We start from the raw sequence: 116699 nt of genomic DNA on the forward strand, positions 1-116699 counted from the left end.
ATAATGCAACGAAACTCCCTCCACAAACACTTAACCCATATTCCTATGCTTTAACAAAGATTATGCAAAGAACAATAAAATAGCCTCCACGCGAGCTCACGATTTATCTAAGAATTGAATTATAAGCCTTCACGCGGGCCGACGATTTAACTAAGGGATTGAGTAAAGAAAGTCTCACAAAAGTCCTTAAGCACTTCAATTCCAAATTTAAAGCTTAGCTTAGCAAAATTTTTTTAAAAAGTTTTTAGCATTTTTCCTTTCTTTACTTAGCTCCTTTGCTTAGATGCTCCTTTGCTTACCTCTTGCTCAATACACCTTGTCAAATATGAACAAACACAATAAATAACTAAAAGAAAAATAAAAACGAAGTAAAGACATGATCAAAAGAGTACTAATCCTAATCAATTCCACAAATCCGACGTTACCTAATCTAATCAATCAATCCCCGGCAATGGCGCCAAAATTTTAACGAGTTAAAGCCGTTCCTACACGCCAAATTGATGTAGTGAATGTGCAGTTCAAGAAAAACCTTTTAGGTCAAGTTTAAATTTATAAAAACCACTACCAACACTACTACTAAAGTAGCAAGAGTGAGTAGGGATCGTCCCAAGGGATTGTGGGGATTGAGCAATGTCGTGGAATCGCAATTAGGACTAGTAAGTCGAGTGGTCAAACATTTGGTTGGTTGGTTGATTAGATTAGAGAATAACTAAATTAAACTAAGTAATTGAATGCAATGGAGAGTAAGTAAGAGAGAGAAGAGTCTTGGGGTTTAGAGATCACTACCAAGCAATGCATTTTTATATTATTGACAAGTGATTAATAAGGGCAATTAAGGTGTTGCAATATTGGTGTATGTGTGTTTGGTTGATTCAACAAGCAAGGATAACTAGTTAAGCATGTATTGTCTAAATATCATGTGAAAGGCACAACATATCTAAGCAATGAAGCATATATTGTCTAAACACCATGTGAAAGGCACAATAAATCAAAACAAGTCATTAATCCTTTCATTAGACTCACAATCCAAATACAACACAAGATTTGAGACATATGTTACTTGTATTCAAAAGCTTGGAACATCAAACAATAAGCATGAATTGTCCTCTCATTTAACACTACACTATAATTACACTACATCTAAACTACTAGCATGAAAGTAAACTAGGGAAGAGGCACAATCCATCAAGGAATAAGTATGAACCATCAAGAGAATCACAATAGCATTCCTTTAAGCACTACGTTTTGACAATCTCTAAATCCATGGCATCAATACACATAGATATGCATCAACAACACAAAATCTAGAAACAAGAACATGAACATCAATTCTAGTATACATAGACATATGAATAGAATGAAATGATCAATTGGAAGCATTAAACCACACAAATCATTGATTAAACAAGATCTATATATATCAAAGTGTCAAAACATTAATTACAATACTAATCCCTCAATAATACACGAGATTAAGATATAGAAAGCATGTTTGGGGCTAACTCTGGCCCCAAGAGGATGTCTAGCCACTCATGGTGAGGATGCTCCAACCCTTAAGGGCTAACTCCATGGAAGAGGTTTGCTCCTTATTGATGAAGATCTCCAATGGTGTCTCTAACCTTTTATGTGTGTCTCCTCACTAAAAAGCAATCCTTATCCTTATATAGGTAGGTTAAAATCACTCCCCAAATGAGCTAGGGTCGTGCACACAATATTCTCCAATGATTGGATAAAGGACAACTTTCAATGAGCTGGAATTTTAACTTTTTGCACTTAGGGGAAGTTCGATCGACGAACCTTGGACTTGGATCGATCGAATTGGCTGAGATAAATCAAACTGAGGTTGGATCGATCCAACTGGCTGAGCTTTTTGGGAAAATACAAATCCGAGATATTTTAGGAGGTATTTTTGGGAAAAGGACAAAGGTGTTTAGTAGGTGGACAGTTATGGATAAGATCAATCATTTGGATAAAGACAAAGGTGTTCGATCGATCGAAGAATGATATTGGATCGATCGAACTTTTGGACTTAAGTGTTTTTGGGTCAAGGCTTGGATCTATCTTGAAGTGCTGAGATCGATCAATGTTCGATCGATCGAACCTTGGACTTGGATCGATCGAACTTGCTGCTTTGCTTCATTTTGCTTCTTTCTTCCTCCATTTTGCTCCTTTCTTTGTTTAATCTCAGAATTACTTCAATTAAGCTCTTATTTGGCTGAGTTAGCTTATTTTCGGGATAAGTGCCTGAAAATGAAAATAATACGAAATCAATCTAAAATGGCAAAGTAAAATAGATAAAGATACTAGAATGCCTAAGCTTAAAGGGTTTAAATACGCATTTTTCAATGCTCATCAATGAAGAGCCTCTGTCTCAAAACTTTCTTACATGAAAAATGAGCGACATAATTAGAGGTTGACTAAAAGAGTTTCTAACAAAAAGATATAGCGATTGTTTGATTCAATTTTTTTAAAAATTATTTTCAGATAACTAGAAAAAAATACATTCTTTTAACTGAGTTTTCAGAAAACAGTAATATCAATCGAACAGAGTTTTACATAGTTTTCTAATTTTCAGAAAAAACTAAATCAAGCAGGACTAAGCCATTAGTACACCATTAGACCATCTGGCATATAATAATGAGAGTTGTACACTATATACCAAAATCCATTTTGATGTAGTCACTTGTGGTGTATTTGCCCTAAAAACATGTGGTTGGGAGTATTAAAGGGGATGATGTATTTGCTTTAACAAATGCTGCCATAGGCAACTTGTGAATTGTGATATATTAGCCCTAAAAACCTGTGGTTGGGGTATAGAGTGAAAGGCACCGAACCCTATATTACCACTTGGAAGTAGTCTATCCCATGTGTTGGGCGCGAATTACCTGCAGTGAGGCTCCCATGCAGTTTCCTGCTGTAACTTTTAAGTGGTCCATATTTGGCTACATCATTCTTCAGCTAATGGACACTAAGGTCGTGTTTGGCCAATTACACTACTATTTATAAGTAACATTTCACCACCATTTATAAGTAACATCACATAACCTAAAAAGTAATGTCACATATAAACATAACTCAATTCAACATATCATTTATATTATTATTTGAAATTAAAAGTGGTGATGTTTCCTTTTACAAATGGTAATGTTACTTTTTAGACTCTGTGATGTTACTTATAAATGGTGGTGAAATGTAAAAATAGTTTAAAAAGTAACATCACCACCATTTATAAGTAATATCACAAAAGTCTAAAAGTAATATCACATAGTCAAAAAGTAACATCACTACGTTTTGAGAGTGAAAGATACTTATAAATGGTAGTGATATTATTTTTTAGATTATGTGATATTAGTTTTAGACTTCTGTGACGTTAGTTAAAAATGGTGGTGAAATATTACTTCTAAATAGTGGTATAATTGTCAAACACAATGTTAGTATCTATTAAGTAGAGTAAAACGTGACCAAACCAAGGTCACTTACTGTTCATTGTAAAAAACAGCATGAAAATTGTACAGCAGGTGATTTGCGCCCCGTGTATCATGCCCATTCTGTTGTTGCCGAAAGTGCAAGAAGATAGGGACGAAGAACCTGCTAGATGGTCCAAAGATGAGTAATGATCTTTTACCTGCCATTAGGGCAGCCACAAAACAGAAAAGGGTGCTTCGTGACCTTAGAAGATGCTTATCATAATTGGTGTGGCGTGGATTCCCTTCCAACAAATATGTCTTTTAGTCAAAGATTTTGGACTCCCACCATCTTATGTAAGCACTCTTCTCATCCCCCACTATCCCAATAGGGCAACTCCAATGACTCCAAATCATATTAAATAAAATGCCCACTTCCCACAAAGGGAAAATTTATGTAAACTTTCTTTCATACCCACCATTTGTTATCATTAAAGCAAGAGGCCAATTAGCTTCATCATCAGTGGTTCTTTCCCTATTCATGCAATCCTCACTGTTAAATCATTTGACCAACCCTTCTTCTTCATCATCAGTTGATTTTGAGAGATCACTTTATTTAACATCAACGCAATTTCAGTACACCGTATAACACATACCTCTTCTCTTGTAGGGAAGGTGACAGAAGGCGACAGATTGTCAATCCTGTGCCATTCGAGTCGCGAGTCTCCTCACATTCCTAGCATCCTCTTCCAAAAAGCTACTTTTTTTACTAGTGAAGAACATGGATTCGACTTTTGATTAAGGACTTCATCTGGGATTAATGATTTGCTAAATTCACGGAATCATTAGATTAAGGGGATGTATGCATATGATGAAAGTAATGCTTTAATCAACTAACCAATCCATTTATACAAGTATTGGCTAATTTTTATGTGATTACTTTACACTAGGCATCAGATCTGCTCACATTTATACTACTAACATGGAATGTGGGCAAAGGTGTGACGTCCCGCAAACCACGCATATTTTTTGATTGGTTCCAACATTACGAATGATTCTTCCTGCATTATAAATTATTTTAATTAATACTACTATAAAGCATATATACTTTAAGCTGCTTTTTGGGCCGTAGATCTTCGCGTGGGTTCAGTGTTACTGAACGTCTGTGGAGCTTTCATTGGTTGATTAATTTATTCATTTACAATTCCTTTTTCTTTTTTTTGGTTCGTGTTACTGTGGCCCTATTGACCTTTCATTAGCTAATAATCCATTCATTAACAACAAACAATTCCTTCTTCATCCTTTTCTTTTTCTCTTTTTTCAACAAGGGCGGGGCCTGCCATTATAACTCATTGTTCCAAGTCCAACCCTAAAATACAATATTATATTAACTCAATTGCACCTTTGGAATTATTCCATTTTGTTTGTTTATTGTGTAAGAGCATCTCCAATGGAGTTGTCACGTGAGTTGTCAATTCAAAATATAACAGGTGGATTAAAATTGAGCTCTCTAATGACGTATTATATGGCTGTCAAAATTTGCCTTTATCATTTTTTGTGCCAAATCTAACAAAACAAATAGCAATAGTTATTTCTATATTTTGTGTCAAATCTAATATAAATATATAGGTTTTGAACTTTTGATTACAAAACAAGAATTACAGACCTTGATATATATATATATATGCATACACAAAATCAAGAATTACAGACCTCGATTAGTTGATTTAGAAAAAAAAATTAAAACAAAACACATACATACAAGTTAGCAGTTGCAGAGAGAGAGAGGGGGGGAAGCTTGAGAGTTGAGAGACAGCGGCTAAAGCTTGCGAACGACGAACCTGATCTGGAACAGCGGGCGATGGAAATTGAAAGATATGGGTTTTGATTTTTTGAACAATCTGAAATGATATGCCAATATGGGTTTTGAACTTTTGATTCTTGCAGACAGATAGATAAACTGAAATATATGGGTTTTGAACTTCTGATTCTTGTAGATTTTGTAGTTTGCAGTTGGAGAGAGAGAGAGAGAGAGAGAGGGCAAGTTCTCAGAGTTGAGAATGAGAATAGAGATGGAGGCGATTGGGGAGGCTGAAATGATTTGCCCTAAAAATATATATATTTTTAATAATAATATAATCAAATATATATAATATACATATATATATAATATATATATAAATTTCTGAAAAAGATAAAAAAAAAAAAATTATATAAAAAATTAATTCACAAATAGTGGTAAAAAAATAAAATTTTTTTTTTTTTTTGGGTCCTTTTTTGACCAGATATTTTAAATTTTTGCATTTTTTATAATTAGATTTAATTTTAGTTTCCTTCTAATGTCTACAACTTGACTTGAAATGTGCCTAATATTAATATTAATGATGCAAATATGAATGGTGGGAATGGTAATTGAAAAAGAATGATAGTTGTGTCAAAAAATAGCATTTTGCATGAAATGCACTATTAGAGCAGAATTGCTAAAATGTAACATTTTGACACTGTAGCATCTGTCAAAATATAAATTTGGCATGTGAAAATGACTTTTAGCATTGGAGATGGTCTAAGAGTATGAGTCAATTTTCTAAAATGGTGCCACTGCTATTTTTTTTTGTAATACGTGGCCATTTTCTTTATAAAAAAAAAAAAGGATGACCATCACTTTACCCGACACAATATTATTAATTTTTGGCTACTTTGACTAAAAACCCAGAGATTAAACACGATTAATTCCGGAATTTTGATAGGTTCACGGCCAGCAAGACTTTAAAATGCACTGTCATAGAACAGTGATAAACCTACATATAGCATTTTACTCTTCCACACCTAAGCGATGTGAAAATTGCTCACACACATAGCTCACACCAGGGCCTTGCCTCTCACAGAACTGCTCTCGCCCACCGAGTCTCACAAATTAAAATCAATTTAAAAAAAAAAAAAATCGGTTATTTGAAATCAAATTATTACTATTAACATAAACCTTTTCTTACTTCTTTTTTTTTCCCCTCACCTATGGTGGTTTTAATTACAATATTGTTCAATGTAGAAGAGACTTCATACACTGTAGTTTAAACTCTTTCTAGAAGGTTTAATTGACATTTGAAGAAAAAAATCTCATTCTAAAAGTAAAACAACAAGCACATTTCCTCGTTGAGTAGAAAACAATTCAACAAAAATTCAGTGTGATTACTCATTTGTGTATATATATATATTTCATAATTATATGTATATATATTAATCTACATACAAGTGGTAACCCATTGTTTAATTAGAATTCGTAACCCTTTTAATTTATATTAATTAAAAAGGTTAATGATAATAATCTTTTTAATAACCAATAACATTTTTTCTTTTTAGTAATTCTAGTTGAATTCAAAGAGGTAACCTTGTTCGTAGTTTTAAATAATAAATAAATATATATATAAAAATGTATAAAATTCTACATATACTCAATAGTAGTGTGAATAATGAATATAGGTGTGTCTGTGTGTCACACCAATGACGGTTGTTGATTTCTCAATATGTTGCATGCATATATCCTTATATATACGAGCATTGTGCATTGTCCTGTGTCTCCTATATATCCAACAAGGCTAAAATATTTATATATCCCAGTTCCCCTACCTAAGCTTGTTTAGTAACAAATTAAAGTAAAGAAAGAAAAGGCTCTACACGTTAGCAATAGTTTCAACCATGGGATGTTTCCCCACCATCTAACTTGTGTTTAAAGTTTAAATTGCATATAATTAATCAAAAGGAGAGGTTTATTTGCAATTTGCAAACCTTTATCAAAGTTATTTGCTTGTATGCTTACCTTAGCCAAATATATATATATATATTATTTGCCTGAAAATCGGGACAAGTGGCTATAAATCAATGATTGGGGCGTATATATTATGATAATTTTTATTCCAAATCGAGCGTATCTTCATCTGATCAAATCATCATACATTCAGGAAAAAAAAAAAAAAAAAAATCATCATATATTGAAAATAGAAATAAAGGAAAAAAAAAAAAAAAAACTAAAAACTTTCCATGATTAATTCTAATGTCCCATGAGAATTATATGCGTCCATTTTGTTGTTTTGCATTTGGTTTACAAAATTACAGTAAATAATTCACAACAAGCCATTATGGTAGCCAAGCCAAATCTTTTTTTATTTCATTATTTCATGAACCAAACCATTTCTATCTGTTAATAATAATATATGTCATTAATAATACACGACTGTGATTAATTTTCCATACATGCTTGTTTGTCAAAAAGAGCAACAAAATGTAGATTATGTTCACAGAGAGAGAAAGCATTCAACACTAGCAGATCTAGAAAAACGTATAGAGGAAGCCATTTAATGTGGAAGAGCAGGAAAAAGAGAAAATGAAATTGGCGGGGAGTGAAGGTGATAAGGATGAAGAAAGACTATTGGACGGTTAGATATTTAGCATTACAAGATGCATTGGTAACAGTAACTGAATAAATGAGTCTGAGGAGAGAGAGAGAGATTTAAAGATAAACAATTAATCCCATCACTTTCTCTGTACAAGATTGGTATGTGAATTGGACAATAAAATATTAGAAGAAAACAGAAAAAGTGATAAACCCACATTTATTCCATACGTTTATTTATAGAATAATTTCTAACCTATCTCTTTTTCAGCCTATAAAAAGCCCAACACACCACCACTTATATTCACACCTCAAATCAAAGCAGTAGTGTTTCATTCTAATGGAACAGCATTACTACTGGGTGGATACCAAATTTAGATAGTACTCAAGGCATGGGGTTCCTTTTTGAAGGGTTAAGGGAGGTGACAGAAGAGAGTGAGCACACATGGTCTTTTCTTGCATGATTGTTCCATGCTCGAAGCTCTGCGTGCTCACTCTCTGTCTGTCACCCCGCCACTCTCTCTCTATATATATATTTCTCTGTATAATCTGTTTGTAGATTGATCTGTGTTTCTTTCCTTGTATGTAGGTTGTTTTCTGATTTCTTTCCGTGTGTGTTTTTTTTTTTTTTTTTTTTTTGTTATGTGCTTGTGTATAACTTTGTTTGATTTGCAGTATATATGCAGTATGGACGGCATCAAAATTCATTATGTTGGAATAAATTTGGGGTTGCACCATTTCAGATCGGAGGGTGCATGGTCAGGGTTCTTAGTTATTGAGTGCCATATGTGATTTGGACACCATAACAGCACTTAATAAATCACTTTTCTTTTTTTCTTTTTTTTCCGTTTATGTAAAAAGTGCGAGTGTTACATTCATCTGGAAGTCTAAGCTGTTTGCATCTCATGTTTATACGAAAAAATTGTTCTCTTTGCAGTGGTAGATCTTTAATTTATTACCAACAACGGCTAGACAAGAGGAAAGCAAGTTACACATTTTGTTAAGGAAATTATATGTTGTTCTAATGTATGGTATGAAATTCGTATTAATTAATGATGGCATGGGCTTGTATGTTTTTAAGAAGTAAAAAAATATATATATATTGATTTGTAAGGCTCACAAAGGGCATGAAATAAAACACAATGAGAAAACTATTGGATGACAGGTAAATCTTGAAGCAATAATGTGAAGTTCAATATGGAATAACAGAATGAGAAAACTATTGGATGACAGGTAAATCTTGAAGCAATCATGTGAAGTTCAGTATGGAATTCAAATTTTTTTGTGTGATTCACTACTACTGATGGTCAATTTCTTACCCTAAATATATATATATATGAATTGACAATGATATGGGTGTTCGACTTTTTTTATTTTATAAAAATAAATAAAACAATATTAGTCGCAAATAAGTGCGTTGAACATAAATTTGAATAAAGATTATAAGGGTTAATCTCAATTGAAAGGGAAATTTTTAGGGTTGGGTATGCACATGGTTTTAATCCGATTATAAACTATCAAAATATTTGATTATTTTTTTTTAACACATATTGAGATACAATCGATCACAAGCTAAGTTAGTTTTGGGATGGGGAACAAAGTGGTAGCTGTGAAATGGAAAATTTTAACTTCTTATATTCGGTGTGCTGATTTACTTTTATCTTTCCTTCCTAAGTTGCGTATAGCCTTCTCAGTTGCGACCTCTCACTGTGTTGCATTGTTGGTGGCTGATTCTCATTCTTGTAATTTCAAAAGACACCTTACCTATTTATAACCATTGTATCTAATCTTTATAAGTGTCCAAAGATATCTTCACAAAACACTCTAATTTCCTCTAGACTCTGCAAAACTTGTAAGTTCTCTGATATTTTAAAATCTTCTAACTCTCCCCACAATATTCCACAAAACAACTAAACTATATTCAAATCTAAAAGTTTTGTGGATCCAATAGGTAAATTAATACATACATATATATATATATATATATATATATATATATTATCAACTGCCATGGAGAAGCAAATACTTCTTTTAAGATATTGACTCCATTTTGTCATATCCACAAAATTTTAGGCTCTCTCTCCTATACTTCATCAATAGTGTATTCTCTCATATGACATCAAATGCCTCAAAATACACCAGTTTCGTTGATTTTTTTTTAAAGTAACTTAACATTGATTATATATATATATGATTGTTTACCTATCTTTTGATCTAATTTTTTCAAAGTAACATAATGTTGCTGATTATATATAATATATATATATATAACTGTTCACTTACTCTGTCCAGTGTACAAGAAATTTATGCACCATAAAAATATAAACTACTTTTATCTGGTCTAATAAATCTGACAGTTAATACTTTAAAATGTGTATAGATTTTTTTTTGTACATGAGGAGCAAGTGAATATATATATATATATATATATATATATATATATATGTATGTATATATATATATGTATGTATATATATATCTCTTGTTGTTTAAAGTCATAGATAAGAGACGTGAAGTAAAGGATAGAAATGAATTGGCAAATCCCCTAAAGCAAATAAAAGGATAATATGATGGATAAGTATGTTTTAAATTCATAAATTTTCGTTCTTCCAAATTCATAAATTTTCATATTATAAATAGTGATGGTATAATAGTAAAAATAATTTAAAACTCTCCCTTACCTAAACAATTCTCTTCCATTATCTCCTGTCTAAATAAAGTAAATTATCAATTTCTTCTATTTAGTTCAACCTAACAAAAAAAGATAATGACACAATCTATTCTATAGAGATTTCTCATTCATCTTGTCTTCTTTCTCTTCTATTCAATTTTTTTTCATCCTAGAAACATAAATCTTATTATTATTATTTGGACAAGTAATTCGGCTTCTTTTAATTTATGTTTGGTTTTAAAGAAGGAATACAAGGGATTAGGAATGATTGTTTAACTCTTCAAATTGCATTTTGATCATCCTTCAAAAAGTGAAAGGATCTTTTATTAAACTTTGAAAATATCGATACTAACCTTAAAATTTATTGAGGAGAAAAAAAGTACAATTTTGCAATACGAAAGATTATTTGGTGAAGAAAACAAATGGTTTGAAATTCTGCATGAAACAACATACTCAATCTAAGAAGAAACGAAATATGTTTAATTGGATGATGTTATAGTTGAAGAAAAATTGAAGAACGTTTGTATAGAATATTTCTCTAGTGATATGACATGGGTGAACATTAAAGCGTTCTTTGATTTAAATGAGCAAGTTAAACGTAAATTCAAAAAGTGTGAAAATTTTCAAGTGAATCTCAAGAACAACATTGGAAATCGGTTTCCAAGGTCAAGTCAAGAAAAGTACTAGAAGCATGAAGAAGACAAGATACAAAGCCTGCACATCAAAGGAGATTGCAAAGAAGATTTTTGCATTTGAAAGCATTGGAAATTTGATGCATGTAACGGCTATAAAGCTCAATATAATGTTTGTAGGGGAGATCTAATCTCTTATGAATTGCAAAGAAGAAAAGTAGAAGAAAGCAATGAATGAAGAAATCAAAGCTATTGAAAATAATGGCATATGGGAGTTGATTAATCTGTCATCAAACAAAAAGACTCTTGTGGAATTTTATTCAAGAAGAATCTTGCAAAGTTGAGAATGAAAAGCAAATTTGGTTTACGAGCGGCATTGTTAGAAAATTAAAATAAATTCATGAACCAACTTAAGTGTGGAATACATGAACCAACTCAAATGTTAAATACATAAACCAACTCATTGGGAAATGAAACACTTGTATTAAACTTATTATTTTATTTATTGTCTTGTAATTTGTGTCTTTCTAGAGTCATGCATTGATACCTACAAATATATGTTCTTAAGTTCTTTTGTAAGCAAGAAGTGAGAAAAAAATATATATATATATATCAAAATTTGTGAGATTTATATAAAAATTATGTATGTTCTCCGTCTTCGTATTGGGTCTTCTACACCTTCTTTGTTCTTATTCATCTACATCAGGAATCCTATTTTCGTCTATTTTAAAATATAAAGAAATATATAAAGTGGCCCAAGCCACCTTCTCAAAACCTTGACCGTATGGAACTTTTAGGCAGTCCATTGGATAAGGGAAGACCAGTGCTCCGGAGAATGTGAAAATCACAAATAAACTGAATGCCAGAGCAAATAAAGGAAGAGTAACTGCTGCTAAAGAACAAGTGAGAATGGCCATTAGACCACAAAATATGTATTTTTATCATCGTGTATAAACATTGAAATGCAAATCTAATCTGTTAGAAATATGATTGTATGAGAATTATATAATCAAAAATTTGTATTAAAATTTAGGCACGACCTACATCTATATGGTGTAATTTTTTCTTTTTAGTAATACACCCTTGTTAATTTATTTTTTTCAATTATATACTCGTAAAATATTACTATTGACTCCCTAAAATTACAAAAATATATATATATATATATTATTATTGCCCTCCTCACATGATTTTCTAGTCTGTCCCTCAAAAAATTCATTTAAATTAAAACAAATTAACAATGATTATTTTTAGTAATTTCAGGGGGTCAATAGTAAAATACAATACTAACTTAAAATTCATTTAATTAAAACGAATTAACAATGATTTTTTTTAGTAATTTTAGAGGGTCAATAGTAAAATTCACTACTAACTTAAAATTCATTTAAATTAAAACAAATTAACAATAATTTTTTTTTACTAATTTTAGGAGGTCAATAGTAAAATACACTACTAACTTAATTTGACCGTCTCCTATAATTTCATTTTATGGTATTTTGAAACTTTTAATAATGACAATGTGATGATATAATTTGTGCATTATTTTATTAATTTGTCTAAAATATGGTAATTTAAAGAATAGAGGGATTAAACCACACAAGATGCTGCAAAGGAGAGGGAGAAGCAACTGAGGAAGTGTTGGAAGGGGCTACTCTCCAAGAAATGGAATCAGATTCCATTAGAAAAAGCAAGTGAACCAAAATATGAACCACTTTTATTGTGAGGTCAACCTTATTAGTTTAAGGGAACCCAAAAATTCTACTATTAGCAAGCGATGGACAGTTCGAAATCAAAGGGGGAATATTCCAGAGATTCCATTAGAGAAAAAGGAACTAGCTTTAGCAAATTTGGAAGGAAGAGACCCCACGCATTGTAAAGTGAGAAGTGAGAATTCAAGTCCCTAGTTTCTTGCCAACGAGAGAGGGAAAAAAAAAATCCTTCGAAGGAAGAGAGGCAAGGATTTTACCAGAGAGTGATCCTACATTCAACCAGTAAATGATGTTGGATATTGGTTGGCCTTGTAATTTAAGAATTTCCATAGCATGGGATAAATAACAGTGTTACAATCAACCAGTGTCCTTTTGAAAATTAACATTTGAAATTACAAAATGGAATCAAGTTTTTTATCATTTGAAAATTTTACAATGTTTAATTATACCTATCCTATTATGCTGCAAGCATAGTATTGACTAGATTTCAAGTAATACCATTTACAGATTACTTTTCCAGGATGAAAGCACAACCTTCATTCTTTAAGGAGGAGCAGCTTCCATCTTGGTTTCTAATTGTAGTGAAATGGAATTCCCAAACTTTCGTGATCCACAACATTCTTCAGTTAATTCCATCTTGGTTTCTGATTGCATTGTTCTTTCATTCTTCAAGAAGAAGCAGCTTTCTGTTCACGGGTTCTCCATATGTAGTCTTCAACTTCAATGCCTGCAACCTTCTATTGGATTCATCACTTATCACTTCCTAATTTATCCAAAACAAAAAAAATATAATGCATAAGAAAAATAAATCTTCTGATGCAGCAATGGATGTGACAAGGTGCGGTTGGGTTGATTTACTGGTTGTTGCTATGTTTTAATTCATTTCAGAACACCCAATTCCACCTAAGGCTTGCATACTTTTTCTGAGAGTAAGTTACAAGTTCATTTTTCTTCATATGCTCCTTGCAATGAACAGTGCTTGCTAAAGTGTGATCTTAAATTTTATAAGCATTTCACTTCTAACTGAAGGAAAATGTTAAAGAAAGAGACCATACGCGGGAGCATTCAGTCTCTATTCAGAGAGAGTATCATTACTTCTAACTAAATTCTATTGAAACATGTTTATTACTTAAATGCATAAAATGACTAACCTAATCCAACAGTCTTTAATTGAAGCTGTTCAAAGTTGAATTTAGAAGACGTCAATTTTCTATTCTCCTTTTTTTAGTATATCTGTGATGAAGAGATCACCAACCTGGCTCGCATTTGACAACCCTTCTCTATGTTGGTCATGGCTCTACATGAGCAGTATTGTTACTCGAATTGCTGTTTGTTCCAAGATCTTTTAGCCTGTTGAGCTCTGGCAATACAACTGAACCAAGATCTGGTCTGTCCTTCCTCCTTAGCTCAGCACATTTTAGTGCCAATTTTGCAAAAGTAAGAGCCTCTTCGACCGGCCAGTCTGGTACTGTTGGATCAAGCAAATCTGGAAATGTTTCCTTCTCAATGGCTCTCTCAACATGGTGGGAGAGACCCATTGGTGGCCTTGCTGTGATAATTTGGAGTAACATTATGCCAAGTGAGTATATATCTGATTTAATTCCTAACATTCCTGTTTGTTGGTACTCAGGATCTATGTAACAAAATGTTCCAGCAGCTGAAGTCATGCGATATTGTGTAACAGTATCAGCCACAGAAGGTGGGACTAACCGTGCTAGGCCAACATCACTAATTTTGCACACAAAATTGCGGTCCAAGAGGATGTTGGCTGGCTTAAGGTCCCGGTGCACAAGGGGTTCCGGCTTTGTCTGGTGTAGGAACAGAAGTCCGGTTGCAATTTCAGCTGCTATTTTGAACCGAAGCCTCCATGGAATTGGAGGGGTGTTACCTTTCCGAAATAGGCGATCTTCCAAGCTGCCAAAATCCATGAATTCATATACCAGACATCCATTCTCGGGACAGGCACCTAAGAGGAGGACCATGTTTGGATGTCTAATGCAGCAGAGGACTTCAACCTGTACATGAATGGAAACACGTGTCATAAGAAGCGAACTTAAGAGAAATAATCTCTTCAAACAAAATCCAATACATATATACAGTTAAAAACCAAGGCCATCCATGTTGGGACATCCCATAAAAAACTGAGTAGTTCTACAATATTTGATGCAGCATTTGAAGTTACATAAATCTAGAATGGGATCAACAATATAAAGATTTTGTTACATCAAATTTCTAAAGTAAGAAATGGAAAATAATTAACATCCTGGCCTACCTCCTGTTGGAATTGCTTCCTCCCTTGTGCAGCATCTGGTCTAAGAGCTTTAATGGCAACTCGGGTGTGATCAAGTTTGGCTCTATATACAGGTCCATAGCCACCTTCACCAATTTTTAAAGAGTTTGAGAAATGGTCAGTGGCCAATTCAATCTCTTCTATGGTGTATTTTCTGTAACGCACATCGTTGTTGGATAAAACATTTAGTGCTCGATTCTTCTCTTCTGCTTCTCTCCTGGCCTTAGACTCCGCATACTTTCTTCTCTGTACTTCCATCTCGGCCAACTTTTGTGCCTTCTCAGCTGCTTCAATGGCAGCCCTTGATTTAGCTTTCTCCATCTCAACAATGGCAAGAGCTGCTTCTTCTGCGAGCAGGGCTTGCTCAAATCTACGAGCTTCTTCCTTCTTCCATTCATGGAGCTCTTTAGCCTGGAATAATTCAGACAAGTAATACTTTCAAAAAAGTGCGGGTCTCCTCTTTTTTCTTTATTTTATATTCAGACTGATTTGGCAACACGGTGAATAATTAACCATCTTATTCTCTTTTTCCCCTGATGAACCTTTCATCAACCAAGCTGTGCTACTAAACTTCTGTACAAAAGAACATAGTGAATTTCATAAAAATAGGTGTGCAATAGTGACACTTGTTGTTTATTACACTAATTTATCTTCCAGAAACATAAGATTATCAAGATAATGAAATAGTCAAATCGTAGTTGGCCTTTTCTTTTTCTTTTTTTCTGCAGAAATCATGAGAAGACTAAATGCAAATGTACTTCCACAGACAGTATGTCAAAAACAACTTTCAGACAGCACATGAAGATTATAATTCCGTAATATAATTTGTAAAGGGATGATAGAACCTTCTTCTTTGCTGTGATTGCTTCTTTGCAAGCTGTGTTATATAGGTTCATGGTTTGCTTAAGCTCAAGCTTCAGCCTTTTCATCTCCTCTTCCACGCCTTTCTGCCAATCGACCAATTCACAGAACCAGATAATTTGTAATTGTTATCACTTCTGATTAGGCATTTGTTCTAACTAAATGATCACAACAGTCCATTTTATGGAATTTCCTAGTGGAATTCGCTACTCGGTTTTGTTTTCAACTTACTTTGATTGATGGTGAGTGGTTATCCTCGGGAGATTCCGCTACCTGTGTAAAATCTAAATTTTTGGCGCTGATATCAATTGATTCAGTATCTAATGGCGAATGGAAATTGTCATCAGTGAGTGAATGGTTAATTGATTGTCTTGGCCCACTAACAGGAGTGTGAGTAATGTCCAATGACAAACTGGTTGCAGAGTTCTTGCACCTTATTCTCTCATGTCCTACACTTTTTTGCCCACCCCTCATAGTCTGTGCCCTGTTTTCACCAAAATACCAAAACACAATAGTTGTTAAAGAGCAAATTGGTACTATGCTACAACCTGGAGAGAGCATAAGCAACAGAGTTTTTTCATTCTGCTTCTCTTTCCCAACGGTACATTATATCTATGCATACATGAAGTAAACCTTAGCATTCTTTAAAATTACTAGCAAATAGTATCTTTTTCTCTGGGTAACTATCCTTCCCCATTCTGGATTAACTTTCAGATTTTTCTAATTTGATTTGAGAGAATCAGATGCAGTTAGCGCACGTGCAAGCAACTTTTCAACCTCTTGTATCACATACCTGGCTCCATCCTCCGGATCGGAGTGGTGAGATGGAAGCGGAGATGGTTGCCTTGGTGGAGTAGCAGTGTTAGATGCAGGGCGTGGTGCTGGTCGGGCAAAGACTTCCTTCCCCTTAGCAGCTACATGCACAGAACAAAAATCTGGGGCAGACTTGACTAAGGCAGTTGGCACATCATTCTGCCTAAATTTCCTGTGTGGGTACATGTTCAATTTAGATTGTGGGCATGTGTGTGTAACATGTTCATTTAGCATGTGGGCATGTGTGTGTGTGTGAGAGAGAGAGAGAGACGGACACACTTTGAAAGAGTCTTCTTTGATGCACCTAGAACAATATTGTTGATACAGTTGTTGTTGATATACTCCACAAGTGCTCTAGTAACATCAACATCATCAATGACAACCTCTTTGACTGAAATCTGAAATGCCCTCCACACCCATTCAAATCAGATTTTAAATTAGTCTGTGCTACCACGAACTCAAGAACGGTGTCATAGTCATAGTTATAATGATGAACCACTTGCATAATGCGCATACCCTTGTATATGATGTAAGGCCCATACTGGAATTGTCTCAAAAAACATCATGCCCAAAAAATCCTATTATCCTTATTAGTTTTTGTAAACAATCTTTGATATGCCATACTCAAATTCATTGCCTATCACCAAATTACATACCTTTTTTCGTGCACAATATACGCGGTAAGGATTGAATAGCTGTTGTGCATCAGCATCAGATGCTCCCGAGGAAGCTTCATTCACTGGGGAATTCTCTGCAAAAGTCTCAAAAGAAAAATTAAAAACGATGTTATGAATTATGTGACAATGGCAATGAAGTACGTACTAGAAATATTTAATTTGATATTTTTCACTCACGTCACAAGACATTCAATGATGACAACAAGGATGATGACATGATGAAACAGAGAGGGTACCTACGATTTTGCAAGTTTCTGGTCCTGACATGAATCAGGATGACTGCTGAATTATTTACAAGAAGATGATCGACTGCCCATTTAAGAGCGCACGGGCTGTGCTTGTCTTTGTCAATAGCAACAGCGACAGAGCTCATGGGCTGAGCAAGGCCATCACGGGATGGGAGGTGATGAGACATGTGAACATCTACATCTGCCACCGCGATTGCCACGGAAACTACCTACCTCCACCACAGCTGCCACCACGGGCTGCCACTTTTGCTCAAGTTATTTTGTTGAAAAGGGAAGAACAAGGGACAAAAGGGCCTCTCTCTCTCTTCTCTTGGTGTGTTCATGGAAAATGGAACTCCTCACAAACAAACAGACATAACTAACTAAATGCGAAATAACTTTCTCCTCCGTCCAATCATTTTAGCCATTTGACCCAGTCACTATTGACTGTCATGTTGTTGCTTGTTAGTTGTTTTGTCTAAACGTGAATTGAAAAAAATTTCCTCAACACCATGCACCTTTCCTTAAGATGTCTACACCAAATATATCAATTATATACGTATGACCATAGATAGAATTCAAGGAAATAGATCATGTTAAAAAAAATGTGAATTTTGATTTTAATCGAATCCTAAGCTTTTTATGCATTTGACTGAAATTTTTTCCAAAATTCAAAAACCTTAGCCAAAAGATGAAAAAAGCTAGAATTAACAACTTACCAACTTGCGATTTCTTTTTACATTCCGAATCTAAAAAAAATTTCCACATAATAGACTAAATATTTTTATAAAAAAGAATGCCTTTGGAGTTACTTTGGATATAGAGAATGGGAAGGAAAGGGGGGGAAAAATTAAAAAAAATTAAAATTTAATAGTAAGGTTAATCCCTTAAATATTATTTCTAGTTTCTTTTGCCTAAAAATAATGGAAGAAAGTATAAACAATTAAAGTAATTGCTTGCTTTCTCCCAATTTCTTATAATAAATGAATTGCAATTTTTTTGGGTATATAACCTCTTTTATTTTTATTTAGGGTAGATTAGAAATTTGTCCTAATTACACACTAGGGACGAAATAGTTTGCACCTAGCAAAAATCCTATTGTCATATGCCCTTTCCAACTTCTCGCCGCCGTTTTCCATGAACACCACTAGAGTTTAAAGCTTGACTACAAACTAACCTATTACAAATCATTTCTACAAGATTAGAGAAGACAATGAGAATTAACTACTCACAAATTCACAGAAGCTTGCTGCTCATATCCCATAGTCCCGCATGCAGCAGTGAAACTCCTTAATTGCTACAATGATTGCCTTGGGGCTGATGTAGATTGTTCTGTAACAGGAGGCCGGATGGACCCATTGCTCTCCTTACTTCCTCCTTCTACCCTATGAATCTGTCCACCATTGCCCCCATATTTGAATTCCACAAAATATATAAATATATATATTATGTCTATTCCATGGTTATCGATGGTGATGTAATTGATTCGGACAAAATCAATATAACGGATTGGTCGATACAGATCTACTTAAAAAAGAGTAACGGTGTAACTGATTCGGACAAAATAAGTATAAACTAGCCAAAGTACAACGGCCGATACAAATCCCATATCATACTTGAAAAAAAGTAGGGCATACTTCAACTAAGTCACTTCTCCGAAAAAATAAAATTCACCACACGGTTTGAATTCCGCTAACACATATAGAATCAAAATCAGAATACCCCCCAGTTGAATTCCGCAGCACCTATGGGTCTATTGAGTAGAGAAATGTTTTAAGATTGTGCAAAGAATAGATTTGGGAAATTAGTGTGAGGTTTGAACCGGTGGTGGAAAGAGAGGAGTGTGGCATGGAGGAGAGCATTTTTACCCTTTTCTGGAAAAATTGGATTTGGTCTCTGTTCATTCTCTTCAAACACACCACCAACAAGACTTAGCTTATGTTGATCCAAAACCCTCAAAGCCCCAAACCTTGACCATCCCATGCACCCACTGTTACATAAGTATTAAGTACATCCTTCTCATATACTTCTCTCTCTAAACCCATCCATCTCTAATTTATTGCCATCCCAGTACTGTTACATTGCTTCCTCTCTCTAACCCATCATTTCTCAATCTTCAGTACTGTTATATTACTCTTCCTCACCCTAACCCATCATTTCTCAATCTTCACACGAAGAGAAGAGAGATAACGGGTGAGAAGCGGCGGTGAACTGGTCGAGAGAGGGGCGTAGAGATTTTGTGGTATTATTATTGACCAGTAATTGTCACACCAAAACGGGATCGCATAGCGAATGATATACATACTTATTACTTAATTAAAAAAAATGACTCCATGTCTTTATTTATTCTATAGTTAGTCAATTAAAAAAAATGAGTTCTAAGCAATTCAGAAGCCTCAGGCCAAAACAACAGATGGTATTACTTAGGCCATTTTTGAAATTTTTAGTTTTAAAAATGTAAGGGTAAAAATGATATTTCACACATTTTTGTGGGGCACCTTAGGCCAAAACAAACCCGAAGAGATAACCCTGCCCAAATACAGGCAAAACTAAGGATAAGCCCAGCCTAAAAACAAGGAACAAAACAGGGACAAGTCAAGTCCATGAAACCTATACCTTGATTGAAGCTTTAAAACAGAGTAAGGTCGTAAGTTCGCTAAGCTGGTCCAAGCCAGGGGGAAGCCAGGAGGGCCTTCGACCAAATCAAACCCAAAGAGACAACCCTGACCAAATACAAACAAAACTAAAGAGAAGCCCAACCCAACAAACAAGGAACAAAACGGGGAAAATGGCCCCGCTGGCTTCCCTCTAGCTTTGTTCCCTGTCTCAGTCCAGCTTAGCGAACTTACAAGCTATAAATTTTTTATTTGGACGTATAAAACCTATTTTTGAAAGCTCCAATTTTGTAAATTAGAGGATAAACTATAATGACACCTTTTTGAGGTTTGACATAACGACTGACATATACAAGTGGGTCGTCCTTTTGACAATGAAACTTTAAATGATTCAAAAAGATAAAATTGTCCCTTAATAATAAAATCAATTTTATGGTAAAATATCATACATTTTGAAATGTCAAAATTACCCTTGAGTAAATATTAGCAACAAAATGGCGTAAATTTATTGTGCTAAAATTCATTATTTTCTCTAAGGTATTGTAATATTCCGATTGATATGAAATTTTTACCAAAGATTCCTCTACATGTCCAATTACTCTCTGAAAATTTTCATAATTTTTTGCCAAATATATATCTTTATAAAAATTCGACAACAACTGCTGTCTAGAATTTTCCAATGTTTGAAATCAGGCTTTTAATTTATTTATTTGACATCCTTCTAGACATCGGATCATCACCAAAATATTCAGTTTTATACTTCCATGATCCTATTTTCCAAAACATTTTTGTTTGCTCTGTTTCGATTTCAAATGAATTTTCTATAATTTTTTTATTCATTGTTGTGCAAATTTTTCCTCCCACTTTTTTGCATCAAATGTTAATGACGGATAGATTAGTCCAATTCATTAAGTTGTAAAGTTAAAAAGGTTCAATAAACGGTCAAAGGACAAGTTGGTCAATTCTCCATGTGTCATATGTGACAGGTGGCTACAGTGGGTATCTTTGTCAATTTTTTCAAACTTCAAGGTGCCATTGTCCGAAAAATAACCAACTTGTATATATCTGTCCTAAGAGCAAGTGGTGTGGGCATCCATGCTTTTCTATCTACTTTTTAAAAAGTAGAGTGTCATGTAAGCTAAAAAGTGATAATGTGGTACTTTATTTTTTTTTAGTTCCATGGTATGGAACCTAATTATCTCATTCTCTATTTATTATTTTATTATTATTATTTATCCATACGTAAGCTAAAAGTGATGATGATCTGCCTTTTGTTTTTTTGCCTTCTATCAGATTCTCTAAACAAAGAAAAAAAAAGATGGATATTCTCCGAACGCAACTCTGTATGTGGACAATGGCATAGATAGTGAGTGTAGGTCCCACAAAAAAACCACTCTATTTCTTTCGTCATACCGCCCCTTTCTCTCTCTAAACTGACACATTATCACTCTACATTTAATGCGCCCCGAATGCTCTAATGACAAACCTTAGAACGTGTCATTGTACTTTACTCTAACCTAAAAAAAATAAGTTCATTATTGGTAGATTTTACTATAATATATCATTGTTTTATTTACATCTACACATATATAATAAGTATAATATCTATGATATACATTTAAGAAAAAAAAATACATCAATTTTTTTTTATTGGCCAAGGAGAAGTTGTAAAAATTAAATATTGTCATATTAACACGATAAGAAAATATCAACAACAATAAAGTTAACTATGCTAATATTTTTAGTTGTTAAGTGCTAGATGAGAGATTCTATAGGTACTCTTTATACCTGCTAATTATGTTTTGTTAAATTTTCTTTAGTTAAAATATCAAAAAAATAAATAAAAATCTCTTAATACTTCATCAAAGTAATAATAACATGTATTTCTCAAAGTGGAATCAATGTAATCAAAATTTTCTTTTTAAAAAATTGAAATAATTGTAGAATTAATTTTAATACTTGAAGAATATTTTTTCTTTACAACTCATTCTTCTTTAAATATTATACTTTTATAATTTTTAAGTTAACTTTAAACTTTTAATTTTCAATTTATACGTTTTGAAATCCCAGCCTCTCTCTTAAGGTATTTTTATCCGTGAATTGGTGCACACCCGAGTGCATTCTCATCGTTTTTCTTGTCACATTGCCGACCACCTCTAAAGAAGTTTGAGAGTAAAAAGTGATTTCACAATAAAGAGATATTCGGTTTCTCAAGTATATAATTAGCATTCCATCTTCAATAATTAATGAGCACGACAACAATAGAAGCATGAACATAACTATATTTATTTATTATTATTATTTTTTATATGCTATTTTCACTTCTATCACTTTTATTATCTCTTTTTCTATTTTTATAATTTTCTTTATTCTTGCTGTATGTCAAAAAATATTTTTTCCCTACTGTATCCTCTTTGTCAATTAAACTACAGATAGATTTGTAGTCTTCCTGGAAATTATTTAGGTTAATTATTAAGGATAAAATTGTTAAGTTAAAACTATATTAATCATTGAAAGGAATTAAAAAAAATACATCCCCAAACAACTTTTTTCTTCTACATTCATTCAATTGAAATGCATTCTTCATAGGTCCTTAAATAGAATGAATTTTGGAATCAAGAAGCCCCTCCAAACCGGGCCATTCTTTTTATCTCAAATTGATAATATGAGCTAAAAAGTATGGTTAATTCAAATTACGGCCGATCTCCACATTGAAGATTTAAATGTTATCTCGAGTTTCATATTAAATAATAACTCCTAAGCACAAAAAAAATTTAAACCGTATTACAAATTTTTAATAAATTACAAATAAATTATTAGAAAAATAATTCACAGAGTGTTAAATATATTAAGATTTAAACAAATGAGGTTGATAAATAATAAGTAATTATAATTTGAATATTATTTAATATATATATACATATGAAAATAATAATAAAATTTGAATTATTAGCACCTCAACCTAATCTCACTTCTAATTAAGTTTGAATTTAAAATTTTTTAACCCGAGTTATCTAAACTAATAAAAATTTAACAAAAGGTTCAGTTCGGGTTGGTCCACCCTAGTTGCTGTCTTAGTAATTAAGATATCCGATAAGAGGTGAGTTGCCCAAATATACTCTTCCAACTTCAGTTAGAAATATGCTCGGATTGATCGATTCTCTTTAAAATTATATAGACAATACTTATCAAATTAAAAAGAGTAATTTAATTATCATCTATTATTTGATAATTAAAATAAAACGTGTCAATTTATTATTTATCACATGAGCCATAAATATGTTGTCCATCCAAGTATTGTCCAAATTGGCTTAGAAGAATTTACTAACCAGTTTGCATTGCCTCAATTATTTCTCCTTTCCTTTCCTTTCCTTTCCTTCCCAAATCCCCTCCCTTCCCTTTACAAATACAACGTCGTCGCTCCGAAATCATCAGATTTATTTTACAACACCAAGAAACAATAAGTGCTGCTGCGATCTTCGTTGGTTGAGGCCAAAATACAAACAGGTAAAAGGCGTTGTCGCACTCTCACAGCAATTGATAAGTAAGTGAAAATTTTCTCGGCCGATCTGTGCGTGTAAAGTAAATAAACGACCGGAATGTCAACTATATACGTAACAGAGCCTCCGACGAAAGGCAAGGTGATAGTGACGACGACGTACGGACCGCTCGACATAGAGCTTTGGCCTAAGGAGGCACCCAAAGCCGTCAGGAACTTCGTCCAGCTATGTCTTGAAGGTTACTACGATTCCACCATCTTCCATCGCATCATCAAATCCTTTCTTGTTCAAACCGGTGATCCCACCGGTACCGGCACAGGTACCCTAGTTTACTCTCTCTCTCCTCCATCTCTCAATATATACAAACATATTATACATAGTTATTACATAGTTATGTTGCCTTCCTTAATTATTATCATATTCACTGCAACCATGAGTACAAAGTTAAATTGGAGGTAGCCAAACCTTTCAGGGAAAAAAAAAAAAAAAAAAAAAAAAAACCACTCTATCTATATATACCTTTATAATTGTATAGCCCTCTTTTTGTGGAATTGTGATGTTACTATACCTAAAATCCCTAACTTTATAATTGTATGGCCTTTTTTTGTTAATTTGTTAAATTGTGATGTTGCCCTACCTAATCATATATGTGTATGTATATTAGCAATTGGTTTCCAATTTCTTTGTTGTTTCACTATAATTAGTGGTAAAAAGTAATATTTTTGTTGAGCAATGTGATATCACATTACCTGAATAATGGCATTCATCTGTGACAGACTGACAGTGTTACTAGATTTCTTTTTTAATGGTTTTCAAGGGAATTAGCAGTATAAAACTAGAAAGTGGTTGTATCTATGTTCCATTTGTAGAACAATGACATTACCTTCTGTAAATCAATGCAATGTTAATCTAATCTTTTTAATCTTGTTTTTCATGTTACTACTGTAAGTTGTGTGGTGCCAGAAGTGGTTATTTAATTCAGTGAATGACAATTTCTTATGACCTAGAGGATAGGGCTTCTTGCCTGATTTTTGTTTGATTAATTACCCACAACAATTAGCAATTAAACACCCACCAATCACAAAGTAAAACCATAAAGTAAAGCAAGGAAAGAATAAACTGGACACCAGATTTTTTTACGTGAAAACCCACAGAAACCACGGAGACTATTTGTCTCAGGCGAAACCAATCCACTATGTCGAAGGAAAGTTACAAACTCTGATTTAGGCTCACACCGACTCCACTCTGCCAAGAACTAGTTGCCGAACACCTCAGACTCACTCCTATAACTCCTCGTCCGGTTGTTGCAAGCTCCAGGCTAACTCCTCAATCTATCTTCGTCATAGTGACTGATTCCACTTCCTTTCAAAAGTGCAGAGAATTAAAGAAGAAATGTGCTGCTCTGATCTAACTGAGTAAAACTGATGTTGTCTCTGAAAATCCTTTGATCAGACGAAGAGCATCACCCTAAAACACTCAAGTGTATGTGTGTGCTCTCAAAAATATAAAAATATAATTTTTCTCTCAAAAATCATTCTAAAAGCTCCAACAATGGTGTAAAAAATAAATTATGTGTATTCCTTCAAAGTCTTATTTGGCCTGGAGATTAGAAAGGTTTAAATACCTTAGAGAGTCCTCAAAATAGTTAGAAAGAGTTTAAAAAACATTGTAGGACCTCTCAAGAGTTTTTTTTTTTTTTTTTTCCTAATTGGTACTCACACACACATGCCTCCACTGAGGTTCGAACCCCTGACCTCTCTTTGAGAAGTTGGAGCTTGGTACCGCTAGACCGCTGGCTTGTTGGTCCTCTCAAGAGGTTTGGTGTTAAAAGGAAACAAAATCTTATTAAAAACATAAAATTTCGCAAGTATCAGGACAAGTGCGACCGGTCGCTAAAAGTGTGACTGGTCTCACAGGAAGTCACAACCGAGACTAGTTGAACCAGTCGCCAAAAGTGCAACCAGTCGGACTTCTCTTGATTTGGATTTTTCGATTAAAACCATACTTTTCCAAAATCCTAATCACCAAACTTGAAAAACCAAGAGTCGTCACTTACATACCTGTTCTAAGTGATGTTTCATCCATTTCCACGGTATTGAGGCACTCGCCATTCAGCTCCAATGATCAAAACCCAAGATAAAACAAAATTACAAATCGATCATCAAGTCTTGACTACAAAAATCGCCAACATAAAATTTAAATATCTCACAACTACTACTATACGAGGTGGTTGTTGGTAGTCAGTATATTATCTTATATCTGCTGGTTTATCATATGCACTATCGACCTCCCTTCATGGTCGTTACTGGATACATTTTTATCGTTTATTTCTTATTGCCATTCATTTTTTTCCATCAATGATTCTAAATACATGCAGGGGGTGAAAGTATTTATGGAGGTGTCTTTGCTGATGAGTTTCATTCGCGTCTAAGATTCAACCACAGGGGTTTAGTTGCATGTGCAAATGCTGGTTCATCACATTCTAATGGAAGCCAGTTCTTTATAACGTTGGATCGCTGTGATTGGCTTGACAAGAAGCATACCATTTTTGGAAAGGTAATATTTTTCTTTCTTTGTTTCCTTCTTTTTTTAATTTTGTTTCACAAATCTATTGTTGTCAGCTTTGGGGGTTACCAGGACTCATTCCTTCTTTTCAGGTAACCGGGGATTCACTCTATAATCTTTTAAGATTAGGTGAAGTTGAAACTGATAAAAATGATCGGCCTATTGAACCTCCACCGAAGATAATCTCAGTTGAGGTAGGTTTCTCTTTAAATGTTGTAAATTGCACATTGTTTCCTGATTGCAGTGAAAAGTCATTGACAGTTATGGCACTCACATTATATTCTGGAGATTATTGATAGACAATACTCTTTGACACTTTTGACACATCTACGGTGTATTTGATTGTTGGTAGTTCATCAGGCAGACAATATTTCTTGGTCTTATCCATTACTGTGTCCTTTGTTGACATTGTTGATATTTTTCATATGGTTTTTTTATCTGAGTTAACCTTCACAACTGTCCTGCCTGACATTGAGGAAGAGGGTTTCATTGTACAGTTTTCTTATTGAAATCCATGCTGTAGGTACTATTCAACCCATTTGATGATATTGTTCCAAGAGTAGCACGTGCAAAGTCTTTGTCCTCTTCCACAGTTGATACTGACAACAAAATTTCTAAGAAGAAAGCTGTGAAGTAAGTTTTTTTTCCACCTACCTTTGGGAATTAAATACATACCCACAAAGTAAAAGTATATTATACCATTACTCTTGCTGTTTTTATGTATCCTATATTTTCCATGTGCAGAAAATTGAACTTGCTTTCATTTGGGGAAGAAGCGGAAAACGAAGAAAAGGACCTGTCAGCTGTAAAGGAAAAAATAAAGAGCAGTCATGATGTATTAAATGATCCTCGTCTTCTAAAGGCAGACAATCCGAGTAATGATTTGGTAATAATCCTGTATCATTATTATGCCTTGTCATGATCTAAGATAATTACTTATCAAAAAAATATATATATGATCTAAGATAATTGCACCATGACAATCTGCTAGTGAATAGGCCCCAGGTTCTTTTACAGCATACTTACCAGGATGGAAAATACTGGTGACATGGAAAGTTGGTTTAAAATAATTAGATTTTGTATGCTTTTCTTAATGACTCAAGTTTTATATAATACTTTCATGTATTTTGTGGCTAGTATATCTGTTTTGGTAAATATGAACTAGTCTCACCCTTCTATGGTAGTGTATTAGGAGGTCTATTGTTCACCATTTGAAAACAAGAAAACTCTATACTCTCTCTCTCTCTCTCTCTCTCTCTCTCTCTCTCTCTCTATGTGCGTTTCTGTGCATGTGTGCAACTTCTTAAGCTAGCTATTCTTTGCTTTTGTTCTTGAAGTTCTTGCTTATGTGTTATTCAGCATGCTTTCATCCCTGCGCTTTTTTTACACTACTTCCTTTAAATTTGCACATGTCTTCTCTCTTTTTTTAAATTACTACATAAATGATTGATATCTGTGAATCAAATGTACGTGCTTATGTTGTCTCGGTTAATTAATAAGCAATTATATTATGTAGGAGACATATCTAAACTAAATTTTTAGGTGCAGAACTCATCTGAAGCCAAAAGAGTTAAAGAAGCTCTAATCTCAAAGAAAGAGGAGTTGCCGAAAGAATCAAGAGCGGAACCTTCTGATGTCATTGATGATAGTGATGATGATGAGGCCAACTTTGATGCACGAATGCGTCAACAGATACTTAGAAAACGAAAAGAGATTGGAGATCTCCCAACTAAGCAAAAGTTGCGAAATGGTAACTTAATTATCTGTCATAGATTTCAACAATTCAGTCATCTAATTATGCTATTCGACATGGAATCTGCTTTTGCTTTTTGTATTTAGTATTTACTTATTTTGTTTTCTTTTGGAACTTAAGTTCGAAGTTCAAATGACAATCCCTTTTTTTTTTTTTTTTTTTAGAGGTTTCCTTTATCTGAGGCATCAAAGCACCTCACCTTTTTAAAGACATGTTTGGTTTTAACTCGCAAAACTTTTCTTTTTGGTGGTAGAAGGTGGGGCATATAAGCTATGTTTCAAGGACTCAGGTGTGTGTGATGTTTTGGGTGGGCATTTTAGAAGATGAACTAATAGAGTTTGGAGAGGGCCTGGAAGTAGACGTTATAGGTGGGTCGGTCTCACACAAAGTATGGGGTGCAATCAAGTCTTCATCTTATTTGTGTGCACCCGTAATTTTTGTGGGTCGATCTCACACTAAGTATCACTGCCTAGAAGTGGACATAAAGTGGACCTTCATGATCTTGCACCTGATACAAATGTTTGTTACTATAATGCCCACCCCGATCATCAGTCATCACGCGATTTCAATTCTTCATCTTCTACAACACATTCTTCTCTGCAACTCACCTTCTGTCCTGCCCAGTTTTGACCTCCACCTTGAATCTAGGTGCTGATTATGCCTGAATTAGTACGCCATCCTCCAGGATTAGAGATAGACAGAATGATTGTTTATTATTTTGCACAATGTGGTGGCTGGATCTATATATTAATTGTGCATAAAACAACTTATTGATTCCAATTCTAGTATGTGTGTACACTATATATACAAACTCAAAAGGACTAAATTGGCAAACATCTTGAGAAATAAAAGAAAAAAAAAAAAATAGAGAAGAGACTGAATTTTTCCTAGCAAGTGGGCTTGATGACGCCTTTTTGTGGCAGTTGTCGTTACGTTGTGTGAAATTCCAGCAATCAAATTTAGTTAATTAAACTGATTTTTATTTGGCATAGTACTTCTTTTTCCTAAATAGGTTATGACCAGTCCTAGAAAGTCCTTGCTTTACCCATGCATATGTTTAGATCAATTCACATAATTCAGTGCATCTTTGCATAAAAAGTAATGGGAGTTGCAAGTAGTGCTACAGTTGACCTCTATATGTAATGATGTGTCTGCCAATTTGTCAATATAAAAACCTTGAAAATGCCATAATATTTTCTATCAACTCCAATTTTGCTCAATTTCATGCATCCTTCGATTTTTATTCCATTGTAAGTGATATCCTCCTTTGCATTTTAGTTCTCTGATTTCCCCCCCTTTTTTTGGCAGAGAATTCCAGCGCAAAGGATCTCGAAACATCTCCACCAAGGTAGGGTTCTTAATTTTATTCTGTATTGTGTTTCAACTGGTTCAAGATTTTGGTATTGTTAAGGGATGTGATTGTCTCCAAAGAGTTTAATGACACTGTTATCCCAATTTGGTACATGGAATCGATGTATGTTTAGCATCCACCCATGCAGCTTGCATGAACACCACATACAGGTGTTCTATCATGAAAGCATGTGCAATATTGTACTGGTCATATCACGTAGAATATAATCGTGTTTTTAGGTGGTTTTTATACACACGATCACACAGAGCAAGTTGCTGACTTCCAATAAAGCGGCAGCCTTGACCTGCCACTATAGCACAGAGCTTTATATTACATCCCTGAATATCTTTAACTTATAATTTTTGCTGTGCATTTTAGTTTATTTGTGTTGTACCAAGTTTACTTGGATTGCTGATTTAGTTGGTTTATAATTAACGACTTTTCTTATGCCAATCCTGTTACGATAACATTATCACCTGTTTTACCACCGTAAATGAGTGGTTTTCTCCTACATGAATCTAGGATCTCCTTTCCTGATTGGCAGATTTCATATAATTTGAGTTATGTAAAACAGATTGATATAGAATTAATCTTGGAATTTCATGTATAGTAGGTCCAATGCTGAAATTGATGATGACCGACCAAAAGTGGAGAAATTGTCCATAAAGAGAAGAGGAATAGGCTCAGAAGCCAGGGCTGATCTTATGGCTAAAGCAGATTCAGACTTACAGTTATTAGGTGAAGCTGAACGAGAAAGACAGTTGCACAAACAAAAGAGGCGCAGACGGCAAGGACATGAAGATGAAGTATGTTATGAAACTGCGATTGATCTTTTTATATGTTTCAATTTTCTCCGTGCCCTTTTTGTTTTATCTTTCTCCTATCAGGAAAGGTGTTGCAACAAATTACTCTCATTATTGGAGTAGCTGAATGCATATTAGATAGTAATTGAATCCTCAAAACAATAAGTAGGAATCATGCACTAACTATCGATTCAAAATTCATGCTTAATAGACACACTGTAGGTTGCAGGCTTGGAGCGCATCAAGGGAATTTGAGGGATGAAAGCACTTGTAAAAATGTGAATTACATTAAGGAAAACTTCCCCAATGGGGCCTTTATTTTATATATCCAAAAAAATTTCCACCGATTTTTTTCTAGCATTTCCCTAGGAATACTTCCACTATGTGTGTAAAACCTTTCTGGAAGTACAGGATTAAAGATCCTTTGTTTTCTATCCTTTTGGAAGGAGAGAGAGAGGACCATAGTGCAAAGAAAGCTTTATTGAGTTTTTGACAAGATGGAGCGAAAGAAAATATGGAATCCTCCAAAAAGTACTGAATGGAAAATAAATATACAGAAAGGGGAAGGGAGGGAGGGGCTATTAAATTGCGATTCTTAGCTGCATATATATTTCTAATATTTTTCATTTTTTTAACTTCTGATGCCGGTTGGCTTCTCTTTACATGGTCATTTTACTCATCTATCTGTTTACTTCTTGTTTTTGGTTTTGTAACTATTAGGTGCTAGCAAAACTTGAAAAGTTTAAAGCTTGCATTTCTGCTAAACCTATTGAAATTAATAGCAAGTCTCAAGGTGTCCACGAAGAGGATTTGTCTGATTGGGCAGCAGTTACGCTAAAGTTTGCCCGTGAACCTGGCAAGGTATGCTTCAGTCTTCTACCTACTCTCTGGCATCAGTTCCCATCCCTTTTATATGCAGTGTGCAGGAACTAAATGGAATTAAAATTGTTTCATATTTTGTATCAAATGTTATTTGAATGCACAAGATCCATCCTGATTAGAAAATTAGGGATATGGATGTAATTGGAAAGGTGAAAGAGTTGTGACCAGATAATTTCCTTTTTTCCTAGAATTCACCCCTTACGCGTAATAATTTACTGACTTAATGACCTAGAATTTAACAGACCAACTCAACAATTAAGCTATAAATAAAAGATACCTGTTTCAGATAATATGTAAAACATGATTGGGATAATATTTAGTCATTGTCCAGATATCCCCTTTGCTATCATAACACCTAAAATTCTCCTTTGCATCATTGCACAGGATAATATGTCTCGCAGAGAGGACCCAAATGACTACGTGGTATTCGACCCTCTGTTGGAGAAGGGAAAAGAGAAGTTCAACAAAATGCAAGCCAAACAAAAACGACGGGAACGAGAATGGGCCGGCAAATCTCTCACGTGATCTCATCTGCCAACCTTACGGATTTGTTAATGATACGAGCCCTGATGGAATTAATGAGTTTAATACCGCATCTATTAAATTTGCGATGCAATTTGACCAGTGAAACTGCAAACCAATGCGGTTATAATCTTTTAAGGACCAGAGAAGCTCGAGTTGTATTTGACCAATTGTCAAAATCTTTCGCCAAAGATTTTGATTTGATCTACTTTGTTACTGCTGTTTCTTCTTCTTCTTCTGTTTTTTTTTTAATCTTTTTGTCTAATATTGGGTGAAGTATACAATTTACAAACGCATTGGATATTTATGTTAGTGGTATAGATTTGTAATAAAAAATATCTGTTTAGTCTGTCTATTTTGTTGGACAGGATTATTTTTAAGTGGTGGTTCTCATAGTCAACTTTTATGATTGTAAGAAGCAACAGTGAAGGCACATCATCAGGTCAACGAATGTGAACAATTTGGATTTTGGCCAACCCCACCTACCAAAGTCTTATTGTATTTCAAATCTTAGACCCCTCCCTCTTTTGTATTGATCTTTCCACACAAGATAAATGTTTTCGTTTTTTCTCTATTACGTAGCCTGTATATAAGAACAGGAATCCAAATGCACCACCAGATTTACCGCATGTTAGCCGTCGGCAAAACAGCAAATCTTATGACAAACAAAAACAAAAAGCCTTGAGATTGCATAAAAGCACATGGTATGCTTTGACTGCTGCATGTTATCAGACCTTGGGTTTTGACTTTTCCATGCAAGGTGTTGCTGTGTTTTAGCTGTCAATCACATAAAAATTAAAAGTGGACTGCCATTGTAGCCTCATTTTTTGACAAATTTATCTACTTTGTTGGATGAAATCTGGCAGATAAAACCGACTAAGATTTCGTTCTTTGGATTTGAATTTTGAAATCTCCCAAAGGTCTTATGATTTTATTTTAATTTTATTATTTTTATTATTTAAAATAAGAATGTTAAGAGCTAGTATTTAGATGAGAAGGGGAGATCGAACGAGGCGGACTTTTAGACATGAATTGATTCATTTTTTGTTCAACGTCCATGAAGGGTTGTTTGCTTAGGCCAAACAGGACCAAACCAAAAAAATAAAGTCACTTTAAGCATCTTTTGAAAATTGGAACAGTCTTTAAATTCTGGAAAGAAGATCGAGAACCCCTATCCCTATTCGACCAATTGTACATTTAAAGGTGGCTTCTCATTGAATTTGAGTCATTTGACTGCATACTAATCCCACCGACCGTACACGTTTATGTATATTTGTTTAGTGCTTTGTGAGATGATTAAGAATTAAAAATGATCACAGCTGTAATTAAAATAAATAAATAAATATTATGCATTTGAAGTTTGTAAATCATTTGGAACGGATTTATTTGGTCAATAAGAAAAAACACATGTAAATGAAAGAGAATAGAATAAGACAACATTATACTGTCACAAATAATGAATGAATTTATAGACCTGTTTTAGAAAAAAAATTATGAGATGACTCAGCTTTTATCAAAATTTGAAAAGTTTAAAATAAAATACAAAATCTAACCACTTACTTAATTGGGGTTTTAACCAAATCTAACCACTTACTTAATTGGGGTTTTACTCAAATTTTCGATACACGACAAGATGGAATTGTTGGCAGGGTGAAAAAAAAAAAAAAATGGACAAGATGAATTGTTGATAAAAAGAGAAGTCAAAATTCTCATACTTAAAAGAAGACTTTAGCAATCTAGAACGCAAGACGATACACATAGAAGAGGTGTGAAACCAAAACGCTCTACTTTGATTTTTACATGCCCATCAAATTAAATAATTATTTTTCATTCTGTTCATACCCTGTTTGTCAAACCCCAATTTCTTCATGGTAAAGAATCAAAGATGCTCACCACATTCTTCTCTCTTTTTCAACGACTATTGTGTGTAAGTTCCAATCAAAGGCATCTTGTCGGGCCAACAGGAATCAATTCAAAACGAAATCGGTTCAGTCAAATTCCACAATTAAACATACATATATAGAAATAGTTTTATATCGGTTTTCATTATGCCTATACTACTGTAACAACAGCAATAACAAGACTTTTTTTTTTTTATATATCACTTTATAAAAAAAACATACCTTGGTTAAATCACATGATATCATATAAATTTGGTATTCCTCTTTCCCCTGACCTACTGTACACATATGGCCATCTTAATCAATTTTTTCTCAATTTATTTCTCTATTTCTCAAATGTTCTTTTGACATGTTGCACATTTATTTTATTTTATTTTCAAAATAAGAATGTTTGGAGTTAGTGGAATTGGACAACAAAATACTTATTGTTGCACAACCATACGTAGCCATTTTTACCAAATTCACTTTTTGCCTATATTATTTTTTAACTATCTCACATTATGTGTCATAAAATATGATGAACAATACTTAAGTCCTCACAATATGGACAAATAATATGTATTTCGTCATCATCGCTAATATGGACAAAAAATAAATAATACCATTTATTATTGGTCCACATCAATGGTGTAAATTTTTAACAGTGAGGATTTAAATATTATTCAAAAATAAATAGACATTTTTTTATTCATTACTAAATCAAAGATGGTATATGACTATATGTACCCACCATCTCTGATTTGATAAATAAATCTGTATTCATTATCTTTAATTTGTTAATTAAAAATGACTTATTATTTATTATTGAATGATGTAAGAGGACGGGATAAAATTTCTCTTTTAATCTTAAAAATATTACCTATCAAACAACATTCGGCAATTTATTTAAGTCATCTTCTCCATTCTCATTCCAAACTCTTATTACGTATTTAATTTTTTTTTTTTAATATGTACATGAGGGAATAACAATGATTTGGGGCAATATTCTAAAAGTTAGTTACTTATCTCATTCATTATTTTATCTTTTAGGTTGGAAGTTCTTTTTTCCAACCTCAATCCAAACAGGTCCTTTATGCTATCTGTGACTCTCAACGATGGCCTACCATGGTGTTACAGGTTCCAAAACCTTGTACGACAATCCAAGAATTCGTGGATTATCTATCCTTGTTCAAAAAAGATCACAAAAAAAGGATACAGTGTGAAAACAAAAATGGGAAAATAGAAAAAAAATAATGGAAAAAAGAGTCAAATTACTTTTCTCCGCTTTGTTAGGAGAGAAAATTAAAGAAATGTTAAAATTGTCTACTTCATATTTTATTACTAATAGAAAGACAAAGTTAAAAGAAAAACAAAATTATTTAATAGAGAGAAAAATGTTTAATTTAATAATATTTTAGTATTTGAAAAGTGTAATCTTCCGTCACCGTGTTGCTTGCTTTGCACCAACTTCATTTTCCTGGAAACTTCCTCAAACCCGCGTTCACACCTTACACACGTTTTTTTCAACCCCTGTACTTTTCATATACATATAGTCATATATATATTTATATACAAAGTACAACGGACATATATATATATGACTGCTCGCCCCATCTTTCATTCTCATTCTCTCTGCGTTCACACCATCATCCTTCACACCTTCCGTCGAAGACTTTACCAAATCTCCCTTCACTTTCTCTCTATTCGTTTAAGCTCTTTCCTCTCTCTATATATGAAACTCACATCTCTCTCTGAGGAAGCTGATTACTCTTACATCTACACCTTGTTACAGGACACGCTCGATCAAATGAATGAAAACAGCACCGGCAACAATAGCAAGCGAAGGCGACGAAGAAAGGATAATCACACCAACGGCGGCGACGACGGCAACAATGGTGGCGATAGCGAATTGGGTATTGGAGGAAGCGAAAAACAAGAAGGGAATAAAGTGAAGGCGTTGAAAGAGATCATAACTTCGTTGATGTTGATCGATGAGCAAGAGAAGTGCGATCAAGAGGAATGGTCGAAGACCCACCAAGAGGAGAAGGTCTCATTCGAAGCCAATCACAAGAAAAAGAGTCGAGCCATGCTTGATTATTACTCCAAAATACAGAATTCCTACGATGGTGTTGACCAATCTGATGGATTGAGGAAGAGAAAGTCAAGAGCTGCTGCTGCCGCCGTTGCCGTTACCATTGCCGCCTCCGCTGAAACAGAAAACTCGAATCAGAAGGGGACCGGCGGAGGAGGAGCGGTGGCGGGAGGGCCGCAGAGGAGGCTGTGGGTCAAGAACCGATCGACGGCTTGGTGGGACCAATGTAACAGTGATGATTGTCCAGAGGAAGAGTTTCGTAAGGCGTTTCGGATGGGGAAAGAAACGTTTGATATGATTTGCAACGAGCTCAGCTCAGCTGTGGCCAAAGAGAACACTATGTTGAGAGACGCAGTGCCTGTGAGACAGAGAGTTGCAGTGTGTATATGGAGATTAGCCACCGGTGAGCCTCTTCGGCTGGTGTCAAAGAGGTTTGGATTGGGCATTTCTACTTGTCACAAGCTTGTTCTTGAGGTTTGTTTAGCAATAAGGACTGTTTTGATGCCAAAGTTTCTTCAATGGCCTGATGAGGAGTCGCTGAGAAGGACTAAGGATGAATTCGAATCGGTTTCGGGGATACCCAATGTTGTGGGATCCATGTATACTACACACATACCCATCATTGCCCCAAAGATCAGTGTGGCTGCTTACTTCAATAGGCGTCACACAGAGAGGAATCAAAAGACTTCGTATTCCATTACTGTTCAAGGTGTTGTTGATCCCAAAGGTGTTTTCACTGATGTGTGCATTGGGTGGCCTGGGTCAATGCCTGATGATCAGGTGTTGGAAAAGTCTGCTCTTTATCAAAGGGCTAATGGAGGGCTAATGAAGGGTGTTTTTATTGTTGGGAGTTCAGGGTACCCTTTGATGGATTGGGTGTTGGTGCCCTATACTCAGCAGCATTTGACTTGGACTCAGCATGCTTTCAATGAGAAGATTGGGGAGGTTCAGAGGGTTGCAAAGGAGGCGTTTGCGAGGTTGAAAGGAAGGTGGTGTTGCTTGCAAAAGCGAACAGAAGTGAAACTCCAAGACTTGCCAGTGGTTCTTGGGGCGTGCTGCGTATTGCACAATATATGTGAAATGAGAAACGAAGAAATGGATCCAGAGTTGATAATTGACCTCATTGATGACCCTATGGTCCCTGAGATTCCATTGAGATCACCAATTGCAATGAAGGCTAGGGATAGTATTGCTCATAATCTTTTGCACCATAACCTTGCAGGCACTTCCTTCATCTCATAAAAGTTGTTGCATTTCATCCTCTTACATTGGTATTCTTTTTTTCTGCATATGATATGTTGCAATTGTGTTGTAGAATCATACCCTAGTCATTCATCAGAATTTGTTGAAGGGGCTCTGTTGAAGATTTATTTGCCCCTCCTCTCCTTCAAATGGATGTATAATGTTTTACAGGCCAAAGTTATATTCATAGATAGCATAGATAGGATGTAACCCAGTCCTCATACTTCAATTCCATTTTAGAGATGGATGAAATTTGACATTTCCCTTTCTTCAGTTACAAAATAAGATATTAATGAAATTTGACATCAATTGTATCCTCTGTATTATTATTATTTTGCTTGCAATGAATTGTGATTGTTTTCAGATGATTTAAAAACATATATAACAATGGATTTCAGAGAACCATGATCTACTCGACATCCTTTGCCACAGTTATACAGAAACTATTATTAGATTTCCCTCTTGTATACCTAAGCATATGTCAAGACATGGCTTAGTTAGTATTTCCTGAACTTTTTAGTAGCAATATTTTTAACTAATATAATTACATTCACGTATTGTCGGTCGCAATGTGTTATGGAATAAATAATTTGAACTCAGTTTAGTTAATGAAGAGGTTTCGTCTTCTCAAATAATTATGATGATTCTTTGCTCAGAAAAGGTGTTATCTATTACACTTCTCAGTACTGAGCCTTTGTGTTTGATATGAAAAATGGAAATAGAAATTTCCAATTCCTGTCTTGGAGCTATTTGGCATATAAGTTTTGGATTTCCCTTTATTGAACAGCTTTTGATGTTTCTGAGTTCTCTTTTAATTTAAATTCAGCTCTAACTTGAGTAATTTGGGTATCTTAACTGGTTGTCATGAATCAAACACAAAGTGCCTTCTTGAGCTTTCAGCTGATGTCAAGTGCCTAATTATAAACTGACGTTATATCTGAATTCAGTTCATTCGCTAAGTACAAAGATTGAGGAATTGATTTTTGAGTTTCAGACAGAGATATTGTTAGCAAACAGGCTTGGGAGGCAGGATATGCCTGAATCTCTTGGAGAAAAATTGTATTTAAGTCTTGATTTGTAAGTTGAAGAATGTGACAGTCAAGTGAGACAGCTGCTAAAATTTGTGACCTATTAAGGCTGAGAAAGTGAATGATGTTTGTGGAGGCTTGTTCACCGCTGATGGTGGGTTCTGCGTTGGTGGTGTACTAGACCCTCTCCAATACCGGAGATGATTGAAGCTCCCGGTTGCATGCTAGTTTGGATTCCCCCACCCCCTTTTCTTTTTCTTTTTCTTTTTTCCTTTGTTTATGTTTATTTTATGTAGATAGAGATTAGGTCTTCACAATAAAGAAAACACTAGCTAGAGATTTGTACAGATCCTCGGGATGGTGCGTTTCATGCCCAACATATGCATCCAATTCACACTGGACAAAATGAAAATAGCTTTTCCCATATTTCACTGCTATATGGAAGGGGTAGAAAATGATTCCTGAATACATTGATCTGTGATCTCCCAAGTCCCAACACTTCACTTATTTTCTAGTGCATATCAGTTTCTGTAGAAACACAGAGCAGAGCATTAAAGACTTTTATAATTCATCCTTCTCTCCCTCCCTCTCTCTCTCTCTCTCTCTCTCTCTCTCTCTCTCTCACACACACACACACACAAACACAACACACATTAAATTTCTTAGGAGGCACTGGCCCCAAGGTTCAAATTTACAGGGGTAGAATGACAATAACAATAGGGTTGGGTTAGTGATACCAACAGCCTTGACAGCTTAACATCAAGAAACCCCACACTGCGCTGAGTGCTTGCTTTAACAACCGTGATGTTGTCACCTGCTTATATCTTTTTCTCAAGGTTGAATTACTCTTCCCTTGTCAATTTAGAAGAAAATGAAACAACGTGGTCTTTAATAAGACTTGCAACTTTCAGGCACTTGCTCATTTTGTAGACCCACTTAACATAGATCTAACAAGTTTTATTTGCCTAATGTCATGGAAAATTTCATGTTTATTGACAGCATAATTGAAATTGGCATTTTATTATGTGAATGACAATACATAATAAATTCATATATAAACATTATGATTAGATAACCATCACGATCATAGTAAAAGTTTTCAGAATCACTATCACAATTCATATGTTTTGGATCAACATTGGCCATGTCTCACTCTAATGTCAAACCATGCCTTACTCTGATGTGCCTAAAATTCGTTGCGAAACTATTGGTCAACTGATCAAAACAAATGATGAATTGCCCATAGCTGGGCATTCATGGTATTAAACTTATAATTAAACGAGCTCAAGCCAACCTGACAACATTTATGAGTTCGTTCGAATCAAAAATTTTCAGAAGCTGGAATCGCACTAAACTAACTTCAGCCTGACTCTCCTTCCATCTCCAGAAAATAATAACAACAACAATGGTAATAATATGAAGGAATAGCTCTCCAAATTTCTGCTATATAATCAATTTCTGAAGTGACTTAAAGAAAACATTAGAAATGACTGACATGATTGGATAAAAACCACTACCCATTTTTTATTAGTCTGTCATGTACAAAAATCTGATTCTATATGATAACACTGGTAGAGCTGCAAAACACTCGCTAATCAGATTGCTCATACAAGATGACAAACTTTGTGCTATTACTTAGAACAGTTCTTCCTACAAAACAATCGCACCAAAAATTAAGTGCATCTCTAACAGCTCGCATGTGTACTCCTTAAAGCATCTCAGAGTGCTCGTTGTCCCACCCATATGTTCGTGGTCATAGTGGTTAAAACCTTCGCTTGCCATGATCAGATTGTAAGCAGAAAGGAAAATGTGCAAAGTGTATCCGCAGTACAGGGGTGTCGGGTTTCTTGTAATCAAATTTGTAACCTGCAGAAGATAAAACATTTCATAACTTGATCAAATGATAAATACTCCAACAGAACAACAAATAAATAAGGCATCATTTTATTTCTTTAGAGCAAGTGTCCAACAAAACAACTCAATGACCTATTTTCCTTTTTCACAAAAATGTAAATTGTTAGCATATAATTTGGTGCATGTGCTACTGGAATTGAGTACTTAATGTTACGCACCATGACCAATTCTGAAAGTAGTTAATTGCATGTATAAAAGCATAGTTAATGCCCATTAAATTCCCCTGTTCCATCATAGCAAGAAAGGTGACCTAATGTGGATATCTTTTTCCCACACAACCCGATCGATAGATCATACAATTATCAAAACTTAAAAATAGTTTACCTTGAAGAGCATTCATAGCAGTAAGAGCACATTTGGAATCACCAAACTCAACAAAGCATAAAACAATAGCCTTATCTCCAATCTGCAATTCAATAGTCAATTGGAATATCAGCAAAAAATAATAATAATAATAATAATAATGTAATAAACATCAAACTATAGAAGGTAGCATGAGATGATATCAAAACACTATAAACAAGAGAAAATAAGTTACTAAGTTGCAATTCATGTGACTGGGAAGAGAATCCATAGTCCTTGGCCTTGTGGAGGAAAAATAAAATTTAAGAAGAGTTGCAAATTACAGATTTAATGTGCGAGTGGTTCCCTCATCCTAATGTGGGTGTGATTCCTGCTGAAATGAGTAAGGTCTTGTTTGGTAAATCAATTTACTAATTATTTTCCTTATCCTTTTTTTTTCCTTCTTTTTAACCATGGCAAGAAACTCATGTATCCACTTTTTGTCTCGACCTTGACCTTCTACTTTAAAATATTGAACACTTGTCACTGAATATTGAAGATTTAAATTCAAACAAGCATCAAAGAAATTTTCAATTCACAAAAAGCACTTAAAATTTACTTATAAAAAAAATAAATAAATAAATAAAAAATTCAGCTCCAACCTTTTTTTCCCCCGGTAAGCTAAGCAATATATATATAAATAAATAAATAAAAATGGAATAAGTAACCATGGCATAACCTTGGAGCCCAACAGCTATCACAAAAGCTTTAGGTGAATCCACCTGGATTCTATTTCATGAGTTCTAAGATTGACTTACAAAGGGCAAACTTCTTTTGAGATGTTCCCTGGGGATTTTTTGCCACCTCAAGCATTTCATTATTTTGTTTAGTTCCTAGATAGGACTCCAATTTTTTTTTCCTAGTTGATACTCACACACCCCCCCTCAAGGAATTGTTTGCACCCAAGAGGAGTCGAACCTTAGACCTGATCCGACCCGAGGCACCAAAGCCAAGTGACTTGCCCACTTGAGCCAACCCCTTGGGGTTAATAGGACTCCAATTAAATAAGCCAATTATAGAAGAGTAGGTACAGGTTGGGATAGGAAACAAGATGCAGTTTGCGATGCAATTAATCAAAAGGTATGGGTCCATACTGAAGGAGCTGGCTAAAAAAGATTCAGCAATCAACCCCGAGCTTCTGACTAAGATGTTAGATAATGCTGTCATGCTTAATCATAGAATAGTAATTTTATTAAAATGCTTAATTTTTTCCAAAGGTATGTCAAATGGTATATATTTCAACATGGAAACTCCTAGAATTTTATTTGAACATTAGCCATAAAATATTTTTCTACACCAAAGTCAGTGACATACTATAAATTAAGATACAAGTCTCTGTGACTTGTTTGAATTATAATTAATTAACCTATATACAGCTCCCGACAAACCTGCTGGCTTTAAAAAGGACAACTCTAATGCGACGTCGAAATCAATTTTCTTTATCCAATGCGGGATAGTGTAGTGATTAAAAAGCAAACAGAAAACACCTTGTATTTCTTTATTTCAAAAACCCACAATATGGCATGTCATTGATCACACAAAAAATGTAAAATCATTCAAATCATTGCAGATTTACAAAATGAAACGCACGAGCATGCACATGCACACACACCACAAGAAAACAAAAGACATGATAACTAAGAGGAAATAACCAAAAGTGGAGAAGAAAAATGACTAGATACATTAGTAATATCTTTAATGTAAATAGGAAGTGATCTAAAGGTAATTCTCTCTTCAATATTTCTAATCACGTCTTTGTATTCTAAAACATACAGTAAACTTACACATCTGGGCTTCTTATGAACAACTCTGATTTCTTTAAAGCCAATGAAAGGACGAAAAAGGTCTATAATTACATGTCAAGGAATAAAGTTGAGGAAAAAAATAAATATATTTAGGGTTTTACCAGAGAAAAATAACATGTTCAGTGGCCTTTCAACGTGCCTGAATGAATCCAATTTCAGTTTCATGGAATTTCCAGGTCACACCCCTCCTCTGAAAGATGTAACCTTATAGCCATATTTCAAATCTTACAAAAAACAAGAAGCCAGACATTAAGATTAAAAAAAGTGATTGGTGTGGCCTCCAAAAGCCACCTCAGTAAACTTCAATAAAATATTAAGAAATATCGAGATATCACACAACAAAAACACAAAAATATAGCCAAACTCAAAGGATACGACCCACTTCTCTCCTTGAACAATCATTTGGAACCCCATCAATAAACAGAATGTTTGAATCCCCTGCTGGGACTGGAGGGCCATCAACCATTCTCAGAGAATTAAGTCTTCCATTTATTAATTCTGGGATGCCTCAAGTATCAACTACATCACGTCTTTGGCTAAGTAAACTTGGATCTTGTAGAGGAGATGTGTATCCTTTAATGCTAGTTCCTGCTGTTAATCCACTAAGACCAGGTCCAGGACAAACACCAATACCCGTAATGTCTTCTATGCTGTAACCCCCAGGCCGCGACAGTAATATCTAAAAGTAGAGCCAAGACAGCAATTTGACCGTTCCCTATATTTTCAATATTATAAGTTAATAACTCAAACTCACTAATAGGTGAACTTCTTACATCTTTCTGTAGGTAGTCTGAAGAACTAGCCGGCAAATCATTGGAGCTCCGCAGATGATGAGATGTCAAATATGATGGTTCAGACAACAAGTAGCCGGGAAAGCTTGGTCTCAGAACACTGCCTGTTACAATAAGAGTGCAAATCAAAACAAGCATTAAGATCCACAAAATTAAATAGAACACAGAGAAAATGAGGGTAACAACAACTTTGGGAGAGAGGGGGGGGGGGGGGGGGGGGGGGGGTGGGGTGGTGGGGGGGTTTGAATCAATCACAATAGAAGAACATCTAGCATAAGGATTTCAATATCAGAAAAGTTTATGAAATTACTTTCTGTATTATGTGCCAGTAATACTCTTCCATTGTTTGTCAAATTCATCCGCTACAAATGTAAAGTGAGAATATCTAGACACTTTTAAGAATTTTATGCCCATAATACCCCTAATACTAATAGAGGCATGCTAGCCCCAATGCTTGTTGCTTTTGAGCCCTTAGAAAGTGAGCTAGAATATAGGGCTGATTGCATAAACCCCCCTGAACTATTAAAATTTGCACATTACCCCCTGAAAAACAATTAACACCCTTAAGTATTGAAAGTTGCTAATAAGACAACCGCCTAACTAAGGTTAGGTGACCGTTAAAAGTATCCTGAAATTACTACATTGTCCTTGAGGTTAATTGCTCTCAAGATTTGAACCTGTGTTCTCGCACTTGGTAGCCCGAACATTTTACCACAACAGGCAGCCTTACATGAGAGGTGCTTTTACCTTTCTACCCTTGATATCATCTTGAATTTATCCATCAAAGCTCTTTGGATCAAAAGCTAATACCTAACTAACTATTTTCTAAAACTGAAGATACATACCCATTCTTCTAAAACTAAAAATACATACCCAAATGCTAATGACCAGATAATGCAAACAAAACCCACATATAGTCTCAGACACCAAACAATGAGTTTCACAAACAAGATGACCAAATGACTAGCTCGTGATTTAAAAAAAAAAAAGCTAGCAAGTCTACCATAAACAGTGACGTTACCTTCCACAGCTAAATCAAATGCCTCCTGTTGTTGAGAAGTCTGACCCTGTGGCTGACTATCCCTTTTTTGCTTCAAACAGTTCCTGGCCATGTGCCCTTTCCCTTGACATATAAAACAAAGACCATCGAAGCTCTGAGGCTCAACTTGTTGTACACCTAAGACCAGAGTATCACCTAAGAATTAATAAACCTTGGAAAGTTCATCATTAAACAAATAAAGCTCTAACAAGACTACTGTCACAAGAGTCTTGTCCCACATTGAATACGTATAGGAAGGGTATTGAGCTTATAAGAGTGGGTAGGCAGCACCACCCAACAGATTAAGCTTTTAGGTTGAATGGCAAGAGCCCGACCCTTTACAACTACCATAAAACATGAGTGTACCTTCCACAGATTTAGATGCTTCCACCACATCCGTAACCTGCTGCTGTCGTAGTGAAGTTTGACACCGGTCACTATCTGATGTTTGCTCCGGACAGTTTCTGGCAAAATGTCCTTTCTCTCGACATTTAAAGCAACAACCAGTGAAACTCTTAGGCTCAACTTGATTTGCATGAGTGTTTTTTCTCACCTCAATCTGTTGTAGGCTCTGCTTTAGTATCTTGACACTATCACCTAAAAATCGATATAACCCAACAATTCAATGTTAATAAACAAAGCTCCAAAAAGACTTCCATAAACAGTGAGTTTACCTTCCACATCCGAATCGGACGCCTCCATGCCATCTATATCCTGCTGCTGATGTTTAGTATGACCCCATGGATGACTATTCCTTGTTTGCTTCGGACAATTCTTGTAAGCGTGCCCTTTCTCTTGACATTTATAGCAAAGACCATCAAAGCTCTGAGGCTCAACTTGTTGTTCGAGAGTACTTGCCCTCACTCCGTGTGAAGTATGACCCCGTGGATGACTCTTCCTTGTTTGCTTTGGACAATTCTTGGAAATGTGCGCCTTCTCTTGACATTTATAGCAAAGAACATCAAAGTTCTGAGGCTCAACTTGTTGTTCGAGAGTACTTGCCCTCACTCCATGTGAAGTATGACCCCGTGGATGACCCTTCCTTGTTTGCTTTGGACAATTCTTGGAAATGTGCCCTTTCTCTTGACATTTAAAGCAATGACCATCAAAGCTTGGAGGCTCAACTTGTTGTAAAGTCTGACCACACGGTGAACTATCCCTTTTACGCTTCAGACAGTTCTTTGCAACATGTCCTTTCTCTTGACATTTATAGCAATTAGCAAGAAAACTTTGAGGCTCAACCTGCTGCTCAAGAGCACTTGCCCTCGCCCCAATTTGCTGTGAGGTTTGCTCTGCTATTTTTGAAGTATCACCTAAGGCTTGGTATGCCTCAACAGGGTTAGAGTTGGTAGTCTCACTAGTAGCTAGTCCAACTACTGCAGAAGAAGGGCCTCCCCTCACCCATGACATTACCTCTAATCGGAAAAGGAAAGTCATTCATTAGGAACAATTAAAACTCAAGCAAGGTGAGAAGGAAAATTCACAACATATAGAATGATGCCTGGCAACTAAGTTTCAACCAGTGTGTATACTTAAACCTGGGTGGCAACTCACTAGACCAGGTCTTCCAAAGCTGGCTCTGATACCAACCTGTTAGTTTCGTAAATTTTGATTATGGAAGTATTGAACCTCATACCCAAGAATAGTGTATGCACTGGAAAACAATCCTCACACATAAAAAAATATTTGGTGAATCCATTTCTAGAATGGATATCATTAATTTAATAATTGAAACTTAGAAAATCAATTAATCTAAATTATTAAATACATCATCAACCTCCTCACTTCAAGGTTTCTCTTTCACTTGAAAGAAAACAAGAAGACTAAGCAGAAAACAACTAAAAAATAATAATTCAAAATGTTATGTGCTCCACTAAAAGTTACCCGCTCATTTCATTTATTAATAAAAAACATGAGAAGTGAGCTCAGAGCCCAGCAAGTAAAACACAACCATCAAAACAATAACACATAATAGAAGTTTTATAATTTTTATCTATTACAAGATCAAGCAATTTAAGCAATTGATAACATCAATAGAGAACCCCATGGTATACAAGTACTTTATAAATATAGCATCAGTCAATTAGCTGGTAACATTTAGAAATTGCTCATATTTCTTGCTGAAACAAAATAGACACTGTCAAACACGGCTCAGTAAAGTCCACATATAAGAGGTTGCACACTCCTATCCCAGTAGGACCACACTGGTCCAACACCGAAAGAGAGGTCACACGTGGTTCGTCCATACATTAAACAGGGGTGAGGCACAGTCATCCTTTGATACGTCTACAAAGTTTAAACACGCCTTCACTCTCCTGGATGAATCCTAGTATATTGATCTGAAATGATGGTTGGATTAAAATCTAAAACACCTTAGGCCTTAGGCCTCTCCCTTCGCTAGAGGTGAACTCATTTCGATTGTAGTTAAGAGCCTTTGGAGGTTCAAGTTACGGAAAGAGATGGGGAAAGGGTGGGAATACATTTTCATGTATACTAATTTATGGTGAGTAATACTGAGAGAGTGACTCTTTTAGCCTAATTTGTCATGTGAGGAAGTTGCATTTTCTAACCTATTTCGATATTGCTATATAGACTGTGTGAGCTTCTTGGGGATTGGCGTTATATAGGCTCCTTATTTTTAGTAGCTTAGTTCAATATAAGGAGTTAGCATCGATACTTTCTTTGAAATTCTGTTTGGTGCCCTTTTGTTTTGTTTGAAGGTCTTAATAAGATAGTTAGCTTTAAAAATAAAATTAAAAAATTAAAATATATATATATATATATCAAAAATGGGAAGTATAGCCATTGATGAGAACTGAGAAGTGGGATTCTCTCATTCTCTAATAATATATATATATATATATGATTCTGTGTGTGTATGTGTGTGTGTATACACAAACGCGTATATATGTAAAGATGATTCCCCGTTTAAATTGAACAACACGGTGATAAGAAAATGCAGGCGAGTACGGTAACATTTATCGACAGAGGTAAATATAAAAACAATTAATGGTTGAAATAAGTGAACTGAAAATCAATGTTCGTCTCTACCGAGAGCAAACGCAATAATCAATTTCAGGGATAATAAGTTACAGAAGGAAACTAATATTTAAAAGAAAAATAAAAAGGGTTTAGGGCAAAGAAATAAACCTTGGTCAGGAGAAACACCATGCCCCATTAGCCCCTCTCTCTCTCTCTCTCTCTCTCTCTCTCTCTCTCTCTGAGAGCAAAAGCAACAGTAGCTGTTTTCTGATGAGGGAATTCAGCTTCTCTCGATGAAAAAACCTCCGTTCACTGGTTTCTGCCCATTTGGGTTTTGGCCATATCAGTTTTAGGATTGCAACGTTTAACTGATTTTTGGGAAAATTACCACCAAAGCCCTACTTTTTTCAACAAATTCTAAAATATTTATTGAAGTATAAGTACCAATTTTGAGGATTTTTTTATTATTATTTAAGTCCAAAACCCCTAAAATTTTCATTTATACCTTTACAATATTTGACATGAAATTTGAATAAAAAATTACAATTTGATAAAAATTAATTAATTATTATTTTTACTAAAATCTTGTATTCACACAAGAGTTTTTTAATTGCATTTAAATTACATTAATTATTATTTATACTCATAATGCAGTATTATTAAGTAATTAAAACTTAAAAGAATATATAAAAAAATAGATTATATATTAATTTTTCAGTAAATTCATAATTGCAATATTTTACATCTATTTAGTACAAGTGTGAATAAACTCTGTAGTGATTTAGGACTCAAAAAAAACAAAACAAAACAAAAAAAACAAAAAAACATATATATTAAAAATGGAATATATTGGTTCAAAATAAAAATTTTACCATTTCTGTGTCTTTCAATGAGAAAAGTAAGACCTATTAGTAATAAATTTGTCTTCATTTAAAAAAATATATATTGCAAGACCCAACAAAAATTTATTTAAAAATAAGATGAAGTAAAATAAATTTGTAATACTTACACTATTTTACAAAGATGTATTGTTTTTATTTAGTAATATTACCTTGTAAAACGCTTAGGTACAAAAATACAATTATTATAATTATATTTAGTTAACACACAGCATCTTTTAGGGGTGTAACTAAAAAACGCTGTGGTTTGATTCTTAATTTAACTATAATTCGACCTTCAACTCAAAATAATAAGCTCAAACTTAACCATCTTTAATAATAATTTTTATTATTTATTATTATTATTTTAACATAAATTATTATTATTATTTTAAATTTGAACTTACAACTTAGATAGATATTTCGAGTTATCACGCTAATTTAAAAAAAATATGTATATTACCTTTCCCACATCCACCAATAGGCATAATTAATGTAAAGACAAAAATGAGCAATTTATTTTATCTTTTTGTGTTTAGAATGCACGCCCTAGGCATAATTAATGTAAAGGCTAAATGATAAACAATCTTATATTTTTTCACAATTGAAATGATTGAAGAAATACATATATGTAATAAAAATAAAAATAAAAATGTAATATATTTAAAATAATATATAAGTAATAAAATTAGAATTCACCTCGTGCATACAGCCTAATTAAGCTTGTTTGAGATTTTTCAACTGAAGTGCAACCCCAATTATAAAAATAATTACTTAATCGAGAGAAATTGATTGGGTTGATTTTAGGTTGTTTCGTTGAAGTTACAGCCCTTGATTTTTTACAAGCACAAATAATTGAATAAATCATAACATCAAATGAGCATGTTGGCACGAGCTTAGAGTTTCAGCACCACTATAACTATTCCCGTACGGCACAAGACGTTATTTCTACTTTCGCAAGTGTTTGGTCAGCCTAACTCCCATGCACACCTTAGCCAACACACTCTCCTCGTACATTTACTAGTGTTGTAGTGGCACTCGCCTTCTCCTCACTTGGCTTGCACACTCACACACACTAAGGCACTTAAGTTGGCAAGGAAATAACACTTCTATTACTTCAAAAAATGCTTTGTATAAGGCTAACACTCAAACTCTGTACAAGGCTCTCAAGACTCACTCCAGGACTTGATGGCTACAAAATAAAGTAATACTCCTATTTATAGGCATCCCCATCCCTAATGGACGGCTAGGATTGTGATACCCCTCAGATCCGAGACACGGGTTGATCAGGCCCAGGCTCAAACCCGAGGGAATATCAAACAATTAAAGTATTTTAAAACGAACACAGATGACAAAAAGAACAATAAAGATAGAATAAAACTGCAAGAAATAATAATTATAAAATCCTCCATGTGTAACTGAAAATTGAACTCCAATCCTTCAAAACTTCAAAGTTACAACTTGGGAATCCGCTGATGGACCCCTAACTAAAAATTCAACTGAGACTGAAACTGAAAATAGATAATACTAGAAACATCGGGGAAAGTCCTACGTAATCCGGTGAAAGTAAGACTGTCCTCGACAAGCACGATCAAGCTCTAAGGCTGGAACCGTCCTGTACCTGAAAAGAATAATAAAGGAGTGGGTCAGACCCACGAGCAAGTTCTAATCTAACTGCAATCCATACAGTGACCCGATACGCAGATACACCGTAGACATCTCACAATATCTATCTAGTCCATACATATAAATATATCCACACTAAGGGACATTCACTAGTCTATAATAGGGGTCTCAACCTGAATAGAAGACAACATGCGAATACGCACCCAAAGGTGGGCATGAGTACCTAGACCTGACAGGGTACACCTCAACCTATTATAACCAGCTACGCATCCACTGCATATACGCACCCTAACCAACGAGTCTGAGACTCAAGTTCAACTCGTGGTACCATAAACATATATATAAAGTCCGTCCAAATCCAGGGTAAGCAGTTTAACAATTTATTAAACTAACCTACAATAAACCAACTAGTTAGTCACTCAACTTATTCAGTTGATATGACTTAACTACCATCCGTTAATCCAGGAAGTCATCCAACTTGGTTACAGCTGATCTGACTTAGTCACAATTAGGATTCGATATCTTACAATCCATTCCATTAATCCATTAGGTTAGGTCTTAGCGTTTTGAAGCTAAACCATCCCTAGTATGCCACCGTCCCATACCGGTGCATATAATCCTCCATATCAATGCCAATTACAATATAGAAATCATAATTTAGTAAATTACATTCCAAAACATTATCCAAATAATTGCAGAAAGATATTTGATGTTCTAGCAATTAAAAATCCAAACGATAATCCATATCATTGCAGAAAGTATTTACTATTTCAACAATTAGCCTCCAAAGCATGCATAGGTCAACTTCAATACATCAATGACCCTATAATGTATTTAGAACAATTTATAAACATATTAGATCCCACTAGAATGCTCAAAAATAAGCTTGAGCAATTAAGTCTTCTTCCATCCCTTAATCGTGTACAATGTGCATAAATTTTATACAGTTTGTTCCGTTAATTTAGAGGTAAACTTTAATCAATTAAAAGACCTCTTAATACCCAAAGTTAACTTCTTAATCACCATGGCAAGTCCCAATATTTTTTTTTAACAGTTCCAACACACAACAGCTTCAAACAGTGCATTAAACACCTTCCGGAAGCAAACTGAGCGAGAACAGGTTATGAACAAAGGGGGAGCCGGCTCCAATTTTTATTGGAGCCTGCTCTACTTGGGTAGAGCCGGCTCTACACCTCCTAGAGCCGGCTCTACACTAGGGGGGAGCCGGCTCCCTCCTCCATGGAGCCGGCTCTCTCCCTCTCTGAGAGCCGTTTGTCCGTCTGTGACTTCTGCGACCTTCGTCTTCAACGCCGGCCGCTTCCCATCCGTTTTATTTAGTTTTAGACTGTTCCCAAGGGTCCTAACTATGTCCAGTATAATCCCCATGGAGTGTTTACAATAGTTGAAATCAAAAACAAAAACTACCAGTTCCATAGACAAATCATGCTCAGGAAAACACTACTGTAATGAACTTTAAAAAACCATCACCGAATTTATTCAAGGCAAAGATAAGGTTAAATTTGACATATAAAAACATGCTTAATTCAATTATTGATCCATTAGAACCCTAGAGTATGTCTAGGTGCACAGAACACAGGCCAACGGGAAGGAGGAAGAAAAGAACTTGCCTGAAGTTTTGGACTCAAAACTTGTCGCCGTCTTCCCAACGTCCGGTAACCACTGCAACACTGTCTAGCCTCCTAATACCTCTGCCCTTCCCTTCTCCTAGGTCCAACCCTGAAATCCCTGTCGAATCCCACACCAAACAAAAGCTGTTCTCTCAAAACCTCGCTCTGTATCTCTCTGTTTTTATGTTACGCGAGTAGAGTCTTTTTTTCCAATCCTTAATACTAAGAAGCATGTATATATATAGGCGTACAAATCCCAAACCCTAATCCTTGTTTAATAGAGTCAGAGCCCTCCTTGGCCCATAAACCGACCTATGATATATACATTGCCGGCTATAACTGAAACCCTAATATAACTATATGTGTCCCATACAGTCCCGTGCAAACCAAATTAAACAAAACAAATAACTCAAATAAATTAAAACAATTAAATCAATTTACTACCACTTAATTAACTAGAATTAAATAAATTAAATCAAAACAATTAACTCAAATAAATTAAAACAATTAAATCAATTTACTAATTAAAACACTTAAACAATTAAATAATCAAATTAATTCAACTAATCACACATAATCAAATAAAATGCAATTAACTACTAAATTAAAATCCTCGGGATATTCCTTTTAAAATTAGGGGTATTACAAGGATGCATTCTAACTGACGATGGAGATCGATTCTCTAAAATTTTCTCCCACTTTCTTCATACTTCCATACATATCCACAAGTATCTACAACATTCTAGAACTCTCTATATTACTCCACACAACTCTGGAGAATTCTATAATATATTACATATTTCTATACATATCTAAAATCTTCTACACAACTCTAGACAACTCCGGAAGACTCTAGAAACTCCACTCGCCATGCAGTTGCCATGTAGCTTCCTATTCAGCGTCTGCGTGTCGCCAGTGTGGCCTAACTTCCATAGGAGAGGCGTGACATTCTCCCCCACCCATTTCCGTGACGCCCTTGCCACGGTTTTTTCAGCTGACCCAGCCTCTCTCAGGTCATCAGCACTTGTGCATATGTCCTTGGCCCAAACGTACGCGCCCCCTTCGGGAGATGTGAGGTCCTCACGAGTTCCATCGTGTTGACTGCCACCTCTGGACTCTCCTTCCTGCCCACGAGCAATACTATGCATGCGGCCTTGCCTTTCTCGCTTCCAAGTATCATCAACGCACCAAGGCATGGTAATGGCGCGGTGTTGTTTCTATCCATGAACTCCAGCCCCAGCACTACGTCGTGGTCGTCCATCTCCGCAACTTAGAATTCGGCCTTGCCCTTCCACCCTTGCATGCATAACTCCACCCCCTTGCACACTCTGCTCACTCGTGCCTCCTCGGAGTTGACAGCCTTGATTCAGCCCTCCGTTTTGCGCATCTCCAAGCCAAGTCACTATGCTTCATTCGGGTTAATGAAGTTGTGTGTGGCGCCCGTGTCCACTAACGCTTGCACAGCTTTGCCACCAACCTGCACATCCACATAGCGCACCTCCGCTACCTTGTTTGCCTTGCCCTTCTTCTTGGTGTCATGTGTCATGCTACTCAGCATCTGTATAGCCCCCATGCACCTGTCTTCGTCGTTGCCCACATCGTCCACCTTGCCCTTACCCTTATCCTTCACAAGGGCGCTCATGGTTTTCTTGTTGGGGCAGTGTCGCAATATGTGTGGCCCTTCGCACAAGTAGCACTTTGGCGGCTCCCACTTGCCCTTGTCGCGGCGCTCTCCTTTGCCACTAGGCCTGGACCTCTCTCCATGGACCTTGCCCTTGTCATGGCGTGGGCGTCTCTCCTCATCGCTGTGTTTATCATCACTAAACTTGGGCGAGCCCCTTTTCTTGAAGCGCAGGTTTCCCCTACCTTTGCCATGGTCCCTCCTGGGAGACGTGACCTTCTTGTCATCGCACCTAAAGTCTTCAAGGCACTCCGCTATAGCCATTACGGATGCCAAGTCTCTAGGCTCCCTGATTCTCAACTTCGTGGACACCTAAGACTGTAATCCATCTATGAACAAGCACACGCGTTGCCGCTCCGGCATCTCTAGGATCTCCAGTATCAAGTTGGAGTACTCCTTCACATACTCCCTTATGTTGCACTTCTGCTTCAGGCGCCTTAGGTTGATCATTGTAATACCCCTAATTTTAAAAGGACAGTTCTGGAATTTAATTATTGTATTTAATTGCATTTTATTTTATTATGTGTCATTTTATTGGATTATTTGTTTGATAATTGATTATCTGCTTATTTGTCCTTTTATTTGAATTAATTGTTTTCTTTTATTAATATTATTGTTTTTGTTATTGGATTATTTTGAATTGGGTTAAGTTAAATGTTAATTTATTTTAGATTAGGATTATGTTTCTGTGGAAGTTATTTAAACGTTAAATTATATAATTAAGTTGATTTACGTATATGTCAGTTAGGGTTGGAGTTACTGTAGCCGACCTAGGTTGTATTAAGTCGCCGTGTATTGTAACTTGGATAATTGCATGGGCCGACTAAGGGTTTGCATTAGGGCTCTAGCTATATACGGATTAGGGTTGGAGAATTAAGCCTATAAATATATTTCTTCATGTGGGTTTAGGGTTTAGCAAACAAACATCACACAACCTGCATTCACGTATCAGGTTTTCAGAAAGGGAAAAACAAAGAGTTGTAGAGAGTTTCAGATAGAACCTTTGGGGATTGAAGGAAGAATTCAAGGAGAAGGTTGGGGATTGAATTAGGAGTAGCAGAGGGAGTTAAGACAACCATCGTTGCCGGAGTTGACAGAGGTAACTGAAGGCAAGTTCTGTTTCCACTCTATCTCTTTAATCTGTGTTCTGTACAGGCTTAGAAAGACTCTAAGGATTAAACCAAGATTAAAATCAGATTAATGATTAAATTTATCTTGTATGCATATTCAAACAGAAATAAATCTCGTGAATCAAACTGTGCAAATTTTTAAAGAACTGTGAACTGATGCATGCTGTGTCTTGGGTTCAAGCTTGGTTAATTGGGATTATTGATGCATGTTGGGGGGTTTCTCATATAATCTAGGATAGTGTATAAACACTGGAACAAGGTTTTAAAATACTAAATAGGTTTTGAACTTAGCCGGAGGCGAGGAAGACAACCAGAGAAGGAATTACGGCTCTCAAAGGAGGAGAGCCGGCTCACCAAAGGAGGGAGCCGGCTCTAGGGGGTGTGAGAGCCGGCTCCACAAGGGATTGGAGTCGACTCCACAAGGGTAGAGCCGACTCCAATAAGGGAGGAGCCGGCTCCACCAAGAAGGAAGGCGGCTCCAATATTCTGGAGGAGGCTCCAGCTTCTTTTCTTGCTTTTGCGTGATTTTGGGTTGTTTCTGGACTTATGGGAAGATGACTGGGTTGTTTCAGTAGGTAAAATTGGGTTGTATAATAGTTCCAGAGATGTAAAAATGGTTGGAAGTATTGTTAATGGTATTGTGTTGAACCTTGAAGCAACCTAAGGTTAAACGAAAAAACTGCATATGTGAAGTTGTCTTTGAAATCTTTGTAAACTGTTTACTGCTTTGAGCAAAGTTTTGGGTTCTTTTGCATGTTTAAATTTGTCAAGCATGTTCAACTATGTTATAAGCATATGTTTATCTATCTAGAAGATTAAGTATGCTTAAATGGAATTAATGGATGTTTTAAATTTATCAACTATTGCATCAGATATGGTTGTGCAGGAGGAGCGGTAGGTTTCAGTCTTACTTAATAAAATGGGACTGGAAAGGGATTTCTAAACCTTATGTAGGATGATTAATGTGTTGTACACATGTTAAACTGTTTTTATGCAAATCTTGAAGTATGGTGGATTGGTATTTATTACTGTTCCGTCAACTATATTAACTGGAGGAACTACATGTATAGTCTTTTCATATATATATAAAGCACTGTAATGTGATATTTAAATGGTATATTGGATGCATAAATTGGTTGTAAATATGTTAAACTATATTTATGTTTCTTTTGGAAATTAGTTGATACATGTTTATGCTGTGTTATTAACTATGGAACTGAAGGATTGTATGCACCGGTATGGGACGGTGGCATACTAGGTATGGATTAGTACAAACACTAAGTCCTACCTAATTTGGAAGGAGTTGGATTAACCATACAAAGGTTAAGTCCTACTTAAATGGATGTATATGAACCGGTATGGGATGGTGTCATATTGGGAATGGATTAGCTCAAAACACTAAGTCCTACCTAAATTGGATTAAGGTATGGATTAATCATAAAGGTTAAGTCCATCACCTACTTATGTCATGTCAATCAAATAAATTGAATGACCTACCATGGTTTCAGGATGGATTTGTTATACATATATCAGACTACTATACAGATGGATGATATTTTGTATTAGGAGTACGGACTTTATATATTTATTATATGGGCCATGGTATGAGTTTGAGTCTCAGGACCATAGTTAGGGTGCGTATATTGCCTAGGATGGATAGTTGGACAGAGGTGTTGTTCCCTGGTAGGTCCAGATACACATGACTACAGTATGTGCGATTTGCATGGTATCTCTATTCAGGCTGAGACAGACCTTTTTGGACTAGTGAGCGTCCTATAGTGTATACTATTACATATATGGACTACTCTAGTTATTGTTGAGTCTTTCTAGTATGTATCTGCGTATCGGATTCCTGTTTGGATTGTAGTAGATCAGGACTTGCATGTGGGCCTGACCCACCCTTATATTTTTCAGGTACTCGTCAGTTCTAGGGTTAGAGTTTGTTCGTGCAGAGCAGATACAGACTTCTATTCTACCGACAACGTAGGACTTCTTTCCAGATATTAGATTTGGTTTTTATCTTCAGTTTTACTTCCATGCATTTTGGGGTTTTATTAGGGGTCCACTAGAGATGGATTCCCGAGTTGTAAACTTATGGAGTTTGGATTGTCAAGATTTAAATATTTATATTTGAGGATTTATTTTAGTTTCTTTCTGCTCATTATATTATTTCTTTAATCACTTTGTATTCCGTGTTCATTTTAACATATTAATTGTTTGATATCCCTCGGACTCGGGTCGGACTTGATCAACCCGTGTCTCGGATCCGAGGGGTATCACAATCATGGCGAGGTCTTTAACGCACTCAGGGTAGAACTGCCTCTTGAACTCCTCCCATGTGTCAACCGCTCTTACGCCTTTACCAGTGAAGCGCTGCCTCCACTATAGAGCGGCAGTGTCCGTGAGGTACATAGTGTCTGTCTGCACTTTCTCCTCATCATCCTCAATTTCCATATACTCGAAGTACCGTTCCACGTGCCAGAAGAAGTTATCAATCTGGCGCGCATTCCTTGCCCCATCATACTCCTTGGGCTCCGGCGCCTTCTTCTTCTTTGGCTTCACCACGACCTCGCGCACTTTAGAAAACTCCTTTTTGCACTCTACAATCTCTATGCGCGAGTCATCTACTCGATCATGTAAGTCCCTTTCATTCTCTCACGCCTTGATTGCCATGCTGTCGATCAGCTCGTAGAGCTCCGCCATCTTTCTCTCAAGTCTGTTGAACTTGGTCTCCATTTAGACGAAGTGTGTGGCGAGTTTCTCTCCAAGCTTTGCTCCAAGACATGGACTTGGTGGTCTTCTCCGCTAGCCATGTCTACTCCAATAAAGCTCCCTTAACAAACCTGCTCTAATACCAACTGTCACGGGCTTAGAGTTTTAGCACTACTCTAGTTATTCCCATGCGACACCAAGATATTGCTTCTACCCTCGCAAGTGCTTGGTCAGCCTAACTCCCATACACACTTTAGCCAACACACACTCCCCTAGTGCTTTATAATACCCCGATATTTTAAAATGATTTATTAATTAAAATTAATTTTTTATTTTTATTTTTAAATGATTCGTTTTATTTAATAAAGTGCGTAGATAAATTGTAATTTGTTTATGGTGTTTGATTTGCGAAATGCTAATGAGTGAATTGTTTATTTGATTTGTGTGCGTTTAAGCTTGTGTGTATTATTTATTTAGTTATTTTATGTATTTAAATTATTTGGATTGGGTTTAAGGGAAGTTGGACCAACGGATGTGGTATTGGGCTTGAAGGAAGCCTTCTTGGGTAGTTATTAAAGGCCTATGATTGTGAAGATATTTAATCATTATCTTTGCAAATTTATATATATAATTATATGTATATAAATTTAATTAATTAATAATCATGTGGAGGGGTATATATGTCAGTATATATATATATATATTGATATATAGGAATATATAATTTATTTAACTAATGATTATATATGGAAGGTAATATACATATTTATACTAAGATACATGTGTATATATATTATTTAGAAGATAAATATTATTTATTTTATATGTTAATCATAATGGGAAAAGGATTTGGTTTTGATGTGTATAAATAGACACATAAGACTTTAGGGTTAGGAGTTTTTCTCATGTTAGAAAAATAAGGGAGTCAGAGAGAGAAGGTTAACAAAAAGGAAGCTGGATCAGAGAAAGAGGAGGCCGGATTTAGAAGAGACAGACGAGTTCTTCTCTACTTCTCCTCTTAAAATTCATAAACTTATCACCTTGAGTATTAAAATTATATTTCTGTTTTGTTAATTAAAAATAAATTATTAATCGGATTAGAAGAGCATACGTATTCTTTACAAAATTTTAGATTGAAACATATGAATATATGTATGATTTGTTCTGATAATTTATATCTCGTATGCGAGGTTAGGTTAATCAAATTTTATTTTTGCAATTTTTATAGTTTGCTTTACCCTCTTGTAGCATGATTAATTAAAATTTAATGGATCTTAATTTAATTATATATGTTTATTTACGCCTAAAATAATAAAAAAAGCTTTTGGAATTTTCTGAGTCTTTCTGAAAATTTTCTGGAATTAATTTATATTTTTAATGTTATTATAGAAATTATTTATATATACTGTTATATATATAAATAAGTTAAATTGTTTAACATATTACACACTGGAGGCGGCGGTTACTTGCGCATCAATAAGATTTTTATCCAGTGTGGTCGCGTACGTAGGAAAAGGGTGCACCTGTTGATCTGGGCCATGGGTTAAATGGATGAGTGGTTAGAATGATCCTGTGCTTCGCGGCGCATAGAGGAGTGGTGTGTGATACCCCTCGAATCCGAGACACGGGTTGATCAGGCCCAGGCCCAAACCCGAGGGAATATCAAACAATTAAAGTATTTTAAAGCGAACACAGATGACCAAATGAATTTAATAAATAAAGTTTAAGTTGGAAGAAACTAAAAGTAAAATCCTTTATAATGAAATACTTAGAATCTGATAATCCAAAACTCCATCAGTTTAACAACTCGGGAATCCATCTCTAGTGGACCCCTAATAAAAATCCCCAAATTGAAACAAAGTAAAAACTGAAGATAAAATCAAAATCTAATATCTGGAAAGAAGTCCTACGTCGTCGGTAGAATGGAAGATCGTCTCTGCTCAGCACGAAACAAGTTCTAGACTGGAAATGTCCGATACCTGAAAAATGATGAGTGGGTCAGGCCCACATGCAAATATATACTACTACTACCCAAGCAGAGACCCGATACGCATGTACATCCTAACCAATCCAACAATAGCTAATAGTCCGTAGATAAATATATATATATATAATCACACTACAGGACTCTCACTGGACTACAGGCCTGTCTCAACCTGACTAGTAGGCACCATGCGAAAACGCACCCAAAGGTGGGCATGACTACCTAGTCCTAGCAGGGTACACATCCAACCATCATAGCCAGCTATGCATCCCAATGCATATACGCTCCCTAACCAACGACTTTGAGACTCAGGCTCATATCGTGGCATCATAAAATATATTTAAATTCCATTCCAAACCAAAGTGTCATTCAATTATTTATTGATCTGACACAGAAGACAGGTAGGACTTAACTTTTGTAGTTAATCCATCCCTTATTCCAGAGTAGGTAGGATTTAGCATTTTTAAGCTAATCCCCTTAGTATGTCACCGTCCCATACTGGTGCATACAAAACATCCATCCAGAATTGAATATATATATATATGACAGTATAACATATCAATATCAATATACCTAATCATAAGCATAACAAGAATGTTTAACTAGCATGCTTGTTCAATACATCCAGTACCTGATTCTCTAACAAATTTTAAATGCAGAGAATAAACATAACCATCCTGTAACTCACAATAAGCACAATAATAACATTAACAGTATCTACATGCTTACTTGTAATTACTCCACAACATCCCACAAGTTGACATAAACAATTGTTTTGGTAACCATCAACTAGTTCCTTATTAAGTATTAACTGAATTTATATTAGTTAATAGGCTTAATCCCCATACCCCTGTTATATGATTTACATATCAAACTCCTAATTCAATTGCTAAATTAAAATTAAACAACTTGAATCATCCGCACAAGGCAACCATGTAAACTTTCTTAACAGTTTCATAGCGTCCCTTCTACTAACCTTCTATGGTATAATATGTATTTTCATGCCTTCTGAAGTTTTAGTAGAATTTAAACATCACTGAGAACCTCTAATTAAACTCTCAGTTGCCCCTGGAAACCCATTAACCCAAGCACAGTAGCTAGCAGCCTCGCAGAAAACCAAAAAAATGAAAACCCACAAAGGAGCCGGCTCCACCCAAAGTGGAGCCGCCTCCATCACCAAGTAGAGCCGGCTCTACTACAAAGTAGAGCCTGCTCCACTTTTTAATTGAGCCTGCTCTACTTGAAATAAAGCAGGCTCCTTCCCCTGTGCGTCGTTTTTCCAATTCCGGCGGTGTCCGGCTGTATTGATCCTCCAAACCAAATTTCTTGCTGATTAAAATTAAGTCCTTGGGTGTTCAAAAGTTAATTAACTTCCTTGATTAATAATCACATTCAGTGGGAACAAGAATTAAACAAAATAATTTTAAAACGGTTAACATGCACCTAAAAGAAAACATGATGTTCAACTTCTTCTCCAACTCCAGCAACTTTGTTCCTCCAACCCAAGTTTCTTGTTGATTTAAAACTAAATCCTAGGGTATTCCAGAGTAATTTAAATTCATCATTCATTAATTGAATTCAATTGGAACAAGAGTTACACAAAACAGCTCCTAAGTGGATTAAAATCCATACAAGAACACATACTGTTTCAGGTATCTAGCCTTGCGTCCCAGATTAATTTTAAGATTTCCCATTATGTTTTAGAACTATTAAAATTCTTAATCCATCAATTGACATCATTAAAATCATGAATTAAGTAAAACAAAACATTAAAACAACAACACTGTAAAACAAACAATTTAACAGATCATACACATATGTTTATTAAACAATGCAAGCATGCGAACCAGATTTGTTTTAATCCTTATTTCATCCTGAGATTGTGTTAGGGATCCAAAGAACACAGGTCAAAGAGGTAGAGCTAGTTATAAAACTTGCCTGTGAGACTCAGTTTAGAAATTTCAACGTCTTTCTTCTAAGTTTTCCCGGCGCCCCTTTGGTTTTCCTCCTCTCTGTTTCTTCTGTCTCCACAACGTGGTTAGGGTTCTAAACCCTTGACCGCCTTATACAGATATATTTATAGGTTTATAAGTTTATACAAAACCCTAGTTTAATTTAAACCCTAAACTAAATCTTTAGTCGGCCCATATGAAACCTAATTAATGCTTAATTATGTCGGCTACATACATGACTTCTAAAACCAAAACCCTAATTAATCCTACTAACGTAAAAACTCATTTACTTAATTAAATCATTTAATAATTAATTCTATTTAAAGAAAACAATTTCATCAAATAATTAAACCCAATCAATAAACAATTAGAGAATTAAATAGAATATTAAATAGAATAAATAAATTACAACACTTAAACAAGTCACAAAATTCAAATAATTAATTAAATCCAATGAAACAATTAAACCAACAAATTCACAACTAAACACATAAAACAATTAATACAATAAAATGAGCAATTAAACAGATAAAAACAAATAAACAGGCAATTAAAACAATTAACTTAATAAAAACGTAATTAAATACAATAATTAAATTCCAGAACTATCATTTTAAAATTAGAGGTATTACATGGTGCGCTTGAGCATCTGGACCATTCAATGGGTTTGGTCAAAAGAGAGGTTATCCTGTGTAGCGCGGTGTACCAATGCACCCAACAGCAACCACTTAGAAGTTGCCAACACGCGCCGAGAGTGGCTCAGGCGCGTGAGGGCGCGTGGACGCGCCTGCCGGTAAGGGGAAGCGCGTGGAGGCGCGTGTGAGTAGTCTAGGAGTATGTGGCGGCGCGCAGAGGCGCGTGGGGATGCGTGTGAGGTCCTGGAAAGTTGCTTGAGACTCCGGTGATTTTCCAGTATTTATCTTAAGCTTGTTAGGGTTAAAATTAATCATTAGAGGGTGTGTTATTGGTATTCTGAGAGCCTCAGAGTGCTACTAAGATACCTAGTAGCATTTAGTGGTATAAATACAATTAATTAAATATTTTTGCAATGAAAGGAGGTGTATATATGTATATATATATGTAGATATGATTTTAAATAGTCAACGATTAGTATGGAATGTATGATACACACATATATATATTATAAAATATATGTGTATATATATATATTATTTAAGATTATTAAATATTATAAATCTTGTTTGGTATGACTTGATTCGTGGATGGTATGGTTGATTTAAAATCGTAATAGATACTCGGTTATTAAATTAAGGACATGCTTATTATATGCATGTGAAGTCTATGTATAATTATACTTAGAGTTAAGTTTAAAGTTAGTACATGGTTGAATTGTAGGCATGGATGAGTTGCCAAAGGCTTTGATATACTGCCTTATTGGTTATGAATAAATTTCATATATGGGAAGCATGGTTTAATTGCTAATTAATTGTATAAGTAAATATACTGAAGGAAACATGGTTGAATTGCTAGTATATAAATAAATATATTTATAAATGGCATGGTTGATTTGCCGGTGCATATTTAAATTGCTATATGTTTAGATGATTAAAATGCCATATAAGGTTATGGTATGTATAGGTTGGATTATGACTAGAATAATCTAGTATATACAGGTTGGTGTATTATTTTATATATGATAATAAAATAATAGTGGTAGAGATATGGATGATTTGTCAAAGCTTAAATTTTAGATATGTAATTTAAATGATCAAAAGTATTATTGGGTTTTGGATTTATTGGATTTTTCCGTAAATTGTAAGTTATTGTTTAAATGACTAAATTACTGTTTAGGATGGAGTTAAGGTGAGTGAAGTTTACTGTATGAGAAAATTATAAATGGGACTTGGTCTAGGTATGACTGATAATTAATCATTGGTAAGTGGTTTTGACAATTTAATGCCCTATTAACAGATAGGATTATTGTACTATATATATAAGTATTTATATATATTTGTAGCATCGTATATTAAAGTTAAAGCTTTATTAGGGATGATTTTGGTAAAGATGATCTGTTTATTGGTTTTCAAAGGCTTGGTAGAAAGAACTTGCTCGTAGGGTTTAACCCACGATTTATTTTTCAGGTTGTTAGAAGGTCAAGTCTCAAGGTTGAGGATTCGTAGCTGGAGGACTTATCCATTCCTTCTATTTATTTAAAAGTAGGATATTAGTTTTGTTTCAGTTGATATTAGTATTTATTTGGTTGGAATTATAAATAGTAACTTTTGGTTAAGGGGTCTTTGAGTCACGGGATTCCCGAGTTGTAACCATTTGGAAGTTATTAATGGATTTACTATTAATTGGATTTCTTCAGCATTTTATTTTATTCTTTATTTCATTTTGTAATCCGTGTTTGTTTAAATACTTTAATTGTTTTGATATCCCCTAATTTTGTGCGCGGACTTGATCAACCCGTTTACCGAAATTAGGGGGTATCACATGCTCTTACTATTGTTGTAGTGGCCCTCGCCCTCTCCTCACTTGGCTTGCATACTCACACACACTAAGACACTTAAATTGGCAAGGAAATAACACTTCTATTACTTCAAAGAATGCTTTGTACAATGCTAGCACTCAAACTCTCTACAAGGCTCTCAAGATTCACTCCAGGACTTGATGGTTACAAAATGAAGTCCTACTCTTATTTATAGGCATCCCCATCCCTAATGGACGGCTATGATGCATTCTAACCGACGGTGGAGATTGATTCTCTAAAATTTTCTACCACCTTCTTCATACTTCCATACATATCCACAAGTATCTATAACATTCTAAAACTCTCCATACTACTCCACACAACTCTGGAGAACTATAAAATATACTACACATTTTTACACATATCTAGAATCCTCCACACAACTCTAGACAACTCCGGAAGACTCTAGAAACTCCACTCGCCATGCAGTTGCCATGCAGCTTTCTACTCAACGTATGCGTGTCGCTTGCGTGGCCTAACCTCCATAGGCGGGGCGTGACAATGTGCTTGCTCCCAAGTCTCAACACAAAATTGTAAGTTGCAAAAATTAAGTTTTGGGATATGGTGGAATTGAAGGATGAACATTTGAGAATGAACTTTAGAGCATTCGACATGAAGAGTCAATTTTAGTCATCCACATTTGTAAATATAAATAGCCACATCACCTATTGAGTTGATGCAACTCTCTAAATTTTTATTGTCACCTTAGACAATAGAATACTTATATTGTATGGTGAATTACTCTGACCTCCCTTGAAATTTGTCCAAATATATCTCAGCTGAAACTATTGTCAAAATAACCTCTGTCTTCTCTAAGATTTGCCCTAATATCTCTCAGTTAAAACTAATTTTGAAATAGTCTCCAAACCTCCCCTGAGATTTGTCAAAGTAACCCCTAACACCTATTGAGGTTTGTCTAAATTTCTCTTACCACCCCTAAAGTTAATCAAAGAATTTTTTTCTAAATGCCAAAACTACCATTAAGACAGAAAAAATGACCTTATTAGAAAAACAAATGACCGTCTCAACTAAATTTAACTGCACAAAACTACCATTTCTTATATCTACCCTTTTGTATTGTTTTTGTAGTTAAAAAATAAATAAAATTTTGGGCAGTTGAAGACAAATAATAATAATAATAATAATATATATTTTTATTTTGAACAAGTGGTTTATTGATGAATCAAATGTTGATTTATTATTAGCCAATGTCTATTTTGTTGAATTATATGAATTCTTTGTTGAATATTTTATTTTGACAGCGGATATGTTAAATTATATGTTGAAATGATTATTTCGTATATTAATAAGGTCATTTGAGTTATTTTCTCTCGCTTAGTGGTAGTTTGTATATTTATAAAATATTCCATTTTGAGACTTAACTCTAATTAACATTAGGGTTGGTCATAGAAATTTTGACAAACCTTAATGGGTATTAGAGGTTATTTTGACAATGTTTCAACTGAGAGATATTTGGATAAAACTAGGTCAAGGTATTTCACCTTGTCTTATATTTTAAATTGAGTTTAAAGAGAAAAAGAGGCAAGAGAGTGGAGATAAAGGGAAGTGGGGCCCGCCATGTGGCAAGCCCCACACCACCATATTTTGTTGACTAGGGCTCTATTTGTTTCACCATAAAATATTTTTTGAAAATAATTTTTCACATTTTTCGGTAATTAAAAAACTCCAAAGTTAGAAAATTATTTTCCATGTAAATCATTTTTTACCCCAAAATGACTGAAAATGATTTACCAAAAAAGTTTCGTAAATCATTTTCCCCAACCTATCTTGGGTCATCTAACCATTCGTATCCTTATTGAACCCCTATGTTCCTCTAACAGCTAATCTTTTGCGGTCATTCTAATCTAAAATTTTAATCTTGAGTCTTCTCTTTCTGTATGTATAGATAGAGTGAGAGGATATAGAAAAAGGGAGACAAATTTGGGTTGGTCGAGGAACAGATTTGGGTCGAGAGTATATTTTGGTATAGAGAGAGTGGAGAGAGAAAGTAACGAGAAAGCGAATGAGGGATGGTTTAGAGAGAGAGGGAGATGGTTTAGGGGGTAATATTCCATGTTGGCAAAGAACACTAAGAAAGAAAGAGATAATTGTGGGTACTATATCGTGTTGGTGAGGAACACTGAAGAAAGAGAGAGTTAATTATGCATAAAAGTTGATTTAGAAAATATTTTAAGAACAATTAACAAACACCGAAAAATAAAAAATAAAAAATATATATTTTACATATAAATACAAAGAAATATGTTTTAGACGGAGCCTAACAAAAAAATTCTCATAAAAGAAGTTGTTACCGTGAATATTATTTCTAGACAAGTCAGGTTTGTGCAGATATTTTTCGCAAAAGTTTAGAAAGTCAAAATCGACTTATATATATCAATTTCTCAAAAAGTTAATTAATTGAAGAAAAAACAAGACATATAAGGCCATGAACAAATAGTTTAGTAAACGTACCCACTCTACAAAAAGAATAAACATCTTTTACTTGGAATAAATATTTATTTTCTTTCAATTGTGAAGGGCATAAAAAGATCAAAGAATGTATATTCCTTTTTTTTTTCCTTTCCCGAATGACCTAAAAGATTGAACAACTATGGCGTAAAAGAAATAACTTTTTTTTTGTTTGTTCTTTTTGCCTTAGACAAAATAATAACAATAATAATAATAATAAATATAATGGGGAACTCGGCAATTCTTTAACTAATAAATTGAGTACAAGATTGAAGAAGAAAAACCATGTCACACTGCTCGTGATGCAAAAAGGAAAGTTTTTTTTTTTTAAAAAAGGAAAGTTAAACTAATAGACAACATGTACGATGTACCCACTCCCAAAAAAAACACACACGCATTGTTGGTGATTTGTCGTTTTTGGCATAGATCTGCGGAATATACCAGTTAGATTGTTGTGGAGTTCACAGTACTAACCCACCACTTTTATTTATTTCTTTCTTTATTTAATGCCCTCATTTTAAATTGCCATTAAGAAAATATATACAATACTGTCGTAGTGTCTGTATTGTTGGAGCATCATATTTTTCGACACGCATGACAACTATGTTTCGACTAACCAAACCATTCACGTTGATCTCACCGAACCACTTGATTGAAAATATGTCTAGACTATTTTGTCCACACATTGCATGGTGTTATTGTGATTTTTACACGTAAGAGGACATATCAAAATGTGAATGGGTATGCTTTCAGCATAGCATTTTCTCTAAATACAGCAGAGCATTTTCTATAATTACGGTACAACGCATACCATAAGATAAATAATGTCTAGGCAGATCGGAACTGACATTTCACAGCTAGTTTGAGCTATATTTTTTGCATACATGTCGTATTTATGAATTAGTTGTCATAGATTTGGTCTAGATTTGCATACACTTCGTAAATTCTTTATTTAATACAATTTGCATACATATATATAGTATTTATATCACAGAGAGAAGTTTTGGCCCCATGATGAGTAAATGAGCTTGCAACCGCAGTGATCTGATAAATTATTCAGTGGACCATCCAAACCTTTGTGAGCCTAGCATATCAATCTTGTGGTGTTCTTGGTCAAACTCTCAAATCTCAGTAAGTAAAAAAAATCAATACAGTCAATGAACATCTGAATCTACTTTTTTTAGAAAAAAAACTGAGTATTCGAACTCTTTTGGAAATAATATTAAAGGTGTGCAAGCATTTATTTGAATGTTAAATAAAAAGGGGAGAATTTTTTTTTTTTGTTGAGACCAAAATTGAGTAGACCAAATTTTTTTTTTATTGATATTTGAATATTTCATCCCTCAAGTTTGTAGATGATAATTCATGATGATAATGAGATCGTTCCACGTATGTCAAAAATGCTGAGATGAGTGTCTAAATGGGAAGCCAAGCTATACGAGGGATCCTCCTTGTAAAGGAGGTAAGGCAAGCATGTAGGAATTTGGGTAGCTCGAGCTCAAGAACTACTACTATCCGTCGTCATTTTTTTGGTTCCCTTTCCTAGCCAAATATTGCTCTATTTATGCTGTTTGCTCAGGCGGTTAAAGACCACTTGTCCAAAGGGTAAACTTTGTTTACCTTGCGGTTCATAGGCTTTACCCTTTGATAGGTTGGGCCTCAGCAGGTGGCCTAAACCGACGCGTGCTTTTAACTCGAGTCCTTATTGTATGAGGGTTGCTCGAGGCGAGAGAACCCCTTTGATGAATAGTTAAAAAGACATGTCTTCTGTAGCAGAGGAAATTGTACATGAAGTGAAATTAATTAGCGAAACCCATCCGATTGGAGTAGGGCATTGCCTCAGGAGGGTGGAGTGTAGCGACCTCTTGCCCTGCCAAATCAATATTATTCAAAGACCTATTAGATCGAGACTACTGGTACTGCCAGGGTAGTGCCCACTAGGATTATATATGGGTCCTATCAGAATTGGGCGTGTGTCCCTCTTTTTTTTTCTTTTTTTTTTTTTTGTGTATGATGCCGCGAGCTATGAAATGGCATGACCCCTACAAAGTTCTTGGACAGAATCCCGCGCGACAATAGCACGATGCTGTATTGCACTAGACTATTGCTCACACAAAGGCACATCGTGCCTTATGACTGCTAACACTTGCAGCATGTAAACAATTACAATTGTTAATGTGAGTCATCAGAGTCCCGTTCCTACTTGTGTTATGTCAGGACGACTCAGATGTGTCTCAGATGTGTTTAGTACATGGTACATCATGCACACCGAATACCATTTTCACCGCAGAGAATGTGGACTCGTGGGATATATCCATGAGCATTCACACCTGGCAAACTAACACAATTGTTTTTGGTGTGAGTGCAACACGAGAATTGAACAACCAAATACAAGGGTGAGTGTGCGTAGGCAGTGACACACTGTGACTGACTGGAGAAAGAATAAAATAGTATCACATCCTCACAAGGCAAGTGGGCAACACCATCCAAACAATTGGAATGGATTGGTCCCACCCGTAGTTTTATAATGTTATTTTTCATTTTCCCACCTGTAGTTTTCATATGCTAAAAGAATGTGTTGCATAGTCACTCTTAATAGGCATATTGGAGTGTTTCTCACGCAATCATAAGAGCGCGTGAGTCCATCACTCAACCACTGACAACAATCGGAAAACTTTCTAGTTATTTAGCATTGATTTTTACAACATAAGTCGGCGGAGTAAAAATAGCCCTAATCTTAGGTGGCCACGTATCTAATTTTGGGACGAAATGTTGAAAATTTCCACGTGTCTTGTTTGGGTTGGTTTCTAATTGTTAGTGGAGAGATCGTGGGTGCACTGAATCCAACCTAGCTGCAACTTGGGTTAAAGCTGATGAGGTGTGGAGTCCGGGAGCCAGAGGGGGGTTTCTGAGGTTTTCCTTCCATCTCCTCGTTGTTGCAATAAACACAAGCTGCATAAGTAGAGAGAGAAACAGAGTTCTAGAGAGAGAAACAGAGAGAGGGAGCATATTTCGATATATATATATAGAGAGAGAGAGAGAGAGAGAGATGGAGGAGGAAGAGAACGGGGAGGAGGAAGTGCTGGGGTCGAGCTTGACAATGGAGAAGGTGGCTGCTGCGAAGCAGTTCATTGAGAACCACTACAGAGCTCAGATGAAGAACATTCAAGAGCGGAAAGAGAGGTATATTTGAAACATAAGCTAAATTGTTTTTATTTCTATCAACATTTTTTGTGCTATAAGATCTATTTTTTAAATTGATCTTCCATTTTACTGTGATTGGATGGTGAGAGAACTCTGGAAAAGAAATTGAATTGACCTATATGTCTTTTGCTTTTGTTATCTGAGATTTTGGTCTAGTCAAGGTGAGTTTGACACTTTATGGAATAACATGTAACACTACATTTCTGTCATTCTTGCTGATGCTATCCACATTTTAATCCTGTGATATTTAGTAGTCTTTGTTCTATATAGACAAAGGTTTACAGGGGAACTGTTTTTTCAACTGGGTTAACTAAAGAGGATAACGTTCCTAAAGTATGGATTTAGCACTAGGGGTATCATATGGCTGAATTTTAAAATTTTGAACTTCTAGGGCAACTGTTCCGAAGTGGGGGAGATTGGGGTTTATTGTAGTTGAAGGAAGACATATGATGGAACTAATGTGTATGGAAATTTTCGAGGATCTGGTAGAGAAAGGAGCATGCCTCCTTAAAATGATGAAGAGCTGGCAGAGAGAAAAAGGTTCTGTATGCAAAGGTCCAGAATAAAAAGCACCTATGATCTGAAATTTAAAGCTGTAAGAGAGCTTTAAGGGGGATTTCCCTAAAAAGGAGGGAATCTAATAAAAAAAAAAATTAAAGAACAAAGAAAGAAACAATGAATCAAGCACATCGTTGGATCTCATCAAAACTGGAGGATTCTCATATGAAAGTGTAGTGAAGAGTTATCTGTAACACAAAAGAGGGAGCTACCACCAGCCATTGGCTCAGGTGGCATGATCTACTAAGGGATGGTGGGTGGTTTGAGCCCCACAAATGACTTTATAGCATCAACCCTAGTAATATTGAATATAGGCAAAATTATATTAAATGAAATACAACTAATGAAACAATTCAAGGAAAAGCCAAAGGAATTTTAATGCAGCTGGAGTCCATTAATTAAAGGACAATAAATCAGGAAAGTACAGATGAAGCTTGCCCAATGATGAAAATGGAATTGTTTGTGGCTGTCCTACACACATTAGGGAGAATTGTACTTTTTTTAAAAGTACATTTTATGGAGTATGGATTTCACAAAGTCAAGAAATGAAATGCAAGTGCTGAGCAGTCTATCTTCATTGCTCCTGCATTATGCTGTTACACATTGGTTTTGGATGCTCACTTGCTCAAGAATTTTTGGAGTGAAGGTGGTCTAGCCTATTTAATGTTGTGGCCTATGACATGCTTGCCCTAGTTAATTAGTCTTCTACTTTATGCGAGTTTGTCTTAAGTTGATGATTTCTTGGAATGTGTACGATGCTACATATGGAGCTGATCCATGAAGTTAAGAGGCTTGGGATTCTTCTCAGTTGGTAATCAACATCCTGGGATTCTTCTCAGTTGGTAATCTACATCTTGTGAAGGTTTTGTACAATGTGCACAACTATGACATTTTTTTGATAAATTCATGTATTTTCTTGTTTATGTGAGTGCAACACGAGTTCAACTTCCACCGTGAGGGTGTGTGGTGCAGTGGTACCTATCTTGATAAGGCAAGTGGGTAACATCTTTAATCAATTGGACTGATGGGGTCGTCGATCATAGTTTTCATGTTCAAAGGCATGTTAAATTTCACTTTATTTTCTTTTGGAGACATTCTCTATGTCCATGCTACTGAATGCTTTTCATAGGATGTATAATCACGATCCAGTCCATCACTCAACCATTGACAATGACTGAAAAACTGTATAAGTTGTCACGTGTCATGAAACTGATTTACTAATGATATCGATAAATCATCAGGTTGGTAGATTTGAAACTTTTGGCATTATAGATATATGATCCCACCATTTTACTTATTGTCGAGGTGGCAGCTTACATGACATTTCCAGCCACACGTGGTATCATGACAAAGATCCATATGTCAGTCATGCAGTTCAAGAGATCATGTTTTCCAAAGGGATGATTTTTAGATCTCTATTTGTCACGTGGTCACAGTTCCACAGGACAAGCAATTCCCTTGAGGACACGACAGTATCAGATCACAAGCTCCAAACATGTTAGTCCCATTGTAAATTCATATAGTATCGATTACTTGCCAAAAAAAAAAAAAAAAATCAATTCACATAATACCAACACTTTAAACTTCCAAAAATGGGTAAAAAAGCAAAAGTATCATTATTACCATGCACTACGTCCAACTGACATCTTTCTAAGTGTGTGGTTGGCTTTGACCATCTCAAACCACTTAATACTGCTAAGCCAACAATTTTGCATTTGCACCCATATCTTCACCAGATTAGACTGTGCAGTCCTTTTCTACAATTGCCTCTGCTTTGCTCGTCAACTCCAAGATGTTAATGGGAGGAAAAACTTATCCAAGTACCCTATAGATAGAGGAAGGGTCACAATGAGAAGAAATAGAAAAAGACGCCTCCAATAACCATGTTCATAATTACAAGGCGATGCCTATAAACAATACCATATAGCTATATTAATGGTTATTAGGTAACTGGAAAGTGAAGCATGCTTTATTGGGCACAACATCACTGCAAAGGTTCACATGTCAATCCTGCAGTTCGACACATGATATTCTCCAAGTTAAGTAATCTCAAATCCCTAAATGACGCGTTGGCACAAAAGAGTCTAAGACATGTGACTCCCTTAAGAAATGGCATGTGTTGGATCTCCACGAAGCTCCAAACACATCCGTCTCTCTTTTTTTTTTGATACGTTCCAAACACATCAGTCTCATGGTGCCACCACCTCACACTTCGATAAACGAGCACAACAGCGAGAATATCATTGTCCCAACTAACTACTATGGCCAATTAACATCTTTTCGGCCGCCCATTTCTCTCTTGGATATCTCGCACCACACATTCTATGGTTGTTTCAACATTCTTAGCTGCATGGTGTCATATCTCTACTACATTATACTCTGCATTTTTTAGCTGCGCATTTAGTTTCTTCCAATAATCTCGATCTTGCTTTGCCCTATGCAATAAAGTCACCTAAACACATTGTACTTTGATACACTTCATACATTGTCAAGGAAGGTTGAAGTTGGACATATGGCGTTCCTAGGGACTGGTGCAAGGGATAATAATCCCTTCTTGCGGTTACACAATGGTTTCATTGGGAGTTTAGGATTATTTGGCTTAGTGGCTTAAGTTTAGTATTCATTGAGTTGTCCTGTGTCCATATCATGGTCCATAATTCGACCTATTTTAAATATGTAGATATTGTTAGGGGTGGCAATTCGTATTAACAGGTCATGTTTGTGTTGTATCAAGATAGAAGGTATTTGTTATATGTGTCAAACCGAACACAAATCTTTTATTGCTTCTTGACACGAAGACGGCCTTATTATTAAACAAGGTACATGATACGACCAAGGTAACTTGTTTAATAAACGGTCATGTAATCTGTGACATGAGATAACACTCTTAACAATCCATGTACTATCTTTTATTAATTATAGAATGCAAGCATAACAAAAAATTAAAACACTGAATGAAAAGTTATGGAATGACTAGATCTTTTATTTGTCTCGATAAACCACACAATTAACTTACTTGGGGTTGACTATAATAACGTGAATTGAGAAAAATATCTATATTAAATTTAAACATTTTACTTGAAAGGTGTGATTCATGACATATTTAATTAAACGAGTTAGAGTTTCCAAACCAAAGCATGACTTGTTTATTTCAGCGGCTTAATCAGGTTGATATGATTATGACACGAACATTATCGAGGTCAACCTAAACCTGCTAATTTCACATTGGGATCGAGTCATATTTAGTGTCCCCTAAATCTTCTGTGACTTTCAAAAACATATGCCATAATGGATTGTGCTTGACTGCCTCTCATTAGACTACCTAACCATGTCCAATGGAGTGACTAATGCACATGGCAGCATCTCATTGAATCACATTTAGGAAACTTGACCATCCCATTGCTACCCTACTAGCACCAGGATGCTGCTCTACCTTGTCCTGTTGGACCACCTGAGTACATGTGACAGCACCCTTTCCTGGTATTTCCGTCCCAGCTATTTTATTTATTTATTCCTGTTTTGGCCTGTGTAACATACCCTTAGGGTGTGTTCGGCTACATGGAATTGGAGCCTTGGAATTGGAATTGGAATTGGAATTGGTGGAATTTGAGAAAAACAACTAAGATAATTGAACTAAAATTTTCTCAAATTCCATCAATTCCAATTCCAAGGCTCCAATTCTATGTAGCCGAACACACCCTTAGTGTACATTTTTGCTAACTTTACTAGTAAGTAGTAACTTCCCATATTTATGTTACGTAAAGGCGTGTCTGTAGGGAATATGCTTAAGAGAACAAACAATATAAACTAAAACTCCAATAGGTTATAAAATCATTTTCTGATTTTCTGCATTTATATATCTTGATTATTGTGATTTTATTACAATTGTTTTGATTCGTCTTTAAATCAGTAAAGCGCACACGCTTATTGCGAATCTTTTATAGTGTGGTAAACCTGGGATGCTATCAGTCCAGTGCTATTCTACTTTGTTTAGAACTTTAGATCCTCAAACGAAATTGTTGGATTGAATCATAAGTTGTATGTCATTTTTGTTATATTGCTTTCTTCATGTTTATGTGCTTCAATCACTTCTTTACTCTGTTGCGGAACTTTGTTCAAAGCTGCAGAGTTCGATATTGTTAATTACTCACATAATATTCTTTAAATTTCAGGCGTTGGGTGTTAGAAAGAAAGTTAGCTTCTTCAGATGTCTCTAAGGAGGAACAGATTAATCTGATCAAGGATTTAGAACGAAAAGAGACAGAATTTATGCGACTTAAAAGGCACAAGATATGTGTTGACGATTTTGAGCATTTGACCATCATCGGAAGAGGAGCCTTTGGTGAGGTAAGATATATTTGGGACGTACTTGAAATCATCATCATATGAACGTAACGCACGTTTCACTAATTTATTTATTTATTAATTTATTTTTTGTATGAACACTGGACGGGAAATTGGAGAAACTAAATATAAAGTGTAGTTGTTTGGTAACAGCACTTTATCATTACATGTTTTTGTTCCACTATTTACCGAAGAAATTTGATCCAAATATCATGTTTTATAAAATATTAATTTTCTTATTTCTCTCCTCCTAGCTTCTCCACATTTTATTTTATGGATTTCAAATGCCCTTTTAACCATGAAGCATTCAAATTTATATAATGCTCTTAATTGACTTCCTATTGTGGGATCATATATTTATATGTGCAAGTAATTTTCTCACCAACGAGTCCATCCAGTTGCAATGAGCAATATCTCATCTACCCAAAACCAAGACATGATGAAATGAAATCATGATTGCTCAATCTTCAATGATATTTTGAGGTGTCTCCATCAGCCTCCATGTTTTCGTTCAATATGGAACTGAAAAGTGGATACATTTTGCAATTGTGTTACGAATTGGTGCATGCCTTACCTATTGGTGCACAACAATCTACCAACTTATTGAATGGTGCATATAGCGCTGAATTTTCATATTTTAAACACATTAAGTCTTTAAAAGTGTCACAAGCATCTAAGGCATTATCTTAAATCTCCATCATTACCAAGGTTCATTATTGGTCGAATCTATCTATCTATCAATTTAGGTCCTCTATGTCTCATTCACCTCACCTGAAGTGTTATTGAATCTTTGGAGAATTGCCGCTAAGTCTTATTAATTTTCAATAAGACTAATAAGTCTTACTTTTGGTAAATATTTCCATTTTAGTTCTAAATATGTTGCAGTTTTACCTTTTTTGTGATTTTAACTTTTCCCTTTATGTTTTTAGTTCATAAAAAAACTTTTTTTTTTTTTGAAAATTAAAATTTATTTTATATTCTTTATAAAACATTACATTTTGAATTTAAATTGTGTAGAATTTACATGCTATGACTTTACATAAAAACTAAAAAAAATCTATAAATATTATTTTTCTTTTTATTTAGAAAATTTGAATAATTGTCTGTACTTTTAAGAAAGTAGGCTAATTCATTAACAATTAAAAATTAATAAATGAAAAAAAAAAAAAAAAAAAACTACCAATTGCTAAAATAGGAAAAATTGAACATTTTCAATTAGTTAAAAAAAGGATTACATATCAATTTTTGAATAGAAATTATATTTACAAAATTGTACTTCTAATTTGGTAAGTGTATAGATGGAAAGATTAGGTGGTTTAGAACTTAAACATAAAAAGATTTTGAAATTAACTTATTGGTCTTACTGAAATTTGATGGCTCTTATTGTTCTTTAAATGGGAAAAGAAGAACTTATCTGTAAATTTTCCTTGAATAAGCAACCATATTGATATTTACCGGAATCCATCGCCACCTTCAACTCTTCACCTGGACCATGCTACATCCTTGATAAGCTGACTTGACAACTTTGAAAGACATTCTATTCAACTTTAAATATTCTTGTGAAAATCTGGCCAGAATCCACGGCCATACCAGCACCTTCTGGAAGGTTCCCTAGTACCTTATGAACTGCTGTGAAAAGCTTGGTTTGAAGATATTTATACTTCTTTTCAGATACAGAAATATCTTAAACCTGAGTTAAGTAGCTCTTGTTCTTGGCTGCTAGATGAGGAGCTGGTTAGAGAGATGATAAATCCTCCCCCTAGGATGGTAGCTTCTATTCCTTGATTGCCCTGTAAGTTAAATAAGGGATTCTAATGCTTTTTGAAGCCAAATAAGTAACTCTTATGTCACAAATTTGTCAAAGCACTGATACAATTTCTAACAACCTCTCCATTTGGCAATTAGGTGCCAAAACACAAATTAGTTTAAAGAATGATTCCTCTTGGCTGCAAATACCAACTCACTCTCACATGTACTTGACGAACCAATAAAATGACACAAGGGCCCGAGGACACAGAGTCATTATCTTGCATATTGTTGAAGCACCTGCGTGGCCTTACCTGTACAATCAAACAAAACAGAGCAGTTTCTACCATGAAAGAATATGTACAATTAAAAGTGGAAGTGGTCAGTAAGGACGCAATACTCCATTTGACTTGACTCAACTCTCCCTCAATTTTTTACCTATCTCCCTTTCTTGGTCCCAAGAAGACAAAAGTTTGAAAGAAAGAGTGAAATGAGGAAATACTTTTAGGTATATGAGAAATCAAAGACAAACTAAAACATATGAAGCACGAGTACCTCTATAAAGAGGATGTACTTGTATCATATTCATGGAAAATCTCAACACTCCTTGGATGCAGTATCAAACTTTATTTTAACCCAAAAATATATATAATAATAATAATAAATAAATGAAGGGAGACTGAAATTTTGAAATCTGTCAATGCAACAAGATATCCCTGGTATATATATAAAATTTAAAAAGTTAGTATATAAAGAAATGAAATAGATAATGGAAAGCTGTAGTTGAAGAGCTTAGGGTAGTACTTGCTCGGTAAATGTAAGAACTTAGTGTGATGTTGTGGCCTGAATTTTGTTCCTGCCTGAGTCGCGTTGCAATCTGGTTTCAACCCAAAAAATGGGTTTTAGAATTGTCTTGTGGCCCAGTATATAAGGGCGTTTAGGGTTTGAGTTGTGTCGCGAGAGAACACTAAAAATCGCAGGAAATAGAGTGAGAGAGAGAGAGAGAGCTAGGGTTTGGGGGTTGAAATTTGTAATCTTCTATTTTTTGAAAAGTGAAATCTTTCGTTGGATCTTCACCATAGACATAGGCTTACGCCAAACCGTGCAAATCTTTGTGTTCTTTGTGTGTGGCGAGTTTACTTTTCTGTCACGATTCTTGATTGAGTTCTTGGTTCGCGGTATTTGTCACAACACTTAGCTTGTTAATTGTTCACTTGGGTTGTTATTTGTACGTGTAATTTGTGTCAACATATCTACTTCGCATATACTATATAGTTCGTGCCTATCATGTCATGTGTTATATTTGGATGATAATTCAATATTATATGTGAAAATTAGCTTTAGAACCTCAGCTTGCTAATTGTGTTCTAGGGTTCTTTTGCAGTTGGATTGCCATATTGCTAGATAATTAAATGTTGTTTGGAGAACAACATAAACTCTCCTGCTTCTGATATATATTTTTGTTTTGCACTAGTAGTTTGGAGTTTGTTGCTAATTTTTTCTTGAACTACAGGTTCGATTGTGTCGGGAGAAAAAATCTGGTAATATTTATGCGATGAAAAAGTTGAAGAAATCCGAAATGCTCATTAGAGGACAGGTAATATGAGACGTTACCTTCTATATTAGTCAAACTAAGCTTGTTCTCAGGAGACATCTTCCAGTTTCTTTGTTCAGCTATTATTAATGTTTCTTAGTTAAGCTATTTTTTATGTTACTTCATTCTGCTATTATTGGTCCATCACACTATACACTTGTAACCTTCTTTGCTTGTGTGGGACTCAGCCTGGAGTATGCAATCTGTTTAGCATATCATCCAGCCATTGGACAAAAAGTGAACAGTTTTACACTTGTTGATCTTAGTGATTTATTGATCCATCGCACTAATACTTGTAACCTTCTTTGCTTGTGTGGGACTCAGCCTAGAGTATGCAATCTGTTTAGCATGTCATCCAGCCTTCGGACAAAAAATGAACAGATATACACTTGTTGATCATAGTGATTCACTGCACCTACAATAGTCCTGGCAATGGCCCGGTTTATCTCTGGGGCTGACTTTTGGTCATGCCAGGCCAAAGGTTTGCCACCATATGCACAAAAACAGCCTAAGATCAATGGAGGCAGTGCCCTCTATCTACTTGATGATGGCAGTGGCTTCAAGGTTGTTTAATGTGGACTTTCCATTGTGAATAATTTGATGGAAAAGTTTTTGGGTGGTAATGTTTGGGGGTGAGAGTGGCTATCACATAGAGCATTTCTTGATCTTTTTTCAAATTGGCTTGAAAAAAAGATGCATTTATGGATGCTATATGGCGAGCACAAATTTTTTTTGAGTTCCTCTCTTTAAAAGGCACTTGCATGACTTGAGGTTGAGTCTTCACTTATCTCTTGCAAAGTCATTCATTTATAGTAGTTCATTGGTTGCAAGGACACAAACTTGTGATTGGCAAGCAAGTTCTGGTTATTGTCAGCCAACTCATTTGCCAAGTTCTTCATGGATTGTGTTGGTTCCTTTCTTGTGTGGATCATATGAAAGTCTCTTGCCTGCAATATATATATATATATATATATATATATGTACGTGTTTTCCTTCACTTATTCTATTTATTCATTCTTTAGTGGCCACGCTTGGTAAAGAATTTTGAGAATGTGGGTTTGAGTATGCGAGCAATCACTTTGTGTAAATATCAAAATAGGGTTGTCTTCAACCTTCACATCCCAGCAACCCATGTGGGCAGTGAAGAATGTTTCTCTTGAATGGACTTTCTATAATAACACTAAATTTATTAATCAATGCAAAAGAACATGCACAGGACTTGAGTGCTGACAATTTTATTTTTAGAAGTTGAAGCTCGTAATCCCTAGTTGATATTTCAGACATGATTTAGCTTAGAATGCGGACAACCATGAACCTTCTTTGTTCACCCGCTCAATCTGGTTGCTTACTTTCATTTACAGTATTTACTATATGTAAGATGATTCTTAGATATGCTTGTCACCAATTCGTTTTGCTGCCATAAATGTTGTAGTAGGTTAATGTGGTTCTTCCTAATGGTATATATGCTTTAGTTACTAACACAGTAATATAGCATTCAGGTCATAGGCTCGAATCTCAATGTTCCCCGCATAATTACACTACACTCATATTTGGCTCACTAACAGAGGAGAATCTAGCCATATGCAAGGGCGCGTCTTGAATTTATAAATACTTAAATTACAGGCTCCTTAGCTGTATAAGTTTTTAGAGTAGATGATTGTTAATACGGTATTAGAGCAAAGAGGCCCAAGTTGGAATGTAATTGCCTCTTGATAATTTTGACGAGCACATGTCCTTGGTCCTCCAATAAAGGGGAGTCTGGGCACATGTGAGGGTGATTTGAAATTATACACTTAAGTTACACCCTCTCTAGCATCTTAAGCTTTGTAGAGGAATTAGTTGTTGACACATTCTTTGGAGATCTTGGAGATCCGAGATCCTCTCTCTTGCTCTCCCACAATATTTACAAGATAAAAGAAAACTTTTACGGGTGTTCATGCTCAATTTATTTGAGGATTGATGTATTCTGTTTTTCACTTTTCATTGAGGACCTAAATGAACTCTTGGTCATAGAACTTGGATGTCTCTCTGAGGCTCCTAGAAGGAATCTTATAAATACAATTCGTAAATCTGTGGTTATGGTTTGTCTACTAGTGTCATTGCGTGATTCTATATCATGGTTGTCTTCTCTCTTTAACACATGAATCATGAATATTTAATTAGTGATATACCAGGATGTTGATGGTAGCTCTATAATATTCATTCAGAGTGAAGAAAATTTGTTGATTTTGTTTATTTTGTGGAGAGTGAGGGAATTTATGGGCTTGTGGGTAAGCTGTTAGTTGCTGTTACACTTGTTTACCTTCTCAAATACATTATTGAAACCCACTCTTGAATGTGCATTGTGAGGATAGGACTGGTACCCTAGGCTCTTTTGTCACCATATGCGAAATCCCAGACTAGACTTGGAGGGAGGGTGAATAGGTTCTAAAACTTAATTCACTACTTTTTAACAGAAATTCAAATTTCAACTAGCTTATATGAATTGAAGTTTAAATATTAACTAATCAAACATGTAAAAATTAATAGAGTGCAGAAATATAAAATTGTGATGTTGTGGCCTGAATTTGGTGCCAGGTCGCGTTGCGATCCGCTTACAACCCCGTGACCCGTTGGATGAGCTTTGTGAAAAAAATTGACCCGTTTTTGCTCATGGGTCGTGGACCCTAAATAGTACTCTCTTGTAATATAAGGGCAATTAGGGTTTGGAGTGTGATGATTAAGAGAGACTGAAAATCGTAGAGAGAGAGAGAGTGAGGGGCTGAAACTTGTAATCTCCGATTTTACACATAGTGAATACTTTTGCTGGATCTTCACAGTGGACGTAGGCTTTGCCGAACCGCGTATAAACTTTGTGTTCTTTGCGTGGTGTGTTTATTTTTCTGCCATGTTTCGTAATTGTTGCTTGGTTCGCTGCGTTTATCGTAACAAAAAACATACCACACAACTACACGAGCACCAATTTTCATGTGGAAAACCCCATCAGAGAAAAACCATACAAGCTTTATACTAATCAAGACCACAGGTATTACAACACTAGGTATTAGATTCTGAAACATAAAATGGTAACGAGAATGCATGAATATGAAATCCTGATTTGGTGAATGCACAATAGAAAGTTGATTTTACCTTTATACCCTTGTTGAATCTTTTAGATCTCCAGTTTGACCTCGGGTTGAGATAACTCAATTAACTTTCTTTGAAAAATACAAACAAACTAAAATAAAAAATATAGACTCCGTTTTGTATGAAGTTCGCAAACCTAAGTCCTGTGAGACCTAACACACTGTATGATTAGCGTGAATGTTTTCATGTCATTCAACATGTTGTTCTCCAGGGTTTTGAACAACATTTTTATGCATTTAAAACTTTGTTTTAAAGATCAAAACATGTTTACGGTCAACCCTAAACATAAAATGGTAACGAGAATGCATGAATATGAAATCCTGATTTGGTGAATGCGCAGTAGAAAGTTGATTTTACCTTTATACCCTTGTTGAATCTTTTAGATCTCCAGTTTGACCTCGGGTTGAGATAACTCAATTAATTTTCTTTGAAAAATTTAAACGAACTAAAATAAAAAATATAGACTCCGTTTTGTATGAAGTTCGCAAACCTAATTCCTGTGAGACCTAACACACTGTGTGATTAGCGTGAATGTTTTCATATCATTCAACATGTTGTTCTCCAGGGTTCTGAACTCCCTTATGTATACTGTCTCTGTTATGTAGCTCAACACCTCATGTCATTCTGAATTTATTTTCTATGTGATTTGGCTTCTTTTTCATTCACAAAATGACTCTGTTCCATAGGTGGAACATGTTCGAGCTGAGAGGAATTTGCTAGCAGAAGTGGCCAGCCACTTCATAGTGAAATTATACTACTCGTTTCAAGACACTGAGTATTTGTATCTAATTATGGAATATCTGCCTGGAGGTGACATGATGACTCTGCTGATGAGAGAAGACACCTTGAGTGAAAGTGTGGCAAAGTTTTACATTGCTCAAAGTGTACTGGCCATAGAATCCATTCACAAACATAATTATATTCACAGGTTGTTACGCATCTCCTGCTGAATTTGAACAAATTGGTGCTTCAGAAGCTGAATTTTCTGATGAAATTGGTTACTTTTATAATGCACTGTTGGCAAATAAAATATTTCTTTGACCTTAGTTCATTTGTTTCCAGAGACATTAAACCTGACAACCTTCTTCTGGATATAAATGGGCACATGAAGCTCTCAGATTTTGGTCTTTGTAAGCCTCTTGATTGTAGGACTTTATCTACTCTGAATGAAAATGAAACCTTGGATGACGAGAATTTGAGGGAACCAATGGATATCGATGGATGCTTCCCTGATGCGGATAATAGAAGCAATTGGAGGAGCCCCCGTGAACAGCTTCAGCATTGGCAGATGAACAGGAGGACGTTGGTATGTCACCATTTAAGACAATTATTATTATTGCTCTACAACTAGATTTCAGATCCTGTTAATGCTTTAAAAAAGTTTGCACACCATCAATCAATTTATTGGGGAAAAGAAGAAACATGACTTTGTTGATAATATTGAACTGAATATCTAACAAGATGAGTATAGTTGTCTTCATTCCAGTGGTTTGCCCGTGCTAAGGTTCTGCTAGAATTTGTTATCATTATTATGTTTATGATTATTGTTACTCTTAGTAGTATTATTGGCATTGAGAGCCAGTTTGAACTTGTGTACATCTTGAAGTTATATTTGTTCTAGTTTTCCTATTCCAATTTTCTTATATTTCTTTTGATGTCATTTTATCCTACAAGATGCCAGTACCTAACACAAAATAAAGAAGGTTTGTGGGGTTTCATTATTATAATTATTATTACCATTACCAACTATAGCACAAAGAAAAGAAGGTTTTGTGTGTTTTCATTATTATAATTATCATCACTATTACGTACTAAATAAGTTGTTATTATTTTCACATTATTTGAAATCGGGAGCCATTTTGAACTATTTATATTTCGATTTTGTGTCTGTTCTTTATTTTCCCATCCCATACTTCTAAATTTATAATTCTTTTGATAGGCAAGACACACTAACATGCCACTTCATCCCATTTGAGAGTGGAACCCTCAACCTTCCCTTTGGAAGGTAGAGGAGATACCAGCTAATGCTTGGTGGTAAAACTTCTATTTTGACTTCATTTTTTTTCTGTTGAAAATACCAAATTTGGGGTTTCATTTTAATACTGATGAGACCATGATTTTAAGGGGCTGTTTGGGAAACCCAAGCACCATTTTCAGCTGAGAATACAGCTGTTTTGCTTTCACATTGGTCTTTTTCGGTAAATTTATTATCTCTGGTTTAGTTCAAGTTTGCAGATAAGTTGAGGTAGAAAACAATCCTTCCAAGCCAAATCAGTGTTGTTTCCCCAAGAAACATACTTGATTACTACATGACCACAAAGTAAATGAGTTTCAGTGCATGCATGCGTGCGCGCACACAGAGATAATAGAGAAAGAGAGAGAGAGAGAGAGAGAGAGAGAGAGCACATCATGAAATTGATTACTGCGTGACCACAATGTAGATGAGTTTATATAAACATACACTATACTAAATGTGTGGCATAAATGGTCTGCATTCAGTATTAATTGTTAATTATTCAAGTAAGGAACATAATTTTTTTTTATTTTATAAGTCAAGGAACATAATAATAAAAGACTGAGAAAGATCATGACAAAAAAGAATATCAGGCACTGCTGTGTACCAGAGAGATTGGCTCAAACCTTTTTTTTTTTTTCTTTTTTTCCCGCATAAGCGATTAATGAGAAGAATATAGACATGCATCTGTTATTTATCAAGTTAGAAAAGAATACAATGGGATTCTGAAGAGACAATGTGGTTGGGTTAAAAAAACGTGGTTAGAATTACATAAACTGATGCTACAAAGAAACATAAGCTGCAAAATTTGTCAAAATGGAAACAATATGCTACACTAAGATTCAAATACTATTTTTCATTGTTTCCATTATCCAAAGAAGACCAAAAATAATGCCATACAAGCATTCAATTTTTGAAAAAAATCTTATTGTAGAATCAGCAGGTGTTTACACATTTGGTCTTTTAAATGGAGATTGTTATTATACATTTGCACTTGAGCATAATTTTTAACATTAAACTCCTTTGTTTTCATAATATTGACTTTTTAGTTTTTTTCTTCCATTTTGAAAGGCATTTTCAACAGTGGGCACACCAGACTATATTGCTCCAGAAGTGCTACTGAAGAAAGGATATGGCATGGAGTGTGATTGGTTAGTTTGTAATTTTTTGTTTCTCTTATAATTGAAATGGTGTTTTGTGTTAATATTAGCTATTAGTATTGAAATGTTGTTTTGTGTTAGTACTGTGTTTCTGTTATGTTCTGCTATTATTTACATGGATCTATTTTATCATATGCTTTTATGCAGTGAATAGTGGCCTTTAACTTTGGTTCATCATAGGCTTTGGTGAAGGCCAATCATGAAATACAGAGAGGCAGACCTCTTTGGACTTAAAAAGTACTCTATATACTGGCATTTATACTGTGAACAGCCTACTTGGGCAGTGGGGCATTTTTGGTTGTTTTGCAGCAATATTGGTTTATGCTCTACAGTTTTTGCTACATGAATGTAGATAATGATATTTAAGAGCTAAATCTGATTTGATATCAACTGATGCAAGACAGCCATGGTCAGATGCAGTCTTGTTTGGGCGGTGGTCAGGAGAAGAAAGACTGGAGAGAATAAGGTGCGTAAAAAAAAGAGAAAGGTAGAGGCAAAGAACTTGGAGGAAGTATCTTAAAAGAAGGAAAAGTAAATGAGGAGATGACTTATACACCTAAGGGTTTGAACAACTGATGTAGGAATGCATTTATTGCTGGGACTTTACTGTCTACGCCTTGTCATATGATTTTCTGAGTTCATGGACAATTGTAGGATGAAGGTTTAAAAGGGTGGACATATGTTGTAAGCTTTGTAGATTAAGAACTAAGAAGTGCGAAAATACGCTTAGATTTGATCCAATTAGCTACTGGTATTCTGGAATTTTTCGGGGAACAATAATTTAAAGTTCTGGATTAAATGATGTTATAGATAATGAAGTAGGTTTTTGATGCGGAATGGAATTCTTTGGTACCAATTGATGTAGGAGCAAAGTGCTCTAATACCAATTGATGTAAGGACAAAAGTGCTCTGACACCAAACTGGTGCAAAATGAAATGTTCTGATACCAATTGATGTAGGATGGGAATGAAAGAAGAGGATGAGAAGACAGAAGATGAGATAAGGCTAGAAGAAAATGGGAAGGGTGGGGGATAGACGAAGGGTATGAGAAAATAGATTGAAAAGATGAGGCTAGACAGTTTGAGGGGTTTAGAGGAGCAATAATAATGGAGGGAGAAAACACAAGAGAAATCTCTGTATCCAATAGGCAATAATAATAATAATAAAAATCCTACTGAGTATGTGACCTTTTATATAGACAAAGTTGGAAGCAAACCCTAGAAGCCATAAAATAACAAAATAAAAAATAACCCTAAAAGTTAAACATTACCAAAATAAAAATTAGATAAAAACTCAATTTTAATTACATCATATCTCTAATTTTATCTGTCTTTGCTCCTTCTCCAAAAATAAAGCCGAATCACTTGCAGCTCATGCATGCGAGTCGTAACACAATCTTTTTCATTAATATTGTCTCGTGCCTATAATGTTTGTGGTGTGATTTTTTGGTTTTTTCTTTCCTCTATTTGCAAAAACTGCAGCATTTTGCATTTCAAACTGAATCTCTGCAAATACAATTTTTGTGATTACAATAAAACGAAAATCATATTTACCAAACATGTTCTTGTTTCCTTAATATATATGGGGTAAAAAATAAATTAAAAAATAAAAAAATCAAAAAGAAGAAGAAGAAGAAGAAGAAAGAAGGCAGAAGCATGTTTATGGTTTTTGTTTTTGTTTTTTTTCTTAAAACAGAACTGTTATTGCAACCAGACAGAACTAAAATTACATCCTCTGTGATAGACTAATAGTACTAATTACTTATTAAAGAAGCCAACCGTACCCACAATCTTGTTAATGAAAATTTCAATTACAAAAGACCTAGTTTCGTCCTTCCATAACCTTGTGGGTTAGGAGTAAAGCATCCTGAGGTTGGTGCATCTTGTTGGGCTTGGAGAAGCATTGGGAAACCAATTTCTTTTTTCAGAGCCTTTTCTTTGTTTGACAATAAACATGCTCCCCTGTCTCGGTTGGGATTCAAACCCTGCATGTTCCCCTTTCAGGTGGCAGAAGGTACCACTCAAACTAATAGCTTTGTTGGAACACAAATCTTATTGGGGACTGTGTTCCTCCTTATTTTCTTTTTCTTTTTTTTGTTTTGTGTGTGTGGGTGGGTGGGTGGGTGGGTGGGGGATACTCCCATGTCTCAGCAAAGAATTTTGAGAACTATTAGACTTTTTTAGCTTCTCAATTTTGTGCATCTATAAAAATAAAAAAAATAAAATTAGAAATATTCCGTATTTTTCCCATCACTTGTGTATTTATTCATTGACTTTATGCAGGTGGTCATTAGGTGCGATAATGTATGAGATGCTTGTTGGTTACCCCCCATTTTATTCAGATGATCCAATAACTACTTGCAGGAAGGTAAAATTCTTGGTACATTAACTTTTTTGTTCTTATTTCTATGTTACAAGGGCTCCGTTACTTGATTTGTGTGTTCAAGTATTAGATTTATTTAATCACCAAACCATCAATGGCCATATTGTAATTGCTGCCAATTTTACTGTAACTGAATGTAAAATGGGGTTATATGCGAAATGTTTTCTTAGATATGGGTACTTTTCACTCATTTTTTAAAATTAAAATATATTGTAGAATATATTGTTACCATGTATAGGTTTACCATATGGGATTTAGATTTACTTACTATCCACTCGTGTCGTCTCCTATATAAACCCCTATGTATTCTTATATTATACACATCAATACAATATACAATATACAATTTATCTTTCTCTTTTATTTTTATCATAGTATCAAAGCCACCGTAGGGGATGACACTATCAGTCCCATCCCCGGCGGCGGTCAACCAGCAAACTCATGCTTCCGCACTCCAAGATTTTCATATGCCCCGTCTAGCGAAGCCTCGTTGTCTAAGTCTTCCTTCGGGAAACCCAACAAGATGCCTCATTTAGAGAAGCCCCGCCTAGTGATGCCCCGTATAGGGAAGCCTTGTTGTTTAACGAGTTGCCTCGTTCAGAGATGCTAAACATGTCGGGTCAGCTCCGTCACCGCTCCACCATGCGCTTTCACACGCACCAACGGTAATCTCGCACCTTAACGTGTTGGATCAGCTCCGTCACCGCACCACCACTAGGGCTGCAAATGAACTGAGTTGTTCATGAACAGCGCTTGGGCTCATTTCTCGTTTGCTTAGCAAACGAGCCGAGCTTGAGCAAAAATTTTGAGCTCGAGCCCGATCAATGGTAGGCTCGTGAACAAGCTCGTTTATTAGTAATTTATAATTTTTTTATCCAGCCTAACATATTTAATCCATTGTTACATGAGCCCATTTGTAAAATACATTCCTATTAAGCCCAACAAAAAATGACCCATATTTATTTCATTTTAAAGATCCAACAACAGACCCATTTATGTTAAGTTTGCTAGCACAAACCAAACCCTAAAATTTACAAAGATGCGGCATGTGCATCCGGCATCCGTGACGTTTTTCTTCTCACTCTCTGCATCAATCGGCGACGACCACTTGACCACCTCTCCCTTCATTGGTCCTTCAATATTTCCAGAGATCGGTGACGTTCAACCTCTCCTTTCACCGGTCCTTCAATATTTCTAGAGATCGGCGACGGCCAGCCTCTCCCTTCACCGGCCCTTCAAGTTTTCATATTCTTTAAAGACAACAATGGAGGAATAATGAAATTAATTGCAAAAAAGGAACGATGCACAATTGTTGTTGATTTCAGACAACCTCAAGGTATGCATATATATATATATATACACACACACACACACACATATATAACTCAATACATATGATTTGTTTGTGTTATGTATATACAATACTCTGTTGTATATTATATATACGAGTATATGTGTTCATATCTTCCTCTTCTTTCGGTTCACAAATTGCATATAAAATCAAAATTGAAAATGAAATGGTGCAAACGAGCTTGAATTGAGCCGAGCCCGAGCTTGCAGATATTCTGACGAGCCTGAGCATGGCTTGGCCAAGCTCACCCGAGCACCTCCCAGATTGTGACAAACCGAGCCCGAGCATGCCAAAGCTTGGCTCGGCTCGGTTCATTTGTAGCCCTGACCACCACACACCATCAGCGTGGTGAATCTTCATAAATTCATCACCCATCAGTTTATAGTAGTTACCACGGGGGATGGCAACATCAACCTATTCACTTTCCGCACCTACCTTCAAGATATTCACAGATCAACCCTACGTCACCTGACATGTCAGCATTGGTGCAACGTCAGACACATGCTGCAACGGTGCTAGTAGTTGTGCCACTTCACCTACCATGTCATTTTCCATGCAGCAGAGGTGCCAGCAGTAGTGCCAAGTCACCTACCACTTCAGTTGCCATGTCATCAACCACGTTAGCATTGGTGCCACGTCAGCTACATCAGGGTGAAAGGATTGTCTTCAAACTCAAGATGGCTTCATATAACTTACCTTGACTTTCAGGGGAATTGTTAGAATATATTGTAGAATACATGTATAGGTTTACCATATAGGGTTTAGGTTTACAATATAGAGTTTGAGTTTACTTGCTCTCCACTCATGCCGTCCCCGTGTATTCTTATATTATACACAACAATACAATATAATATTTCTCTCTCTATACTTCTAACATTTTATAAATATATGTTGCAAATTAGGACACCACATGGGTACGAGTGAATGATGTGTAGAAATTTATGTTTCATTGACTGAGAGCAGTCTTGTTAGAGAAGAATTGGACATTCACATATCTATTCAACCACACCAATGTGGTCATGTGTTCAACATTGGTACTTCATTCATATTGAAGTATCAATGGGATACAACCCATCTTAGAAAGAAATATTTAGTTCTGGTCACATTTTGAAGCTTCATTATTACATTTTATGTTTCAAAATAAAACTTAATGATATTTTGATATAATTATATGCCAGTTACTTAACAAGGAAAGAAAGACAACCAGGGCCTAACTTCAACTCCAACCATAATTGGTATTGGTGTTAAATCAGAATATAGTGAAAGTGCACAGGAATTGGGATTAGATATTGTCACTGGTCATATTCCATCCCTATTGCAAATTAGTTTGAAGATCTTTTTCGACTTATAAATTATGATAATATAAAATTTTCATGTGAGATAAATTAGATAGTGAATCCAAAATGTCTCATAAAAACAAATGCTTGTAGTTTTATGGGAAAAAGTATCCCTATAAAAACAAATCTTGACTAAGAATTTTCCATTTTGCAAATGCTTTTAGCTTAGCAACTATATAAGCACATACTGAATATGCACCCGTCCCCAACAGAGTAACCTCGGGCATATAAAATCAATGGTTGCATTTAAATTGCACCTGCTTCTATTACTGTTTTCTCAGCTTTAAGCTGCATTAGTGATGCATTTTCTGTTAGGGTAGTGCCCAAGACATGAGAAAAGTTTCCTCAAGTCATTTATGTATGCATTTCAGATTGTTCATTGGAGAAATCACGTAAAATTCCCAGAAGATGCAAAGTTGACGTCTGAGGCAAAGGATCTCATTTGCAGGTTGCTATGTGATGTTGAACATAGGCTGGGTACTGGAGGTGCTAACCAAATTAAGGTAGATTTTTTATTCTATTAGACGTTTCCTGATTTTCTTTTTCCAGTTTCTTCCCATCTCCATCTAGTTACAAGTCTATTGTATCAGGCTCATCCTTGGTTCAACAATATTGTATGGGATAAACTGTATGAAATGGAGGCAGCATTTAAACCAGAAGTCAATGGGGAGCTAGACACCCAGAACTTTATGAAGTTTGATGAAGTATCTCACAACTTATCCCTTTCTTTCTTTATTTATTTTTATTCTTTTATTGTTTTATTACTTTAGCTGTAGTAACAAGAATGATAATAATTATTCTAATGCTACTAATAATTGTTTTGTTAAGTTTTTTTATTTAATAGATGCCACTACTTAATTGTTGTTGATCTAGTTAATGTTTATTTTTTGTTCCTCTTTTAACTATTGTTAGGCTTAAGTTTGCTTTAGGTAATGCATGCATAATGGATCTTCAACATATTTTCCATTTTATAACATTTGAATTGGTGATTAGTTTCTCACTTTATCATCTTATTACAGCTCCATGGTGTTCAAAGTAATTTCTGCTGTGGTTTTCATTGATGTGTATGAAGTGAAAGATGTATGCTTAGCAACTTTGAATCTTCTTGTATTTGTTTGCTGGAAAGCCAAACAGCTGTTCTGTGATTCTTAAGTACTAGTTATGTGCTACTCTCATGGAATTTCCATTTGTTTACACGTTTAGATTTTTCATGTCATGTCTACATATCACAAGAATATGCTTGTATTTTGAAATTATTTGGTCTTTCTGCAAAAATATGGGATGCTTAGTCATTAAACAATCTTAACAAATGTGGTGTACTTTCTGCAAATGGTCATTCAAACATCGAGGGTAGGGAATTTCCTTCTGCTAGTTCAACGCATGTGATGTAGTGTATTATTTTTATTTTTGAGTATTTGCTTCATTTTGTATTTTTCTAGGTATGATGCATTTGTGCTGTCTACTCATGATATTAATTCTTTGGATTTGTTGTCAGTTGGATCCTCCAATACCAGCAAGAACTGGATCAGGATCCTCTCGAAAGGTTTGTAATTTCATGCTAATATACTATTTATCTATGCACTTGTGGAAGAGATACTGTGTGTCAATAGTTGGTGGTCACCATTTGCTCTAATTTCATATGAATTTGTAATTTGTCGCTGATCTATGAATAATCCAAGTAGTTAACCCTGATTTAGCAAAATGAAAACAAAAAATTAAATGTAGATAAGTTTTAGAAGATAATGGCTCATATTGTGATGTGATGTGATGTGCAATCTTGTTAACAGATCAGACAATGCTTTTCCTATAGTTCTTGCCAACAGAATGATATGATTTTGTTGCATAAAAGCATGAGCCAGCATAATGTTGACTGGCATTTGCAATAAATAAATTAAAAAAACTCCAAAATTGATTTTGTTGCACAAAAGCATGAAACTCCAAAATTGAAAAGGAGGATTTTATTATCTGTTTACAAAATGTATGTGGTTTGCACGGCAAGAATGAAATGAATTTTAGGGAATTCCTCACAAGATGCTCTGGTGGAAACTTTTCACCATAAAACTACCCTACTTTGAAGTTAGAGATGATATAGTGGCCCTTCTGAGCTTCATGGAGGTTTAAAATGAACTTGGTGATAGATGATGCAGATGTTTCAACATCACAGGGTGCTAAATTGCTAATAAGTTTAATCTTCTATTATTTCTTGAGTCTTACATTTTTTTATGGACTTAGTAAAGCATCTGATTTCTCCCTTCAATGTTTCTTCATGACAGATGCTATTAACTCCCAAAGATTTGAATTTTGTTGGCTATACATACAAGAACTTTGATGCTGTCAAAGCACTACGTAATTCACCCGGTATGTAAATTATATTCTACTGTTGAGTACTTGATGCATTTCTCTTTATATACATACATACATGTATATATTGTGTATCTGTGCAGCATTTATATTTTATAGCTAAATGTTTTTGTAAAAAATTGCTCTGATTCTATTAGTCAGCATGTGTATATTCCTGTTTGGGCATGAGTTGTATGAGCATCGACCTATATTGTTCCCTGGAAAAATATCACCAATAACAGCAAAATGCGGGATTTTATTTGGAATTACTGAAACAATCATGGAGCTGGGAGGCATAAGCTCCATGCTCCCGAAGGCGAACATACACTTGCAATAAATGTTACATGACATTATGTATCTTATCTGTATGTCCCAATAACCCATTCTCACTTACTGGACAATTTCATAAATATGATCAAACCTCCACTTGTTGCTGCCAACGCTTTTCTAGTATGTATTAAGCACAGGAACATAATGAGGTTCATGATACCGCTACTAACACAACCTTTGCGGAAAGTGTTTGGAACCAATACCTAGATACAAACTTTTGTATGTATTTATTCAATACCTCCCTTTTGGAAGGGTCTACAAGGTCTCTATCATGAATGGCCATGAGAAATGCTAAGTGTGATACTGGGTTACAGAGACTATCTAACGACTGCTGAACCAGCCCATGCTCAAGGGAATTCCATGCGAGGCTTAGCCCTTGTAGACTGGTACCTGTTTGGTCAGTGATTTTGATGTTCCCGGGAAGGATTTGAACTAAGGAGAGTTGGAATCACTCCTTTTTGCATTTGAATGCTAAGATTCATTATTTAAGATGGAAACATCTAATTGAGAAAAATAAAGAATATGTTTTGTATGCCTCAAATTCTTATTGGGTTGGCTTTGAGTTGTATTGGTTTGGGGATATGTTATTAGACTTGGGCCTAAAGTAATTCTACTTGATCAAGTAGTTGATTTTCTTGCCAATAAGGATTTTTATTACTTGTTCACCAAGCTAGGGTTAGAAATTCTCTATAAATAGAGAGGAAGTTGAGTGGAGAAGGTAGAGAAAAAAAAAATAATGGAGTGAGAGTGAGAAGAGTATAGCGTGGGTGAGAGTAAAGAGATGTGATAAATGGGTGGCATTCTCTACAGTCACATTCTCTTCTTGATTCATAATTAGTGAAATTTTCTTCTCTGTGGACGTAGCCCAAATTTTGGGTGAACCATGTAAATTTTGTGTTTTGTGATTGTCTTTGTTTCTCGTTCGCTTCCGCTGTCCCAACAGAATATTTCACCATATATGTGTTGTCAGGGGCTTATTTGTTACTACTTATATAACGTTGGGGCTTATGTGTAATTTCTGAAACTTGTTAGTATAAATAGAATGTGGTGGAAGGATGAAAGTATTCTTTCATTCTTTCTCTCTTTCCCCATCTCTCTCTTTTTCTCTCATCCTTTTTCTTCTCTTTTTCTTCTTCTTCTTATACTTTTGATTTGATTATCTTTTAAAGTCAACAATATGATGGTAAAGAAACACAATGACCTTCTTCGTTGTAAGACATACTTTTGTAATAGATTCCCCCTTCTTTAATGGCCAACAGGTTCGACTCAACCCCTAGGCCCCCATTTTGAGAAAGGCCTCATTCATTCTAAATGTTTGTTACTTGATTTAATATTCTTTATTCTATTTTGTGGGACCTTTATAAACAACACAAAAGTTAAATACATGGAACATTGTGTTTGAATACTGTTGAAGGATTTATATATTTAAGTTACACCCTCTCTAATAGCTTAAGCTTTTGGAGTAGATGGTAGTTAACATGGTATCAGAGCCAAAGGTCTCGAGTTCAAACCTCACCGTCACCCTAATTAAAAAATTGAAAAACACGTGTTGGACCAAAAGAAGACCACACGTGAGGGGGCATGTTAAAGGATTTATATATTTAAGTTACACCCTCTCTAATAGCTTAAGCTTTTAGAGTAGATGGTAGTTAACAAATACAAAGTATGTAAAAAAAAAAAAATTCAACTTTTATTATGCCATGCTTTTCTTATTCTCTTGAAATATTTTTCAGTTGTTAACAGTATAAGGTATTAATTAATCAATTTAACTGACTTTAGAAACATGAATTCTTGAATTAGCAATAATAAATTAGAATCATGTTGATACAAATTGTAATTAAAACCTGATGAAAAAAAAAGGAACAAAACAAAAGAGAAAAAAACTAAGGTGCAACACTATCTGTCAAATATTCGAACAAAAGGAGTGGTCATCACTTGGATTTGAAACTAAGGCCATTTCTCTCAGCCCCCATTTTTTCTGCCATCTTCTATTAAAATAATTTTATCTAACTTTTGTCATTCGTATCATTCATAGTACTAATTCTATGAAAAATATGCAGTGGTTCTCCATTTACTTATCAATTATTTTTTTTTAGTTCCATATCATTCATAGTACTAATTCCATGAAATATTCTATGAAAAATATGCTGTGGTTCTCCATTTACTTATCAATTATTGTTTTTTAGTTCCAATGCATTTAGTCTATTCCTACTAAAAGTTTCTCTTTGTAGGCTATTATAATCACAATACGAATGTTGTACTTTGATGAGCTTTCGTGTCTAGTCTAAAATTTATTCCAAGTATATATGCATGTTAAGTTGACATCCTCTTTTTCAATATGAATTTTTTTGTTTTTATTTAGATAGTTGAGAAGATGAGTAAAAAATATTTGAAAAATTACAATAAAAGGGCCAACTCATGTATTTATGTCATTTTTTATTGATATTAATTTCTTTTGTTATTATTTTGATAGTTGAGAAGATGAGTAAAAAATATTTGAAAAATTACAATAAAAAGGGCCAACTCATGTATTTATGTCATTTTTAAATGATATTAATTTCTTTTGTTATTATTTTGATAGTTGAGAAGATGAGTAAAAAATATTTGAAAAATTACAATAAAAAGGTCAACTCAGGTATTTATGTCATTTTTAATGGATTCATTGACAGATCTTGCCCACGGCCTCAAAATATTTTGAGTTGGTCTAATGTTAACACTGCTCAACCATGGTATTTACAAAATATAGTTTGTGCTTGGAATGAGTATACAGACAGTATTTTCCTCTTCCAATGATCATTAAATGATGTTACTACCCTTTGGTGTATTTAAAAACTACGTTTTCCCTTCCAAAATTACAATTTGCCCACTACAGAATATTCTTAAAATTGACATTATTGAACATGAATTACATTTACAATTCAAATCTATTAGTTTTTTTATTTTTTATTTATTATTTTTTTTTAATCTTATTGAAATATAATATTATCAATATAATTTGCAAATTTGTTACCTTTACAAATTAGATATGTATGGCAATTTAATTAAATATATAGTATGCAATTTAAAACTTCAAATTTGCAAATTTACAAAATATGAAATATTTAAAATATATATATATATATATATATACACACACACACATATTGAAAATTTTATCGAAAATATAATATTTAATTAAATTTATAACTCCAAAAAGTTAAAAGGCTCGCCTATTGCACGAGACTCCCGCAAGTGCGGGGTCTGGGAGTGTCAGATATATACAGCCTTACCCAGGGCCGGCCCAAAATATTTTAAGGCCTTAAGCGAGATCTCTCGATGAATTCATTAAATATGACATAAATACATAAGTATTGTAATTTTTCTCATATTTGTTTTAGTCATCTTCTCAACTATCAAAATAATAGCAAAAAAAAATCATATTGAAAAAGAGGATATCAATGTAAGATGCATATATACTTAGAATAAATTTTAGACAAAACACAAAATCTCATCAAATAACAATCTCCATATTGTGAATATAATGCCTACAAAGAGAATCTTTTAGTAAGAATAAACTAGATGCATTGGAACTAAAAAACAAGAATTAATAAGTAAATGGAGAACCAATGCATATTTTTCATAGAATTAGTACTCTAAATGATAAGTATGACAAAAGTTAGTTAAAATTATTCTAATAAAATATGGCAGATATAAACAGGCTGAGAGAAATGGCCTTAGTTTCGGATCCAAGTGATGACCACTCCTTTTGTTTGAATATTTGACAAATAGTGTTGCACCTTAGTGTGTGTGTGTTTTTTTTAATCAGGTTTTAATAACAATTTGTATCAACATAATCCTAAATTTTTTTATTGCTAATTCAAGAATTCATGTTTCTAAAGTCAGTTAAATTGATTAATTAATTTCTTTTATTGTTAACAACTGAGAAAATTTTCAAAAGAATAAGAAAAAGCATGGCATAGGCATGGTTCGTATTTAAAGTAGTAATTTTTTTACACACTTTATTCAAACACAATGTTCCATGTATTTAACTTTTGTGTTGTTTATAAAGGTCCCACAAAATATAATGAAGAATATTATATTAAGTAACAAACATTTAGAACGAATGAGGCCTTTCTCAAAATGGGGCCTTAAGCCATTGCCTCAATGCCCTAGGGGTTGCGCCCTAAAATAGATGGAATAACGATTAATTGCTGAAAGCGTGACATTTTCAGTTTTGAAATCACTAACATGCCCTTTGTTATATACAAAATGCCATTGATCAATTTTTATTCATATACCGTTTGTAAATGGGTGCAGAATGGATTATCCATTTGATCCATATACAAACCACATATATACATCTCCGGTTTACGCGCTTTATTTTCTTGCAATTTTTTTTAGCGATGGCCGTGAAATCAGAAAGATGATTGGAATTGAAACATGGCCGTGAAATCAAAAAGATGATTGGAATTGAAACACGGGTAAAGCTAATCTCTTCCTATATGTAAAAAGTGTTTGATCTAAAAATCTACAGCTCATTGCCATAAGTGAGGACTTCAACATGTCTCCGATTTTGGAATTAAGTGAAGTTTCAATCCACGTTTTGACATCTGCTCAAGTTAAAGAGTTTCTATTAGATGAAAGGAGTGAAGTGTTGAGAGACAGAGAGAAGGGAGGGAAGAGGGAAAGAAGCCCTATGCAGTTCGTGGGAAAAGACTACCTTAAGGGGAATAGTTTCATGTGGTGTGTTGTGGGAAGTTGGGTTTGGTGCTGTGTGTGTGAAAAGAAATTTCTTTGGATTTTCTGATTGTGTTGGAAATCTAAATGCATATGCAGTCCGTGGGAAGAGACTACCTAAAGGGGAACAATGTCATGTTGTGTGTTGTTGCCCTTGTGAGAAGTTGGGTTCGGTAGTATACATACATTTACATTATATATGGACGGCATAAGAGATGTCTGGACGGGTTACAGTGAGATAAACCAGACTACCAACCAATTATCAATACAATGTACCGTCTCAAAGAGATTCGTCATCATGTAGATTAAGTCTTGTGTTGTGCTCAAGTGGTGTATCAACAATCTTGTTGTCAGTTAAGTCTGATTTTGAAAGAAGATCGGATATGTATTTTGCCTGAGTGAGGTAATAATCATCTGTAGCTTGTAGTGATCTCAATACCAAGAAAATAACTGAGAGGTCCAAGATCCTTCATCTCAAATTGATGACTGAGAAACTATTTGAGCTCCTGAATTCCCGTCAAATCATTCCGAGTGATGATCATCATATCATCAACATAAAGTAAAAGAAGAATAATACCTCGGTTAGTGCGTCGGATGAATAGAGTTGAGTCATAATAGCTAGCAGAATATCCTAGATGAGAGATAGTCTGGCTGAATTTGACAAACCAAGCTCGAGGTGCCTATTTGAGGCCATACAGCTCTTCGGAGTCGACACACCTTCTGAGGAGGAAGATGATAACCTGAAGGAGGATGCATCTCTATTGAGAAAGGCATTCTTAACATCCATCTGAAAAAGTCCCCAGTGACAGGAAGCAGCCACAGTAATAAGAGTGCAAACTGAGGGAAGATGTGCAACTGGAGCAAATGTCTCATCAAAATGAATGCCATACCCCTGTGTGAATCCTCTGGCTACAAGTCGGGCCTTGTAACGCTCAACAAACCCATCTGAACGAGTCTTGATTTTGTACACCCATTTACATCGTACTGCAAACTTTTTAGGAGGCAAATCAAGCAGATCACATGTCTGAGTTTTGGTCAGTGCATCTAACTCCTCTTTCATTGCTTGCTGCCACAAAGGGTTAGAAGCCTCATGAAAAATGTGAGTTTCATATAAAGTTGCAAGGGCATGATGGCAATGAAAATCATTAAGATGTGCAGGTGGAGCTCTTCCTCGAGTAAAATGGGGGCGAAGATTTGAAGTAGTTGTGCTACCCCCAAACCTTCTCCTATATATAGGACATTTATGTAATCTTCATTAATATAATACAATATAATATTTTCTCTCTCTATATTTCTAACATGGTATCAGAGCTTTTCGATGTAAATAATCTACCAGTTTAGTCACCGTCGGGGATGGCACCATTAGTCCCATCCTCGACAGCGATTAACTTCAAACTTATGCTTCCTCATCCCAACCTTCAATCTCAAGTTCATAATCAGCAAAAGTCTTATTTGGCCGCCCAATCAGACTCTAAGACACATCATCGCTATTTCATGGCAATAGCGCCATAATTCAGCCTCATCAGTGTCAACAATGGTGCCAACAGTAGTGCGTCACCTGCCACGACAACTGCCATGTCAGACACAGCCAGCGGTGCCAGCAGTAGTACCATGTCACCTGCCACGACAGCTGCCATGTCAGACACAATCAGCAACGGTACCAGCAGTAGTGCAACGTCACCTGCCACATCAGTTGTTAACCGTGCTTCCATCTGTATCATGGGTGAAAACCCATCTCTACCAAATTTTCATCAGGATCAGGCTGCTTTCATGATCTTGCTTTCAATCTCAAGTTGGATTCATACTCAACTTGAGTTTGAGGAGGGCTATTAGATTACAAGTTTACCCCTTTATCTACCACCTAGGTTTCTTGCATACTACAAATTTCCATATATGATTACACCTACCATATTAGTATCTATAGGTTACTTGTTCATCACTCACCTACCCTCAAACCTTCTCCTATATATAGGACCTTTATGTAATCTTCATTAATATAATACAATATAACATTTTTTTCTCTCTATATTTCTAACATGAATAATGATTTAAGGACGTAGTTACCGAATTCAATTTATGTGAGTGTGGTGGTGGGTCATGTAATGGGACTCATCACCCCTCTCACATAATTTGAATTCAGTAAAAGTCGAATTCGGTTCCTAAATCACTACTCTTACATTATTTATGTTAATGCTGAAATAATAAAAGACGACCATTTTTTTTCATTGTACAAGGGTAAACCTTTTACATTCACGTTAATAGCAACGGGACGAACTGGCCTGAATTGCAACTTATTGGTAGTTTAGGGGTTTTAGTAGCTTTAGTAGGGATTTTATGCAATTTACTCTTAAATGAACATGAAGATATGCTCCGTGCCTCTACTATTATTCTTCTCTTCTTTTTTTTTATTCATTGTACAAGGGTAAAAATATCATTTTACATTCGGGACAGACGGACCTCAATTGTAACTTATTATTGGTAGTTTAGGGGTTTTAATAGCTTCAGTATGGGATTTTATGCAATTTACTCTTAAATGAATATGAAGATATGCTCCATGCCTCCTCTATTATTCTCCTTGTGGACGCCAGTATGAAGAATATGTGAAAGAGGCATTTGTATAAAATATTTCATTGGTATGGTAGTGATGGCTATCAAGACATGATGCGAATGCATGAACTTGCCTTTTTTATTTTATTGGATAAATGTCACCATGCTTGAAGAGCGGACAAGGAAATATAGATTTTAAAATTTTAGGTATTACAATATTTAGGAATTTTATTTTTGTTTTTGGTATTTATATAATTTGGCAATATTTCCTTTTAATTAGTAATTAGATTTAGATTTGCCTATGAATAAGGCCTAATCTAGTAGGACAAATAGCTTTTGATGATTAATTATTGAGAATATTTGAGATACGATTTCTTCCCCCTATTTCTTCTTTTCTACTATTCTTCTCTCTTCCTCCACTTTGCTACATCAGTTTGATATTAAAGCATTCCCATCCTACATCAAGTAGTTTTTCTCCATGCCAGTAAATCATACTTGCACTAGCAGTGCTAAGGAACCATAGGTAAGCATTCCAATCCCTGCATACCAAGATTTCTTATGGCTATCTTTTTAAGGTTGTGTATCCACATATTGTCAAAACATGCCATAACCTTCCACTGAGAATAATACGTAGTAATATTGTGTGGTTCCCAACCGACCCCAAGTAATTGGGAAAAGGCTTCATTGAGTTGACAATTATTCTATGGTTCGCAATGGCTTCACTTCCAAAACGCGGGACTCTTTGTTTTTAGCTTTGGAATTGTATAGTAGACAAAGTTGGATTGTTTGTTGAATTGCATTTGAGAAATGCAAGAGGAAGCTCAGATTCATCGCTGAAAGAATTGCATCGTGATGATAATTCATAGTAGGATAAATGCCTTTTCGTAATAAAATAGACATTTTAACTAAAATGCCATGGGAGCAAAATTGTAACTTAGCACGTTCCGTTTACACCCTTTAATGGAATTTTCTGAAAGGGAAGGTCAGTATATAGTTTTTAAAAGCACGAGGAGGTCACTGTAATTTCAGTAAACCTCGGGACAGTCAGTGAAATTTTCCCATAACCTTTTATACATTCATCTTGAAATAAGGCATGGTGTATGTTTCATTTCAATGCTGTTTCCAAATGTTCTAGTGGTCCTGAATGTTTTCTCATTATTTAGTGCTTCTACTAGATGTCAGTAAATATTTGAGCATGTGTTTTTGATATTTTTGTAATTCTTGCAGATCTTTTGAGGAGTACATCACCAAGACGGCCATCTATTGATTCAATTTTTGGTAATAGACACTATTTCATGACTCCCAACTCCCACGGCTCTCTGTATATATTTATGTATCATTGTTAATATGTTGCATCCTGCAGGTGATCCTAATGTGGAATATACTACAAAAGGGGCAGCGAAGGAAACAGATGTACAGATGGTTGCATCAACAGGTGATGCAATGTCACCGTGATACACAAGATCTGCAAGTCCAGCATCCTGACAGTGGCATGTCTGTTTACTTTGATAGGGTTTTTCCCCCCTACATAGGCATTTCTGCGAGAATGCTATGCCACATTTTGCAGAACCATAATCTAAGTGTACAGTAGTATTTGAGAAACTTGATAAAAGCCCGATAATGATGGGTTAATTGGTAGAATGAATGATCTTTTAGTGGGAGATCTGTATTATGTAAATTTAGAATAGGGATGTGGTACTTGTGTCCTAGCTGCCCAGGTTGGTAGTGGAAAACTTGCCTTCTCTTGTGGCAGTTTATGGTCAACTTATTATTGGATGGAAACAAACTATCATGAAACTACGTTTTTTTTGTTCTTCAAGAGAATCGCTATTGTGTGAAAAGTTTTGTGGGAGGGGAAAAAAGAATTGATGGTGTAGAATGGAAATATTCCATCCTCAATTTTTATTTTTATTCTGCATTATTTATTTGTTTCACGATGTTAGCTATTCTTGTGTTGCACATGCTGAAAATGGTTATAAAATCTTTAAAAGTTTTTCATGGAACACAATGAAAAAGTGTTCCCATAAACTTTGTCGGCATCTCTAATTTTTGTCTCACAGTTCAGACGAGTATAATAAACCAAGAAAGAGTAATATCATTCGCAAATTAGAAGCTGAACACCCAGCATTGCGAATTTAGAGTGCCATTCTATTCTATGTGTGTGATAGAAAAGTTTGATTGATGTGACGGTTTGAAATGGCCAATCTCTGTTAAGAATGACCTAAACCAAACATTGCCTTTCAGCATTGAAGGTTCACTTCCAATTCTCTTGCTACTTGCCTGGTATTATACAATTGCAGACGTGTTTGTTATACCCGTATTTAAATGGCATCTAAGCACGAAACAGCAACAATCATTTACATGCAGAAGCTGAATTCAGTCCATATAAGCATGACTACATGATCATTATGCTGCAATAAAAGGCAATAAGATACTCGCATGAAGCACCCTCTCTTCGGCATATCGAAACTATAAATAGTAACAGTATATCACTGAACAAGGGTAATGTACCCCATTAAACCAAAGTGTAAATCTTACAAAGGACCACCAATATAATATAACTTAAAACATATTGAATAATCAAATATTTTCCAGACCAAACTCTTAAATTGAACAGACTGAAATCTGAACCTTCCCAGAAACCGGAAACAACTCCAAACTTCAACAACAAACCAAAAGCATATATCATATTGATAAAATCAAGTGTTTATCTTATTCACTTGAAAATGACACATCCCACTAACCCTTTTCATCAAGACTCAGACCTTTCAATGCAAGAAGGCGCTCTACTTCTCATCACCCGGACTTTCCAGCTCTACTTCTCATCACCTGGACTTTCCAGCTTCACACCATCTTTTTTATCCTCATCGCCTGGACTTCCCAGCTTCACACCATCTTTTTTATCCTCCGTTGAAGCAGGCGCCTCTTCGGTTTTTTCCTCTTTATCTTTGCTTTCTCCTACACTCAACTTATCCAGAAGGTTAGCAGTAGAGGTGGCTTCTTCACTCTCTCCAGCCGTCTCTTGGGATTGGGCGACTTCTTCAACCTTTTCTTTGAAAGTTTTGCAGTCTGAAAAGAGAATATATGGTAGAGAAGTAAATAAATTGGACACATATCCATTGCTATTGTAATATCATCTATAGGCAATAACCATTTCCCTTTTGTAATATTAACGCAGCAAAACTGCAATTGTACCAATACTATCTTCCATCATCAGTACTATTATATTTATCACCACTTTTATTAGCAAAAATATCAGTGAAAGTGTAAAACCAAAAAAATTTTACTGTAATATGAAATTGAATGGCATATTTAATAAAATCCCTATGTACAAGTACAATAAAATGATCTCATTAATTTTGTTGATTAAGCCTATCAAATAAAATTCAAAGATTAGTATTTATCAAATGTAATTTGGCATGTAATTTAATGCAGTATACCAATATGAGGAAAATTCCCATGTCTTGCACAAGAAACAATTTTACTAGTGACAAAAGATCGCAATTCTGCACCTCTAAGAGAGTGAAAAGACAGGAGAACGTCCAAGAAAAGAGTGGGAAACTGAAGAAGAACTCAATCAAGACAGCGGAGATCCAGTTAAAGCAGATGGGCATTTACACCCACTTGACACTTACTGTGAGGGAAGGCAGAAAGGAAAACATAAATGAGACCAAATCAAAGCTCAGTCGCAGCTGGAAGAAAGAGCTATAAATAAAGCTTAAGCAGACTACTAAAGCTCATCTTAAAAATTTAGTTTGTTATATATTAATGTTTTTTATATTGAAAGCTAAGAGGACAATTTAGTCCGTGTGTAAAACAAAGACCAAATCAAGGCCTTTAAAATAATAGTTTAGACACACACAAACTTTAAATAATTATTAACACGCCAAACTAACATTTAACAATACTTTAAGTGAAAACTTTGTAAAATATATTATTAGAATTATTAAAATAATTTGATAGTAGCTCTTTTGGCAGTGTATTTGGTTGGAGCTTTAAGTAATATTTTTAATTATAAAGCCTTTTTTAGTTTCCTTGTTTACATAAAACAAGCTATCTGATTTGAGTTTCTTAATGAATCAGGTTCAATCCACTCTCAACTAAAGAAGCGAGAACTCACAGATTCAAAGAAAAAAAAAACTTTTCTAATATGAAAGGTCTCCTGCAAGTAACACGAAAAGATATCTAAAAGTTCTGTCAATTAAATGACAGCCATAAGGTTGAGATCATGGGAATAATCACCCTGAAAACTAAAAACTAGAGCAGTGCTGTATGTTGCAACTGACTTATTTGCTAGATGAACTCTTACCATTTTTTAAAAAACAAAATAGTAATAAAATGATTATGAGGACCGTCAATTCTTATGGTACAAATAAGATGGGCAGTAAGAGAACTACTCTCCATATATTTGTATACTAAAAAAACGGGAGCAAATGAACAAGTATTGAGATGGGGAAAAAAAAAAAAAGAAATAAGATGTGCACTTTATGAGATGCTACATATGAAAACTAATGATAAAAACTGAGAGTGGGCTTGGCCATGTGTTCTAGAGACAGCTATTACCAGAATAGAAGAAAGATTTAAAGACAAGCCAATGAACTAAAAAGGAGAGAGCTAAACCCAATCAAAGATGTAACATTGTGATGAAGTGACGACACGAGATCTAATACAAGGATTCTGGGTCAAGAGCTCTTACTGTTGTGATGAACTAGTAAGAAGGGTCACTTTGACTCAAGTTGAATAGTATTAAGTGCCAAACAACAAAAGGTCAAGTATGTAATGAGAAAGGATACTGACCCGATTTTCTGTCCCTTAATCTTTCAAGTCTATAGAAAGCTCTAAAATGGACTTGTATATATTTGAACGTGAGACCTGGGAAAGCTATGTCACATGCACTCAAAGTACATGAATTAACCGTGTTGGACACATGATATTCGGACATTAGTATGGGACGTGTATTCTATAGTTTTGGTTTCTTTTAGTTTTTCTGGGATTAGGTATTATATTAGGAGGTCTAGGAGTTGTATTACTTAACAATACAATTTTGTCTGCCTTCTCATTGTATCAGTCCATCTAGTCACCAACAAATAGAGGTTGGGTCCCATGGTCTATACCGCCAATCAATAAGCATACAAACTAATTTGATTTTATAATATTATTATTTCAAAATGAGTTAAATTCCCATATTGAACATTATGTTATATAAAAACTAAAAAATAAAATAAATATGTTAAATAATATGAATATTTAGCAACATACATCCTTTTGTTTCAGAATTTGAGAGGTCCAACGCTTGGATACATACCCACATCCAACACGTATACCCTAGTCCATGTAACAAAACCAGAAAGAGTCTTGATGATTATTTTTAAAGGAAAGCAATGCAAAAGGCTAATAAAATTAGTTTAGATAAAGCTTTCTTAAGATCAGTTAGCTATGAAATGTCGAATCGTCAGATTCAGTATTCACTTTTCTTTTGGCTTTAGCTTTTACCTTGCTTGTATGTACCACAATCTTAGCCTAAATAACAACTTGCACTGGTTTGAATAGACTTGTTTTAAATTGGCAAAAACATAAGCAAAGTGGAGAAAGTCTTCATTTCAAGGAATGGAAAAAATCTTCGAGTATTACTTTTGTTTTCCCACTGAAAATAGAAGTAAATGGGGAGAGAAGAAGTGCTTTACTTTTAAAAAAATTCATTTCAGTTGAAAATAAAAGATAATTTTCCTTTCTTTTATCTCCTTATGAACTCCCAAACAAGGGGAGGGGAAATGACTCTCTTTCCCATACTTCTCACTCCTACAACTCCAAAAAAAGGGAAATCCCATCACCTCCAAATTCTTCATGGATAATAACGTCCCTTTCCTCCCTTACCCTCCTAAACTCCCAAACAAATCATCAAGTTGCAGTTCAATTACCCGCTAACATGATGTTAGGGACAGCAGATCAGAGCCTGTTTCAACTAAGTAACACGGACACAATATGACCATAGTTATTAAAAGGCACGTCTAGACTCCATAAAAGACCCCGACTCGTTAAGGCTCAGCTAGATGCCTCAAACTAGTACTGGCCAGACCCATTCAATCAGACTCACATAATGCCCTAAAGCTCATGCTTTTAAGTAGGTACCAGGCCCAAAAAAAATTACTGTCTTTTTTATTTTAGTTATTTATTCATATTATTTTCCATTTTATTTATGACTATTAAATTAAAATATTCTATAACCATATTTAATGGATCATGTTGTTCAAGCGCATGAAATATTTAAATCTTTTTATATATTTTATGGTTCACTACTTGCATTTAGTGCTTGATTCTGAATATCTGTGAATTGTATGTTTAAAATTTGCACGATTATAGTTTGTAATTGTTCCAGATTTGTAATCACATTTAATTTGGTTAATGCATATGCATATGAAAGGATTTATGAACATTAATTTACCTAATACTCTTAGTTAATATATTAAAACCCATTTTTAGAGCTCTTTTTATTATTTGCGATGCATAACTTGAATTGTTCCAATTGCATATTTATTTTTATTGAATTCATATGTAAATATAAAATATCTATGTATGTTGATTTAGGTAATCCATTGAATTGATATGCTGAATTTTTTTTCTTATTTTGGTCTTTGGCAAGTTTGTCGTTGCATAAATTATTCTGTATTTACATATAATTAATACGCATTATTATCATACACGCCCCTTACTTCAAGGATCATTCGCGCCTTATATTGCGCTCCAAAAGACCTTTGGTGCCTTAGTGCTCCTTGAGCCTTTAATAATTATGAATATGACACACATAAACTGATTCGTCAAATCCTTGGAAAGTTGGACAAACGAAAAGTGGACACCACTAATAAATATAAATTTTCATTCATATGACTATCAAATAAGATAAATGTAAAAATTTGAGCTAAATTATAATTTCTTTATTAAAAGTTATGTAATTTAGAAGATCTAGATATCATCAAGATGTATTATAGATGCTACTACTCTCCTACCTTATCATTATGATTATATTTTTTTCGTATATGCCAAAGTGTCGTTGCATGCTGTGACATGTGCATATAATGGCAAAAAAATTATTTAAAAAAAAAAAAAAAAAAGTTTGGACACTGACATGTGTTCATAATATTATTTCCATGACTATTATATGTTTGTATTATATAAGACTTGTAGTGTGGGATGTGTAGTGTGGGATGTGTTGGTTGAGTGTTCGAAATGTGTAGACCAAGTGTCCAAAATAATCAAAATTATTTTTAAATTAAGAACATATCTTTGATGTGCCCGACATGTGTCAAGGAGTGTCCACCATTTGTTGGTGTCCGGCACTGTATCTGGCTAGGACACGACATCTTCCTAGAAGCGTTTTTGCTTCTTAGCATTCCAATATCTTTCAAAATATTTATCCCACTTTATTTCTTTAATATACCTTGCAGAAAACACTTAGACCCCAACAAAGCATCGTCTAGCTCACAAAGAAAAACTAAAATATCTAACCATGATCCGTTGGGAGGATTCAAAATACAAGCAATAGAACAAAATGCAATGTGGTACACGTATACTCGAGTAATATAATGAGTGATCTCCAATCTCTAAACCCATTTGTGCAATGCAAGGCCATGGTAGGCAATGATTTCAAAACAGGTGGAATTATAATAGTCATAATATGTGACTACAAGTTTTACCATATTCAAAAGATCTGCTTAGCATAATATTCCTGCTTTCCCTAGAGACCGCCTTAATTTTGAAATAGTGGTAAGTTAAAGCAAAACGATTGCCTAATGCTACCAAAAAATAGTGTACTTCCTCAATTCTTTGTCGAATCATGGACTCAATTAATTTCTATTGAACATCCAAAACCTCTATTAATCAAGTGACACTTACTTCACTTAGAAACTGAGATAAATGTAAAGTAATTTGACAAAAAAACAAATTCAATTAAAAAGAGAACGTAAGTAAACAAAATTCGTAATTAGATCACTCACTCTCAACTGAAGGGAAACGAATGCAAAAGAGCTCTTCCTTCAACTCTCCATCAGCAAAATCAGTTGCATGCCACACACAGGACTTATCATTCCCAGCATGCTCTTGTATCGAAATTGAAGCAAGCACTAAAACGCAAACAGCACATAATCAGTATATATATATCTGCACACATATATATTAGAACATGTTTGTATGTGTGTACACACACACATACAGAGAGAGAGGCGTACCAAGATGGTTGGCACAGATCTTAAGAGTCTTGGATTGCCGCATAACAAGTCTAACCTTACAGGTCTCCTTGTGTTTGAGAAGCTTCACAATACCGACACCTCTCTCTTTCCATTGGTTTCCCTCCTTGTCAAATCTATATAACTTCGCTTTCCTACAGTCACAACAAAGTTCTCGATAGTAAAATCTTAAACTAATCAACACGCAATAAGTAAGCCACGTTCATTCGCCGCTAATCCGAAGGAAAATGAAACAAAATTTCTTTTCTCTTCTACGATTTTCTCAAAAACTAAACAGATGCTATAAAAAAAATAATAATAATAAAAAGGGTAGGTTCTCTGAAATAGTTTTCCTTACAGATCGAGAAGGACGTCTTCGTCTTCTTCGCCGGTGGTGACAGCTACCTCTTGAAGCTGGATGATAGGATTGATCGGTGCTCCGGTGTCTTCGTCTTCGGCTGCTGTGGTCTCTGTAGCTGCTTCTTCTTCCTCCTTTCCGTGCTTTGATTCAGTAGTACTCGCCATGGAAGTGTAGAGCAAGTATTTTAGAGTGAGAGAGTTCTAGAAAGATGGATGGAGATACTTTCGGCGCTCTGTGAGAAGGAGAGAGAGGAATGGAGTTAGGGTTTAAGGGGTTGTAGAGTCAGGAGCGTTTTACATCTAATGGAACCATATGGTTGCATCTGAGCCGTCGATGCCTGGTGGACCCTACCAAAGAAATATTATATTGACAGCAAGGTTGTCATGAGGTGATCTCATGATAATTGCAATTAATTCTCTCTTGAGTAAAGTATTTTCATTTAAAAATAAATCTTTGTGGACCTAAGTCCCATAAATATGGTGCCGAATGAGAATGTAAGTGTGAAAGCGGTAAAATTTAAATTCGACAGAACGGAAGAAAAAACGCAAAGCTCGAACCAAAACGGCTCAGATCGTGAAAGCAGCATCGTTTAGAATAATTGTGTAACTTAGATGTGAATCATGTAATATCACGGTACTCATATTTAATCATGAAAAAATTGCACTTGAATCTATATTGGAGTCGTAAATAAAAAATTAGTCGATTTTAAAATTTTGATTTTCATGTTGGTTGAATTAAGTAAAATAATTATATATACACTAAAATCATTATTTAAGTCTACGATGCCCTCCCGTTCTTATTTCAAAATACTAAATTATTGTTTTTTTTTATATAAGTAAAAATTATTGTATTTTTTAAAATTAAATAATTATTTTCAAGCAAAAAAAAATAGGAACTTCACCAAATTATCCTTCTTATGGCATATGTTTCGTTGGGGAGAATGAAAAATAAGATTCGTGTAGTCGGTCTCAAGTATGACATTAATTATAATCCATGTTTACTACCTATTATATAGCCTCCGACTACTTTCGATTGTTACATCGGTATCGCGAGGGAGGGGCCATGGCCCCCCAAACATTTTAAATCCCCCCCTCCCCCCAAAACAATTTTTTCAAAACAATTCCATATTGACCCAAAATAGAGAGTTCGAAAATTAGACCCAAAATAGAGAGTTCAAAAATAAATTTAGTATGTGTCTTCTTGAAATTTAAAAAAAATAAAAAATTACACTTGAACTCTTTTAACTATTCTTTTAAAAGCTCGAATATTGTGAAAAAAGTCATTGTTATTATAGTTGTTATTGTAACACATTACACATATACAATGTCTATAATATTAATTCAAGAGAGAGAGAGAAAAAAAAAAAAAAAAAAATTCAAGCATTTTTCGTCAAACATTTTTGCACAATGATATCTACAAGAAAAATATCCAGAATTATATAATAATCTTTATTGACATAATGTTTAATTTAAAATTATTTTGTTTAGTTAAAATTCATTATTTTTTTCTAATATTTCATCTAGGTATATCTTTGCCAAGTGAAATCAAAGTAATCAAAAAATTTCTTCCAAAAATCATATTTTGAAAAACTAAAACAATTGATGAAGAAAATTTGATCTCCGACAATACTTATTTTTGTACATCTTTTCTTTTTAATTGTAACTCATCATTTTTTTTTTATATTTTCCTTTCTAATATCAATTTTTCGTCTATTATTAACTTGTATTTTTCTCATTTTTTTAAATTTCTCAAATTATATATAGTATGACTAGTATTTATAAAAAAACATATTATAATATCTGTAATGGGGTTGGCGGACCCTATTCACGCAGACACAAATAGAGGAGAGAGAGATCTCGACTAATAAAGGAAGAGAGAAATCGAAAGAGAGAGAGAGTTGGCCAAGGAGAAGGCTGCACCAGAGAGGAAGGACGAGGGCTGTTCGTGGGTTAGACTAAGAGCAACAGAGGGCAGCAAGAGCAACCAAAGGTCACCGGAAAACAGAAAGTAGATCGAAAAAGAAGAAGATAAGGTTTTCAATCCGAAACCTTGAGGCAAGTTCTTCTTCTAACTCTTCTCATTTGACCATGTGTTCTATACATGTCTAGGTTAATTCCAGGATGATTAAACATAATTAATGAATCACTTTGCATGATAAAAGTCGGTCTAGAACAATGTATGATTGTATGGTTATGGGTTTGTATGTAACTTGCCTGATTTGATGATTTAATGCATGAATTGTGTTTTAAATTGTTGTAATCATGTTTAAAGGCTTTAACATAATTATTGGGACACTCTAGAATGTAGAATTGAAGGTTAGGACCCTTAACCATGGAGGTTGGACGAAAAACAGAGGTTGGAGACAGAGAAGACGACTCGTAGTCATAACGAGTCGACTCAGTTGGAAACTGAGTCAACTTGGTTGGTGAAGAAGCCAATGAATCGACTCAATTAGCTACTAAGCCGACTCATTCTGGAATGAGTCGTCTTAGTTAGCCTGGGACTTGGATTTTCGGGTTTTGAGTTTTAATGTTACTGTACGATATTTTAAATCAAATTTAATGGTTTAAATGGACATGATTAATTTCAAGAATGCATAATATACATTAATATGCTAAGGATTTGGATAATATGGGATTTTAAATAACTTCTAAATTGTTTATGGATGATTATATGGATTTAAATTGTTTAACAATTACAAAAGATTATTTAAATGATTTTAATCTTGACTTTGGAGGTTTATATAATTTAATTGAGGTGTAGATTAAGTACTTGTTATGTAAGTTAACTGCATGTTATTTAAATTATTTATATTGTTTAAACAAATACAATTGATATCTATATGATTTATATTATGTTTATTTCTGGATTATTTGATGTATACACACGTTTGCATTATTGTGTGAATTGGAAACTATTATTTGGTTATGGTTATGGATTAATGTACCATTATCAGGATATGGGAGCATATTATGGATGGACTGGCTATTAAGTTAAGTCTCATCTATTTGTGTCAGGTCACGGAATCATATGGATGACATGCCATTAAAAGATTATAACGGATAGTTTTTTTTTTTATGTTTTGGATATGATATGGAATTTTTATATATGGATACGTGCCACTATATGAGCTCGAGTTATCAGGATCAGTGGTTAAGGAGCGTATTGTGAGCACTTGCATTTTTATCATTTTTCTACTCATTTCGATATTCATGCATTTTTATTTTATTGCTGGAAATTATGATTTAAGTTACAAATGTGTTTAGTTTAGTAAAACGTCATTTGTTTATTTCATAAAGGGCATTATGGACTTTTTGCTTTACAAATAGTATCTATGGTATTTGATTATTTTATACAAGGTAAAGTAGACTTTTAGTAGGCACATGGCATAATTGGCATTTAGAAATAATGGAAGGACTTTTTGGTCATTTTGTTTGGTCTTGCATTTGACTAATTGTGAGCTTGACACATGGGGGTTCACATGGCCACATATTGTGTGTGTGTGTGTGTGATGACATATAGCATTACAATTGAATGGGATAGACACAAAACACAATATGCAGAATGTCATTTTTCGCCCATTTTGTTCTCCTTCATAGTAGTCTTCTTTACATGATAGTTTGAAGCTTTTGTGTTGGGAGTTTGAAAAGGGTTTGTGAATGAAAAGTATAGTTGATGTCTTGGTCTTCATTTTGGTAGCAAAGTTGCAATCATTTCTTCACTGCTGGGATTTAAAAATATGATTTGAAAAGGGAAGGGTTGGTTGAATTTCAAAAGGTGTTCTTCATATTTTTGCAAAATTGGTAGTTTACTTTGGATTGCTTTAAATTATTGGTAGCCGGGTTTTTAAGATGCTAAGAGGTAGGATTGTCTAACCCTCAATTCATTTGCATTTAGTGAGTTAATTTCTTTCAAGTTTTGAGTTGCAAAGTGTATACAAATAAAACAGAAATTATGTGCTGCTGAAACTTAATTACATACTACTGTTTTGCTCAATTCATGTAAATTCGTAATTTATCTTTTAGAGATGATTTGATATTATGATAATATAGTTAATTAGCTTTCATTGAGAATTGGTTTCATTAAAATTGGTTGAGAAATGAATTTATTACGAATTTTTGAATTTATAGTGTTTTTGCTGGAAATTCTGGGTTGGGGGTAGATTTTGTCCGAGTTTTTCTCATTAAACCTGATTTAAATGGTAAGAGATTTTGGTGAAGTAAGCTTTTATAGTCTTTAAACTTTAAATGGGCTTTGGATTCACTTAATTTGGATGAGAATTGAATTTATTATGATTTTTCAAAATTGGAAGCAACAGGCTGGAAATCAATTTTCTGGGCAGAATTTATTTCGAAATTTTGGGTCAAAACTGTTTCAATTGGGAAGGGATTTTGTAAAACTAAATTAACACTTTCAAAGTACATTGTTTAAGCTTTTATTAGGCTTTGGAATCACTCAATTTGACATAAAATTAAAATTATTATGAATTTTCAAAGATGGAGGTAATAAGCTGCGTATGAATTGTTAACAACTAGTAGGGGTTGTTTTAACACTCACACCATTAGTTTCCTTGTGAATTAAATCCTTTAAATTGAACCATTATATGACTTGAATTAGACTTTCTTTACAAACATGTTGTGTAATTAAAATCTGAAATTTTGTAGCTTAGACAGAAATAATGCGTTATTTGTTTTAAATATGGAATTTGAGCTCTTAAAATGTTGTTGATGTTTATGTGCCTAAAAATTGAAATTATAGTAATCACAATGGTTGTATTGTTATTGTTTGACAAGCTGAAAATTATATATTTAGTTCACTTCAATCATGAGCTGTTTTGTTATAAGTTTGGTGTTGTAATAATGTTCAAAAAACTGAATGATACATTATCCTTGAAACATATTACCATGATAAATTTGCTGCCAAAGTGTGTCCATAGAATTTTTATATGTTTTCTATGTCTAATAACTTCTATTTTGAATAGATTAGATGACAACACGCTTGTGTTGATTTCTTGAAGGCTGTGATAGTATGTCATTGTGAAGCTCGCTGCCATGATAAATTTGTTGCCAAAATATGTTTGTAGAATTGGATTTTGATGTGAGTAATGATATGGTATTATAATATTGTGAAGCATGTGCATGCATCCATAGCATTGGGCATGAAATAAAAGGGAAAAGTGTTTTGAAATGAAAGCGAAATGGATTTTTGGGAGAAGAAATTTTGATAAAATGGTTTTTATGAAAACCCGGACGTCGCGGGGGTACCAACGGTCCGTGGAGTTAATGTAACCTAGAAGGAATTAGGGAGATCGCCCTAGCGTGGTTGAGCTATTTGGGTCCCAAATGACGCCGCGGGAGTACCAAGGGTCAGGGACAATAGCCAATCATTCTCTCGGCGCTGAGGGTTACTGAAGGGGGTTACATTAATGGTTTGAAAAGTGAAGAATATAAGTGATTTTAAGCATGGGGAGCGACATCGCATGATATTGCAACCATTGCATAGCATGTCCATTCATGATTTGGTTTATAAATATGATATTGTGGTTATTTTTCTCCCAGCATAGCATATGACCAGCTAAGAGATTTATTGGAAAAAATGTGGTAATTATAAAGTAATAGTAGATGAATATTCTCAGTTTGTGTTTATGATTAGACATGAGTGGTTATCCTTTTGTCTAGGTGCAATAAATCATTAATACTAAAGGGTTCCTTAGGTATTAATAGAGGGATAGTCTTTTCACGGTACAGGGGCATACCTTTAGACTGATGGTTGTGATAATGAGAAATGTGATTCTTTGTATAGAAAGTTGTATTAAGGGAAATGGTTTAGACTCTGTGTATATAGTACTTCATATTCTTCTGTGTTGACTGTTTTGTGAGATAGCATGATGATGTGATGATCATTTTCCCCTGATTTGTATGACCTCCTTTCTGATTCCTATTCTTTGTTTGGATTCATGGGGGTATTAAGGAGTGGTGGTTAGGCATTTCCTGCTGAGTTGTGGTTGCTCATTCCTATTTTATATACATTTTTTTCAGGTTATGGACAAGAGGTCGTAGAGGAAATTCCTCCGCAGTCATGGATGGATGTTGGGTTCTATTTGGTTATATATCTTTGTATAAATGAGAAATGTATATTTTGAGACCAACATGTATATTTGTAAATATTTTTCCAAAACAAATCGTGTTGAAATATTGTAATTAAAGGGTTATGGGATTTTAATTATGAAACCTATTTTTATATTTTCAGATAATGTGTGGACAGGGAAGTAGATTTTGTGTGTGCGTGTTGGGACATGGTACTTTATTTAACATGACTTTTAAAACAAGGGATTTTCTTATTATCAGCCCTGAGTATTAAAGTTTTATCTAAAATTTTTTTGACATTGTTCCAGGGCTCGGTCGGACATTTTTGAATACGAGTATTTCTTTGTTCTGTTTTATATTCACAACCCGGATTACGGTGTAGGGTCGTGACATGTATATTGTCTGGGATGTATAGTTGGATATAGTGGATATGTGTGTGCCCTGGTCGATCATGATACTCATGCCCACTATGTGTGCGTTTTGCATGTTACTTACTATTCGGTTGAGACCTCCCTATGGTCCAGTGAGAGTCCTTTAGTGTGTATCTATATATATAATTATTGTATGAGTTTACTAGGATGTATATTTGTATCGAGTCTTTGCTTGAAATGTAGTAGAGTAAACTTGTTCGTGAGTTTGATCCACTATTATTTTTCAGGTGTTCGTTAAATGTAGAGATTGTTCGTGCAGAGCAGAGATCAGTCTTCATCACTTTTCCGATTATCTACGTAGGATTCTATTTTGTGTTTTCAAACTTTTGATTTAGTCGTTTTATTTTAGTTATTTGATTTAGTTGGGATTTTATTAGAGGTCCACATTATGGATTCCCGAGTTGTAATCTAGATGATTATTGGTATCAGAGTATTTGGTGGATTATTTTATTGGGATATTATTTTAGAGAATTTATTATTAGTTTCATTTCAGCTTTATTATTTATTATTTATTCATCAATCTTTTGTAATCCGTGTTTGTTTATTAACTATTCATGGAATAATTTCTACAATGGACAAAAGTCGGATGGAGCAATACCGCGTAGAGGTGGAAGGATCCTAGATTTTAAACTTCTTTTCTCAAGCAGAAGCAATGAATATGTCATGAACTAACATTAGCTAACTTTGTGAATGCTTCAGCTTGCATTCGGACGATAGGTAGTTAAATAAAAGTTATCATATTATAAAATAAAAAAAAAAAAATTTGAAGTAATGTGTATGTGTGTGTTGTGTGTGTGTGTGTGTGTTGTTCGGTATAGTAACTCCTATCAACACATTTGAATGGTCGATCGTTGTTGAGAGTTAAAGTCCTCATTCATCACAAATATATATGAATATAACAATCATACACATTCACACACAATGCAAATATTTTACATGGTTCACCAAACTCTAAGGCTATTTCTATAGGGAGATAGATTCGACTATTATAAATAAATAAAGAAAATATAAAATCACACAAGTTAAAACTCCACACACTCTTTCATTCTATTAGACCATTTTGTCTGAATAATAATCCAATTCTTATATGGCATACCCACATCCCATAAATTTTATTTACCATGTCAGAGACCTTCATTCTCTTATCTTTATAAGATTGTATTCCTCTCATATAAAAAATAGCTCTTTAAAAATTAGGGTTTTTGTTCGGATCAATACAAGACAATCAAAACACACGGAAGACTAAAGATCTCAACTCTCAAATTTGATCTACTCCAAATAATGAAACTAAAAAATTAAACCTCGTCCGATCGATTCTAATGTTTGTCGCTACCATTGATTGATCTTTCATTGTGGCATTGACAGCGAAAAGCCTCTGCAGATGGTAACATTCCGTTGCCTTGGATTTCGGCTTTTGTTGCATTTTATTTAGTTATTTTTTGATTTCCTCTTTGTTCCCCTTCGTTTCTCTCGCTTTCTCAACATTATCTCCTCTGTTTCACTGAAGCGTAAAATTACTATAATTTCCTTTCTTTTTTTTCTTTTTTTTTCTTTTATCAAAACATGAAAAACATAGAAGTTTATACTTCTTCTTCTTCTTCTTCTTCTTCTTCTTCTTCCTTTTTTTTTAATTTTTTAATTTTTTATTTTTTATGCTTATTTATATGCAATATTGTAATAAAAACCAATCATAGGGATGGCCATGAGAAGCATTTTGACAGGGAATCAGAGATTAATCAACGGATGATACACTAAATCATTTGGCCCAAAACAGATTAAAAATATGTATCACAATGATTATATATAAGAAGCTTTAGTTTCAACCAAACCAAGGATTAAGTAATGACATGTCTATCATACAGACGAAAATTCTATCAAGGAACATCTGTTTTATAACAAATAATAATATATTACCACTGTTTATCGTACACTTCTAATAATTTTCTCCATCTTTGAGGGAAGTAAAAGTTTTTGAACACCTTTTTTGCTGGTTTTGTATCCATACAAATGAAACAAAAGCTTTGAAAAAATTAAACACTTTCTCTTCTATCAGTTAACTTTTCTTTTTGGTTAATGTTGCTGTCCGATTATAGTATATTGATTTTAATTCTTTAAGAGATTGCTAAGGACAATAGAGCTTATTATAACAACAACAAATCTTCATATTTTTCATCTAAAATTGGAAAGATCTCTTATTGGTCACACATAACAGAAAAGTAAAGATCATCAGCATAGGGGATTTCGGAGTTTGATGATTTTCCTCCATGTTCTATATATACTTTTCTATTTGCTGTTCAACAAGAATCTATGGCCAATTATGCAACACAATCCTTTTTATAGAGGGTTGCTGTTTTGCAAGAGAGATCGAGCCAAAATCGAATTGAGAGAAAGAGATGAAGAAATCGATTAAACGAGGAGAATATAAACGAACCCTCCAGAGAAGGAATTTTATTGTTTTTCCTTTAATTTTGCGAATGGAAGATAGGGAGCCCGAATGTAAGCCAAAGAAGAGGAAATAATTGATGAACCAGAGCAGATATAGATGAGAAATAAGAGAGGCAGAAATGTAGAGGGAGAGAAGGAAATCGAAAAGAGTAGTATTGAAAAACGTGCGGATGACGTGGTTTTGCCACATAGGAGTTGACTATTATTCAGCCAAGATGATTGGAGAGAACATCATTACTCTTTCCATAATGGACAAAAGTCAGACGGAGCAATACCGCGTGGAGGTGGAAGGACCCTAGATTGTAAACTTCTTTTCTCCAGCAGAAGCAATGAATGAATCTGGAACAAGCATTAGTTAACTTTGTGAATGTTTCGGCTTGCATTTGGACAATAGATAGTCAAATAAATGTTATCAGATTATCACTAAAAAAATTGAAGTAATATGTGTGTGTGTGTGTATATATTGTTCGGGATAGTAACTCCTATCAACACATTTGAACTGTCGATCGTTCTTAAGAGTTAAAGTCCCCATTCATAACATATAGCGGAAACATCATCATCACATCAATTAACACATATATATAAATACAACAATCATACACATCTACACACAACGCAATATTTTACATAGTTCACACAACACTAAAACTATTTTTATAGAGAGATAGATTCGACTATTATAATTAAGAAAGAGTATATACAATTACACATGTCAAAACTCTACACACTCTTTCATTCAATTCTTCTTTCACTTTTCTATTATTTTTCGGGCTAAGAACACTAGAACCCAAGATGGAGCCATGTACACTTTAGTGAGGGCAATTGGCCCCTCTAATTTTTTTTCCCCCACTATTTTACCATACTATTTTGTCATTATGATATATATATACTTACGAAATATTACATTTTGCCCCCTTTGAAATTATTTTAAAAATTCAGTATTGCGCCCCCTTTCGTAGTTGAGTTTCTGGATCCATCCTTGCCAGAACCTGATTCTATTCTTTTGCGAACTAAGAACATCACAACCCCTTTATTCTCAGCCTCTCACACTACATTATATATACACGGTCCCTTCTT

The 116699-nt window shown here is 34.7% G+C and overlaps 5 protein-coding genes and 1 pseudogene across 10 annotated transcripts; 3 read left to right on the forward strand and 3 right to left on the reverse strand.

The window, feature by feature from the left end:
• Positions 1-13154: 13154 nt before the first annotated feature.
• On the reverse strand, positions 13155-18002 carry LOC132308066 (U-box domain-containing protein 34-like). 3 transcript variants are annotated; one of them, XM_059806034.1, is made up of 9 exons: positions 17681-18002; positions 17424-17518; positions 17047-17165; positions 16748-16939; positions 16186-16438; positions 15939-16040; positions 15076-15504; positions 14059-14818; positions 13155-13530 (listed from the first exon to the last, which is right to left on the reverse strand). In XM_059806034.1, the coding sequence occupies exons 1-8, from the start codon at positions 17709-17711 to the stop codon at positions 14093-14095; spliced, it is 1947 nt and encodes a 648-aa protein (XP_059662017.1). In that variant the 5' UTR covers positions 17712-18002; the 3' UTR covers positions 13155-13530; positions 14059-14092. The 3 variants fall into 3 exon arrangements, with proteins under 3 accessions (XP_059662017.1, XP_059662016.1, XP_059662018.1); XM_059806033.1 differs by having other exon boundaries at positions 13155-13566; positions 17681-18001; XM_059806035.1 differs by lacking the exons at positions 17047-17165; positions 17424-17518; positions 17681-18002 and having other exon boundaries at positions 13155-13566; positions 16748-17038.
• Positions 18003-23598: 5596 nt separating this feature from the next.
• Positions 23599-32017, forward strand: LOC132308067 (peptidyl-prolyl cis-trans isomerase CYP57). 4 transcript variants are annotated; one of them, XM_059806036.1, is made up of 10 exons: positions 23599-24105; positions 26164-26342; positions 26444-26545; positions 26875-26984; positions 27096-27237; positions 27894-28101; positions 29413-29452; positions 30066-30261; positions 30979-31119; positions 31525-32017. In XM_059806036.1, the coding sequence occupies exons 1-10, from the start codon at positions 23886-23888 to the stop codon at positions 31663-31665; spliced, it is 1479 nt and encodes a 492-aa protein (XP_059662019.1). In that variant the 5' UTR covers positions 23599-23885; the 3' UTR covers positions 31666-32017. The 4 variants fall into 4 exon arrangements, with proteins under 4 accessions (XP_059662019.1, XP_059662020.1, XP_059662021.1 ...); XM_059806037.1 differs by having other exon boundaries at positions 30069-30261; XM_059806038.1 differs by having other exon boundaries at positions 27900-28101.
• Positions 32018-35137: 3120 nt separating this feature from the next.
• LOC132308068 (protein ALP1-like) lies at positions 35138-37185 on the forward strand. Its single transcript, XM_059806040.1, has one exon. It carries the CDS (start codon positions 35140-35142, stop codon positions 36874-36876), a length of 1737 nt encoding a protein of 578 aa, XP_059662023.1. The 5' UTR covers positions 35138-35139; the 3' UTR covers positions 36877-37185.
• Positions 37186-39408: 2223 nt separating this feature from the next.
• Positions 39409-47120, reverse strand: LOC132308070 (uncharacterized; annotated as a pseudogene).
• Positions 47121-68214: 21094 nt separating this feature from the next.
• Positions 68215-100001, forward strand: LOC132308071 (uncharacterized). The gene is made up of 13 exons (XM_059806041.1): positions 68215-68514; positions 73266-73440; positions 76697-76780; positions 80590-80831; positions 80966-81209; positions 82989-83068; positions 85360-85444; positions 88519-88650; positions 88738-88851; positions 89643-89690; positions 90421-90505; positions 99308-99358; positions 99444-100001. The coding sequence occupies exons 1-13, from the start codon at positions 68381-68383 to the stop codon at positions 99533-99535; spliced, it is 1566 nt and encodes a 521-aa protein (XP_059662024.1). The 5' UTR covers positions 68215-68380; the 3' UTR covers positions 99536-100001.
• Positions 100002-100512: 511 nt separating this feature from the next.
• On the reverse strand, positions 100513-106939 carry LOC132308072 (ran-binding protein 1 homolog c-like). Its single transcript, XM_059806042.1, has 4 exons — positions 106658-106939; positions 106303-106454; positions 106072-106197; positions 100513-101149 (listed from the first exon to the last, which is right to left on the reverse strand). The coding sequence occupies exons 1-4, from the start codon at positions 106822-106824 to the stop codon at positions 100896-100898; spliced, it is 699 nt and encodes a 232-aa protein (XP_059662025.1). The 5' UTR covers positions 106825-106939; the 3' UTR covers positions 100513-100895.
• Between the last annotated feature and the right edge of the window lie 9760 nt (positions 106940-116699).

This window comes from Cornus florida, unplaced genomic scaffold, assembly GCF_030987335.1.
Source record: "Cornus florida cultivar Cherokee Brave unplaced genomic scaffold, ASM3098733v1 CherokeeBrave_3.0.0_Hap2_Chr05, whole genome shotgun sequence".
NCBI classification, from domain to species: Eukaryota; Viridiplantae; Streptophyta; class Magnoliopsida; order Cornales; family Cornaceae; genus Cornus; species Cornus florida.

Bases quoted from the DNA above. Each gene is read 5' to 3' on its own strand.
- LOC132308071 (XM_059806041.1), top strand. From the start codon at position 68,381: ATGGAGGAGGAAGAGAACGGGGAGGAGGAAGTGCTGGGGTCGAGCTTG. The intron at 76,781-80,589 runs GTAATATGAGAC...TCTGTTCCATAG, and splicing joins AAATGCTCATTAGAGGACAG to GTGGAACATGTTCGAGCTGA. The intron at 85,445-88,518 runs GTAAAATTCTTG...TATGCATTTCAG, and splicing joins CAATAACTACTTGCAGGAAG to ATTGTTCATTGGAGAAATCA.
- LOC132308066 (XM_059806034.1), bottom strand. From the start codon at position 17,711: ATGTCAGGACCAGAAACTTGCAAAATCGTAG. The intron at 16,041-16,185 runs GTAAGTTGAAAA...GTCGATTGGCAG, and splicing joins ACCACTCACCATCAATCAAA to AAAGGCGTGGAAGAGGAGAT. The intron at 15,505-15,938 runs GTTCTATCATCC...GAATTATTCCAG, and splicing joins CAATCACAGCAAAGAAGAAG to GCTAAAGAGCTCCATGAATG.
- LOC132308067 (XM_059806036.1), top strand. From the start codon at position 23,886: ATGTCAACTATATACGTAACAGAGCCTCCGACGAAAGGCAAGGTGATA. The intron at 26,343-26,443 runs GTAATATTTTTC...CCTTCTTTTCAG, and splicing joins AGCATACCATTTTTGGAAAG to GTAACCGGGGATTCACTCTA. The intron at 30,262-30,978 runs GTATGTTATGAA...TGTAACTATTAG, and splicing joins GGCAAGGACATGAAGATGAA to GTGCTAGCAAAACTTGAAAA.
- LOC132308072 (XM_059806042.1), bottom strand. From the start codon at position 106,824: ATGGCGAGTACTACTGAATCAAAGCACGGAAAGGAGGAAGAAGAAGCA. The intron at 106,455-106,657 runs GTAAGGAAAACT...TTGTGACTGTAG, and splicing joins GAAGACGTCCTTCTCGATCT to GAAAGCGAAGTTATATAGAT. The intron at 101,150-106,071 runs GTGAGTGATCTA...TTCTCTTTTCAG, and splicing joins TCGTTTCCCTTCAGTTGAGA to ACTGCAAAACTTTCAAAGAA.
- LOC132308068 (XM_059806040.1), top strand. From the start codon at position 35,140: ATGACTGCTCGCCCCATCTTTCATTCTCATTCTCTCTGCGTTCACACC.